The sequence below is a fragment of the Ornithorhynchus anatinus genome, chromosome 2 (assembly GCF_004115215.2).
Source record: "Ornithorhynchus anatinus isolate Pmale09 chromosome 2, mOrnAna1.pri.v4, whole genome shotgun sequence".
Classification (NCBI taxonomy): domain Eukaryota; kingdom Metazoa; phylum Chordata; class Mammalia; order Monotremata; family Ornithorhynchidae; genus Ornithorhynchus; species Ornithorhynchus anatinus.
Window position 1 is genome coordinate 18,082,250 of NC_041729.1, and position 142,095 is coordinate 18,224,344.

At 48.1% G+C, this 142,095-nt stretch overlaps 4 protein-coding genes across 7 annotated transcripts in view; 1 reads left to right on the forward strand and 3 right to left on the reverse strand.

Moving 5' to 3' along the window:
• Positions 1-1,145: 1,145 nt before the first annotated feature.
• Positions 1,146-62,029, reverse strand: CFAP251 (cilia and flagella associated protein 251). 2 transcript variants are annotated; one of them, XM_001506220.5, is made up of 23 exons: positions 61,880-62,028; positions 57,971-58,175; positions 56,966-57,170; positions 56,178-56,419; positions 49,956-50,096; positions 49,428-49,537; positions 45,346-45,457; positions 45,044-45,124; positions 42,174-42,251; positions 37,064-37,114; positions 35,332-35,546; positions 34,010-34,204; positions 32,894-33,138; positions 32,641-32,792; positions 32,052-32,225; positions 30,309-30,493; positions 25,781-25,895; positions 24,869-25,032; positions 16,512-16,602; positions 16,157-16,300; positions 6,680-6,908; positions 3,835-3,936; positions 1,146-1,358 (listed from the first exon to the last, which is right to left on the reverse strand). In XM_001506220.5, exons 2-23 carry the CDS (start codon positions 58,163-58,165, stop codon positions 1,234-1,236), a joined length of 3,351 nt encoding a protein of 1,116 aa, XP_001506270.3. In that variant the 5' UTR covers positions 58,166-58,175; positions 61,880-62,028; the 3' UTR covers positions 1,146-1,233. The 2 variants fall into 2 exon arrangements, with proteins under 2 accessions (XP_001506270.3, XP_039766367.1); XM_039910433.1 differs by lacking the exon at positions 1,146-1,358 and adding an exon at positions 3,188-3,315 and having other exon boundaries at positions 61,880-62,029.
• A 5,118-nt stretch (positions 62,030-67,147) lies between these two features.
• PSMD9 (proteasome 26S subunit, non-ATPase 9) lies at positions 67,148-79,415 on the reverse strand. Of its 2 annotated transcripts, XM_029057887.2 has the most exons (6): positions 79,250-79,415; positions 75,942-76,044; positions 73,364-73,557; positions 71,917-72,018; positions 70,240-70,328; positions 67,148-68,598 (listed from the first exon to the last, which is right to left on the reverse strand). In XM_029057887.2, the coding sequence occupies exons 1-6, from the start codon at positions 79,379-79,381 to the stop codon at positions 68,571-68,573; spliced, it is 648 nt and encodes a 215-aa protein (XP_028913720.1). In that variant the 5' UTR covers positions 79,382-79,415; the 3' UTR covers positions 67,148-68,570. The 2 variants fall into 2 exon arrangements, with proteins under 2 accessions (XP_028913720.1, XP_028913719.1); XM_029057886.2 differs by lacking the exons at positions 67,148-68,598; positions 70,240-70,328 and adding an exon at positions 70,878-71,097.
• Positions 79,416-89,275: 9,860 nt separating this feature from the next.
• On the forward strand, positions 89,276-107,626 carry HPD (4-hydroxyphenylpyruvate dioxygenase). Of its 2 annotated transcripts, none has more exons than XM_029057798.2 (14): positions 89,276-89,319; positions 94,262-94,288; positions 95,928-95,990; positions 97,317-97,421; positions 98,140-98,182; positions 99,293-99,375; positions 100,735-100,824; positions 102,727-102,830; positions 103,749-103,826; positions 104,509-104,671; positions 105,067-105,138; positions 106,111-106,233; positions 106,700-106,816; positions 106,982-107,626. In XM_029057798.2, exons 4-14 carry the CDS (start codon positions 97,341-97,343, stop codon positions 107,090-107,092), a joined length of 1,065 nt encoding a protein of 354 aa, XP_028913631.1. In that variant the 5' UTR covers positions 89,276-89,319; positions 94,262-94,288; positions 95,928-95,990; positions 97,317-97,340; the 3' UTR covers positions 107,093-107,626. The 2 variants fall into 2 exon arrangements, with proteins under 2 accessions (XP_028913631.1, XP_028913630.1); XM_029057797.2 differs by lacking the exon at positions 89,276-89,319 and adding an exon at positions 93,977-94,071.
• Positions 107,627-110,469: 2,843 nt separating this feature from the next.
• The window catches only part of SETD1B (SET domain containing 1B, histone lysine methyltransferase), a 40,136-nt gene continuing 8,510 nt past the window's right edge, over positions 110,470-142,095 (reverse strand). The window contains 19 exon segments of the mRNA XM_029057572.1: positions 110,470-114,099; positions 115,026-115,163; positions 115,653-115,772; positions 116,084-116,215; positions 116,363-116,529; positions 117,407-118,843; positions 120,919-121,323; positions 121,962-122,124; positions 122,338-122,546; positions 122,662-122,749; positions 123,098-123,177; positions 123,180-123,270; positions 123,472-123,837; positions 123,839-123,871; positions 123,873-123,935; positions 123,937-124,076; positions 124,079-124,202; positions 124,205-124,264; positions 140,619-141,863. Coding sequence (XP_028913405.1) covers positions 113,926-114,099; positions 115,026-115,163; positions 115,653-115,772; positions 116,084-116,215; positions 116,363-116,529; positions 117,407-118,843; positions 120,919-121,323; positions 121,962-122,124; positions 122,338-122,546; positions 122,662-122,749; positions 123,098-123,177; positions 123,180-123,270; positions 123,472-123,837; positions 123,839-123,871; positions 123,873-123,935; positions 123,937-124,076; positions 124,079-124,202; positions 124,205-124,264; positions 140,619-141,863 — 5,235 coding nt within the window. The 3' untranslated portion in view covers positions 110,470-113,925.

Sequence of the window (142,095 nt, forward strand, 5' to 3'; positions counted from 1 at the left end):
GCTCACAGGAGAAGGTCAGAATCAAATCCAGGGCAAAATCCCTCTTAGAGTGTGGAGGTGCTCCAAGGTCCTCTTGTACAGAAGATAGTGACCCCAAAGAGGTCAGAAGTTTCATCTCTATGGCTGCTCTACTGACATTACAATGTCATTTTGGGGATCCAAATGTACCTTAGGATGGGCCTGGGCAAAAGATAACACTCTCCATGTGAGAGTAAGAGATTGTTAGTCTATGGCCATACTTGTAAATTCGAATAAAGCTTTTATTCATTCACCCTAACTAAGCATTTGAGGGACTGATAGAAATTTGGTGTCTGTGGTCATAGTGGCCAGTAAACACAGAGGCCAGGGCCTCTGCTTCTTGGTTTCAATACTAAGTGCCATTAATACTAGGAAGGGAGAGAAGAAGGAAATCAAATTGTGGAGGGAGATGGGGGAGACCAACTGAAATTCTGCCACTGGTACTGTGGTTTTAAGTCCAGGTGCAGAGCATGTGGATGGAGCTTCCTTCATCAACACTTCCCCTTTCTGTGTTTTTGACTAGCTAGTGCAGTTTCATTCAGTTCAAATATGGCTGCTAAATCTCTTTGGAGCAGGCTAAAACTATTGTTTAGTTGTCCCCCAGAAAGCAATATGTCCTCCCCCCTACTTTCCCCTCCTCAAACTTGGTTGTTCTATTTAGAAATGATACCAACTACTCCCACCTTCCCAAAATATATGCTGACTTCTGATGTCTGTAGGCAATGAGTTAAAGGGGATGGAGGCACATTAATTCAGATTCATTCCTGGTGGGACATTCTAGGGAAAGAGCTCTTCCAATGACCTGCCCCCAGGTATTTTGTGCCTTGCAATAGCCTCCGGGAGAAATTGCTATTGTGCCTCCCCAAGTGCTTTTTGACCCCAAAGGCCATTTCTACACAACATTTCTCCAGCACAGACAGCCCCAGCACCGAGTTCCCAAATCCCCTTCTCCCTTCCCGGCAGCATGGTTGTCAGATTCGGAATGCTGAGACAGGCAGACTGTACAGCTATTTTCAATTTTAGTCCACACTCCCATGTTTTTCATGTCTTAACCCAATTTCTTATTTGTTTTACTTGCCCTGAAATGTACACTGAACTTAGAAAAATACTAGAATGTCCAGCAACTATTCACAGGAATTTTTCTTTAATGGTAGAACAGTTCTATGGGAGTTGCGTAGGGAGGGAAAGTGGGAAAATTGAACATTTTTTATAATTCTACCATCCCTGCCCTTCAGGTACCATGGGATCTTCTTCAGGAATAGATAAACCAAGGATTTCGGCAGTGAATATTTCTGCAGTGATTTCCTCAGGAAGTTCTTGTTCAAGGAAAAGTTTTGGACCTAATCAAACAAGCAAAAGCAAGACAAAACCAGACATTCTTTAAAAGATCAGGTTTCCAATTCAGAAGAGTTTGGTAAAACTACAACAAGGAAACAAAAAGTGCTTTGATCTACGGCTACATTTCCATTCCTTGAAAGTCACGGTGTGGAAGTTGGTTAAAATCCCATCTTTGCCGTATTGAGTGCTCTTAATCAAATTTCTGCAAACTTCATTCAACAGCCTTAAATATACAGCAACATTGATTTTCTGTTTCAAGTTACTTAGGAGTAAAAAAGACCAATGTATAGCAATTATGTATTCAGTGGGGAGTCACAGTCTGGGTCTGGGACTCCACAAAGGAAGGTAGAAAGTTACTGGAATCTGTTTGGCAGTGGAAATCCTCCATCAGACACTGCTCTGAACTGGTTTGGATCCAGGGCCTTGGTTAATAATATTTTCGATTGTCCTAATTTTGAAGTTGGAACAGAATGGGCATCAAAAGGGAGGTCCAAGGTTTCAGTTACACTGGTGGCTGAGAGGGAGAAACTAACCATGGGGCAGGCTGCCAGGGGGTTTTCCAGGTATTGTTCCTCATTTCCAGTCTCATATGCCAAGGCAGAGACAAAAGGCGGGAAAGGGAGAAGGAGGGAAAAACCAGTCAGGTGGCGTGCCTATGTTTAACTCTCAGGGCTACAGGAAGGGACCAAATTATCTTTTATGGAAGCAGCGTGGCCCAATGGAAAGAGTGTGGGCCTGGGAGTCAGAGGACCTGGGTTCTAATCCTGGCTCCACCACTAGTTTTTTTTTTTTTTGGTATTTGTTAAGCGCTTACTATGTGCCAAGCACTGTTCTAAGCGCTGGGGTAGACACAGGGGAATCAGGTTGTCCCACGTGGGGCTCACAGTCTTAATCCCCATTTTACAGATGAGGGAACTGAGGCACCGAGAAGTTAAGTGACTTGCCCAAAGTCACACAGCTGGCAAGTGGCAGAGCCGGGGTTTGAACCCATGACCTCTGACTCCAAAGCCCGTGCTCTTTCCAGTGAGCCACGCTGCTTCTCACTAGTCTGCTGTGTGACCTTGGGCAAGTCACTTCACTTCTCTGGGCCTCAGTTACCTGATCTGTAAAATGGGGATTAAGATTTTGAGCCCTATGTAGGACAGGGCTATGTCCAAACTGATTAGTTTGTATCTACCCCAGGGCTTAGTAGACTGCCTGGCACATAGTATTTTTGATAATTTTGACTGGTTGGTCAGCTCAGGAGCCCCATGTTGCAAGACAGAGCCACAGGACTTGAGTTGGCGGGGGATAGAAGGGAAAGGGGAGCTCTCATATGATCTCCAGTTGGTTTTATATTTTCACCGGACACTTAGAGGAGGTCGGGGTGTGTCTTTTTATCTAATCTTTGAAGTCTTGGGCAGCTTTGTCGGGGAAGGAAAGAGTTAATGTTGAGGTGCTCCTGGTTGGGGTAAAGGAGGGGGGCAGTGTCTCATTTCTTGGGGGAACCAGCTCCCTAAGATAGTGATCTGTGCATAGCTGAGACAATGCAAAAACAGACTTGCTGGCACCAATTAGGAATTGACCAGGCATCCTGCCTGGTTGTAGGTGGAGTTGACCACCTGGGAGCTGACCTGTGCCCTTGCCATAGCAACCAGCCATGCACACTGGAGAAGATGATGATTTTTTAAGTGGCGAGGCTCACACCATTCGGTCATGCCAAGTGTATGGTACATGCCAGCCCATATTAACCTTGCGCAGTGGATGGTGAGGACAGAGAAGGAAATGACCAACATCGTTCCACCCTTTGTGCGGTGATCAAATCAGAGCCCAAATGTGGGATGGGGTGTCTCGGACACGGGTTGGCCTACCTGCCGGGGTGGGGTGGAGTCTGTGCGCCAGGGTTCTGGGTCTTTGGGGAGAGAGAGGCACTCTGCAGTGGAGACAAGGGGCTGCAGGGGATCCAGGTGATGAACTTGACTGTTAATAAAACAGGGGTCACCTGCTATCGGCATCATTTGCTATTGGCCGAGGAACTAGATAAGGAGTCGTCCCGGGGTCCTGGCTAACTAGCTGTATCCCCTGAAAGTCTTCAGGTTTCCTAGATAACACCCACTTCTCTTTCAAATACTTCTTGGGAAGGCTCTCCTTTCCTTCCTTTCAGGAAGCCTCTTAATCGGCAGCAATCCGCAAAACCCCCTCACCCTCCCTTAAGCATGGGGATGAAAAGAATTCAGGAAGAAAAAGCAAAAAAGCAATATTAAATAAGGAATATGTGATGTTAAAAATGATCTCATCCATCAGGTTTATCCACTTTCCCATCCTTTGTGCCTTAATACTACTGTATGTACTGAATCTTTCTCTGTCATATGAGGCAAAGCAAAGGTCACTATCATAGTTCAAACTATCCTCAAAAAAGGGATGCACACTATGAGAAATGAGAGAATAACATATGAGAGAATAATATATTCCCAGAAAAAAAACAATTAATTCTAATACCTTGCATATTGAAAGTCTCAGGTTCCGATCCCCAACCTTCTGGATTGAGGCCAAACAGAGTGGCAAAGCACTCTGAGAGTTCCTCTTCAGTCATATGTTCACCTGGGGAAAGAAAATAAAAATGTAACACTTCAGGAGTACTGTTTGTATTATTTCCTCTCTGTAGGGCAACCAATCCTTCAGTTAGTTGCTTATTATCAAAATCTGCAAGAGGCAGGCATATTTTTGGGAATGCCTTTTTTTGACTGAAAAATACCCATTTTTGACCACCATCTGCACCGGGCAAATCAAATCCATGGCCCCAATCCAATATCTGTGAGGATGCACTGTGCAGAAAAAGAAAATGATTTTGTAGCTTCAGGCCATGAATTCTGCTTCCGAGTCTGCCTAGGGACCATTGCCCATGAACATCTGTAACTGACTGACAGTTTGCATTTCAAGCTTTTCCCTGGCACCTCAGCCTTGTCCTTTTATTGCATTTTTTGCACTTATAAAGTGTCACCTTCCTGCTAGAGATTCCCACTGCTGTTTGGCTCTATCTTCTCCACATGATAAAGCCTCTGGAAATAGCACAAAGTACCCATAGGCTCCCATTTCTGTCTCAAAGGGGCTTAGGTTATGTCGATACTCAACACTGCTTTTAACTCTCCTGTTGTATGAGGTTTTGGGCTGCAATGAACAATCGAGCAGTTTGCAAGACAGTCGAGAACCACAGGCTCACATAAAATGAGCTGTGAGTACAGACTTCAAGCTTACGGGCCTCTCAGCCGATGAGTATAAAACATTATCAAAAATGCCATGGCCAATGCCTCATCTGTGGTGTTAAAAACAAGGTAGAAATGTGGATCTGAATTTCCTCCTGATGTCCAGTTCTTGGGGTGAATTTGGAGATGGGACCATTGGCATGTATCTGTCAAAAGTATTCTCCTTGTCTGCATTGCCTCCATACCTTCACAAGTTTTTGTTTTGCTCTACGTAACAAATATTTCCAGCAAAAACACACATTCAAGTATGTGTTTGCTCCTTTGCAAACTCGGCCTTAGATAACCACTTGTCTGGCTTAGTCACTAAAAATGATGAGAAAAATCTGCGAATCACCAGGGGATCACCCAATTATCTGAGACTGAGAAACCCATCCAAATAAATTTCAGGGTGACAGAACTGCAGGCTGGATCTGGGAATACTTTTCTTTCATTATACAACTCCAAAGTAGGTAAGCGCTTAGTACAGTGCTCTGCACACAGAAAGTGCTCAATAAATATGATCAAGTGAATGAATGACTGGTATCAGTACTTCAAAGTATTAGTGTCTCCACTAATGGTCCTCCAAAACCCTTCTAGATCCCCTGAAATCTGGCTTCCTCTACCTTCACTCCATGGAAACTGCCCTTTCCAAAGTTACTAATGACTTTCTCCTTGCCAAATCCAATGGAATCTACTTCATCCAAATTTTCCTTGACCTCTCGGCTGCCTCTGACACTGAAGACACCCCCTGCACCCGGAACCCGCCCTGCCTTCTCCTGGAAACCCTATCACACATTGGTTTTGCTGATAATGACTTCTCCTGGTTCTCCTTCTACCTCTCTGGCCATTCTCTTTTGGTGTCTTTTGCCAGCTCCTCCTCTGCCTCCCACGTCCTGTGGGGAGGGGTGGGGGGTGGGGGGGCCTTAAGGCTCTGGGTTCCCTTCTATTTTCCTCTACACCCATTCCCTTGGGGAGTTTATCTGCTTTCACAGCTTTTCACAGCTTTTCACAGCTTTTCACAGCTTCACACCATCTCTCCACAAATGATTTCCAAATTTCCCTCTCCAGCCCCAACCTCTCCTTCAATGCAATCTTGCATTTCCTTCTACCTTCAAGGTACCTCTACTTGGATGTCCCGCTGTCACCACAAAACTCAGCATGTCCGAACTGAACTCATCTTCTCTCCCCAAACCTCTCCTCCCTCTGACTTTCCCATCACTGTAGATACCACCACCATCTTTCCTGCTTCACGAATTCATACTCTTGGCATTTTCCTTCGCTCACCTCTTTTCTTTCACCTGCATATTTACTGAGTCACTAAATCTTGTCTAGTCTATCTCCAACCCCTCTCCAGAATTTGCTCTCTCCTCTCGATCCAAACTGCTATCACACTGGTTCAAGCACTACTGCATCAGCCTCTCCACTGGCCTCCCTGCCTCCAGCCTCTCCAGTCCACACTTCATTATGCTGCTTAGACCATTTAAAAAAAATCATTCTGTAGATGTCTTCCCACTCCTTAAAACCTCTAATGGTTGCCCATCCATCTACACATCAAGAAAAATCTCACCGTTGGATTCAAGGCATTCAATCAGCTCTCTCCCCCTACAATTTAGCCCACACATTTTGCTCCTCTAAATACCAATTTAATCACTGTCCCTTGCTTTCACCTCACCCCCACCCCCTCCATCCTCCCTTCTGCCTGGAACTCCCTCCCCCTACATATTCAACAGGATAGCACTCTCCCTGTCTTCAAAGCCCTATGAAAACTTTATCTCCTCCAGGAAGTCTTCCCAGACTAACTCTCATCCCCGCCCCCATTCTCCCTCTCTATTGTCTTTCTCATGGATCTAATCCTTCTGCAATACTTGATTCCTCCTCCACAATCCCCAGATCACTTCTGTACATATTTTTGTACTTCCTTGCTTCCCTAACCTGTAATTCACTTTAATATCTGTCTCCTTCACTAGGCTGTAACCTCCTGGAGGGCAGAGATTGTATCTACCAACTGTATTGTACTCTTCCAAGTGCTTAGTACAAAGTAAGCCCTTAATAAAATCCACTGATTAATTCTTTGATTGATTACTAGGAATGAAGTCACGCACCTTTAGTTTGCAGCAGTTTCAGGAAGTCGTCTCTCTTAATAGCTTTTTCTCCCTTCTTATTGGTATAACCAAGAACTTGGAAAGAATTTCTTATGCCACTCATTGTTTGACCAAAAGCTGGCCGATGATTTATGTATACTTTTATAAAATCTGGTAAGCTGATTTCAGTAACTAGCTTTCCGGTGTCTACGTAATTACTGAATTTGATTTCATTCATCATATTCTCAATCTAAAGGAAATGCATGGTTAAAAAAATTATCTTTAGTAAAATGAAGAGAAAACAGGCATTTTGGCCTAATACTAAAAGGAATGAATATTTTCTTAAGATCATTTTTTAATAGTAAATTCTGGTTTTGATTGAAATTTGCTACGGCCACTCTAAAGTTAAAAAGTGATTCAAGTTAGTGGCAGTTTGTGCTGTTTAGGCAGGATGATCGTTCTCGTCTGTCTCGCTGCCGACCTCTCGTCCACATCCTGCCTCTGGCCTGGAATACCCTCCCTTTTCATATCCAACAGACAATTACACTATTCCCCCTTCAAAGCCTTATTAAAGGCACATCTTCTTCAAGAGGCCTCCCCTGAACTAAGCCCTCTTCTACTCTTTTCCCATTCCCATCTGCATCACGCTGACTTGCTCCCTTTACTCACCTCCGCCTCAAGCCCCATAGCACTTATGTATATATCTGCAATTTATTTATTTATATTAACGTCTGTCTCCCCTTCTAGACCGTAAGCTCCATGTGGGCAGGGAACCTGTGTGTTTTATTGTTGTGTTGAACTCTCCCTAGCACTTAGTACAGTGCCCTGCACACAGTAAGCACTTCATAAATATGATTGATTGATTGACAATGAGGTGACTGAGACACTGAGAAGGTCAGTGACTTACCCAAGGTCACACAGCACACAAATGGCAGAGCTGGGATTAGAAGCCAGGCCCTTTCGACTCCCAGGCCTGTGATCTATCCATTAGGCCACACTTTATATTGGGAGCCCCACTTGGGATAGGCACTTGGTCTGACCAGATTAACTTAACACATAGTAAGCACTTATCAAATATAATAATAGTAATAATAATAATAATAATCAGTAACACCATTAAGGTGCAGGAAAATTCTGTGCTTTGTTTTTAACCTATGGTTATACTTGTTTCATGCATATACATGGTTTCTGTATACATAATTATGTCCAAAAGTATCAGTAGAATTAGAATTCATATTAACAATTATTATTTGTATTTATTTTGGCACCCTCCAAAACTCTTTAAGTACTTTACCAACCTTAAACATCCTTACAACAGTCTTTACAGCTTTCTCTAACGCAGGGAATGACTTCATTATAAAGAGGTAGAAATGAAGACATAGAGAAGGTAAGTGATTTGAACAATAAAAATTGTTGTAGTTGGTAAAAGTTTACTGTAGGCCAACCTCTGAAGAAGCACTGGGGAAGATACAATATAATCGATTGGAAACAGTCCCTGTCCTACATGGGGTTCACAGGCTAAGTAGGAGGGATAACAGGGAGAAGCAGCGTGGCTCAGTGGAAAGAGCATGGGCTTTGGAGTCAGGGCTCATGAGTTCGAATCCCAGCTCTGCCACTTGTCGGCTGTGTGACTGTGGGCAAGTCACTTAACTTCTCTGTGCCTCAGTTCCCTCATCTGTAAAATGGGGATGAAGACTGTGAGCCCCACGTGGGACAACCTGATTCCCCTATGTCTACCCCAGCGCTTAGAACAGTGCTCGGCACATAGTAAGCGCTTAACAAATACCAACATTATTATCATTATTAACAGGTACTGAAATCCCTTTTTACAGATGAGGAAACTAAAGCACAGATGTGAAATGACTTGTCAAATGTCACACAGCAGACACGTGGCAGAGTTGGCATTAGAACCCAGATCCCTTGACTCGCAGACCCCATACTCTTTCCACTAGGCCACACTGGTGCCCTAAGCAAATAAGGGCATAGCAAAAGGAATAAAACTCAGGATAGTCGATTCCCAGTTAGAGTCTTAAAATAGTTACGTCTATTATGCTTTCACCAGTACCATTTTAGAAGAGTTAATTTAAGCTTACATTTTAAAATCCAATTCATTTTTATACTGAGTCAACTAAACCAAGCCTCTGCCCTTCATATACATGTTTGTCACCTAAACAATTTGAGCAGGTTCACTCATTTGATTTCTACTTCAGGATTCAGTTCACTAAACTAACCTGATAATGTTTTGATTGATCAGATTGTGCGAATCTTTTTTGGTGATCAAACCAGAAGAAACATTTACATTTTGGTAATCTGATATTTATTTTTAAAAGCCTAAAATTAGAATCTAAAATTATTGTAGTTTATCTACCCACCATTCTTAAAATGACCCATATTTTAGTAGATTCCTAAATAATCTCACCAATTTTGTACTTCCCTCCATATGGTACCAGTTATTGCAGGCTGAATGAACAAAAGCCAAGAGCTGTACCTAGTGATTTAGGAAGCTCTTTGGGAATGCTTCCAGCAAGCATTATACCAACCAGTCTTTAAGATGATTTATCTGCTGCACTTCATTTTCCATATAGCCAATCAAGGATCACTCGAGAAGTCAACAGTTGACTACCATGCTAACTGACGATTATTTAAAAATCATTGCACACAGATTACTGAGTGTTGGTTAGAATGGGAAGTCTTGCTACATTCATGCCTAAACAAAGTTTATGCTTGAGAGGCTTGAGCAAAAAGGGTAAGGTATTCAGACTCTTCCTGTACAGACAGGAGGCGAGACTTCCAAGAGATGTATAGTTGATTTATCTCATCTCTGCCAACCCCTTGTATACATCCTCCCTCTGGCCTTCCCTCCCCATTCACATCTGACAGACAATCACTCTCCCCACCTTCAAAGCCTTATTAAAATCAAACTCCTCCAAGACCTTCTCCAAATAAGCCCTAATTGTGCCTCCTCCCTCTCTGTTCTGCATCACCTATGCACTAATATCTGTACCCTGGCTTAATGGATAGATCACAGTCCTGGGAGTCAGAAGGACATGGGTTTTAATCCCATCTCTACCACTTGTCTGCTGTGTGACCCTGGGCAAGTAACTTCACTTCTCTCTGCCTCAGTTCCCTCTGTAAAATGGGGGTTAAAACTATGAACCCCATGGGAGTTCAACTCAATTTGCTTGTATCCACCCCAGTGCTTACTACAGTGCCTGGCACATAGCACTTAAATACCAATACCACAAATACCACTTAACATTCACCCCATTCTCAACCCCACATTTAATAATAATTTGTTAAGCGCTTACTATGTGCAGAGCACTGTTCTAAGCGCTGGGATAAACACAGGGGAATCAGGTTGTCCCACGTGGGGCTCACAGTCTTAATCCCCATTTTACAGATGAGGTAACTGAGGCCCAGAGAAGTTAAGTGACTTGCCCACAGTCACACAGCTGACAAGTGGCAGAGCTGGGATTCGAACTCATGAGCCCTGACTCCAAAGCCCGTGCTCTTTCTACTGCGCCACGCTGCTTCTCATACATACATTTACATACATATCCTTAAACTCTGCCATTTCCTCTGTCAGTAATTTATTTCAATGTCTGTCTCCCCATCGAGAGTCTAAGCTCCTTGTTAGCAGGAAACATGGCAACTGATTCCACTGCGCTGTACTCTCCCAAGCACTTAGTACAGTGTTCTACACACAGTAGCTGTCAACAAATACAATTGATTGATTTAGGCTTGGTGGTCCTTCTTGTTGCCCCTTCTAATTCTTGCCTTTAATTTGTGGGACTCTATAGAGGACACCTAGGATGGGAGGAATTTTGACTAGGATCCTACTTTTTAATGAAGGAAATGGACACCCACAGAAGCTTTTTTAAATGGCATTTGTTAATAATAATAATAATGATGATGGTATTTGTTAAAAGCTTACTATGTGCCAACCGCTGTTCTAAACACTGGGGTAGATACAAGGTAATCAGGTTGTCCAATGTGGGGCTCACAGTCTTAATCCCCATTTTACAGATGAGGTAACTGAGGCACAGAGAGGATAACTTAATCCCCATTTTACAGATGAGGTAACTGAGGCACAGAGAAGATAAGTGACTTGCCCAAAGTCACACAGCTGACAAGTGGCAGAGGCGGGATAAGACCCCATGACCTCTGGCTCCCAAGCCCGTGCTCTTTCCATTAAGCCATGCTACTGCTCATAATTGTGGTATTTGTTCAGTGCGTACTATGAGCCAGGCACTGTACTAAGCGCTGAAGTAGATACAAGCTTAGGTTGCAAACAGTCCCTAACCCACATGGGGCCCACAGCCTTAATCCCCACTTTGCAGATGAGGGAACTGAGGCAAAGAGAAGTGAAGTGACTGGACCATGGTCACACAACAGACATATGGCAGAGCTGGCATTACAACCCAGGTCATTCTGACTCCCAACTTTGTGTTTTATCCACTAGGCCGCTGCTCCTCTACCTGAGAGTGGTTAGTTCAAAACAGACCAAAGGAGACACTTCTTCATCTGGCGAGTGATAAACATAAGGAATTTATTACCACAGGAAGTTGGGCTGGTTGAAAATAATAGTAGGTTCAACAGGGGTCTGAATAAATTCAAGGATGAGCGACTGCTCATAATGGGTTACTAGAGGGAAAATTATGATCCATCTCCAAATATTAGGATTGTTGCTAGGGAACAGACTTGCCCAGATCCTGAAGGCATCCTCAGGCCACCGGGCTGAATGGACCATTAGCCTAACCAAGAAATGCGGCTGCTTATGTTTTCCCTAGAGGATGGGGAAAGTAGTAGTATTTGGTCACATATGTGTGAAATCATGAGTAAGATTCCCTTCCCTTCTCCCAAAAGCTTGCCATTACAATCATATCGATTTTCACACGCTACTCCCTGCTCCAGGATTTAAATTCTTCCTCACTCAGAGCCAAAGTACTAAAAGAGAAATGCAAACTAGGTGAGGACTTACCTAACGAGTCTTAACGGATTCCTTCCTTCCCTTCCTTTTAGTACTTAAAATGCTGATTGTTGGCCTGCTTTCTGGAGGACATCAAGGGTGGGTTTTTGAAACGCGGCTCCAGAACTGTACGGTTGGATGATATAATAGTATCTGGAGATACCTCTATTACATCCTCTGTTACTTATGTATCTTTCAGCGACTCACAGTTATCCTTATTCCTCCCACGGTAAGTATATCTAATGCACTGGATCACTCCTTCCGCACCCATGATGACTTCTGCCTCTAAGTGGGATGGAATCAAAGCACTTGCCTTTTCTACTTAGCAACTAATCAGTCCACCCACTGCAATGGAGAGCAAGCTATCTGTCTGCTTGCTGTTTTCTTGGAGAGAATGATGAAATTACCCCCCTCAGCAATATAACACATTTTGGAACCCCTGATGCTGAAGGAATCCTCAGTGATCAGACAACAGTTTGGAGTCTTTTAAAAGAAAATTCTGTTTCTGAATGGTCTTGTTTACCTAGGGGTATTCTATCTTTATTTCACTTGTTTTCAATTTTTAACCAAAGTGTTGAAATGAAAATGGGATTGTTGATTAAGTGCTCATCTCTTCACTGATTTGCATATACAAAGCAGCTGTTTGGTAAATATTGGGGATGATGCTTATTCCTTTGCTGAGGTCATAAGCTTCACTGGATGAATTTGGATGAACAAGACTAGTAGGGACTAGTAGGTAAGAGTAAGGTAAAGGCCAACAATGAACCCAAGGTAGCAGGAAGAGTGGTGAGGCCTGCTGAGGCTCATTGGGAAAATAACACTCCTCCCTCACTCCGACACCATTCAGGGGGTCTTACCCTGATGGGGGTGGGGAGGGAGGCTCCAGTGGAAGGGGCAGCAACAGCAGTACACAGACCAAATATTGGGAACATTTAGAAGGTTATTGTGGCTGTTGGATTCTGGGGCAGTGGAAAATCTGAAAAACTGCCCCTTTAGCTGTGATTTACAGTTGCTCCCACTGTAGATTTTGTTGTCCTTGCTCTCATATTGTTTTTCTAGTTTTTTTACCATTTTCCCTTGTGTGTCTACTGATCCCCTGTTCTAACTACGTGCCCCCTGGCATGCCCCTCAAGGGCAGGGGGGCAGAGGCCAAGGGTGTCTGAATGACCACCCTATTACCTCTCCCCAGGGATCAGTTCAGTGCTCGTCATATAGCAGGCACACAATAAATACTGACTAGATGAATGAAGAAGTAGATGTGTCTTTTTGTTCTTAATTTCATCACTGGAGAATTTACTCCAGCCACACCTTTGGGAAGGAGAGGGAGGAGTGGTTCAGAAGTGTCAGCGTGGGTTTGGGAATTCCACCCTCCCTAACCTGACGTCATCACTCATTCAGAAGAGCCTACAACCCTCTTCCTTCTGGCAGAGCTTTTGTGTTGTGGGTGGGCCTCCTGGACGAGATCTTAAAAATCGACAATCTCTCTTTTCTGTGTCAAAAAAAAAAGAATCTAAATTCTTGTGAGGAAATGGTCATAGGAACGTAAATTTTCCTTTTGGTCCTTCACTAAAATTCTAGGCACTGTGCTGTGGGGTCCAGTTGACTGCAGTGCCCCCAATTAGGGTTACACCTCAAAGATAAAAATTAATGTACAAAGCTTCTAAACTGTTCAGAAGTGAAAAAGTGCAACGTCTGCATCATCATCCACATCATCAGCTTCAGTCGTGTTTATTGGACACCTTCTGAGTGCAGAGCACTGCAATAAGCACTCGGGGGAGTACCACAGAAGCAAATGACACAGTCCCTCAACTTTGGGAGAGGCAGTGTGACCTAGTGGATAGAGAATGGGCCTAGGAGTCAGAAGGACATGGTTTCTAAACCCAGCTTTGCCACTTGTCTGCTGTGTGACCTTGCTGTGGGCAAGTCACTTCACGTCTCTGTACCTCAATTCCCTCATCTGTAAAATGGGGATGAAGACTGTGAGCCCCATGTGGGACAGGGAGTGTGCCCAACCTGATTACTTTGTATCTCCCCCCAGTGCTTAGAACAGTGCTTGGCACATTGTTAAAGCTTAACAAATGCAATAATAATAATAATAACAAAAAAATCCAATGCGGGAGAGAGGCAATTTTTAAATTATTTCTACAGCTACTGGGAGCATGTGGAAAAACAAGAACTTAATAGATAATACTAATGACTGTTGGGACTACTGAATACATTATTAAATATACAACTGAATACCTCTATATACATGAGTACTCAAGACTGAAATAATTTGGGGTGCTGAAAATCAACCAGGGAAAGCTTCTTGGAGGAGGTGGACTTTTAGGAGGGCCTTGAAGATGGAGGAAGCTCTGTTCTGGAGTATTTGGAGGTCTTGCCCGGCCTCCTACCTGAAATTCCCTTCCTCTTCGTGACAGACCACTACCCTCCCCATCTTCAAAGCCCTATTAAAATCACATTTCCTCTAGGGGGCTTTCCCTAGCTACTCTCTCATTTCTGTCCCCTGTGTCACCTATGCACTTGAGTCCTCCTGCCCTAAGCATTTATTTACTCACTCCTCCCCTGCCCCCAACAGCATTTAGATCCGTATCTTCAAACATGATTGCTTCCCCCTACCTGTAATCTGTTAGACGGTCAGCTGCTTGAGGGCTGGAATCGTGTCTACGAACTCTATCATACTCTCCAAGCGACTAGTAGAGGGCTCTACAGTAATGACAACTGCTTAGTAAGTGCCAAAACGTTTCCTGAGAACTAGGGTTGACACAATCCAATAAGATTGGACACAGTCCCTGACTTCCAGGGGCTCACAGTCTGTGGTCTGCACAGAAGAAACCCTTAAATACTGTCAGTTGGTTCTAGGCAGGGGAGAAATGGTGTGATCATAGGGGTTGCAACGAGGGGAGTTGTGAGTCCCAACCAAATCTTTTGAAATGTAGCAGCTGTACTTTAGTGTTAGTAACCCTACTCTCTGGAGGGAGAACCCATGCTTAAAAGTGTTAAAACCTTTTTCACCAGTTTAAGCATGTTGAAATTGGAGATGGAGATAAGAAAGCCAATTCCACTTGCCCTCAGAATGAACTCAGTGCAGAGAGAGAGAAAGAGAGAGAGTGAGAAAGAAAGAGAGAGAGAGAGAGGGAGAGGTCCCCTTTCCTGAGCCCTGTATCTCCCATTACCCCATGAATTATGCTGGTCAGTGGAGTAACACCATTTAAGGGTAGTCTGAGGTGACAGCAATTTTGATAGTTGCCCAGCCTCCTCCCAAGCAAGCCTTGGAGCCCCTTAAACCCCTGGAAGGCCTGCAGTTTTCCAGGTCTTGCAGAAGCTTAAGTGCATATTATGTGCTAGGCAATATAATTAAACACTGGGGTAGATACAGGTTACTCAGATTGGATACTGTCCACATCCCACGTGGGGCTCACAGTCTTCATTGCCATTTCATAGATGAGGGAACTGAGGCACAGAGAAGTGAAGCAACTCGCCCAAGATCACACACACAGCAGACAGCTGTCTGAGCAGGGATTAGAACTCAGGTCCTTCTCAGTAAGCGCTCGATAAATAAGATTGATTGATTTTCCCCTAGATAATAATAATAATCATTATGGCATTTAAGCGCTAATTATGTGCAAAGCACTGTTCTAAGTGCTGGGGAGGATACAAGGTGATCAGGTTGTCCCACATGGGGCTCACAGTCTTAATTTCCATTTTACAAATTAGGTAACTGAGGCACAGGGAAGTTAAGTAACTTGTCCAAAGTCACACAGCTGACAAGCAGCTGAACCGGGATTTGAACCCATGACCTCTGACTCCCAAGCCCGGGCTCTTTCCTCTGAGCCAAGCTGCTTCTCTATGCCTCATGAAGGCTTCTAGATGCCTACCCCCCTCAACTGCTATTTGGGGCTTTTTATATAGCTCACACAGCTCTGCATTTCTGGTGTCTCTACAGGAAGGAGTGATGGCAACTCTCATGATCCACCTCAAGAAAGTTCCTCTACCTCCCAGAAGACATTCCATTTAACTCATGAAGAGAAGCAGCATAGCCTAGAAGAAAGGGACAGGCCTGGGAGTCAGAGGACCTGGGTTCTAATCCTAGATCCGTACCTAGCTTCACTTCTCTGTACCTCAATTCCCTCATCTGCAAAATGGGACTCATTACCCGTTCTCCCTCCTTCTTAAAATGTGGGCCTCCTGTGGGACCTGATTATCTTGTATCTATCTCAGTGTTTAGTACAGTGCTTGGCACATAATAAATGCTTAACAAAGACCACAATTGTTATTATTATTGTTATCAGTGTTTGATGGTAGGCTCTTTGAGGGCAGGGTCTTTTACTTCTACTGTACTCTTGCAAGCACTTGATAAATACCATTTCAGACTAACATTTTCCTGGAATCTTAATTAAAAGTGTCCCGCAGCTGAGTTTCAAAATCAGCTTCCCCGACCCTCGGATATCATTCTCAGGAGAAAATAGCTTTTTGAACAACAAAACTAAAATCCACCCCAGAATCACCCCGTCTTCCTTTCTACTTACCATCTCTTCTGAAGGATAGAAGCCAATTGCTCTCATTATAAAAGGAAGCTCTGTCAAGGGAATATGTGTTGACATCTGTCTGGTCTCCATTGTATCAATACCCTGACTACGGAGCTGAGAATAATAAAAATAGTCTTCCAGTTCCTAAGTGGAAATAAAAATGAAATAGCATAAATTTGGGGCTCAGTAAAGAAGGCCCTCAAAGAAAAACCTTGTGTACGTATTTGAGGAAGCATATTTTTAGAGTTGTGGGGAAGAAGTGCTTTGGATACAATGGGAGGTTTAGACCCAGGAACGTTTGTTTTACAAACTTGACTAGATGTTACCAGGTGGTGTTTACTGAGAATACAATTACCCGGTAGAATTCTCCTTCTCTGCCACCATCCAATTGATTATAGAAAGGGATCAAATCGTCACCCCCCAGAGAAACAGCTGCCTCCAGAGCACTGGAACAATAACAAAAACATCACTATTAGAAAGCATTCATGTGAGAACAGATTTCAGATGGTAGTCTGCCATAGCATTAATGACTGCTGAATGATATTACCACATGAGGAACAATTAAGAACATTGTAAATTTGTTAAGAAGAGTCCCTTCCAAATCAACAGAAGTGAAAATTCCATTTCAAGACTAGGAGCAGCAACTCTAAGGCAACAATCAAATTATTCACTCAATGATATTTACTGAGGGTTTACTGTGAGTAGAGCACTGTACTCAACACTCAACAGCAACAGCTTTAACTCCCACGATGCCAGAACACTGTCCCTGGGGCCAATTCTGCTCAGATTCCCATGGACCAGATCTTCTTGCAGAAGAGAACTGGACCGTTTTTGAAGTACGAGAAGAACAAAAAAAAGCCGATCTACTGTTCTGAAATTCAAAGAGCTCCAGGATCATTAGTTTTAGTCTGAAAATTAGATCCACACACTGGCTGCAATTTAAGGAGTGGAGGAGTGTAGAGAGGGCTGCCACTAATTAACTAATTTGGTATTTGTTAAGCGTTATTATGTGCAAAGCACTGTTCTAAGTGCTGAGTAGATACAAAGTAATCCGGTTGTCCCACGTGGGGCTCATAGTCTTCATCCCCAATTTACAGATGAGGGACCTATATGAGAGAAGTTAAGTGACTTCTGTTAAGTGACCCCTGACCACCAGTGCAGGAATTCCCATTCCAAATTCCCAGGAGGAAGAGCCAGGCCCCTGCTTCACCTCAGCACGATCTACCTGGTCTGCCTGGTATAATAAGGCTAATAATGCTAGTTGTGGTATTTAATGGCCGACTATGTGCCAAGCACTGTGCTCAACACCGGGATAAATTACAAGATAATCAGGTCAGATCCGAACTTTGTCCCACATGGGGCTCAATGGTTTGAATCAAAGATCTGCCCAAAGTCACACAGCTACTAAGTGGCAAAGCCGGGATTAGAACCCATGACCTCTGACTCCCAAGCCAGGGCTCTTTCCACTGAGCCCAGCTGCTTCCCCCATACTGTAGTCGCTTCCAGAACACCAGAAGGAAATGATCCCAATGAGGCATCACTAAGTCTTGTAATAGGCAGCTTGATTTTTCAACAAGACAACCAATCGTGAGTGAAAACCTGCCTCTCTTGAGCATACGGACCAATTAACAAGAAATCATTTAGAATAGATTTAAATGTGCAAAAGAGGCATTTGCAGAATGGGGAGTAAACTTACTTGCCAGCATATGAGAGATACCTTTGGGTCATCTCTGATCTTAGATCATCAGGAACAAAATTTACAATGTTTCCACAACTCATGCTGGAAAATGTTTTGAAGTAAACAGTAAACTTGATCTTCAGGGAAAAAAATATTAGCTTATTGGCAAATACAATAATAATTAATAATAATTGTGGCATTTGTTAAGTGCTCACTAATTGCCAAGCACAGTGCTAAGCACTGAAGGAGTTACAAGATAATCAGGTTGGGCACAGTCCCTGGGCCTCAGGGGCTCCGAGGTTATGGACTCGAGTCTTCTACAAGGCATGTTTTCAGGACATGATATGGACAGAAGGCTGTGGAGGAATTCGGGGATGTTCTTTCAACAGTGTGCATCTGTTTTGGATAAGTACAATGCAGCGTCAGAAGGAACAGCTTTGGCCACGCATGCAGTGTCAGTCAGGGCCCAAGTACTTCTGTGCAAGTTCTCCTGAATGTGAAGGCGTAAGGGAGCACGACTTCACTGTTGTAGAACAACTGACTGCAGGGAGTCAACTTTTCGCTTTGAACAAGGGCATGAACTTAGAGGCACGGAATGGGGGTAGGGTTTTTGCGGGGACGAAGGATAATAGAAGCCGGGGGGAAGAAGGGGAAGAGAGGAAAAAAGGGAGGGAAGAGAGGAAATGGGGGAGGGAAGGAAGAGAGAAAGAAGGTGGAGGCTGCATTTACTGGTCACTTTAAATGCCCCCCTGACCACCAGTGCAGGAATTCCCATTCCAAATTCCCAGGAGGAAGAGCCAGGCCCCTGCTTCACCTCAGCACGATCTACCTGGTCTTCCTGGTATAATAAGGCTAATAATAATGCTAGTTGTGGTATTTAATGGCCGACTATGTGCCAAGCACTGTGCTAAACGCCAGGATAAGATACAAGATAATCAGGTTAGACCCGAACTTTGTCCCACATGGGGCTCAACAGTTTGAATCAAAGATTCGCCAGAAGCTCGTATCAGCTCATGGGGTCCGCTCTCGGCACCCGTGGGTCCTGGTCTGATCCAATCCTCCCAGGCTGGAGACCAGAGGAAGCAATCCATTGAGCTTACTGAGCTCTTACTGTGTGCAGAGCACTGTACTAAGTATTTTGGAGTGAATAATACAAAAGTGTCAGTAGAGATAATCCCTGGCCACAAAACAAAAAAATACAATATTTGTTAAAGCGCTTACTATGTGCCAAGCACTGTTCTAAGCACTGGGGTAGGTACAAGGTAATCAGGTTGGACACAGTCCCTGTCCCAAATGGGGCTCACAGTCTTAATCCCCATTTTACAGGTGAGGTAAATGAGGCACAGAGAAGTGAGGCCACATAACAGACAAGTGGTGGAGCCGGGTTTAGAACCCATGTCCTCTGACTCCCTGGTGCATGCTCTTGCCACCAGGCCATGTTCTACAAGGAGAGACAAACATTACAATAAATCATACATATGGAATAAGTGCTGTGGGGTTGAGGAAGGGGTGACTATCAAGTGCATAAGAAGTACAGACCCCAGTGCTTAGACATCTCTGGTGCCCAACCCCAATGCCCCTTGGAAGGATCTGAAAAGCAGCAGCAGTGATAGCATCCTCTAATAATAATTATTATTTATGATACTTGTTCAGTGCTTACTATGTACCAATGTACCAAGCACCATTCTCAGCACTGGAATAGGTACAAATTAATCAGGTTGGACACAGTCCCTGTCCCACATGGGGCTCGCACTCTTAATCCCCATCTTACAGATGAGGTAACTGAGGCACAGAGAAGTGAAGTGACTTGCCCACGGTCACCCAGCAGACGTGGCAGAGCCGGAATTCGCACCCAGGTCCTTCTGACTCCCAGGCCTGTGCTCTATCCACTAAGCCACGCCTTCTCCCGTTGCCTGTCGGCAAGTGGAGGAGCTGCCATCCTTGCTCTGCCCCGGTCCCTTTCTGGCTCCAAAGGCAGAGCCAGCCAGCTAGAACTGCTTCGTCCCTGCAGAAAGCTAATGGCTTTGTTTCCACTGGGGAGGTCATCATGTCTTCCCTAAGGCCCCAGCTCTTAGAACTGTCTGCATCCTCAATTTTATTTTTAAAAGGATCTTCCTCATTATCAACATTGGGATCACTCCAACAGAACTGACTAAAGGTCTCTTCTAAGCAGAATACTTTCCTAGGCACCAGAGAGAATTAGAACCAAGGCCAGTCCAACTGAAAAGGATGGGAGGTCATTCCAAAAACAGACACAGAGATGAAGCTAACCTCTGTCCCTACTCACCTCTTGCCTGGTTTCAGGGCTCAGTAAGTCTAAAAATAGCCCAGCTACCTGCCAAATAATGAGGCAATTTTGTCTTGTGAGGTCTGGGAACAGAACCAGGCTGAGCTTGAAGGCAGTGGAAGGGAATCCTCAACTCAGAGCTTCCAAGGCTCTAAACCATCCCACCACATCCATCCAGCTGATAATCGGTGGAAAAGAGACCTTGCCCTCTACAAAGAAGGGGTGAGGAGAGCAGTCTTCACAGGGAAGGGATCCTAGGAAGGAAGTCAGGAGGGAGAGACGGACAGAGGGAAGAGCTGAGGGGAGAGGAACAGGGAGACACACATGAAGGGGGTTCAGGGTACAGAGCACAGGCCTGGGAGTCAGAAGATCCTGGGTTCTAATCCTAGGTCCGCCACATGTCTGCTGTGTGAACCTGGGCAAGTCACTTCACTTCTCTGTGCCTGTTACCTCATCTGTAAAATGAGGATTGAGATTGTGAGTCCCACGTGGGACAAGGGACTGTGTCAAACCCTATTTGCTTATATCCACCCCAGCACATAGAACAGTGTCTGGCAATAGTAAGTGCTTAATGAATACCATAGTAATAATAATAATAGCAATTATTATTATTAACAGATTAAATGCAAATGCACAATGTAATGTAATGCTTGAGGGGGTGATGGGAAAAAATGGCAGAGAAGACTCAGAGGAGAAAGGAGAGAGTGCTTAATAAATGCCACTGACCATTACATTGAATATCACGATGTAGGGGGAAGCTGGCATACGCAGAAATTACAGCATCAGCCTTATAATAATGTGCTGGAATACATCATAATAAGATTTGATTTATAACCTGTACTTTCATTCTGCAGCACTCCATGGTCCTTTTTGAAAATTCTTTAGGGGTTTTTTGTTTACTTGCCCTTTTTTTTGGCCTTCCTTTTGGCTAATGTGACTTTGAACATATTAGATATGAGGAATCAGATTTGGAGACTTCTAGACTGTAAGCCCGGTGTGGGCAGGAATTGTCTCTATTGCTGAATCGTACTTTCCAAGCACTTAGCACAGTGCTCTGCACACAGTAAGCACTCAATAAATACGATTGATTGAATGAATGAATGGAGAAGCAGCATGGCCTAGTGGAAAGAGCCCGGGCCTGGGAGTCAGAGGATCTGGGTTCTAATCCCAGCTCTACCACTTGCCTACTGTGTGAATTTGGGCAACTAACGTCACTTCTCTGTTCCCTCATATGGAAAATAGGGATTCAAACATATTCTCCATCCTACTTAGACTCTGAGCTCCATGTGGGACCTAATTATCTTGTATTTAACCCAGAGCGTAGTATAGTGGTTGGCACATTGTGCTTAACAAGTTCCACAATTATTACTATTACTTAACCACAAAGTGCTAATTTAGTTCATAACGTTTGCCAAAAAAATAAAATAAAAATGAAATTCTCAGTTGCCTGGACCCACGCTAAACATTATGAAGACACACTTAGGGACCTTTCCTAGTCTTTTCAGCTCTCCTAAAACTGAACCTCAGAAAGAAGCAAAAATGGTAATTAAGTAAACTGCTCTTTCACCTCTGTTTCATCTGTTCTAACAGTTTCAAGATTGAAAAGCTACATCCTTACAGTAATCATGATGGCTAGGTTTTGGGTGGTATTGTTGGGAAATGGATGGTCTGATCCTTAAATTCTACCATTTCATCCATAGAGTTCCACTCTTGTTTGGAGAAGCTGGTTTCAAAGCATTAGTAGGCACTTGACTGTTTTCAATGTGTGCTCTGTAGGTCAGAACCACCATGATTCTGAAAACAACTTAACTAATGAGAATACCTCCACATAGCTCTGTAGTTGTATGCCCAGAAAATGTCATTATCAAAATTGCTTCTTCGAATCACTGAATCATTGCGAAATAAAAGGCCTAGGTCCCTGGAGTCTCCGATTTTTCACAAATGCTTGTAAAAACATTTTTTGATAGGTAATTAAACTCAGATTTTAAAATCTCTGTGGAGACGAGAGGAAAGAAATTGGTTCCAGAGCAGGAGGCAGCAACGTTTCGGATCTGCCCAGCTACTGTGGGCCAGGGCACCTCGGTCAGAAGCAGAGTAAGCCACCAGGCAAATAGCATGGCTTAGTGAACAGAGCACAGGTCTGGGAGTCAGAAGGACCTGGGTTCTAATCCTGTCTCTGCCATATGTCTGCTGTGCGAATCTGGGCAAGTCACTTCACTTCTCTCTTCACTTCATTCTCATTTGTAAAATGGGGATTGAGACTGTAAGCCCCATGTGGGACAAGGGACTCTGTCCAACCCGATTTGCTTATATCCACTCCAGCGCATAGAACAGTACCTGGCACACAGTAAGCTGTTAATGAATATCATAGTAATGATAATAATATTATTAACACTTAGATTGAATGTAAATCCAAGATATAAATGATTTCCCTATTTTTTTTCCGATTTCTCATTACTTGAGAATCTTCAGGCAGTCAACATCAAATAGGAATAACTGTGATACTTGTTAAGTGCTTCCTATGTGCCAGACACTGTACTAAGAGCTGGGATAGATATAAGCAAATAGGGTTGGACAGAGTCCCTGTCCCTCATGGGGCTCACAGTCTTAATCCCCATTTTATAAATGAGGTAACTGAGGCCCAGAGAAGGTAAGTGATTTGCCCAAGGTCACACAGCAGACAGGTGGCAGAGGCAGGATAAGAATTCGGCTCCTTCTAACTCCCAGGCCCGTGCTCTATCCGCTAGGTCATGCTGTGTCTTCCCAGGCCACACTACTTCAACATAACTATTGCAATATAACTACTGCAGGAGCTATCTTACATTAAATCTTTAAAAGGCTAGTTGAAAAGGTGACTGCTTCTTTATTTCCTGCTTCTGTGCCCATGTCTTCCATTCCTCGCTCACACAGTTCTCCCTTCCTGGAAACCACTCCCTCTTCAAATCTACTAGATCGCAACTCTCTCTATCTTAAAAGCCCTTCTATTATCCCACCTCCTCTAGGAAGCTTTCCCCAGTTAACTCTGAATTCCCAAGCACTTCACCCCCAAAACCACCCTTAGAATTTACATTTTTATGTCTACCCTCAGCACTTAAGAATATTTTGCATATTAAATTTTCTATCTCATCCTGACACCGGTTCCACTAGCTATTACAGCCTTGATTTTCCTCCTGCTTCCATTACTTATAAATCATTTTTGTCTGTCTGCGTCCACCCATTAGACTGTGAATCGGTTGAGGGCAAAGAACTTGTGTTTTACTTATTCTGCATTCTCCCAAGCACTTGAATAGTGCTTTGCACTCAATAGGCACTCAATAAAAACCAATTGATTGACTCTGCGCCGTTTCCCCAATTAACCGCCATTGAATTTAGTTTAAAATTGTGTTGGCATTTTTATCAGAATGAACTATAATGACTACTGGTGGATGGTAATTATATGTAAATGTTACCTTGGCACATTTTTGTCTTTTGAAATTTCACACTGTGGAGAATTTGCTGTAGGTGTCTTGGCTCATAATCAAATTAAAATAGGTGGCTTCTGTCCTCAATGTTAAAAAAGAAACGCATTTGGCAAAGGCCTGGGTAATTTTACTGGGGTCAGTGATAAAGTCCGCTCTCAAGAGGTAAAGAACTGGGTGCTCTTCACAGTTTGAGAATGTGAAACTACTAAGGAGAATTACCAACTTGACAAGCAGCGACCAGATGCAAATTTAGAAAGCATTCAGCGGTAACAGACCCTAAAGCTTGCACCTGGCCTTCAACGCTTCAGCTTTCTGTTGGGTAAACAACCAGTTTGGGGGCAAGTGGAATAAAATTTAAACGTTATTGGTTTAAGCAGGAGAAGAAACAGCCATACTTCCCCAGTATGACCTTGACCTGAGATCTTTCCCAGCCTTAGGCTGAAAATGGTCCTTTCGTTACAAGTGTTTTCAGCATTTAGATTTGTCAAATCAGAAGTCTCCGCAGAGAAGCAGATAGTGGCCATTTCAGCCCAACCCTGTTCTCCAATAGAGGATCTTATGATAAATAGTGGAGGTAACCTCAGTAGTAACGGCAGCTGCAGTAATAGCATAGCCTTAGTTGAGCTTCACTTGGTGCAGTCCAGTGTACTAGATGTTTGAGAAGAGAAGAATAACCAAATGACAAGTTCCCAACCCACAGTAAACTTACACTTTAACATGGGAGACTATTTACAAGTAGAATGGTCAAAACTGAAAATCTGAGCATGCATATATCCTCAGCCCAGAAAGAATCTGGGCCTGGGAGTCAGAGGACCTGGGTTCTCTGGATGGACCTGGACATGGTGGACCTGGATTCTAATCCCGACTCTGCCACTTGTCTGTTGTGTGACTTTGGGCAAGTCACTTCATTTCTCTGGGCCTCAGTTCCCTCATCTGTAAAATGGGAATTAAGACTAAGCCCCATGTGGGACAGGGGCTGTGTCCAACCTGATTACCATCTATTTACCGGCACAGTACAGTGCCTGGCACCTAGTAAGCACTTAACAAATATTAAAAAATGGACACTAAAGAGGGCGAAAATAAGTTCATAAGAGCTAGATAATGTCTTCCAGTGGCACTGAGAGGAACAATTATAAGGAGAATTCAATTGTTCCCTTCAAACCCTTGTGAAAGGCGGTAAGAATATCTAGTGATCTTAAGAAGGCCTTACACCTCTTAATAGGCAATGATATCGCATCCTGGGACGTGCTCATATTTGTGAGCTGAGCAAGAGTTCTAGCACCTACTTTAAATTAATTTCCCACTGCAGCACACTCCGGTCACTCCCTCCAGCGGTGAAAGCATAGCATCCGTCATAAGAAAGGGTCAGGTTGGTGACACCATCGGGATGGCAAATAATAGCAGTGGTCTTGTGGGGATTGCCATCAATGGGTAGAATCTGCAACCCAACCTTACAGGAGAGATGAAGACATTTATTTTTACTTTCACATACTGTAAATGCCTGCATACTGTCCCCCTTTCAACAAGGATACTGAGTAGTACCGGCTTAGATCTTGCCAGTCAATTTCAAACCTGTTCCCACTCCAACATACCAGTTTACAATGATGCTAAATATGACTCCTCCAGAATACATTCTCCCCCATGAGACTATCTGCCCTAGTGGTCTTTCAATTTCCCCAAAAGGGCTCTGGGGTCTGTAGTTTACCCAGAAGTTTTTGCTAAATGTTCAACTCACTGACTCTGTAATAACTGGAAGCAATCCAGCTTGGACATATGGAGTGAATGTACATAAATAATAATAAGTATGGAATTTGGCTCAATGTACTAAGCGCTGGGGTAGATACAAGACAATCATGTTGGAGCCAGTCACGGTCCCACAAGGGGCTCAATCCATTCATCCATTCATATTTATTGAGTGCTTACTATGTGCAAAGCACTGTACTAAGCGCTTAGTAGGTTTAAGTAGGAGAGAGTAGACTTTAATCTCCATTTTACAGATGAGGCAAATGAGGGAATTTGACCAAGATTTCATAGCAAGCAAGTGGTGGAACCAGAATTAGAACCCAGGTCCTCTGACTCCCAGACCCATGCTTTTTTCCCTAGGCCATGCTGAAACTTGCCTCGAGGAAGATCTAAATGTACCATTATTAACGCACATGCAATAACTATACTAAATGAAAGTCGGAAGGGCTGAGTACCTTGTCTTTGTTAATAAATACCAAATATCGTTTCTGTAAGTCATCAGTGGTCAGGACTGGGAGGATTTGCATCTGCTCAATGGGGGAACCATATGCCGGCCCAAGAAGTGTCTTCCTGAAGAAACGATAAAAAGCAGGGCATTTTTTATTCCTGAGATCCAAAGATAAACACAGGCTTTTTCCAGTAGCCTTATTGTGGGCTTTAAAAAAACATTAACATGTTGGGTTCTTTTGGCCATGTGGCTTCTCATCACACCACCTGGGTCTTCTATTTACTTATTAGTACACTCACTCCACCATTACTGGCTATCCCCTCTAGTGAGCAGGGAACTTGTCTACTAACTCTGTTATGTTGATAATAATAATAATAATAATAATTGTGGCATTTGTTAAGCACTTACTTTGTGCCAGGCACTGTACTAAGCACTGGGGGATACAAGCAAATTGGGTTGGGCATGGTCCCTGTCCCACATGGAGCTCGCAGTCTCAATCCCCATTTTACAGCTGAGGTAACTGAGGCCCAGAAAAGTGAAGTGACTTACCCAAGGTCACACAGCAGACAGTGGCAGAGCTGGGATTAGAACTCAGGTCCTTCTGGCTCCCAGGCCCATGCTCTATCCACTAGTCCATGCATATTATACTCTCCCAAGGGTTCTGTATAAAGTAAGCGCTCAATAAACGTGATTGATTCCTTTAAAAGGAGGTAGCCTGGTTCAATTGCTTCAATGAGCAAGCACTTGTGGGGAAAGCTCTTCAGCACTGTACAGCAGTCACGAGGTCTAGCCTTCCTCCAGGAAGGCTGGAGGGAGCTGTCGAGTTGGGATTTGGGAAAATTTGAACCTTAACAAACAGCGGTCAGAAAGCGTCATGTATGGATAACAACAGTAAACTGCCAAGTATCAGCCCTTTCCCATAGATTAAGCTATTTTGCGTTGTGTCTCCCAAGAGGCCAAGATACATCACACATCACCAGATACAAAAGAAAATACACTTGTGAAATAATTATAAGATACCAAAGTTTCTAAAATATTTGATAATTTGTAGAATTTTCCTCATAAATGCTTTTTTCAATCTTTTCTTTCCCAGGGCTTTAGTGGCAAGGGGGAAAAAAGGGTTCCTGGATTATTTCCTTTCACCCTCTTCCCTCCCACTTCTCTGAAGGGAGCATTTCCCAGCTCCCTTTTCCCTTCACTCTCCAGTTTTTGTTTGGTTTTTTAAACCTTCAGAAAATGCTCCTGGTATCCAATAGAGCAGAAAGCCTCCTCACCATGGGAAGGCAAATCCAGTTGACCCTGGGCTGGGAGTTATAAACAGAGCCCTGCCAGATTCTAACTCTTCTCTCTGTGCATGGGTGGTTCTTTCCATCATTCTCACTTCCTGTTTATTCCTTTTCTTCCATTCTCATCCCCATGGATCTTTGCTCTCTTCCCTCTCACATCTGGCTGCCAAAACCACTGGCTGCTGCTCTCCGCTGAGGAAGAGAAGGCAAACGGATCTCTTCAGAACACGCTATTCCATGTTCGGAGCTTCAGGGACGGCACGGTGAATGCCAACTGTATGAGGCCCAGGATCGATGGAAGACAGTAGCACGATAAGCTGACCACAGCTATGCAAATATTTAGGGGTGAGTGTGCAACAGCTCCACTTTACCACCAGCTGAGACTGAACTCTGAAGGATCCATGGGGTAATTAAATCAAAACGAGATGGAGGGGTCATTTAGAAATCACCATCCTAACCTAACAGGCAGAAGGCAGTATAATGCTCTCTATTTGAACCTTTTTAAGGCCAAAGTGATACCACTGAGTTTGGGTATAGTTTTGGCGGGGGGGGGGGGGGGGGGGGGGGGGCGGGGGATGGCGGCGGGTGTGTGTGTGTAGAAGTGGAGAAAGACTCATTGTCCCCATTTAATCCCATTTTTAACCACCCAAATTGGTTTTTATAAATTAAGGTTAAAATCCCCAAAGAACCAAAGAATATTACCATATTTTAAACCATTGTGTTTTAACATTTCCTTGCCAAAGTTGATTTATGTCGATTTATGAATCCCTCTTACTTCTTCCATAGTTGTTTTAAATCAATTGAATGCACTTTTGTGATGAATTGTCAATATCTTTTAGAATGTGAAATCTAGAAAATCTGGTACTTAAACGTACATCTGGGGGAATTTCCAGTCCTCCCACTCTGTAAAAAGCTTGGAGTTTGCTTCGACAACAGGCACTCATTTCCATTTTGGCCTGGCTCTTGTGTGACATTATTCTTCTCATTCCACCTCCGAACTGAGATTTGGCTATTGTTTAGTTATGGATTGGTGCTCGAGTCCAAGGGGGTACTTAAACAAGATTGCCTTAACATGGGTCTATGTGTCAGTTACCTACGATAGCGAATGTTTGTTCATCCAATGCCAACCTACTCTGAACCCAGATCTATCCTGTCACAGATCCCTTCTTCATACGCACCCTCTAGCTTAGAACTCCCACCACCTTCATAGATGACAGACCACGACTTTCCCTATCTTCAAAGCCTCTCATCTCCCTCATTTTCCTTTCTTCCTCTCCCTTCTGCATCGCCTATGCATTTCGATCTGCACCCCTTAAGAACTTGATATTCAACCACCCTCAGTCCCACAGCATTTGTATACATCCTTACACTCTGCCATTTCCCCTATCTGTAACTTATTTTAATGTCAGCCTCTCCTCTAGATTGTAAGCTCCTTGTGGGTAGGAGTGAGCCTACCAACTCTATTGGCTTGCACTTTCCCAAGTGCTTAGTACAGTACTCTACACACTATAAGCACCTAGTAAATGTGACTGATTGATCATTTAGCCATTTGTACTATTTGTGAGTGCCAAGAAAGAGTAATAGCTTTAAAAAAACACTTGCTATGCAAATGTGATTGATGGAAGTTACAAAATTAACTTCCCAAACTTTTGAAACTTATGAAATTCCTGAAATTAAACTGGTTTTACCTGAAAATTTACTTGGAAAAAGAATAAAACCTAATAATTATCTCCCCGAATGGTACTATGTATTCTTTAAAAATTCATGCACTTCAATCAGTAAATGACAGGATCTAAACAGTGACTATCTTCTGGCCAAATCTAAGGTCTACCTCTTTCTAATCCTTCTTGATCTTTCCATAGCCTTCAACACTGTTGAATTTTCATTCCTCAAAACTCTTTCTGGCTTGGGTTTCAAACTACAATATTACCCTATTGATCCTCCTACCACTTTATTATTTCTCAAATCCTTTGCTAGATCATCTTCCTCTTTTACCCCTCTACCTTGGGCATCTTTCCAGACTCAGTTCAGGTTCCTTAGGTCTTTTCCATATATACTCATCCCTCCCCGCAGTACTGTACTCGTCCACTCATTTGTATATATTTTTATTACCCTATTTATTTTGTTAATGAGATGTACATCCCCTTGATTCTATTTATTGCTATTGTTTTTGTCTGTCTCCCCCGATTAGACTGTAAGCCCGTCAATGGGCAGGGATTGTCTCTATCTGTTGCCGAATTGTACATTCCAAGCACTTAGCACATAGTAAGCGCTCAATAAATACTACTGAATGAATGAATGAATTCCCTCAGGAAGCTCAACTGCTCACAAAACTTCTACTCCCATCTTTTTTTTTAAATAGTATTTGTTAAGCACTTACTCTATGCCAGGCACTACATTAAGCACTGGGGTAGATTCAAAATAATCAGTTTATATATAGTCCATGTTCCAAATGGAGTTTACAGTCTAAGCAGAAGGGAGAACAAGTATTTAATCCCCATTTTACAGATGAGGCAACTGAGGCAAAGAGAAGTGAAATGACTTGTCTAAGGTCACACAGCAGACAAAAGACAGAGCTTTTTCAAAACCTACCTCCTACAGAAAAAGACTTGCTACCCTGGCCTCATCACCCACCCCAGCCTTTCCAGCACTTTTATATAAATATATATCTGAAAGCTGAATGTACACATATTTTGGGTTGCTCTGTTGTTGCTTCTAAAATTGTAAGCCTCTCAAGAGTAGGAACTCATCTTATTCTCCTTCAGTCTTTATTACAGCCTATTGCCCCAGTTAGGGACTACCAATTTTATTAAATAGTGCCTAAACATCATGAAAGTGACTAATCTGTTCCCTTTCCAACTGCAGGATAGTCAAAGTTGGCAGATTTCTCTAACCTGATAAAATAAAAGTTTTGGAGAAGTAGAGTGGCCTAATGGAAAGAGCACGGGCCTGGGAGTCAGAAGTACCTGGGTTCTAATCCCAGCTCCGTCACTTATCTGCTGTGTGACTTTGGGCAACTCACTTTACTTCTCTGTCACTCAATGACCTCATCTATAAATGGGGATTAAGACCTGGAGTTCTATGTGGGACGGGACCGACTAGCTTGTATCTACCCCAGCATTTAGTACAGTGCACTTAACGAATACCATTAAAAAAAAAAAGAGTTAGGACCACCTGGAAGTTGGAAGTCAACTAGGAATGACAGTCATACTAAAAAAAAATAAGTCTCTGGGGAACTGCCTTTATTACCTGCACATTATAGTGGTGGAATTAAAAAGTTTCAGCTTGTTCACACTGTTGCAAATGAGAAAGAATGATTCTTTGGTGATAGGTGGGTACCAGACCATATATTTGGGGAGGGCCCCCTGATCAGTGCGATCCATGCTTAGTATTTCCAGGCAGTCCTTAGTACTGTGGAAGAGGTCGTACTCAATCTAAAAAAAAAAAAAGGGATGGAAGTGTCACATACCAGTCCCAGAGAGAAGGCTGGGGATTAAAACAACAGGGTTTAGAGCATCTTTATCGCAGGCAGATCAAGGTCACAACATCTTGTAACATCATTATGCTCTTCTCCCTCCCTTCTGCATCACCTCTGCACTTGAGTCTGTATTTCCAAAGCACTTAGATACTCAACCCTCATAAGAGCAGTCCTGTATATCTATCCTTATCCTCTGTGGCCTCTCAGAGAAGCGACATGGTGTAGTGGATAGAGCTTGGGTCTGGGAGTCAGAAGGTCATGGGTTCTAATCCAGGCTCCGCCACTTGTCTGTTGTGTGACCTTGGGAAAGCCACCTCACTTCTCTGTGCCTCAGTAACCTCATCTGTAAAATGGGGATTGAGACTGTGAGCCTCATGTGGGACAGGGACTGTGTCCAACCCAATTTCCTTGTAACCATCACAGCGCTTAGTACAGTGCCTGGCACATAGTAAGTGCTTAAAAAATACCATAGTCATTATTATTATTCACCTACCTGTATTTTATTTTACTGTCTCTCACCAGGTTGCAATCTCCTCGAGGGCAGGGATTTGTGTCTACCAACTCTATTGCTTTCTTACAGTATTTGTTAAGCACTTACTATGTGCCAGGCACTGTGCTAAGTGCTGGGGTAAATACAAGTTAATCAGGTTGGACACAGTTCAGGTCCCACCCGGGTCACACAGTCTTATTCCCCATTTCATAGAAGATGTAATGAGGCAAAGGGAAGTTAAATGACTTGCCCAAGGTCACATGGCAGATAATTGGTGGAGCCGGGATTAGAACCCAGGTCTTCTGACTTCCAGGCCTGTGCTCTTTTCACTAGGCCACACTGCTACCATACTCTCTCATGTTCTTACTACGATGCCCTGCATACAGGAAACACTGAATATCATGGATTGATTGACTGATCTTAATTTATTTCTTATCATAGTCTTGGGAAGTAGGTAGAACCAGGGCTGATCAAAGTCATTCCTGATCTCTCTTAAAATAGGTTAATTTACTTGTCCTGTGGTAGAAGAAAAGGGGTTTGTTACAAAGTTTCTGGTGAACTGAGGAAGGGGCTCTTTGAAGAGTGGCTTAGAGGAAGGAGCCCGGGCTTGGGAGTCAGAGGTCGTGGGTTCTAATTCTGGCTCTGCCACTTATCAGCTATGTGACTTTGGGCAAGTCACTTAACTTCTCTGTACCTCAGTTACCTCATCAGTAAAATGGGGATTAAGACTGTGAACCCCACGTGGGACAACCTGATTCTACCCCAGCGCTTAGAAGAGTGCTTGACACATAGTAAGCACTTAACAAATACCATAATTATTATTATTATAAGAGGAATAGAGCTCAGTCCTGTGTTTCTTTCCACTGACCTCTTCCCATCAATCTTCTTGAACAGAGGCCCGATCTTCCTCCTCTCCTTTGTCCGACAGGCCTACCTCAAAGGCAAACCCATTTTAAGGGCAAAATTAGCTAGAGAGGGGTTAAATGGTACATTCAAAGTGGAACGTAAACAGAAAATGATTTACCAACAGCCTGTCGTTTCCGAGGCTTAAGAGCCTGGGTTCGTTGCTGTCCAGCTTTACGCCAAACAATATAGTTTGGATGGTCTTGTGGTGAGAACGAAGCCTTGCTAAATATTCCCAGACCTTTTGTCCATTCCTGACCATCAGCTTGTAAACGGCCACAGAGAAGCTTGCATCCTAAAAAGGAACCACAGAATTTAAGTCATTTCAGTGAGCAGAGGATTTCTGTCTCTGTTCTAACATGCCCACCCACCGCTATCTTTTAGCCTCATCGTGGAAAACAATTCTATTCCTCAGGTCTCTGGGTGGTTTTCTTTTTAAAATGTTTCACCCAGATTATCCCCTAACCCTCCTCAACCCTCTCCAAAGTCAGCCTGAGGCCTAAAGTCCATTGCTCAGATGGGAAAACAGGCTAGGAAAGATCACATCATTTGCAGGAAAACACAGTGAGTCAGGACCAGTACTTGGAATTGTTAGCGTCTGGATCTTAGCTTTGTTCATTCCAGATCGCTCTCCTCCCTAAGTTTACTCATGTCGATTTGAAATGAATTGTCAAAATTTCCCCGGAGTTCTCCTTAGCAAAAAAACTTACAGCTGTTGCAAAATACTGAGAGTCATGGGAAAAGCCGGTAAGGGTCACAGCACTTTTAGAATATCTGAAAGGCTCGGGAATTTCATTTTCTAATGACAGCGCGTCAAGAATGTAAACAGTCCCATCGATGAATCCAGCCCCTATTAGGGACCCTGGAAAAAAGAGGCCAGAGAACAGTGACTTATTAGGCCCTTTCTCCAATGACATTTCACGTTTGAAATCTCTCGTGGTCTGAATCCTGAAGTGGAAATACCTTCAGAATTGTACGCCAGGGACCGAATACCCTTCTCAAAGATCCTGCTGACAAGGTACTTTCTTTCCCTGTAGTTCCACACTTTGAGCAGCCCACAGAGGCTTCCGACAGCAATGAGGGGCTGATACGGGTGGCACGTGATGGCATAAATGGCATCATTGGGTTCCAAGAGCAACTTCTCAAGTTTGGTCCCGTCTGTCGTCAAATGGAGCACTTTGGCATCAGATGTGGCAATGATAAAATTTCTGTTTGCCAAGAGATACAGAACAGTGTCAGCACTTGCACACCCGCTACTCCGTTTTTAACCACATATGAGACTACTCTGTCATCTGCTGTTTACTGACATTATTAACCTCGCATTTCTAAAAACACATTTTTACATCCCCAATATCCACTCCAGGATCCGTTTGCAAGAGGAGCAGTCCGGGCTTCTACATGCAAATCAAGCCATTAGGTATGCAGATGGACAGTCCGATGTGCAATTAACTAATCTGCACGTGCAAAATTCCATTTGTATATGCAAATGTGAAGTTTTGCGCATGTAGACAGATGTGCCCGCAAATACTGTAGGGGCAGTTAAGCAGGCTCGATGGCAGTTTGATCTTGAAAATTTGAGTCTCTTAATGGTGAATTTTTTTAAAATGCAATGGCTGAGGGGAGCTTCCAATTTACAGGATGGTGGATCCTTGAATTCCGAAACGCTGGACCGGCTTCCAGAAAGACAGAAGAATTTAAGGGAGTGAGGGGAAAAACAAATGAATGGGAGACAAAGAAAGGAGGTTTTTTCCTCACAGGTAGGAGCTCCAACATCCCAATATCTTTATGAATCTAGTAAAACCAAGGAGGCTTACTGCCAAATAAAGTTTGATTTTTTTTAAAGCAATTAAATAACTGTTATCAGCCAACCAAGTGGGAGTCCTTTAAAAATTGAAAAGAGATGTGCACACTATTTGCATAGGAAATTTACTGCTGCTATTTTACAATCCAAGAAACATGATGCAGATGTGACATCATGAAAAGATCAGAGTTTCCAAATGGATTTACTTGGTGTGCCAAGAGTGATCTGAACACTTAAATGATGCTTAGGGAATTAGGTCTGTCTCATTAATAGCTTACCTGACAACGAAAAATTGACCATGAAGGGAACAATCTGTAGGGTAGTTGGATTTATTGGTAGGAGGAAGCGGAGGGTTCTTCGAAAAAGACAGCATCTTTATAGGACTCAGTTTGAAATGGCTGTACCAGTTTACGAGTTGCAGCTGGCTATCATAGAACTTAATATGACCTCTAATATCACCCGTTACAACATATCTGTAAGCAAGAATGGCAGTGTATATTATTCAACAATATTCTCCCTTCCCAACCCCCCTGTAGATTCTCTAACATATAATGAAGCAAGGAATGATTTATGCTTTTACCATTCCACTAGTATGGCTGAAAGTATGGCCATTTAGTGTATATTTAAATTACACATGCCACTTTATGTCACTTTAAACACTTCTCGTGGAGAAAACAAATACTTAGAAAGGTAGGCATTACTAGAAACAAATGTATAATAAAGTTCCTTTGGTAAAAAAATGTCAAATGGTAAAGTTTTTTCCATTTCTTTTTGTTATTAGTCTTTGGGTTCATAAAAAAAACACATGATGTAGAAAAATTCTAATCGAAAGGGGCGATCAGTTCTCTTAAGTTCAGGCTGTACACCCCGAAATACTCCCGAAGAGATACAACTCACAAGCAATGCTGGAAAGAAAAGCATGCTTTGTGTGATGTAACATAAAGGGCTCATATATCCATCACTGCCCTCTTCTGCATGGAATGTAAGTTAGACCTCAGGTAGAGAAATCAGACCCTGAAGGAATCCTCATCCCAAATTGTCATGTTAAATTCCCAGGCTCTATATAAACCACTCAGAATGGCATTACTTGGGAAATGATCTGATACTATTTTAATTCAAAATCTATTATACAAGAAACTGAATCGCTATGGTTTCTCTTATTATTCCAAAGGAGGGTTGAGCACTGCAGATTCCAGCCATAAACATTACCGATAATAATCTGCCCTTCAGCTGTTAAGTTTTATTTGAAGTTCTGAAAATTCTTTAAGAGGTGCATCATTGATCTAAGTTTTTGGAGAGTAAAACAGAGGCACAGAAACTGTAGCAGTGAGAAGATTGGGCAGCAATTCCAAAGTCCAAGGACAGGGTATTCATTCATCACCAGACTGTATCTCCTTCCTATAGAATTTGGATGACGTTCTGTCCCATATTTGTAATATGATAAAAACTAGTGTACTTTTACTGCATATGCAAAGCAATCATATGCAATTACTGCCAGAGAAAAAAATATTTAAAGTTGCTTTTCATTTCAGCCACACTCCCGGGGATTTTTAAATGCCCTATTTTACGATCATTAATAGGAATGTACTTAATCCATTACCCATCGACTCTAGTAAGCACAGTTATGCCATCTGTCTGCAACTGAATCAGTTTAATAGCTTTGATATTATGCGGTTTTACGGGTTTCAAGGAAGAAATTGGAGGAGAGAGGGCATCCCAGACAACCAGCTTTCCTTCCATTGTCGCAGAAAGCAGTTGTGGCGAATTAAAATGAAAGATGGACTGACTAATTTTCCCCACAATCTTGTTGAACGTCTGCATTTAAAAGAGAAAGTTTACGCAGTTACAATCTGTGGTACATAAAAAACAAGTCATCTATCAGCTAAAGTTTCCAACTCCTAAACAGAAGCTACAACAGAAAGTCCAACAACTTTAGATCCTGAAGAACTATTTTAATACTGCATCGAGAGCATTTAAAGCAGCCTGTTAATGATAACCTGCAAAACCAAAGAGGAAATTAGTAGCCAAATTAGCTAAGCAAGTGATTTAACATTTTTGTGACTCAATTTCCCCATCTTTTAAATGGGAATCTTAATCCTTGTTCCCTATGTCTTGGGTGTATTGGGAGGGTTACTGAAATGTTATACATATTGAGCTTGTGATTCAAGCTCTTAGAAGGAAAGTGCTATTTAAATAAAAGATATTTTTATCATTCCTTGTGCCAGTTGACTCCCACAGACTGTTTCTCCTTCGCATTTCAGTTCAGTTAAAAAAAAAAAAACTGTAGCTAGGGTGACGATATCTTCTGTGTGCCCTTTTCGTAAATGGGTTTCCCCAAACTCGGATGGAAGATTGGTTTTTGTAAAAAGCTTTTCCTTCCAGTGCTAGGTAGTGAGGGAAACGTCAAAAGGCCATTATATCTAGAGGACAGACTACCAAGTATTCAAGGGGTAACAGACTCCAGATCTATTATCAGGTCACTCATCCATCTGATTTTTCAGGCAGAGTGATTAACCCAAGGAGAGGAAACAGTGTGGTCTAGTGGAAAGAGCACGGGACTGGGCGTCAGAGGTCCTGGGTGCTAATCCCGGCTCCGCCACACACCTGTTGTCTTGGGCAAGTCACTTCACTTTTTTATGCCTCAGTTTCCTCCACTGTAAAATGGAGATTAAATACCTGTTCCTCCTCCTACTAAGGCTGTGAGCCCCATGTGGGACGGGGACTGTGTCCGACCTGATTAATTTGTATCTACTCCAGTGCTTGACATGTAGTAAGCACTTAACAAATACCATAATTATTGCATTAGCAACCCTATCAGCAGAAGTACTGTCAAGGTTGAAGAACAATAGTAAAGACCAGTAAAAAAGGCATGCAACACACCCTCAAACATATTTCAGCCACTCATTTCCAAACAACATCAGCTTGAATGAGCCTGAGTGCTTCAATTTTAATGATGGTTTTTGTCGATAATTAAATTAAAAATTCATACCGTCATTCACTTTGGAAACTAAGCAGTTCCAAATCCAGTGAGGACTTGGAAAACCTGGCTGCTGGAGACAGAACACAGAACTAAATGATTCAGCTCTCTTGACTACGTCCCGAAACTTTTTGTTTGGGGGAATCTTGAGCATTTTGGAGAGTGGCTTTTCCCATAGCCTTCATTGTCCTCCAAATCCAGAGTGCCCCGTTTCCTCCGAATACCAGTTCACCCCAAGGAAGGATCCAAGAAGACGTTTTCTGGTATTTTCCAAGTAATTTCATGTATTTAAGCATTACGACAAATAAAAATAGCAAAAGCCCCTCTGAAGTTACACAAAAATGTTTATACTTACTTTCTCAGTTAAACATGGTGCACTATATTCCAATTTGTTATTGTCTTCCTCCTGATAAGTACAGGTAAATATTATCACTTCTAAAATAGCCTCTGAACCAAAGGCAGTGAATTAATAAAGAAAAAACATGCGCAAAGACTAAACCGGGTTAATACAGTGGTCTAGAAGAAAATCAGGATATCTGTAGCCTCTATTTGGGAACTTGCAAAAATATAGTTAAATTATAAAAGCCCTGTGCCCAGACAAAAGGAAAGCAGGAAAACAAGGAAGTCAATTTTAAATGATGTAGAAAAGTATTTCAGGTCAAAATCGCCTTTATTTATTAAAATATACAGATAGGCATAAAACTAAAAAACAATCATTTGTCGTTTTTAGGATTGGTTTGATCACACATCCAACCATATAATAAGATATTCCAAGATATGCACAAGTGGTGTATAACTAAGAATGCTGGATAGCTAAGAATGGAATAAAATTAAAAGTAGTAAATTTAAGGTGTGAAAACAACTTTCTCTAAATTAGTCTCACAGCAGTGTGGCTTAGTAGAAAGAGGACGGGCTTACAGGCTTGGGAGTCAGAGGATGTGGGTTCTAATCCCAGCTCTGCCACTTGTCTGCTGTGTGACCTTGGGCACATCACTTAACTTCTCTGTGCCTCAGTTACCTCATCTGTAAAAATGGGAATTAAAAGTGTGAGCCCCATGGGGGACAACCTGATTACCCTGTTATCTACCTCAGTGCTTAGAATAGTTCTTGGCACATAGTAAGCGTTTAACAAATACCATAATTATTATAAAATTTGAAATTCTTAAACCACACAATATAGAACTAAAGATTTCTAAATTATCTATATTGGCCAAAGGGTATGAGAGACTCATAGTCTGTCTGCCATTTGTCTTAAATATCTGAGATAAAGTCCCTTTCATTTCAATGGTATTGGCCAACTGGAGCACAAAAAAGCTCGTTTTATAAATTTCTTGCTACATATAATTCACAAATTATTTATTTTTACTACTTAACCCAATTTCTATCTCAAATTATTTTTTTAATGTGGGTTCCACCTGGATAAACCTGAAAAAATTTATTTAATTACCACCTTCTCCAAGTGCACTAAAAAATATTGTAAAATATAAGTACTCTTTTTTTCCAGCTAGAATTTTAGGTAATTAGGGAATAGTCATCATTATTTATTGGAAGAAAAGGCTTTTGTGCATGCATGTGATGTCAGAAAGGGTGACCCTTTCTGACAAGTTGCAGGAAAACCATACTAATTTACTGTTTACACATTTATTCCTATTTTTCTGAATGGATGCACAAAAGGCAAAGGAGACTGTAAAACCTATGGTATTTTATATTGTTGCCCCTTCAAATGTCTGGGAATGAATGTGTAAAAAAAATAAAAAATCTTATGTGAGTAGTCCATCTACCTTGCCGTACTTATTCACTTTTCCTTTGATTCCCTAGCACGAACATCCAAGGTGAAGCCCTCCCAACACTATCAACGCTTCTACGCTCATTGATCTCTGATGTTCCTTCCCCGGGCCTTTTAAGACCTGACTCATTCTCTTTGGAGTCTATTACTCTAGTTATTAAATTGGGATCATGGGGTGGGGGTGGGGGGGTGTTTAAATTTTAGTCTAAATAGTACAATAACAGGACCGCAAGATGTCGAGCAGATCATTTATCGCCCTAAGTATCTTTTAAAGCCTGAAAATCTCTCCCGTACATAGGGCTACCTAGAGGGTGGTGGGCCCAGGATGACTAGTGTGGTGCAGGAGGGAGGTTTAAAAGATGACCCTTGACCCAACTGCCACTGTAGAGTAGCAACAGCAGGCCACGCCAGCTACCTACTGCTACCTCCCTACCTCGCCTAGCGCACGCTGCACAGCCTGGGTCCCCAAATCCAGTGCACTTTTCCCCTTCCCCTTTCTGCTGCCCTGCAAGGTTGGGGAGGTTGAGAGGTTGAGAGGTTGGGGAGGTTGAGAGGTTGGGGAGGGTCCCACTTAGGACTTGGGGCCTGCTGCCATCTACAGGACCAGCTTCAGACAGTAAGCAGGGTAGTCCCTTTGGGGAGACAAGCGGCAGGGATTGGCAGTGAGTCTCCTGACCCACTTGAGATGGATGCTGTCCACGCACAGAGCATCCATCACCCCCTCTGATCCTGAGCATATGTGGTGGCCATATTTACTTTTTCAGCAGTCCACCTTCCCCGCTCAACCCTTCCATTGCCTCAAATAAAAATGACCATGCCAGATTTCTTTGCTTTTTCATTCTTTTTAATTTACGCCATTGGGTCAGAGAGGTAGGTGGCATGAACAAAGAGGGAGCAAGACAGCGAGAAAGGGTAGCGGGGAGGCAGCGAGTGGGTGCTTGTGGGGTGATAATGATAACTACGGTATTTGTTAAGCACTTACTGTTCTAAGCACTGGGTTGGATACAAGGTAATTAGGTGTCCCACGTGAGGCTTGCAGTCTTAATCCCCATTTTATAGATGCAGTAACTGAGGCACAGAGAAGTTAAGTGACATCTCTGACTCCCAAGCCCGTGCTCTTGCCACTAGGCCATGCTGGGTGATAGCAAGCGCTGAGAGGAGTGGAGAGTGTGGAAAGCCAGACTCTAGCTCTGCCCCAGCCCTGGGAACAGGGCACATATGGAAATAGGTGAGCCCAGCAGGAGCCCTGACCCTGTCCATCTATGCCGGGCCCCAGGCAGGAATTCCCGAGAGCATGGAACCTGCTCACCCCAATCCTGGGAACCGGGTGACAGCCCAGGGAAAAACTGGCCACCAAGGGGACTCGGCACAGCACCCTGGGAGCCTGGAGTGGTCTTCTTCTCCGGGGTGAGCCAGGGACTGGGGGGCTGGGCTGGGACTGGGAGGCCGTGGAGAGAAGTATAGTGGTAGGGGAGGGGCAATGTGACTTTAGAGAGTGGGGCCATTCTCTCACTCATATTTACTGAGTACTTCCTGGGCACAGGACACTGTGCTAAGAGCTTGGGAGAGTACAACACAACAAGATATGTATATAAGTGCTGTGAGGCTGAGGTTGGTGAATAAAGGGAGCCAGTCAGGGAGACACAGACAGAAGGAGTGGGAAAAGAGGCAATGAGAGTTAGTCAGGGAAGGCCTCTTGAAGGATAGTGCTTTCAAAAAGGCTTTGAAGGTGGGGAGAGTGTCTGTCATTTATGAAAAGGGAGGGCATTCCAGGCCAGAGGCAGGATGTGGGACATACTGTGAGTAGGTGGGCAATAGAGGAGCCAAGTGTCAGGGCTGGGTTGTAGTAGGAGAGTAGTGAGGTGAGTTAGGATGGGGCAAGGTGCCTGAGTGTTTTAAAACCCACAGTAAGGAGTTTCTTTTTGATGTGGAGGTGGATGGACAACCACTGCAGGTTACTGAGGAGTAGGGAAACATGGACTGAACCTTTTTGGAGAAAAATGATCTGGGCAGCAGACTGAAATATGGACTGGAGAGGGGAGAGACAGGAGGAAGGGAGGTCAACAAGGAGGCTGAGGATTAAAGTGGGAGCAATTTGGATGGAGAGGAAAGGCCAGATTTTAGCGAGGTTTTGAAGGTAGAACCTACAGGATTTAGTGATAGATTGAATAGGTGGGTTGAGTGAGAGAGAGAGGAGCCGAGGATAATGCCGAGGTCCGAGGGAGAAAAGGGAAGGCCCAGGGTGTTTCTCTATCCTGGTGGATGAGCAGGACTTCCCACTGTCTGCCCAGGTTTTCTAGGAGGGGTTGTGTTTGGTGGCCCCCTCCCCTGAGTCGCAGTTCCACAACTGGTGGGCACAGCCAGGAAGCGGGTCACACTGCATGAGGTGGGAGGGCACATGCCAACCCAGTTCTCAGCACTACTGCCGTGCCCTGGGTAGGGCCCCCTCACTCCCCACCCCCGACCCCTGGCAACTACTCCAAGGGTCCAGTGGGTGGCCAGGTGTAGCCCAGGATGGAAGCAAGTGACCCCAGAGAGTCACCCTTTTTTTTTGTCTCATAGGCAGCGGGATGTGATGAGGTGACGCATCACAAGCCGCATGATGTCATGCCATAAGGTCAAATGAGGGGGATGACCAATTGGGCTCTTGCCTCAAGTGCACAGCACCCTGGAACCACCCCTGCCGCCTGGAATGCCCCCAGGGAGGGACAGAGAGGCAGAAGCATTAGCCTCTCTGCCCCATCCAGCGAGATTCTGGCCTGCCTCTGGGAGAGTGGGTCCCTAGAGAGCTGCCGGTGGATGAGGAATAAGACAAGAGGCGAAAGACAACATCCTTATATTCCATGTAATACTCACAGGCATCTTGAGCCCCTTGTGGTGTGGTGCCCAGGACAATGACTCAAATTAGCCCTTTGTTAGGATTGGCCTTACCCTACACATAATACAATAAATAATATTTAAAAACAAAGGGCCCGATCCTGTGTCAACTTTTCCTTTTGAATGAAGGGATAAAAAAGAGGCAGGGATTTTAGGAGAAATGGGTACTGGGAGGGGAGAGGCTTCAAATAATTAATAGGCCAGAAAGCCACCATTTTGGGTTCTTTTGACTCTGAATTGGGAGCTCTCAGATCTTGACTGTAAACTCACTGTGGGCAGGTAACATGGCTACTAACTCTGTTGTGATGTACTCTCTCAAGGACTTAGTTCAGTGGTCTGCACTCGGTAAGCACTCAATACATATGATCGATAGATTTTCAAACCTGACATACACAAGGGTGGAAATCCAGCTCAAAAAGCCATTGCCCCTTCCCTCAGCCCCCCAAATCCCAACTTCCTCCCCATGGAGTGGGTAATACCACAGCTTCCAGGACCCTTCCCTGGCGGGAAATTTATGTGGGGGATGTGCAAGATGACAAGAGTTAGGCCACTTTATTTTCAAATTCAGCTCTAAAATCTTCAGCCTCAGTATCTACAATTTAAGACTGGGTATTAAAATAGAGAGATGCCATTCCACACAGGCCTAGAATTAACATGTAACTGTCACAAAGACATAAAGGATAACAGCTGTCTCTTAATTAAGGACAAATTCTTTGAATTGACTGTAATAATGAAATAATTTTAGATTTCAAGAACCACCTTTATAGTCCCAACCACCAAAAATTCCCCATTTTCTACTTACCCACACATAAAATATTGCTTGGATCTGACTGTTGCTCACTAATTCCTTATTATTCCTTGGATTAAAAATAATATAACTCTGAAATTTCAAACGTTATACAAAACCATTATGGTTTGTTTCTAGTTTGGAAATATGCAAAATTACAATGTATAAAGTAAGCAATTATACAGGAATATGAAGTAGGATATACAGATATATTATATATCAAGGGAATCAGTGTAAATATATAATTTAAAAAAAAATGACCTAAAGTGAGAATGCTCAAATATTTCCTACGCAGACCTTTGAAACCCTAATTCTAGTTGGCCATTTGTAAATTTGGGCAAGTAGAATTCATTTAACAGCTATCAATTGTTCCCAAATATTTTTACCAAATCTCTACCTAACCCAAACTCTTTTCTTGTTTAAATAATGATAATAATAATTTAAAAAACACTTATTAAGCATTTAGTATGTGTCAAACCCTGTTCCAAGCACTGGGGTGGATATAAGATAATCAGGTTGGACACAGTTCCCCAAGGGGGCTCAAAGTCTAAATTCAAGGCAGTAGGATTTTATCCCAAAGTAGGATAAAATCCCATTTTGCAGATGAGGTAACTGAGTCACAGAGAAGCTAAGTGACTTGCCCAAGGTCACACAGTAGACAAGTGGCTTAGATTTGGACCCATATCCTCTGACACCCAGGTTCTTGTTCTTTCCACTGGGCCACACTGCTTCCCATACTCTATCCCCTACAGCTAATACAGCACTTGTGGGACCCCTTGGGTATATTCTCTCTACCCGCCCCCGCCCCCCAAGTCTGTCTGTCTCTCTCTCTCTCACACACACACTCCTCTCCTGGGCACATTTATGCAAATAGTTTTATATTCTATCGTTTTTTCCTACTTGCAATTAAATTTCACTGTCATCTCCTCCTCTAGATTGTAAATTCCTTGAGGGCAGGGATTTTCAGGTGCTTAATACTCTGTATACAACTGAGGAGCAGTATGAACTAGTGGAAAGAACAGAGGGCTGAGAGTCAGAGGACTGAGGTCCTAAATCCCAGCTCCACCACTTACCTGCTGTGTAATATTGGTCAAGTCATTTAATTTCTGTGCTTCAGTTTCCTCATCTGCAAAATGGGGATTCAATTCCTGTTTTCCCTCCTACTTATATTGTGAGTTCCATGTAAGACAGGGACTGTGTCAAACCTGATTAATTTCTATCTTCTCCAGCAGTCAGTACAGTTCTTAACACAAAGCAAGCGCTTAACACTGGCCTGGGACTCAGAAGACCTGGATTCTTATCCCAGCTCTGCCACCTGCCTGCAGTGTGACCTCAGGCAACTCACTTAACTTCTCTGGATCTCAGTTTCCACATCTGTAAATTGGGGATGAAATCCTACTCCCTCCTACTTAGACTGTGAGCCCCATGTAGGACAGGGACTGTGTCCAATCTGATGGCTTCGTTGGTATCTCATGCTTAGCATAGTGCTTGGCCCATAGTAAGTGTTTAATAAATACCACAATTATTATTATCATTACAGTAAGCACTCAGTGCATACTGCTGATTGATTGACTGAGTCTCCACGGTTGCAAGCTGCAGACCAATGCCTCCCCACTCCCTTCCTGTCCACCATCCTTGGAAGACCCATTCCAAGAGGGCGGCAGAACCTTATGTTCCTGGTGGTAAGCCGCTTAAGCATTGGATATTCACTCCAGCCCCACAGCACTTATGTATATTTCCATATACTTTACAACGTACCCTAGCTGTAAATTATTTTAATGTCTGCCTCCCCCTATAGATCAAAAGCTCTCTAAAGGCAGGGATGGTTTCTATAATAATGATGGCATTTGTTAAGCGCTTACTATGTGTCAAGCACTGTTCTAAGCGCTGGGGTAGATATAAGCTAATAGGGTTGGACACAGTCCCTGTCCCATGTGGGGCTCACAGCCTTAATCCCCATTTTACAGTTGAGGTAAGTGAGGCCCAGGGAAGTTAAGTGGCTTGCCCAAGGTGACAGAGCAGACAAGTGGTGGAGCCGGGATTAGAACCCAGGCCTGTGCTCTATTCCCTAAGCCATGCTCAATAGTATTGTACTTTCCCAAGAGTTTAATACAGTGCTCGGCACTCATCTGATTAATTGATTGACTGATTGATCAGAAGCCTGTAACCACACATGCTGGAGCTTCACCCACCATGGAGAATTCAAGGTCCTCAGAAGTGGCCCCTGAAGCCCAGACTTTCCCTCTCTTCTTTCCCACCCACTATTACTGGAGGAGGAGAGCAGCCTACAGGAACAGGATGGACAGAAGCTAAAATAGAAACCTTCTGGTCTTCTGGGCCAAGTACAGCCCTGCCTGGAACGGTGAGGAGAAACAGGGAAACTCCTTTTTATGGTATTTGTTAAGTGTTTACTATGTGCCAGTCACTGTTCTAAGCACTGGAGTAGATATAAGCTAATCATGTGGAACAAGTCCATGTCCCACAGGGGGCTCACAGTCCTGATTCCTATTTTACAGATGAGGTAACATGCACAGAGAAGTTAAGTAACTCGTCCAAGGTCACACAGCAGAGATAGGACTAGAACCTAGGTCCTTCTGACTCCTAGGCCCAGGCTCTATCCACTAGGCCATGTTGCTTCTCTTAATATGGGGTACACTTCTTTTCAAACATGTTTGGTATTTGTGCTTGGTACAGCGCACTGCACATTGTAGGTACTCAATAAATTCCACTGTTTGATGGTATTCATATCTTTAAGTTAGAAAATTTTCCCTTTAGTAGAAAACTGATTTTTATTTTCCTGGTCCAGGTTTTTTTGGGGGGTTTTTGTTGGTTTTTTTTTTTTAAGATAACTTCTACTTATTATGCTTTTTAATAGTTGAACATACCTGAAAACCAAACTTTGGTAGGAGTTCAGCACTGCTCACAGGTATATTTGTGTCAGAAGTCCACTTCCAAATACAAACTCTCTTTAAAAAGATAAAAGGGAGCAATAGTAGAGACGTTTTCTGAAGAACGGTATACTCAGTATGACCCACTTGCCAATGGGACAACTCATTTTATTAACTCCGCAAAGCCATTGCCATAAACACATATAAAGACTCAATTTTCCATCAAAGAGGTGTAGAATACATATCTTGGCATTCTCATAGCCAAACATCTATGATGGGGGGAAAAAAATATCCTTTACCTGCACATCAGCAGCACCAACTGTTACCAGATACTTGGCATCATGTGAAATTGCTATAGCTGCAACCCCACTGCCTTCTGGATGGCTATCAAAAATGGTATGCACAGGAATGCTGCAAAATAGGACAGTTGCTAATCAGATAATATCTATCCACTATCTACTAAGACCTTGTGGTTTAAACCCAAGATTAGATCATGGCTTCACTGACTTGTGATGGGGTTTAGGGGCGGTATTTTTTTAAGGTATTTGTTAAACGCTTACTATGTGCCAGATCGTTCTAAGAACTGGAGTAGACATAAGCTAATCAGGTTGAACACAGCCTATGTTCTACATGGGGCTCACAGTCTTGATCTCCATTTTACAGATGAGGTATGGGCACAGACAAGTTAAATGACTTGCCCAAGGTGACATAGACAAGTAGCAGTGATAGGATTAGAACCCAAGTCCTTCTGACCTCCAGGCCCAGGTTCTATCCAATAGGCCACATTGCTTCTCTCAGTACAGGATATACTTCTTTTTCAGCATCTGAACACAAAGAGATCTGTCAGGAGTTGAATCAAGCAAGATTTAGCTATCTCGGGATCTCAGATCCAGCCAGTCTTTTGATTTCAGTTCCCTGAGAGATGGGATGAGAAATATATCCTTGGCGGGATTCCCGTAGTTTTTGCTTGTGATTACAATCCTGTTAGCAGCCAACTCAAATAAGAAGCCAAATCCATAATAAAGCATTTACTTTTGAATCTCAGCTCTGAAAACTAAGCACATCTGCAAAGAATGTATTTGGAAGAAATGAAACATGAATAAAGTGAAACAGTATCTTCTTCAATCTTTCTCTAAAGGAAGAAATGATAAATAAAAACACCACATAGCAAACATTTTTATGAAATGAAAACTTATTCTGTGTGTGAAAATTTTCAAATTCCAATCAAGCCATTTCTATGTTCTCTAGGGATGCCCTCCTCAGCTCTTGTGCTAGTTGATTTACTCAACCAGCTACAGGGACAATGCTTAGTGAAGTAATATGAGTGTTTCTAGCTGGACTCAAAAGTTTCTCCTTAAATGAAAATCTCAGCTTGGAGTTAACTCAGTTGAACTGTATATGGCCAGACTCTTTCCTCACAGTCACTGGAGTGAAGCAGGGCTGTGAGGTAGGTCCAATCATGTTCGACCTATTCTTGGCTGCTGGGCTTGAGGATGCAACAAGGGATATCCCTGTTATTGTAATAATAATAATAATGTTGGTATTTGTTAAGCATTTACTATGTGCAGAGCACTGTTCTAAGAGTTGGGGTAGATACAAGGTAATTAGGTTGTCCCACATGAGGCTCACAGTTAATCCCCATTTTACAGATGAGGTAACTGAGGCACAGAGAAGTTAAGTGACTTGCCCACAGTCACACAGCTGACAAGTGGCAGAGCCGGCATTCAAACCCATGACCTCTGACTCCCAAGCCCAGGTTCTTTCCACTGAGCCTCGCTGCTTCTCTGCTTCTCTGTAATCCAACCTGTAGTCCAAATGTAGATCTTCAAGCTCAATAGACTCTAAGCATCTGCCAAAATCTTTGAGGCAGTAGTCCAGGAATTGTGGTAAGCAGATGACTGTGCACTTGAGGTGCATGTGCTGGGACACACACACGCACACACACACACACACACACACACACACAGAGTATGGCACTATAGGCTGACGATAAGTCTGTAGAAAATGGGAGTTATGTTATAAGCTCATATATGGCAACCCTACCCACAACCAAATGTCTTCATCAAAGAAACTTAAGTCACTAAATTCTACTACCTAGGCAGTAAGCTGTCCATGAATTCATGGATAAACTACAGAAGACAGAATTTTAAAAGCCAGCATAGCTTTCAACATAGAGCAAAACAGATTGGGTCAACACAGAGGCATCAAACTCCACACCAAGTTGCAAGTCTGTAAGGCTGTTGCAGTGTCCAACCTGTTCTATGGCCAAGACACCCCAAGACCATCATCCTCATCATCAATGGTATTTATTGTGTGCTTACTCTGTGGAGAACACTGTACTAAGCACTTAAAAAGGACTTACTAAAGGAGACATATCCAGCTCCTACAGCAGTTTCCCCAACCCTATCCATCAACCATGCCCAGACCAAACGACAGGACACGATTACAAACACCATCAGGTCACCAGCATTGAAGCACACAGCTCTCCCGGTGAAGATGGATGAGAAGGAGACATAACAGGAGTATACTAAAGCAGTTGTTGAACAGAGAGTTAACAAGGGGCACCCACAAGCCAGGAGGGCAGAATTAATGATAAAAAAACAGAATTCAAATAAATGTGATAGAGCAGCAGGCAGGGAATGTGGCTACCAACTCTGTTACACTGTACTCTCCCAAATGCTTAATACAGTGCTCTGCACACAGTAAGCACTGAATCATACCATCCATCCACTCTTACTTGATCCTTCATTCATCCTCCCTCCCATCCCCAGAGCACATATTTATATATCTGTAATTTATTTATCTATTTATATTAATGTCTCTCCCCCTCTAGAGTGTGAGCTCATTGTAGGCAGGAATGTGTCTGTTTGTTAGATTGTACTCTCCCAAGTGCTTAGTACAGTGCTTTGCACACAGTAAGTGTTCAATAAATACTATTGAATGAATGAATGAGTGAATATCACTGTTTGATTGACTATTTGGAGGTAAGAGCAGTGCTCAGAGAAGGCTGCAGTACAAGAATCCTAAAAGAAACAGCATGGCGTAGTGGACAGAGCACGGACCTGGGAATCAGAAGATCTAATCCCGGCTCCTCCACCTGCCTGCTGTGTGACCTTGGGCAAGTCACTTCACTTCTCTGGGTCTCAGTTACCTCATCTGTAAATTGGGGATTGAGACTGTGAGCCCCAAGGGGTGCAGGGACTGTGTCCAACCTGATTTGTCTGTATCCGCCCCAGCACTTAGTAGAGTGACTGGCACATAGTAAGCACTCAACAAATACCGTAATTATTATTAACTATTATTACTAGGATCTGCTCTCCTTGAGCCAAAGCTTTGTGAAAAGCAGGATACTAAGAAGCAGGTTCAGAAACAGAGGCAGGTCATGTAGGGAAGCAGAATGGTCTATTGGATAGAGCAGGGTTTGGCAGTCAGAAGGTCATGGGCTCTAATCCTGGCTCCACCACTTGTCTGCTATGACCTTGGGCAAGTCACTTAACTTCTCTGTGTCTCAGTTACCTCAACTGTAAAAACATGGGGATTAAGATCGTGAGCCCAGTGTGGGGCAGGGTCTGTGTCCAACTTGATTAACGTGTATCTACTCCAGTGATTAGAACAGTGCTTGGCACATAGTGAGCACTTAACAAGTACCAGGATTGTTATCATTATTATTAGGGGACAAACTCATTAATCCAGCAAGGTTCTAGGCTTAGGTACAAACATCGTGGAGGATGAGCTGTTCCCGTATATACTTTTTCAATCTATCAGTGGTCATTATTGAGCACTTCCTGTGGGCAGATCTCTGTACTAAGCGCTTAGAAGAGAATGCAGCAGAATTGGTAGACATATGCCCTGCTCACTCACACTGACACATACGGGTACAATCTTATTGTCAGCTGGGTCATCTTTGAAAATAAAGCACAGCTCTCTCTCCATAATATAGAGATATAATATACAGAGAGAAGCAGTATGCCTTAGTGGAAACAGCACAGGCTTGGGAGTCAAAAGACATGGGTTCTAATCCTGGTTACACCACTTGTCTGCTGTGTGACCTTAGGCAAGCCACTTCATTTGTCTGTGCCTCAGTTCCCTCATCTGTAAAATGGGGATTGAGACTGTGAGCCCCACATGGGACAACCTGATTGCCATGTATCTACCCCAGAGCTTACAGCAGTGTTTGGCATATAGTAAGCACTTAACAAATACCATAATAATAAAAATATATATGTATACACATATATATATATAGAGAGAGAGAGAGAGAGAGCAATAGGGATCTCTGTGGGACTCCCCTGACAATGTAAAAATGGTGTCACGAAGTAAGCTGTCCAAATTCTTCCCAGTATTGAATAAAAATATAAAAGCATTATTATTCAAAACTTACCCTGAATAAGAGTCCCAGACAATCACTAAACTTTCAGGTCCTTTGTCAGCTGTTGCGATCCACCTTCTATCTTCGCTCACACAAAGACAAGAAATAACACTACAGTGGCCCTGTGGAAGTGGAGAAAATGTTCTTGAAAGACAAGAGACCACCGGATCACCTCTCTCCATCAGTTCACTCCTCTCTGTGTATTACTTTCATGTTCTCGGTGTCTTTGAGGGAAGCCCCGTCCATTACTAGGAGATGGAAGGCAAATCCTTCAAGGAGGAAAGATGTACGAGGCAATAATGTATACTTTAGTAAATAAAGTAGTTTAAAAAAGTGATTATTTCATATCTCCAGAACTGATATAGATTTTCTGGTTGACATTGAAGGGTAAAATCTTTTGGCATATAGGCAAAATTTGCTGAAAATGAGAGAGAAGAGATATTAAAGAGTATGGGCAATAAAATTGGCACTGGAGACCAAATGCTATTCACCTACTCTCAGCAGAGGGTTCCCTTACTTCACAAGGAGAAACCTTCATACCTGAAGATGGTGCTGGCAATTCTTGAAAATGTCATGTATCACAACCGTGTGAGAACAGGCATAGAGCAGCACTCTCTGATCTTCGTCATGGAGATTGTAAATGGGGGAAGTACTATTCCATCCAAATGCCCAAGCCAAATTCTGTAAAAAATTAAAAGGCAAAATTACAAATACTTGCAAAATACAAATAGTCATAAACAAACACACTCAGAACTGAGTTATTCAGCCTATTCACCAAAATTTCAGATGTGGTATAGGAAAAAAGATTTCTGCTCAACAGCAACAACAGTAAGAGACCACAGACTTCAAAAAGGCATTTGACTTAATAAAATTTCATAATTAACAATAATGTTGCGAGGTGACACAAAAACATTTTTCCACTGTACAATTTTGAATCTTATAATTATCATGAAAGTATTAACTTTCAGCAACCTCTTTGATAGGAATTTAAAATTTTCTCTCAGCAAAAGCAATTGAAAGGACAGAAAATTTTCTACATGCAAGAAGATTTGGCGACTGACAGAAAGGAAATGCTTTTTGCCAATATCAATTTTTAAATAATTAACAACATGTAGCCATTATATGGTAATTCCACCCCAGAGCATTTAGTACCTATTAACTAATTTTTTTTTAAAAAGTGATACAGGTTTCAGATATAAAGTTTTTTTATTTCCACCTCAACTTTACAATGTAACAAAACAATTATCTTACCCTTTCTCTATTTAAGTAGCTGAACTAGTTCTCAGGAGTTGCTAAAGGGATATAATGCTACTCTCCTTAAAGCTTGGCACTGAAGCTGCTTAAAGGCCCTATGTTAAGGTAGTTGTTAAATTAGTCAAGATCTAGTTGTTCTTACTTAAAATCAGATTATAGCCAAAAAAGTCAGTAATTTGTGATTTGGAAAAAAGGCAGGTTTTTTGTCAAAATGATTCTCCCAACCAGAGTTAAATTTGGATAGATCCTAGATTGCAAATCTTTTTCCTTCTTAGAAACCCTCAGGACAGACAGGCTGGGCAACTGCTTTGCTTTCTCCCTTCCACACTTCTCAGTTCCCATTCTTTCTTACTTCCATCTGCTGCTTCCCTGCAATTTATATTTAGACTTTCTATTGCGTGGGTGGAATAGAATCTTCAAATTATAATTGTCTCAAGCTGCAACTTCCAGGAACAGAACCATTTAATAACTGAGTTTCTCTTTTAGAAGTGCTTGTGGGCTCTTTGAAAATGAAATTATGTTTATGGGCTTGTTAATTTTAAAAAGTATTTTATTCAAATGGCTACTTTTCTTTCAGCTTCTGAAAAATCAGGTAAGAACCAGCATTTCCCAGGCTCCTGCCTTTAGTTATCATATTGCGATTTTGCTAAAAAGAGAGGTAAGATGAAACAAAACAAAATAAAACTTTGTTTTCCCTCTTCTGTACCAAAGTTCCAAGTTAAACTTACCCAGAAAGATTCTGTTTGACACCACCATCCTCCCTGTTTCTGAAGTCTGCAACCTTGGCTTTATTCTAGATCCTTTCACTCTTTCACCTCTCACAAACATGTTATTGCTAAATCCTGTGGGAAGCAATGTGGCTTAATGGAAAAATCACAGTGGAATCAGAGGACCTGGGTTCTGGTACCAGAACCAGAGGACCTGGTACCCAGCTCTGCCACGTACCTGCTGTGGAACCTCAGGCAAGTCATTTAAGTTTCTCTGTGCCTCAGTTCCCTCATCTGCAAAATGAGGATTCAATAATGTTCTCTCTCCTACTTTGATGGTGAAACCCATGTGGGACCTGATTATCTTGTATTTACCTCAGTGCTTCGTACAGTGCTTGACACATAGTAAGTGCTTAACAAATACCGCAATTATTATTATTTTTCCCCCCACATTTCCCAGATCGGCCCTCACCTCTCCACCCAAATGGCTGTCAGCCTGGTCCGGTCCCTCAGCAAATCCCAGGTTGTCAGGCTCCCCACAGGTCTCCCTGACTCCAGTCTCTCCCCTCTCCAATCTGTTCTTCATTCCACTGCTGGCATCATCTTTCTAAAACTTTGCTGTGCAGAAAATCTCTTCACTCCTCAAAAACCTCCAACCATTACCCATTCATCTTTGCATCAAGCAGAAAGACCTGATCATTAGCTTCAAGTTACTCTCTGAGCACTCTCTGTCTTGCCAGGCCTTTGAAGTTCCTCTTCTCACTGTGCCCCATTCTTGAATCTCCCACCTCGGCCCCCTGGCTCATGCCCCTAAGGTCTTCAGGCAGGGAATGTGTCTGTTCGTTGTTATATTGCTCTCTCCCAAGCACTTAAAACAGCTCTCTGCACACAGTGAGTGCTCAATAAATATAATTGACTGGCATTCCCTCCCCAATCTGCCAGACCATGGCACTCCCCATCTTTCAGAACCATATGAAATCCCACCTCATCTAGGAAGCCTTTCCTTAGAATTTTTTCTTCTACCCATGTTACATTCCCCCTACTATTACCTGGGCACTTTGCAATCACTACCTCTCTATGCATTTTTGTACAAAGTGCTTTACATACTATTCTATTTGAGCACTTCTTCGACCTATTTATGAATGGCTTTATACCTGTCATCCTTAACTAGACTCCCTGAGGGCAGAGATTATGTCTTCTATTGAATTCCCTAGACTGTAAAATCATTGTTGGCAGGAAATGTATCTGTTATATTGTACTTTCCCAAGTGCTTAGGACAGTGCTCTGCACATAGTCTCCCAAGCTCTTGGTACAGTACTATGTACAGTTGGTTCGCAATAACTACCACTGATTATGTAAAGATAAGCTGATTACCATAGCCCATACAATCTGCATACATTCCATCAACCTTTTTCTAAAAAAATGGGGTTTGGAAAATGTTTTCATTTGAACACTGGACTTTACTATGCTTAGTATTTCTAAAACTCCCTCAAATCAATGCATAATTTATTTTCTTGTTTTTATTCTTTAGATGGGAAGAGCAATATTATTCTCTCACTATGGGAATCATGAATTACTTCTCTCTCGTACAGTAAAGTGCAATTATAGTTTTCATGAATTTGGCTTAGTATTCCAAGAGATAAAAACAGAAATGTTGAGCTTGGTTAGCTCAGGCAATTGGCTATGAGATATTGGAGACGTCTTGTTGAATCGGAGGTGGGCAGGTCAAGGGAGAGACCAGGGTTAAAAATGACTGCCGTTTGCTGGCTAGCTAGTGGACCAAAAAATTGAGAATCAATCAATGGCATTTACTGAGCACTTAATGTGTGCAAAACAACAGAGTTGGTAGTCATGTTCCCTGCTTACAACAAGCTTACAGCCTAAAGGGGAACAGTTCAGATCAGCTCATAGTGGAGAGTAGGCCTCATTAGAAAGACCACTGTTATCCAGGGGATTAAAGAAGCTCCTGATTGGCAATCTGAGTCAAAAAAAGGAATTCCTTTGGTCCAAAAAGATGATTATCTTCCTATCCAGTAAGGCAATATAAGAGAAACTTAATTCAAATATTTTACCAATCTATACCACTCCAAGAAACTTTCTTCAGTTGAGAATCTACCTCCAATCAGCCTGCATGACCCAAACCTTTTTTCCTTTTAAACTCAATTGGTAATATTTAAGCACCTACTGTCTGAGGAGTACTGTAAGAAGCACTTGGGACGGTCAATAGAATTTGATCCTGGCCCTCAAGGCATTCATAAAGGAAACAGGTGCTAAAATAAATTTTAGAAAGAAGGAGCAGCATGGCCTACTGACTGGAAAGATCCTGGGCCTAGGAGTCAGAAGGTCCTGGGTTCTAATCTTGGCTCTGTCGCTTGTCTGCTATGTGACCTTAGGTAAATCACTTCATTTCTCTGTGCCTCAGAGACCTCATCTGTAAAATGGGGATTAAGACTGTGAGCTCCATGAAGAGAGGGACTGTATCCAACCTGATTAGCTGTGTCTATGTCAGAGCTTAGTACAGTGCCTGACACCTAGTAAGTGCTTAACACAGACCATAACAAAAAAGGAAGTGTTACAGTGGATTGGGAGCACATGAGTGCTTAGGTGACATGGGAGGGTTGAAGTATCTGTTGCCATGGATATAGGATGGGGAGCTAAGGGAAGGCCTCCTGGAGGAGATGTGAGTTAAGAAATGCTTTGAAGAAAGTGGGAGCTGTGGCCTACCGGATATGAAGGGAAAGGTATGCCAGGCAGGAGGAAGCAAGAAGCAAGAAGGTGGCAAAAGAGAGGAGAATAAGCCAAAGGGAGTAGGTTGGCTTGAGAGGAATGAAGAATGAGAGTTGGGATATAGTAGCAGAAGAGAGAGGACATGTAGGAAGGAGAGATTTGTTTGCCTTAAAGCCAGTGGTTAGGAGTTTCTGCTGGATGTGAAGAGGAAAGGGCAACCACCGGAGGTTTTTAAGCAGTGGGGAAATGCATGTAAGATCAGTGTTTTAGAAAAAACATTCAGGCAGCAGAGTGAAGTGTAGATTGGAGACAGGAGAGCCTGGAAACAGGAAGATCAGCAAAGAGGCCGAGGCAGTAGTCGGGGCAGGAAATGAAAAATACCTGGTCCCCAGGGGGCTGTTGAGACAGAGAAGAAGAGGAGGATGCTAGAAATGTTGTGGGAGGAAGAAAGAATAATAATATTTGTTAAGTGCTTACTATGTTCCAAGAACTGTATGAAGTGCTGGGGTAGAGACAGAACAATTGGGTTGGACACAGTCCCGTCCCACAAAGGGCTCATGGCCTACGTAGGAGGGAGTACAGGTACTGACTCATTTTACAGATGAAGAAAATGAGGCACAGAGAATTCAAGTGACTTGCCTGAAGTCACACAGCAGGTAAATGGCAGAGCTGGGATTAGAACCCAGGTCCTCCAACTCCAGGGCCCATGCTCTGCCCACTAGGCCATACTCTTTCTCCTGACTGGATTTGGGGACCCACTAAATACAGGAGTCAAAAGAGAGGGAGGAGTCGAGTTTACCAGCTTGGGAGATGGGATAGGATAGTTAGATGAAGGAGAGGATTTGAGAAGGTATTTTTCCCAATTAAACCACTTCATTTACATATATTTATGTAGATTTTATGTTTGTCTGCATAGTATTAGAGAAGCAGCGTGGCTCAGTGGAAAGAGCACGGGCTTTGGAGTCAGAGGTCATGGGTTCGAATCCCGGCTCATCCACTTGTCAGCTGTGTGACTTTGGGCAAGTCACTTAACTTCTCGGTGCCTCAGTTACCTCATCTGTAAAATGCGGATTAAGACTGTAAGCCCCACGTGGGACAACCTGATTCCCCTGTGTCTACCCCAGCGCTTAGAACAGTGCTCGGCACATAGTAAGCGCTTAACAAATACCAACATTATTATTATTATTATTCCTTATTAAATAGGTTCCCCCATTGTAAGAATTTTTATCATGACCTCCAGGCACCTACTACAGTAGTAAGCACCCTAAAGGTGCTCTAATACAGCACTTAGTGCTCAAGTCAGATTTGCTGACTCCATCAAGTTGAGTTAAGCACCAATAGGGCACTCAAGTCAGATTTGCTGCTCAGCTCAAGGCTTTATCCTCAAAGTTTTCCATTAGGGACCTTTCTTCAGCACTAAGGTTACTCCAAAAGCTACAAAAGGTGAGAATAGCTCTGGAAACTGGTAAGTAAACATATAATTTTCCAAAATGTTAGTGGATTTTAACCACATACACTTCTTCTTTTGGTGAATGAGAATATTGTTGCTCCTGACAGATGGTTCCTCCAAGAATATTTTCAGCCTTGGCACGGTGAGCTCTTTGGAAAAAGCTTGATGCTTTTCAACAGTTTTAGTTTTGTTACACTTCTCACTTTCCATTATCTTAGCAGCTAAGATTGTGAAGGCTTTGTGGGGAAGGAAGGTGCCAGGAGAAAGGAAGAGAGTGAAAAGGAAGTAAAAAAAAGAATGAGGGAAAGGTGTCACAACTCGAAGAGAGATGAGATTTTGTGCAGATCCTTAACAAAAGAGCACCATATGTAATAGGCAAAATATGCCAGCAATTTCCTGTCTGCAGGGAGATGGAGTTGAATACTGACACAGATTTTACACTTCATGATCTGACATCCATCTCCATTTTTCAGCAATGGGCAGTCAAAAACTGAAATAGAGCAGGCCATAACATAAATAATGAAATGAAAAGAAATTTTCTTTGATGAAAAATGCTTTTTCATATCTGTAAATGCCTCATCGTATAAGCTTATAACAGTGCGAAATATATAGCATAATACTTACCAGAGGATATGTTTTGATTTTTTCATCCTTCTCTTCAAATAAAGACTCCTGCGTAGAAGAGGTCACCAACGAGATATTTGATTGATCAGCTGGGGATTCCATTTTTTTTTCAATCGGAAGTAAAGATTTTCTTTCTTCTCGTCTTGCTTCATAGAGAAATTCTCCTATATTAAGACTTTCTTGTACTCTTATACTTTGGTTTTCAATTTCACTTAAATCTTCTGATTCCTCTTCAGTGGGATCTATTGGAAAGAGCACGGAGCTGGGACTCCAGATTGGGAAAGTACATTACAACAATAAACAGTGACAATCCCTGCCCACAACGATCTCACAGTCTAGAAGGAGGGGAGACAGACATCAGTACAAATAAATAAAATTACAGATATATACATAAGTGCTGTGGGGCTTGGGGGTCGAGGAGAAGAGCAAAGGAGCAAATTAGGGTGATGCAGAAAGCATCAAGAGATGACGAAAAGTGGGGCTTAAGTCAGGGAAGGCCTCCTGGAGGAGATGTATCTTTAATAAGCCTTTGAAGGAGGGGAGAGTAATTACCCTAGTTCAGCCACTGTTCTGCTGTGTGACCTTGGGCAAGTCACTTAACTTCTCTGTGACCCTGCCTTCCTCAGCTGTAAAATGGGTATATTTCTTTTACTGTGAGCCCAATATGGGATAGGGATTCTGTCGGATCTGATTCTCTTATATCTACCTTAGTGCTTAGCAGAGTCCTTGGCAAAAAATTAGTAAGCACTTAATAAATTCAATAATAATAACAATAAAAACAAATTTACCATTCTGGTAAGGTTGCCCATTCGTCTGAGATCTGTCTCCCTTTTCAGGAGAAAGTTTTTGTGTGTCGTTAAGACTGTCACTATCCACTTTAGAAGATTCTTCAATTGTTTCTTCTCCTACTGTAATGTCCTCAGATAGTTCAGTTATTTCTGCGTTTTCCTCTGTTCCTTCTGGTACAGTTTTACTGCTATCAACTGTAGACTCCTTTTAAAAAAGTGAAATTATAATTTCAAAATACACACTTAACAAGAAAAAAAGGATTACTGCTATTCCCCCTCTAGACTGTGAGCTCAATGTGGGCAGGGAATGTTTCTACCAACACTGTTGTATTGTACTCCCCTAAGCACTAAGCACTCAGTGTGTAAGCTCTCAATAAATACAACTGACTGACTGATTCCCCACCCAGTATTCAATTTTTTGTTAGCACAACTATTTTTCACTTGGTTGACATCCTCATAGTTAACATTAAAATACTGTTTAAAAAATGCACCTTCGGATCTTTTTTATATTTAAGAATCAGCATGGGGATCTCAATCCTGTTCCCAGTTGGAGGGGATGCCCCCCCGCCCCCAGCTTCACCAAAAATGCCTCTTTAAATACCATGGATGATTCCCCTGGGTCAAAATGTCTGATTTGACATAAGAAGTGGTTCATAATCACCAGAAGCAGTAAGGACTGGGTGCATAAGGACTGGGTCACAGAAGCCCTGTCCTGACAATATTCTTCTGGTTTCACGATAAATACCCCTTTCGGCTTTCTATAATGTGAATACTGAACCACGATACTGTCAAGTTTTCACAATATTCAAAAAAAAAAAGATTTCAGAGCAACTGTATGTTGGTTCTGATTTTCAGGAATTTAGAAACCGGGGCTCTGGGGCAGTAAGGTTTGCTATATCCCATACTTACTAATGGATAAATTATTCAGTCAATCATATTTATTGAACACGAACTGTGTGCAAAGCACTTTACTAAGCACAGTGGTAGTCCATTCACAGAACTCACCAATTCATTCTCCATAATGACTGCTGACTGACCATCTTCCAGTGCCACATCTACAGGAGTTTCTACGATCTCTGGTTCATCTTCTTTTGTTGTTTCTGGGGGTGCTTCTGTCTGCTCGGTGCTTTGATCGATTTCTGTATTCTTCCCCAGTGTTTCCCCTAAAGCATTCTCTTCATTATCTGCCATCCTTTTCATTGGAAGTTTCCTGTAAACATTATATATTACAATTGCCACCATATCATATTGCTGTAAACAATACGAATTTCCGACACACAGAGCTATGATTGAAAAATACTGGACTTCATATATGATTTTGCTGTAAGACTGTGCTGAGGTATATAACTTGAAGGGACTCAAATACATTAGAATTACAAGTAACACTGAAAATGTTACAGGTACTCTCAGGAAAACACCTGTTCCAAACTTCCTGTCCTAATGATCTCTGATTTAGGAGCTCTCTATATCTAGGGGCTTATAGTGAGCCAAATTACAGATTTGGTATACTTTTATTCTTCTTTTTTTTTTATTTGAATGTTGAGGAGGTTGATAAGACAGATTTAGCATTGCATTCTTAGCTGGCTCAGATGACACAGGTGCTATTGATGCCTGGCTACTTGCTTTGTTGTCCGTCTTCCCCTTCTAGACTGTGGGCCCGTTGTTGGGTAGAGATTGTCTCTATCTGTTCCTGAACTGTACTTTCCAAGTGCTTCGTACAGTGCTCCGCCCCCATTAAGTGTTCAATAAATAGGCTTGAATGAATGAATGTGTATTTTTTACTGGTGTGTGAAATGGTCACTAAAACTCTAATATTCTTAATATGGTAATACTATATTATATAGTATTCCCCTCTAGACTGTAAGCTCACTATGGGCAGGGAATGTGACTGCCAATTCTGTTGCATTGTTCTCTCCCAAGCGCTTAGTACAGTGCTCTGCACATCTTGAGTGCTCAATATATACCACTGATTGATTGATTGATTCTTAGGAATTTTGTCACTTTCACCTCTTCCCTATTCTCCCAGTTCCCTTTCATCCAGATCAGCATTCATTTGAGGGTGGGAACAGAAGCGGACTGTTGGGGGGATTCTTGGATTCCTGCGTGGAGGTAAGGAAGGGGAGACATTAACTGAAACAATAATAATGATGGTACTTGTTAAGCGCTTGCTATGGGCCAGGAACTGAAATAAGTGCTGGGCTGGTTACAACAGAAGCAGCAAGGCTTAGTGGATAGAGCAGGAGTCTGGGAGTCAGAAGGTCATTGGTTCTAATTCCGGCTTTGCCACTTGTCTGCTGAATGACCTTAGACAAGTCACTTCACTTCTCTGTGCCTCACTTACCTCATCTGTAACATGGGAATTGAGACTGTGAGCCCCAGTGGAACTGTGTCCCCCCAATTATCTTGTATCTTCCCCAGTGCTGTACAGTGGCTGGCACCTATTAAGTGCTTAACAAATACCATTATTATTTTTGTTATTATTACAAGCAAACTGAGCTGGACACAGTCCCTGTCCCATGTGGGGTTCACACCCTCAATCCCCATTTTACAGATAAGGGAACCGAGGTCCAGCATGGTGTAGTGGATTGAGTACAGGCCTGGGAGTCAGAAGGTCGTGGGTTCAAATCCCAGCTCTGCCATTTGTCTGCTGTGGGACCCTGGGCAAATGGCTTCACTTTCTATGCCTCAGTTCTTTCATCTGTAAAATGGGGATTGAGACCATAAGCCCCACAAGGGATAGGGACTGTGTCCAAACTGATCTGTTTGTATCCACCCCAGAGGTTAGTACAGTGCCTGGCACAGAGTAAGCACTTAACAAATACCATAATAATAAAATTATAATTACAATAAATTAAATAATATAATAAATTGTTGTCATTATTAAGTGAAGTGACTTGCCCAAGGTCACACAGTTGACAGGTGGTGGAGCTGGGATTAGAACCCATGACCAAAATCCTAAAGTAGATGGAACTGAGTGAGGAAATGGAAATTTTGGCTCCTTGAAAAAAGCCAAATGGAGGCTCAGAGGCTTGTCCCCAAGACCAGGATCAGGGGAGGCCAGTGAGCCTGATGGGACGGTATATCAGGAGGGGTAAGGTACGGTGAAACAGGATGGAAAGAGTATCAGTTCTTTTGAAATGTGGTGTCGGAGAAGGTTTTTGCAAATTTCATGGACTGCCTGAAAAACAAACAAATGGATTTTGGAGCAAATTAAGCCAAAGTGGTCTTGGGAAGGCCAAATGACTCGACTTAGATTAGAATATTTGGACACATAATCAGGACTAATTCTCTGGAGAAGACACTATTATTATTATTGTTATTAATAATGATGATAATAAGTGCCATCGAGTCATTTCTGACTCATAGCAACTCCATGGATATACTTTCTCCAGAACGTCCTGTCCTCTGCCAAAGTCCGCAACCTTTCTAACAGTTCTTCCGTTCTCATTGTTATGTTCTCTATCCTTCTAGATGCCAGTCTGCCTCTTCCACGTTTTCCCTGGACTTTTCCTAGCATTAGTGACTTCTCCAGAGAATCAGTCCTCCTGATTATGTGTCCAAAATATGCTCATCTAAGTCGAGTCATTTGGCCTTCCAAAAACCACTTTGGTTTAATTTGCTCTAAAATCCATTTGTTTGTCTCTCAAGCAGTCCCTGATATTCGCAAAAGCCATCTCCAACACCACATTTCAAAAGAGCTGATGTTCTTTCTATCCTGTTTTTTCACTGTCCAGCTTTGGGATCCATAAATTGTCACTGGAAACACCGCAGAGTTGACATTTTGTATTTTTGTGGCAATAGTTACACTAAAGCTAGGAAAAGTCCAGGGAAAAGGTGGAAGAGGCAGACCAGCAGCTGAATGGATAATAATAATAATAATAATAATGGCATTTGTTAAGGGCTTACTATGTGCAAAGCACTGTTCTAAGTGCTGGGGAGGATAGAAGGTGATAAGGTTGTCCTATGTGGAACTCACAGTCATAATGTCCATTTTACAGATGAGGTAACTGAGTCACAGAGAAGTTAAGTGACTTGTCCAAAGTCACACAGCTGACAAGCGACAGAGCTGGAATTTGAACCCATGATCTCTGACTCCCCAGCCCATTCTCTCTCCACTGAGCCATGCAGCTTCTGTAGATAGAGACCATAACAATGATGACAGAGGAATCGTAAGCAAGGTTACGGATTATGGCAGAGGACAGGACGGTCTGGAGAAAACAAGGCCATCGAGTTGCTATGAATAGGAAACGACCCGATGGCACTTGATAATGATAACTCCCCTCAGCACTGTGCTTATTTGTATATATTACTTATTACCCTATTTATTTTAATGAGCCGTACATCCCCTTGATTCTATTTATCTTGATGGTGTCTTGTTTTTGTTTTGTTCTGTTTTGCTTTGCTGTCTGTCTACCCCATTTAGACTGTGAGCCCGTCACAGGGCAGGGATTGTGTCTGTTTCCAAATTGTACATTCCAAGCGCTTAGTATAGTGCTCTGCACATAGTAAGCGCTTAATAAATACTATTGAACGAATAAGGTAAGGCGCAAGCCCTTTTTATGGGGTCTTCCCTCACGCATCCTCCTTAGCTCAATTTGACCTCCTCTTTAGCGTCACTCAGTGGAAAAAGCCCAGGCTTGGGAGTCAGAGGTCATGGGTTCTAATCCCGACTCTGTCTCTTCGTCAGCTTCGTGACTTTGGTAAAGTCACTTCTCTGGGCCTCAGTTACCTCATTTGTAAAATGGGGTTTAAGACTGTGAGCCCCACGTGGGACAGCCTGATTATCTTGTATCCCCCGCCCAGAGCTTAGAACAGTGCTTTGCACATAGTAAGAGCTCAACAGATGCCATCATTATTATTATTACTATTATTCTCTGGCCTGTTCCCGTCCCGATCTGTCCTAATCTTTCCCACCTGTGGCCTCCTCAGTTGCGCCTCAGGGCCGCTGTTGATGCTGCTGATGCTGCTGCAGCCTCCTCCTGCTCCTTGGATACGGTTTGTTGCCGGGCGTCGTTGCCAGGGCTACCGTTGCTGCCACGAGGAGCGACAGGTCGTAAAGCAAACGGGCCAGGCGGAGACCCACGTAGGACCTGGGAGAGAACCGGAAGTGGTGTGAGCGGTGGAAGGGCGCCCCCTCCCGGCAGTTGCGAGGAACGGAGCGGGGAGGGGCGGGCCGAGCTGTTCCCGGGCCTGCTGCAGTGCTCGACGTGGCCTCTAGAGGGAGCCCCTTGTTCAGATCGCTAGGTAATAATAACAGTATTTGTTAAACGTTTACTACGTGCCAAGCGGAGGGGTGTGTGTGTGTGTGTTTGTCAGAGGGAGGAGTTAACAAACGAATACATTTGCCCACGTTAGGTAATCATTTTTACTAAGGAGAGTTTGCTAGAGAATATGATGTTGGTATTTGTTAAGTGCTTACTATGTGCAGAGCACTGTTCTAAGCGCTGGGGGAGATACAGGGTCATCAGGTTGTTCCACGTGAGGCCCCCAGTCTTCATCCCCATGTTACAGATGAGGTCATTGAGGCACAGAGAAGACTTGCCCACGGTCACACAGCTGACAAGTGGCAGAGTCGGAATTAGAACCCATGACCTCTGACTCCCAAGCCCGGGTTCTTTCTACTGAGCCACGCTGTTTATAACGGTATTTGATAAGCGCTTACTATGTGCCAAGCAGAGGGGTGTCTGTGTGTGTCTGTCAAAGGGAGGAGGAGGAGAGTTTGTTAATGAATACATATGCCCAAGTTAGGTAGACAATCATGTTTACTAAGGAGAGAGAAAGAGACAGAGAGAGTTTGCTAGAGAATATATATGCCCATCACCTCTGTTGAGGAGAGAGAGGAATGGAGAGAGAGCATATGTGTTTACTAGCAAATGTATGTATGCCCAGATTAGGTAGATAATCACCTTTATTGATCAGGGTGTGTGTGCGTAAGAGAGGTAACTGAGAGAAGTGAAGTGACTTGCTTAAGGTCATTCAGCAGACAAGTGGCAGAGCTGGAATTAATATTAATAATAATGTTGGTATTTGTTAAGTGCTGACTATGTTCTAAGTGCTGGGGTAGATACAGTGTCATCAGGTTGTCCCACATGAGGCTCACAGTCTTAATCCCCATTTGACAGATGAGGTAACTGAGGCCCAGAGAAGTGAAGTGACTTGCCCACAGTCACACAGCTAAGTGGCAGAGGCAGGATTCGAACCCATGACCATCTGATTCCCAGGTTACTCACCTCGATTGAGCTCAGAGAGAGTGTGTATGTTTGTTTACTAGTGAATATATTTGTTTGTGTGTGTGTGTGTATGCCTAGTTTATGTATTCAATCACCTCTATTGAGCACAGACAGAATATGTGTGTATATACACATACATCATATATATATATATATATATACATATATATAAGACCAGGTTAGAAATCACTTTTATGGGGGGGAGAGGGCGGTGTGTGTGCGTGCATGCATGTGTGTGTGTGTGTGTCTGTTTAGTGAACATATACATGCCCAGATTGAGAAGCAGCAAAGCCGAGTAGCAAGAGCATAGGCTTGGAAGTCAGAAAACGTGGGTTCTAATCCCAGCCCCACCACTTGTCTACTCCGTAACCTTGGGCAAGTCACTTACGTTCTCTGTGCCTCAGTTACCTCATCTGTAAAATGGGGATTAAAACTTAGAGCCCCACTTGGGACAACCTGATTACATGGTATCTACCCCAGTGCTAAGAACAGTGCTTGCCATGCAGGAAGTGCTTAACAAATACCATAATTAAATAGACAATCACCTTTATTAAGTACAGAGTGTGTGTTGAGCAGAGTGTGTGTCAGCTGTGTGACTGTGGGCAAGTCACTTAACTTCTCTGTGCCTCAGTTCCCTCATCTGTAAAATGGGGATTAAGACTGTGAGCCCCACGTGGGACAACCTCATTCCCCTGTGTCTACCCCAGCGCTTAGAACAGTGCTCTGCACACAGTAAGCGCTTAACAAATACCAACATTATTATTATTATTATTACTAGTGAATACATATGGCTAGGCTAGGTGGACAATCACCTTAATTGAGCACCTACTGTGGGCAGAGCTGTTATCAGTATTTGGGAGAGTACAACACAGAAATAGTCACTGCCTCTTGCTTACAGGCTAGACAAGCAAACATTAAGGAGTTAATAGAGTAAGAGTATAGATAAATGATAAAAACAAAAGTCATCAGTTAACTAGATTTACATATGGGTGTTGATGGGGTAAAATGAGTAAGAATATGGGGGTTAGCATAAGTTGGCCACTAACGGAGCTTGAGAATACCGGACGACTCTTAGCAGATCCCCAACCCCCAAAACGCTCACAGGACAAGCCAACACCTCTTTGCCTATTTCCCATCTTGCATATCTGGCCTAGTGGATAGACCATGGGCCTGGGAGCCAGAGGGTCATGGGTTCTGATCCTGGCTCTGCCACTCGTCTGCTGCGTGAACTTGAGCAAGTCACTTCACTTCTCTGTGCCTCAGTTACCTCATCTGTAAAATGGGGATTGAGACTGGGAGTCTCACGTGGAACGGGGTCTGTGTCCAACCCGATTTGTGTGCATCCAACCCAGCGCTTAGTACAGTGCCTAGCACATAGGAAGCACTTAAATAATACTATAATTATTATTTCAGTGTTTTACTTGCAAATAATGTCTTAAAGTCTTTATCATTCATAGCCCTTAAACTGTCACTCATCAAATATCAAAAATAATAACTAGCACAATATCAAAAATTAAAAACCATTTGTGTTTACCTTGTGGGGATGACTAGAGTCCAATCCAGGTTGACTCAGAACTCGCTCTCTGACATTAATAAGATGGTGTGGAGAGGGAGGAGGGTTGGGGGGGAGTCCGTGGCCTCTAGCTCCCACTGAACAAGAGATGGTCAGGGAAACCTGGATGAATCTTTGACCAAAGCAGCTCAACAAGTACAGCGGAATAACTACCAGACACCACACAGGTTACTGTAAAGGCAATCTGGGAAAATTACCCAACTTCTATTTTCAAATGAATCCATGTTATCTGAATGTACAGGGGGAAAAGGAGACGAAAGGTGAATTACTAGGGACTGTGACCATGGGGAGAGAGGGCATGGCTCAGTGGAAAGAACAGCACCAAAACCAACCTCCTCACCAACCTCTTGTCAATTTCCTTCCTCTGGCCTGGAACTCCCTACCCTGTCATATCAGGACACTTCACGTTCTAACCTCAACTCTGCCACTGGCCTGATGAAGCGTGTGACCTTGGGCAAGTCACTTAATCTTTTTGCACCTATTTCCTCATCTGTAATACGTAGGTAAAATAATAACTGTGCCAAGCACCGAACTAAGTGCTGGGGTCCCACATGGGACACACAATATAAGTAGGAGGTATTGAATCCCCATTTTACAGATGAAAGAATTGAGTCCCAGAGAAGTTAAGTGATTTGCCCAAGGTCCCACAAAAGGCAAGTGGCAGAGGCAGGATTAGAGTGCCTCTGACTCCCATGCCCATGCTGTAGTCACTAGATCACGCTGCTTCCTGCTTTTCCTACCTTGTAGTGTGTGAGCCCCCATTTGGGATTGGCACTGTGTCTCAGCTGATTACCCAATATCTACTGCATAGTTTGGCACATAGAAACAAGTGCTAGGATACAGTCCTCTCTTGGTTCTCCTGTCTCTCTCACCACCCATTTTCAGTCTCTTTTGCAGGCTTTTCCTCTGCCTCACCCTCCAACTGAGGGAGTCCCTTGAGCTGTTTTGGGTTCCCTTCCATATACACCCACTCATTCGTTCCCATGACTTCGGCTACCATCATTACTTGGATGATTCCCAAATCTACCTCTCCAACCCCAATTTCGCTCCTTCTTTGCAAGCTCACGTTTCCTTCTGCCTTCAGGACATCTGTAATTGGATAGCCCATTGACACCTCAAACATGTCCAAAACAGAACTCCTCTTTCCACCCAACTCTTTCCTCCCCATTTTTCCCCTCACTATAAACATCACCACTATCCATTTCACAAACCCACAACTTTAGCCTTATCCTTGAATCATCTCTCATTCAACCCACATATTTAATCTGTCATGAAATCCTGTCAGTTCCACCTTCACAACATCATTAAAATATAACCTTTCCTCTCCATCCAAACTGTTACTATGCTGATCCCCAGACTGTACGCCCAGTGTGGGCAGGGATTGTTTCTCTTTATTGCTGAATTGTACTTTCCAAGTGCTTAATACAGTGCTCTGCACACGGTAAGCGCTCAATAAATACGAATGAATGAATGATCCAAGCACCCTTTCCTGCCATGACTACTGTATCAACCACCTCACTGACCTCGCTGCCTCTTCTCTCTCCCCTCTACTTCACTTTGCTACCTGGATCATTTTAATAAAATACTGTTCGGCCTACATTGCCCCAGTCGCAAACCTCTAACAGTTGCCCATCCACCCCTGCATCCAACAGAAACGCCTTACCATCGGTTTTAAAGCACACAGTCAGCTTGCCTCCTATCTCATCTTGTCCTATGGCCCAGCCTTCACACTTCTCCCCTCCGACAGCAACCTACTCACTGTACCTCGATCTTGTCTATCCTGCCACCGACCCCTTACCCATTTCCTTCTTCTGGCCTGAAATTTCCTTCCTCTTCATATACAACAAACCGCAACTCTCCCCACCTTCAAAGCCTTATTAAAATCACATCTTCCTCAAGCGGCCTTCCACAACTAAGCCCTCAATTTCCCTACTCCCTCTCCCTTCTGCGATGCCTCTGTACTTACAATGTACCCTTAAATCACTTGATATTCACCCCACCTTCAGCCCCACAGCACATATCATAATTTATACGAATGTCTGTCTCCCCCTCTAGACTGTAAGCTCTAGGTGGGCAGGGAACCTATCTACCAACTTTATCGTACTATATTCCCCCCAACATCCAGTACAGGGTCCCGCACAAAGTATTCAATAATTGTCTGAATGATAAATATTTCTCAACGGGAGACCAACAGGAAAAGAGACATGTTAAAGTCAGCAATTTAAAGGCCAGCTCGAGGCAATCAACGATACTACTTTTTCTGGAGATTCTTCACACAAGGGGGAAATGTGCCTAACTCCTATATCTTCCCCCGCCCCGCAACTCCCCTTTCCTGACCTAACCATCACCCCGTACAAGGAAGTGGACGGACTCAATAAATTGGATGATGCAGTTTTGTGTTTATTAAACTGTCAGAGACCTATTGGAAAGAGCCTGAAAAATACTTATTAGTCAGAACTCTTCTAATTCAAAAAGCACACATTAGTAAATGCAACATTTCTGCAGTAACAATAGAAGGCTGATGATGAATGAATTGCACCCAGTTTGGCAGCTTGATTTTTCTGCCAAGAGGGAAAGAGAATTAAACAGCACAAACCCCAAGGTGGGCAAGTGAACTCAAGAAAAACGTGACAACACACAGAAGGATCTCACTATTATGTTCTCTGACATTTGATCCAAGCCATCAACAATGGCAAAAGTACACCATGGACCCTGCAAATGCAGGCTCTGGGCCAGAGCTGGAAAGACTGCTAATGAATAGAAACTTGAAATCACTGGAATGTATCATAAGAGTTCTCAGAAAACCAAACCTAAAATGTCTAGATCTGTTAACTCTGAAGTCCCCATCAATAGTGTCAATTCTGTCCCCCGTGCTCGGATTGTCACTTTAGCAATATGAATATTGTGCCGGGTCGAGAAAGCATGGGAGGCACAGGAGGAGTGCATTAAGATGGGCACCTTTGACCAAACTATGTTATGAATCCACTTGCATACTTTTAATCCCCAAGTCTGGTGAACAAAAACAGAGCGGAGACACAGACAAATACTGAGTCGGGCCTTAACAACTGTCTCTGTAGAGTTCAGGCCTCGTCTGTGCCACAGGGACCAAAGTGAGTCCCATCTTTATGAGAGAGGGTTTGGTCTGTGTACAAAAGTGTTCTGAGCATACTCAGTGCTGCTACAGATGTCCTTTATACAGCTCCTTTAAACCACTCCTCACAGAAAACTTGGATTCTGAAATTCAACCTCATCAGAATTGTCCTCGCTTTGACAGCTCCCCTAATGAAGGGTGACACTCTACAGACAGACACTTTTGGCCATATTCTGACCTCACAGCTACGGGTAGCTAAGCCCTACTGACTGACAGCTGGAGCTTAGCTTCCAACAGGACCAAATGGCCTTTTTTAATTGTTACGTGCGGCCAATCGGCACTCTGCAAATTAGATCTGTTTGCGGAGAAAAAAAAGCAGTCCAAGAACACTAAGTAGCTTAAATATTTGGCAAACTTTTCTCCAGTTTCCTCTTCTCCCCGAAAAAAACATTAATTTCCATTGCAAGCTGAGGCAGGGGCAGCACGAGCCTCCAAAAAGCATAAAGATGAAAGTAACCACAATGAAGTCAGACTATGCTGGTCAAAACCCTTTTAAGTGCAGCATCTCTAACATTCAGAATTCAAGATATCACACTTGTTTCAAACCCCTAAGCCTCATCAGCCCCTGCAGATGGGACATTTCAATCCAAAACAGAATCCAAGGTGCTACAGGAGGTGACTTCTTGTATTTTACTGTTCTCCAAGAAGCAATCATCTTTGCAAAGGAACAATATTGCAGCTGGAAAAAAAAAGGGGGGGAGGGATTTATTTAAACTCTGTAGTTGATTTATAAAAATTAATCTCCTAGTAACTTGGCAGTTGTTTTCCTTCATCTTTTAATTTTACTACATTACCCGGAACACAAAAATGATCGCCCTGAGATACGCTGACCTTCTAGATGAATACTAACAATAATGATGTTATTTGTTAAGCATTTACTATGTGCCAGGCACTGTACCAGGCGCTAAGGTGGATGCAAGCAAATCAAGTTGGACAAAGTCCCTGGCCCATGTGGAGTTCACAGTCTCAACCCTCATTCGGAAGCAGCATGGCGTGGTGGATAGAGCACAGGCCTGAAAGTCAGAAGGTCATGGGTTCTAATCCCTGCTCTGCCACTTGTCTGCTGTGTGGCCCTGGGCAAGTCACCTCAGTCATCTCATCTGGGGATTAAGACTGTGAACCCTGTGGAGGACGAGGACTCTGTCCAAGGCCCAGAACTTATGTACAGTGCCTGGCATATAGTAAATATTTAAATACCACAATTATTAAAATTATTATAGATGAGATAACTGAGGCACAGAGAATAATAATAATGTTGGTATTTGTTAAGCGCTTACTAGGTGCAGAGCACTGTTCTAAGTGCTGGGGTAGATACATGGTAATCAGGTTGTCCCACATTAGGCTCACAGTCTTAATCCCCATTTTACAGATGAGGTAACTGAGGCACAGAGAAGTGAAGTGACTTGCCCAAGGCCACGCAGCAGACAAGTGGCAAAGCAGAGATTAGAACCTATGACCTTCTGACTTCCAGGCCGGTGCTCTATTCACTAGGCCATGCTGCTTAAAGAGATTAATGCTTAAGAGATTGGGGCTCTATTTCTAACTCTATCACTGCCTTATCTATCAAATATGTTACATAAGAGAAGCACGGCCTAATAGACAGAACCTGGCCACCAGAGGACCTGGGTTCTAATTCTGGCTCCACAACTTTCCTGCTGTGTGGTATCAGCCAAAGTCACTTAAACTTCTTTGTCCCTGGGTTTCTTCAACTATAAAATGGGGATTACATTATGCTTTTTTTCCTTTTTGTTAGGCGATTACTGTGATGCCAGGCACTTTACTAAATGCTGGGGCTAGATGCAAGATAATCAGGCTGGACACAGTCCCTGTTCCACATGGGGCTCATGGCTTTATTAAATGATAAATTTAATACTTAAAATTTAATTTAAATTTAATAAATACATGTTACTAAATTTTAGGTATTAAATTAATTAATCCCACCTTAGACTGTGAGCCCTATGTGAGGCAGGGTATTTGCCTATTCCAACAATGAGTACAGTGCTTGGCTCATGGTCAGCGCTGGGCAGGCACCATTATTAGTAAAACTAAATACGTAACTTGTCTGGTTCAGTTTGCCCATCTGCCCAATGGGGAGGTCCCAAAGAGCTCCTTTAATTAAGCACTTAGTACAGTGCTTTGCCTACAGTAAGCGCTCAACACATACAACTGAATGAATGAATGTATTCCCCTGACAACCAGTACTAGAGAGGGGCCAGTCACTATGTGGAGAAGGCCCAATCTGGAAAAGCACCACTGTCCCCAGGGAATGGCCAGATGGCCATCATTCGGCTCGGGTGGGAGACGGATATCCACAACCTACCCCAGGAGTCCTTTTCCAGCCCAACGCATAGGGGTGAGTCGAAGCCGGCGTCTCTCACCACTTCGGATGACCGTTACACTCAATGGGCTCTGGAAGGCAAACAAACATCCATCTGACCGTTAGGCTGGAAAGAACAGTCTGTAACCGAGCGCTTTTGGAGACATCACCTAGCCCGTGCAAATCCTCTCGGTGAGAGCCAGGAGCAGCTGCAAGCATGAGGGACATGAAGCCTTAATTACCCACAGAGGATCAGAACAACCTATTGGAGGAGGGTGAGCTAATTTCCTTCCCCTATGAGCCAGCATTCCCAGGCCTGGAGAAATCACCTCCCAGACTGGAAAAGACTTTAATATTAGCCCAGGGTTAGCTGACCCCACACACTTACCAGTTTTCCTAGAAACCAGGAGGAGGAAGCAGCTGGACAAAGGGCTGCTAGCTGCACCCCCACCACTGATGAGCCAGCAGGAAAATGTTATTTGTTAAGCCCATACTACGTGATAGGCACTGTACTAAGCACTGGGGTAGATACAAGCTAATCAGGTTGGACCCAGTCCCTGTCCCACATGGGGCTCACAGTATTAATCCCCATTTTACAGATGAGGGAACTGAGGTACAGAGAAGTGAAGTAACTTGTCCAAGATCACACAGCAAACAAGCGGCAGAGCCAGGATTAGAATCCAGGTCCTTCCGACTCCCAGGCCCATGCTCTGGCCACAGGACCATGTTGTTTCTCGACATTCAATGACCATCAATTCGATCCACGTTCAAGGGAGGTTGGATGTAGCTGAAATCCTCACATCTGAACCAGTTCCCATCAACAAGGACTGCAGGGCATCCGGACCAATGCTGGGTTAGTCTCTGTTCGAAAGACCCAAAGAAGACCGTGGGAGTTTTGGTCAAGGGACTTGGGTGACCCAACGGCAGGTCTGAAGTCGAATCGTTTACCATCATCCCCGCTGGACTGACACGGAAGGGGCAAGTGCCTCAGCTTCACCCTCTCGGCTTTGTGGGCTGGGCAGACACCCAAAAAATGTCAACCGCCCCAGGCCCAATCCCAGTTCCTTTGCAGGCTTCCTCACCGGACTCCAGGCTCTTCCACCCAATCTCGGAGTCCAGGGAGTCAAACTCATACGCCAGCCTCAACACAAGCCTGCCTAGAGAGACTGGGTATAAATGCTTCACAGGCAAAGGGGTGCCCAGCTGCTGACCACTGCAGCTACTTGAACCTTGGGGGCCCAGGCAGCTACTGCCCCATTTCCCAGCCCAGAATTGCCAACAGCAGCTCAGGCTTTGCTAGCCCATCCTGGTTCAGCACATCTCTGGAGCCTCTTCTCATCCTTTCCCTCTCCCCAACATCTGGTCTCCTCTTCCTCTCCCCTCATCTCCTCCCCCACCAACCCCTTACATCACCTCCACACAACCCACCTCCACTCTCATCTGAGGACTCACCCTATCTCCTTAAGGTTAAGGATACCAGTTCCACTGTCACCCCAACATCCCCGGCCACATCATAACCGTGATTTCCTGAGTCCTGATGCAGGAGTTCCAACACTCTGATGTGGGAAAGCCCAGGGCATAGGGTATCATGCTGACCCAGGATATTCTGTTTCCATGGAGCCCTCAGGCCCTCAGCGATTCCCATACGACAGAACGGAGATGCCCAAGTGCCCATCTCACCCCTTCACTGTGCTGCACCACAGTGCTGATGTTGTGCAACGTCTGGAAGTTGTCGGCGTTAACAGAGCCAAACTCAACGATCTCATCATCCACTTGCAGGCCCTGACGAGAAAAAGAGAGGAGACCATAAAACACAAACTGGGCTGGATTTTTTTCTTTCCCTGCAAATACTTTTTTCAGCTCTAATGCCATTTGGAAGAAGGAGACCTAAAGATAAGGGGAAGGAGTTTTTCCCTTTGTGAGGACAACAGGGGAGATGGTGAGCCCGTTACTGGGCAAGGATTGTCTCTGTCGCCGAACTGTACACTCCAAGTGTTTCGTACAGTGCTCTGCACATAGTAAGCGCTCAATAAATACTACTGAATGAAAACTGACGAATAAAGACTTGGGCTAGATTTCCACATTTCCCTGTGGGGTCCAGACTGGATTGGGTAGGAATATTATCCACCAGTTCCTTCTCTTTATGTTTCTGGTGGGAAGCCCTTGGCCTCTACTTAGCTTGAGAACATTCTAGAACATTTGGGACAGACTGCCAAGGGGTGAGAATTGGCAGAGACTGATTGCAAATGTAATTAACCAATCAGTCAATGGGATGATAATAACAATAACTGCAGTACTGACACTATGTCTCAAGCGCTCTACTAAGGGCTAGAAGAATAGGTATGAGATAATCAGGTTGCTCCGGGGGTTCGCGGTCTAAGTAGGAGGAAGAACACGGGCCTGGGAGTCAGAGGACCTGGGTAATAATCCCGGATCTGCCACTTGTTTGCTGGGTGATCTTGGGCCAGTCACTTCACTTCTCTGTGCCTCGGTTTCCTCATCTGTAAAACGGGAATTAAGCCTGTGAGTCCCAGGTGGGACAGAGACTGTGTCCAACCCAATTTACTTGTATCTACCCTAGCACTCAGTAGGGTGCCTGGCACAGAGTTAGCGCTTAGCAAATGCCACAATTATTATCTATCGGGTGCTTACGGTGCGCACAGCACGGTACTAAGCGCTTGGGAGAGGGCAACAGAATCAGCAGACAGGATCCGTGCCCACATGGAGTTTACAGTCCAGACGGGTGGCAGTTTGGTTTCTCAGTTAACATGCAGCTGCATTCACTGACCCCTGTTCCCAGCAGAGAAGCTGATCCTTGAGCTCTCCCTGCCTTTTCTGCCTGTCTGGCTTCGCCTGGACCCTCAGCAGGGCAGCTTCTGGCAGAAAGGGAATCAAAAATGGCAAATGCATCCGAAATCACCCTCACAGCAGCAGAAAGGATTATCATCCATCTCAGTCCAAACACAGAGGAGTGAGCTCACTAGCCGCAAATGCCCGCAGTTTTTGCGATCAAGAAATCAGAGCACTAAGACGGGCAAGGATCAGGAGCAAGGATTATCTGGGATTAGCCTGCCAACCCAACAGCCAACGGTCTCTGAGTTCCAGGCCTGGCAAAGGCCAAACTCACAGAATTGCTTGCGGGAGAGCCGGCCGTAACACCGGTCACTTTGGCGAATGCCCGCGGGAGGTTCTGGCTCTGGCTTCTGGCCTCATCTTGGGCTTCGGCGGCATCCTTGGCTTGCTTCTCCTTCTCGCGGGCGTGCAGCTGGTGCAGGGCTTCTTCCACCTGCTTCATAATTGCCTTGTGGTCATTCTGCAAACCTAGCAGGAGAAAAAAGCCCCAGAAAGGGAAGCTGTGAGAAGATCCCAGGAGAGGAGGCTCTACTTCTGCCTTAAGAGCAATCATATTCATTATCATTATCATTAATAATAATGGTATTTGTTAAGTGCTTACTATGTGCCACATACCATACTAAGCGCTGGGGTGGATACAAGCAAATCGGGATGGACATAGTCCCTGTCACATGTGGGGCTCACAGTCTTTATCCTTGTTTTACAGATGAGGTAACTGAGGCACAGAGAAGTTAAGTGACTTGCCCAAGGCCACACAGCACACAAGTGGCCAAGCCAGGATTAGAACCCATGATATTCTGACTCCCAGGCCCGGGTTCTAGCACTTACTGCGTGCCGATCACTGTACTAAGTTCATGAGAGAGTACAATACAACAGTCTGTAGACATGTTCCCTGCCCACAACAAGTTTACAGTCTAGAGGGGTAAATCAATTATGGATGTGCACAGCAGTGCTGTGGGGCTGCGTGTGGGGTGATGAATAAAGGGTAGAAATCCAAATGAAATGGTGATGCAGTAAGTAGTGGGATAAGAGGAAATGAGGGCTTAGAAAAGGTCTCTGGGAAGAGATGTGCTTTTGATACAGTTTTGAAGATGGGGAGAGTGGTGGTCTGTCAGATATGAGGAGGAAAGGCATTCCAGACCAGAGGCAGGACGTGGGCAAGGGGTTGGTGGCGAGATTGACGAGATCGAAGTAGGTTGGTGTTGGAGGAGAGAAGTGTGCGGGCTGGGTTACAGGAGGAATATAATTTTTAGGCATCTTTTTAAGCACTCTAACATGCTTAATAAAGATTTATGATAATGATCTAATATTGTAACCGAATTGTCTTTCAGCACTGTGTGGAAAGAGCACAGGCCTGGGAGTCAGACGACTTGGGTTCTAATCCCGGCTCCACCACTCATGTGCTGTGACGTAGGCCAAGTCACTTAACTTCTCTGTGCCTAAGATTCCTCAACTGTAAAAATGAGGATTCAATCCCCGTTCTCCCTCCTACTTAGACTGTGAGGCCCATGTGGAATAGGGCCTGTGTCTGACCTGATTGATTTATGTCTACCCCAGTGCTTAGAACAGTGCTTGACACATAAGTAAGCACTTAACAAATACAATTACCAAAAAAAAAAAAAAAAGAAAATCCCACTGCCCACAGTGACCCGAGGGTCTCTGAGAGAAAATCTCTTGCCCACTTGCACATGTCGTCCAGGAAAATGAAGAGTGCATCTTTCCTGGTCCCCTGCTATTCAGATGAGCATTGCTCTCACATCAACAGTTAAGTGCCAGTAGGACCAAACTACCACCACCTCCGTATCAAAGAAAAACCCTTTACCATCGGCTTTGAGGCACTCGCCCCCTCCTACCTCACCTCCCTGATCTCCTACTACAACCCAGCCCGCACACTTCGTTCCTGTAACACCATCTCACTAAACCCCAATATCATCTGCCTCTCCACCAACCTCTTGCCCACGTCCTGTCTCTGGCCTGGAACTCCCTCTCCCTTCATATCTAACAAACCACCACTCTCCCCAACTTCAAAGCCCTAATAAAATCACATCTTTTCCAAGAGACCTTCCCTAAGTCATTCCTTAAGTCCTCCTTTCTGCATCGCCTATGTACTTGGGTCTGTACCCCTTAAACACTTGGATAGTCATATAGTATATACATACTCCTATGAAATTTATTTTATTTTTTCGCTCTACTCTTCTCCCTTGTGGGCAGGAATGGTGTCTACCTCCTCTACTGCGCTATACTCTCCCAGAAGCCCCATCTTACACGTCACACAAGTGGAGGGACACATAAAATGAGGTAGCTTCCTGCCCATCTTCTCTGACCCGTTTCCCTTTCGTACACTATTGCTGAGACAGACTCTTATTTCCAACGTACAAACTATTAGCAACCACAAGGGGTACAGTAATGGAGGTGAAATCAATCAATTAATCGATCAACAGTATGTATGAAAGTGGAAAAAGGAAAAACCTACCTTAAGAGATGAGGGGAGGAATCCAGGCTCACACCAAAGTCCCCTCCCCAGTGAATATCTCCTTACCTGGACTCAGTCAACATCCAGAGAAGTACAGAGAGGGCCCTTACCCTGCCTTCTGCCTAATCCGGGATTTGATCCAATATAGACAAGTGTTTACTTGAATTTACATTTCTAGATTTCAACCTTTCCCTGAGTTTGAACCCCACCATCTCAATATTTCTTACTCTTTCCTTTTCCTCCTTTTTAACCACTTTCTGGAATCAAAAACAAAAGAACCACAATGTTGGGCATTTGAAAGCGTTACCATTTGACTGGGAATATTTACCTCAACGTGCTATGCTTAGGGAGGGAACCACTCTACAAATAGATTACTTACAAATAATGTTGTGCCTTGCAGTTCGGACTTGATATATGTCCACATCTGCCCGGGGATATCCCTCAGTGTCCACCAGAGGTTCATGCATCCCAACTCCTTTTTGCTGCAGAAGAAATGTGGTTCATAGATTTCATGAAACTCAAATCAACACTACCCATCCGCCTAAACATTTTTCTGTGTGTATACAAGGACAGAGTATTGTCACTCTCCAACCAGCAATGCTGAAATATGGAACATTGGTTTAAACTGAACCCAACAAGCTGCTGCCCAGTTTTTTTATGATATTTGTTAAGCACTTACTATGGGACAGGTACTGGCCCAAGTGCTGGGTAGTTAGGAGCTAATCAGGTTGGACACAGTCCCTGTCCCAGTCTTAATCCAGACTAAGCCCCCCTTTTCTTTCTCCCCTATCACCCCTACTTCCCTCCCTCTGCTCTACCCCCTTCCCTGCCTCACAGCACTTGTGTATATTTGTACATATTTATTATTCTATTTATTTTATTAGTGATGTGCATATATACATAATTCTATTTATCTGTTTTGATGCTATTGATGCCTATTTGTTTTGTTGTCTGTCTCCCCCTTTTAGACTGTGAGCCTGTTGTTGGGTACGGATTGTCTCTGCTGATAAATTGTACTTTCCAAGCACTTAATACAGTGCTCTGCACATAGTAAGCGTTCAATAAGTAAGACTGAATGAACAAATGAATATATCCACATCATTAATAAAATGAATGAATGAATCCCCATTTTAAAGCAGAAGTGAGGCAGTGAAGTGAGGTGACTTGCCCGAAGTCTCCCAGCAGACAAGCGGCAGAGGCAGGATTGGAACTCAGGACCAATCCAGCAGAGTTGGCAGACCAGTTCCCTGTCAGCAACGAGCTCTCTCAGAGCCATCCCGGAGGGGCTCCGGGGTTGGGCCATGGACACTCAGCCGCCAGGGAGGGAAGGGTGGGGTTCAAAGGTCTAAGCCTGACGAGCCCATTCATTCAATCATATTTATTGTTTATTGTGTGCAGAGCACTGTACTAAGCACTTGGAAAGTACAATTCAGCAACAAATAGAGACAATCCCTGCCCACAACGAGCTGACAGTCTAGAGAGGGGAAGACAGACGTCAAAACAAGTAAACAGGCATCGATAGCAGAGTGACCAGGCAAGCCCAAGGAGATTGCATCACTTCAGCTCTCCTGGGGTTGCAGGGAAGCCCTCCGGGGTTGCTCACCGGTCCAGCCCGCACCAAGGCCTACTGGATAGAGCCCGGGAGTCAGGTCACGGGTTCTAATCCCGGCTCTGCCACTTGTCTGCTGTGTGACCCTGGGCAACACACTTCACTTCTCAGTGCCCCAGTTCCCTCATCTTTAAAATGGGGATTGAGACTGTGTCCACATGGGATGGGGACTGGGTCCAACCCCACTTGCTTATATTCACCCCAGGGTTTAGTACAGTGTTTAGCACATAGTAAGCACATAACACATACCATAATAATTATGTTGTAAGCACTGGGGTAAATACAAGGTAATCAGGTTGTCCCATATGGGGCTCACAGTCTCACTCCCCATTTTACAGGTGAGGGAACTGAGGCCCAGAGAAGTCAAGTGACTTGCTCAATGTCACCCAGCAGACAAGCGGCGGAGTCGGGATTAGAACGCACAACCTCTGACTCCCAAATCTGTGCTCTTTCCACTAAGCCACGCTGCAATCGTGTTTATTGTGCGCTTACTGTTCTCCAGTTCTCCAGCCGTCCAGTCCTCCGGATGCCCAGTTAATAATAATTATTACGGTGTTTGTTAAACTCTTACTATGTGCTAAGCACTATTCTAAGCGCTTGGGGGGATACGAGGTGATCAGGTGGTCCCACGTGGGGCTCCCAGTCTTCATCCCCATTTTACAGACGAGGGAACTGAAGCCCAGAGAAGTGAAATGACTTGCCCAAGGTCACACAGCCGACAAGGGTCGGAGTCGGGATTAGAACCCATTACCTCTGACTCCCAAGCCCAGGCTCTTTCCAACTATTGTTAAGCACTTACTGTGCCAAGCTCTGTTCTAAGCACTGGGGGGATAGAAGAACAGAGAAGCTGAGCGGCTCAGTGGAAAGAGCCCGGGCTTGGGAGTCAGAGGTCATGGGTTCGAATCCCAGCTGTGCCACTTGTCAGCTGTGCCACTTGTCAGCTGTGTGACTGTGGGCTAGTCACTTCACTTCTCTGGGCCTCAGTTCCCTCATCTGTAAAATGGGGATGAAGACTGAGCCCCACGTGGGACAACCTAATGACCCTGTACCCCGTGGCTCAGTGGAAAGAGCCTGGGCTTCGGAGTCAGAGGTCATGAGTTCGACTCCCGGCTCTGCCACTTGTCAGCTGTGTGACTGTGGGCAAGTCACTTCACTTCTCTGTGCCTCAGTTCCCTCATCTGTAAAATAGGGATTAAAAGTGTGTGAGCCCCACGTGGGGCAACCTGATTACCCTGTATCTCCCCCAATGCTTAGAACAGTGCTCGGCACCTAGTAAGCGCTTAACAAATACCAACATTATTATTACCTCCCCCAGCGCTTAGAACAGTGCTCTGCACATAGTAAGCGCTTAACCAATACCAACATTATTATTCTCTGTGCTTCAGTGACCTCATCCGTAAAATGGGGATGAAGACTTGGCGCCTCACGTGGGACAGCCTGATGACCCTGTATCTCCCCCAGCGCCTAGAACAGTGCTCTGCATATAGTAAGCGCTTAACCAATACCAACCTTATTATTCTTCTCTGTGCCTCAGTCACCTCATCCGTAAAATGGGGATGAAGACCGGGAGCCCACGTGGGACAACCTGATGACCCTGTATCTCCCCCAGCGCTCAGAACAGTGCTCTGCACAGAGTAAGCGCTTAACAAATACCAACGTTATTATTACGATGATGAGGTGGTCCCACGTGGGGCTTCCAGTCCTCACCCCCGTTTGACAGATGAGGTGACTGAGGCCCAGAGAAGGGAATAATCATGTATCTGTTAAGCGCTTCCTCTGCGCGGAGCACTGTTGTAAATGCTGGGGGAGCTCCGGGGTCATCAGGTTGTCCCACGTGAGGCTTCCCAGTCTTCATCCCCATTTTCCAGATGAGGCCCAGAGAAGGGAAGTGACTCGCCCCCAGTCACCCAGTGGCAGAGCCGGGATTGGAACCCATGATCTCTGACTCCCAAGCCCGGGCTCCTGCCACTGAGCCACGCTGCTAGTGGCTTGGCCCAGGCCGGCCGGCGGAGCAGGGGCGGAGGCGGGACTAGACGCCCCCCCCACCCCTCCTCCCACCCGCCGGAGCCCGCTCTCACATCCTCCAGGACTTCATAGTAGGCCTTGATCTGCGCCTCGATCTCATCCTTCCTGCGCACCAGGTCCTGCACGTCGCTGAGGGACGGGGGCGGCGGGGTCGCCTCGCTCCCCGCGGCCTCCGGCTCCGACATGGCGGCCGAGCGGGCGGGAGGGAAGGAGGGAGGGAGGGAGGGAAGGAGGGAGGGAGGGAGGGAAGGAGGGAGGGAGGGAGGGAGGGAAGGAGGGAGGGAGCGAGGGCGGCCCTGACCCCCGGTGGACCCCGGCAGGAACTACACCTACGGCTCCCCCGCAGGGACAAACCGCGCGTGCGCGCAGGACCACGGGCCCCGCTGCCGGGGGCGGGGCGGGGACGGGCCTCTCGGCCTCTCCGCCCTTCCCCTCTGCTCCGCCCCCTCTCCCTTCCCCTCAGCACTCCGCTCATTTGCATATGCCGCTATTACCCTCTTCATTTTGTTAATAATGTTGGTATTTGTTAAGCGCTTACTATGTGCCGAGCCCTGTTCTAAGCGCTGGGGTAGACACAGGGGAATCAGGTTGTCCCACGTGGGGCTCACAGTCTTCATCCCCATTTTACAGATGAGGGAACTGAGGCCCAGAGAAGTGAAGTGACTTGCCCACAGTCACACAGCTGACAAGTGGCCGAGCCGGGATTCGAACTCATGACCTCTGACTCCAAAGCCCGTGCTCTTTCCACTGAGCCACGCTGCATATGCCTCTATTACCCTCTTCATTTTGTTAATGAGATGTACATCCCCCTGATTCTATTTAGTGCTACCGTTTCATGAGGTGTACAACCCCTTGATTCTATCTATTGCTATTGTTTTCATGCGGTGTACAACCTCTTGATTCTATTTATTGCTACTGTTTTCATGAGGTGTACAACCCCTTGATTCTATCTAGTGCTATTGTTTTCATGAGGTGTACAACCCCTGGGTTCTACTTATTGCTATTAGTTTTCATGAGGTGTACAACCCCTGGGTTCTACTTATTGCTATTGTTTTCATGAGGTGTACAACCCCTTGGTTCTACTTATTGCTATTAGTTTTCATGAGGTGTACAACCCCTGGGTTCTACTTATTGCTATTGTTTTAATGAGGTGTACAACCCCTTGGTTCTACTTATTGCTATTGTTTTAATGAGGTATACATCCCCTTGGCATGGATCAGTGGAAAGAGCCCGGGCTTGGGAGTCAGAGGTCATGAGTTCGAATCCCTGCTCTGCCACTTGTCAGCTGTGTGACTGTGGGCAAGTCACTTCACTTCTCTGTGCCTCAGTTACCTCATCTGTAAAATGGGGATTAAGACTGTGAGCCTCACTTGGGACAACCTGATTACCCTGTATCTACCCCAGCGCTTAGAACAGTGCTCTGCACATAGTAAGCACTTAACAAATACCAACATTATTATTATTATTTATTGCTATTGTTTTCATGAGATGTACAACCCCTTGATTCTATTTAGTGCTATTGTTTTCATGAGGTGTACATCCCCTTGATTCTATTTATTGCTATTGTTTTAATAATAATGTTGGTATTTAAGCGCTTACTATGTGCAGAGCACTGTTCTAAGCGTGTGAGGTGTACAACCCCTTGATTCTATTTATTGCTATTGTTTTAATGAGGTGTACATCCCCTTGATTCTATTTATTGCTATTGTTTTAATGAAGTGTACATCCCCTTGATTCTATTTATTGCTATTGTTTTAATGAAGTGTACATCCCCTTGATTCTATTTATTGCTATTGTTTTAATGAGGTGTACAACCCCTTGATTCTATTTAGTGCTATTGTTTTAATGAGATGTACATCCCCTTGATTCTATTTATTGCTATTGTTTTTGTCTGTCATCCAGCAGACAAGTGGCAGAGGCGGGATTCGAACCCATGGCCTTTGACACCCAAGCCCGGGCTCTTTCCACTGAGCCACGCGACAACTGCATCGCAATAAATAGAGTCAAGGGGATGTACACCTCATTAACAAAATAAATCTGTTGCCGAATTGTCCATTCTAAGCGCTTAGACCAGTGCTTTGCACAGAGTAAGCGCTGAAGCAGCGTGCCTTAGTGGAAAGAGCCTGGGCTTGGGAGTCAGAGGTCATGGGTTCTAATCCTGACTCCGCCACTTGTCTGTACTTAACTTCTCTGTGCCTCAGTTACCTTACCTGCAAAAATGGGGATTAAAAAATGTGAGCCCCACGTGGGACAATCTGATTATCAGAACAGTGCTCTGCACATAGTAAGCGCTTAACAAATACCATTATTATTATTATTATTATTAAATGTCATTTGTTCTCTTTTGCTCTGCCGTCTGTCTCCCCCAATTACACTGTGAGCCCGTCGTTTGGCAGGAATGGTCTCTATCTGTTGCCCAATTGTCCATTCTAAGCGCTTAGTCCAGTGTTCTGCACAGAGTAAGTGCTCAATAAATGTCATTCCTTCTTATTATTATTAATTGCTAATTATTAATAATTATTAATATTAATTATTATTAGGTCAGAGGCAACAAGAAATAAGCCCCACATAGGGCAGGGACAATGTCCTACCTCATTAACACGAATTTCACTCAGTGCTTAGTGCAGGGCTTGGCACATAATAAATATTTAACAAATATCACAGTTATTATTTGTACCCTAGAGGCGCACACCCACGAAGATGTGTACATGACTGTAAACCAATTGTCCAAATCATCCAGGCTCTAAGGGCTGGTGATAATTCTAAAGAAAACCAAGGAAATGGAACAACTTGTCCGAGGGAAGCCATTCACACAACCCTAAAATCTAAACTAGCACCACAGAACTAAGCACAGTCACAGAATTTGGTTAATTAGTACTCTGACCACATGGAGAAAGAAATGGGAAGTAGTGGGGCCAAATGGATGAAGTCCAGGCCCGGGAGTCAGAAGGAACTGGTTTCTAATCCCCACTTCGCCACTTGTCTGTTGTATGACTTTTGGGCAAGTCACTTCACTTCTCTGTGCCTCAGTTATCTCATCTGTAAAATGGGGACTAAGACTGTGAACCTCATATGAGATATGAACTCTGTCCAACATTCATTCATGTATTCAATAGTATTTACTGAGCGCTTTCTATGTGCAGAGAACTGGACTAAGCACTTGGAATGTACAATTCAGCAACAGATAGAGACCATCCCTGCCCAGTGATGGGCTCGCAGTCTCAACGGGGGAGACAGACAGCAAAGCCAAACAGAACAAAACAAAAACAAGACAACATCATCAAGATAAATAGAATCAAGGGGATGTACACCTCATTAACAAAATAAATAGGGTAATAAATAATGTGTACAAATGAGCACAGTGCACAGTGCTGAGGGGAGGGGAAGGGGGAGGAGCAGAAGGTGGGGGGAGGGGGAGCAAAGGGAAAGGGGGGGCTCAGTCTGGGAAGGCCTCCTGGAGGAGGTGAGCTCTCAGTAGGGCTTCCAAGAGGGAAAGAGAATTAGTTTGGCAGAGGTGAGGAGGGAGGGCATTCCAGGACAGCAGTAGGATGTGGCCAGGTGTCAACAGCGGGACAGGCAAGGACCAGGCCCAGTGAGGAGGTGAGCGGCAGAGGGGCGAAGTGTATGGGGTGGGCAGTAGAAAGAGAGAAGGGAGGTGATGTAGGAGAGGGCAAGGTGATGAAGAGCTTTGAAGCTATGATTAGTCTGTATGTACCCCAGCACTTAGGTACATGCCTGGCACATAGTAAGCGCTTAACAAATACCAGAAAAACATTTAAAACAAGAGAGCCAATATCTATTAAACAGAGGGTGGCATAAGTGAGGTATCAGGATCCCAGGCTGTCCAACCCTCTCTTCCTCTGAGAGAACTGGATTTTTCCCAGATGCCCCATCCAACAACCAGAGCAATTTCATCAGCGTCGCTTATGGGCTAAACTCAATCTCGAGTGGCAAGACGGAATCATAAACAACTAGACCCTAGAACGAAGTCGGTCTTCTAGCACTGAAGCTATTCTCAACATAGTTTGACTGTGCTGTTATTACTGACATCAAGATTCCCAAGTAGCTGCTCTTTGGCGAGCGAGTGTACAACAAAGGCTCAGACAATGCCGCATTCTAGCTGAAAACTTGGAATCAGTTATCACAGATCAATCAATGTGACATACAGGTCAAGCACAAGCTTCATAGGGATCATGAGACCAGAAGGCAGCAGTAAACACTGCCAACAACAAGCACAACAATGCAGCAAAGGACAGTTTCTGTGGGCACAATGCAAAAGACCATGCAGTGCAAAATTCTGTTGCCGAATTGTACATCCTAAGCGCTTAGTACAGTGCTCTGCACATAGTAAGCGTTCAATAAATACTATTGAATATTGAAAAGACAGTATGGGTTCTGCATTGGCCTCTTCAACCACACATCCACGTACAGGTGAGTTTCACAGTCTTTGTCATTGGTTGGTCTTCTTTTTCACCTGCAACACTTTTTTTAATAGTGTTTGGAGAGCACTTACTATGTGCCAAGCACTTTACTATGCACTGGGGTAGATACAAGCCTATCAGGTTGGACACAGTTCCACGTCCCACATGGGGCTCCCAGTCTTAATCCCCATTTTATAGATGAGCTCAATGAGGTACAGAGAAGTGAAGTAACTTGCCAAAGGTCCCACAGCAGACATATGACAGAGCCAGAATTAGAACCCAGGTCCTCTGACTCCCAGGCCCATGTTCTTTCCACAAGGCTACACTGCTTCTCTGTCCTGATCTTATTTAATTGTCTCATAGCATTCTTGGGCAGCAGGAAGAATGGGAATTAACTCCATTTTACTGATGGGGAAATAGATCCAAGTCAGTCAAGTGGCATCATTTCAACGAAGTAGACAAAGACTAGCATATTAGTTTTCAAAAGTTAACTTGGTTTTTCCATCACCAAAAGATTCATATGTATCTAAATGTGTAAATACATATTTACATGTGGATTATCCTATTAAATATTTTTGGTTTTTCTGCCAAAAGGAAGTCCTCAAAGTGTGGGAGAGAGACTCTGCAGCTTCAGATGGTGAAATACTTCAATAATGGAGCTGAGACATTTAAAGTACTGTTTCTGCCAATGTAGAATCCTTCACACTTTTTTATGGCATTTGTTAAGCGCTTACTATGTGCCAGGCACTGTACAAAGCACTGGAGTAGATACAAGGTCATCAGGTTGAACACAGTCCATGAGGCACAGAGAAGTTAAATAACTTGCTCAAGGTCACATAACAGGCAAGTGGCGGAATCAGGATTAGAACCCAGGACCTGCTGATTCTTAGGCCACTTTCAGGGCTGCCTGTGGGTCATGAGCCAGCCAGTTGGTCGGGTCAAGTTAAACCAAGAAAAGCCTGGCCAGGTGGAAGCTACTAGGCTCATGGCGGCATTCCACAATCCTGCCCCCAAATCACTTGGTTCTACATGGGCTGAATTCCAGGCTTGAGATGGCAGCAGCACTGTCGTGCCTTGTGGATCACTAAATCCTTCACAATACCAACCACCAGGCAGGGAATGGAGAGAGACTTAGGAAGAATGCACTTCCCATCCTAGAAGACACAGAGGTGCTGCTGCCATTTTGAGACTTGTAATGGTGCTAAATGGCAAAGTAAGAATTTAAAGAGGCCACAGCCATTTAAAAATTTGGGGTCAGCTTTTCAGTTTTTTTTGGAGGGGGGATCTTTTTGGTCTAGAGGGGCTAGGCCCTATATTTTTAAGTGCTCATTGAGCTTGGGGTAATATGAATCCTAAAACTATTAGGCTCACTGAGGGCTCGGGGACTCTTTACCTCTTACATAGGTATTTGTTCTTCTCTTGTTGATTATTAACTTTATTGAGCCTGAGTGTGCATGTGTGTATGTGTATTTTTCAGCTGATCTTTCCTCTGTTCAATATGAATTTGGCACTAGGCACCTCTATTAACACACCTATCAACAGAGTAATCAGAACTACATTCCCCTATATTCCTACCAGACATCCCTTATTTTAATGGAGGGATCAGAACCCCAATCCCCTGTATTGCTACTAAAAAAAGAGTCCTGGTCTTGACTATATGAAAACCTATATCCTTCTGCCTATAGACTATAAACTTCTCAAGAGGAGAAATTGAATAATGATCACCTTCAACACTGTTTCTAAGAATATTTGCCTACCGTATGCCAAACACGTTACTAAGCGGTTAGGAGTCAGTAGGGTGGCCACCAATTGTTACTCCAAGAAATCAGACCCTGAGATCCTTGTGGTGACCCTTGCATTTGGATTACAACCTTTATTAACCCTTCCATCAGCCCCATGCTACTTATGTACATAATAATAATCATTATGGTATTTGTTAAGTGTTTACTATGTGCCAGGCACTGTACTAAGCACTGGGGATAGGGTGCAAGTAAATTGGGTTGGACATAGCCCCTGTCCCACATTAATTAATTAATGATGGTATTTGTTAAGCGCTCACTATGTGCCAAACACTGTTCTAAGCACTGGGGTAAATCCAAAGTTATCAGGTTGTCCCAGGTGGGGCTCACAGTCTTAATCCCATTTTACAGATGTGGGAACTGAGGCACAGAGAAGCTAAGTTACTTACCCAAGGTCACACAACAGAAAAGTGGCAGAGCCTGAACTAGACCCTAGGTTCTTCTGACTCTCAGGCCTGTGCTCTATCCACTAGGCGACGCTGCTTCTCTGTAATTTATTTATTTGTATTAATGTCTGTTCCCCCCTCCGACAGTAAGCTCACTGTGGGCAGGGAATGTGTCTACCAACTCTGTTATATTGTTCTCTCTCAAGCATTCAATACAGTGCTTTGCACATAGGAAGCGTTCAATAAATGTGATGAATAGAAAAGACACACAGAAACACAAAAGGAAGGAGTAAGTAAACATGTTCTCAAGGGTATTTTTTGCACCACTTACTATACTGCTTTACATTCAGAAAGTGCTTAATAAATACTATTATTACTATTTCTATTATTATTACTTCTACTGTCCACTTTATCATCTCTTTCCCCACTTCCCTGAATAACCCCACTTATTCTCCAATGTACTACCCAAGCTATGGCTCTCTTTTTTCCTTTTTTGGTTCATTTTTGTCATTATTTTATCCATATGTTTACAAATAGCTACACTTGTCTGTCTTCAGTCACCCATAAGACTGAGAATGAAGAACAGCTTCTGTGTGTTACGTGTTCTTACAGTGGGGTATTGGAGCTCCGAAGTCAGAACTATTCTCTCTTTATATTACAGATGAGAAGCTGCGATTCAGAAAAGTTAAGCCAGCACCCTGAAGTCACCCAGCAAATCAGTGGCAGAAATTAAAACTTGAATACAAGCCTCTTGGCTCTCTACCAGGGCCCTATCCTCTCTAGTCCTCTGCAACCCTGACAAAACCATCCCCTTCATTCATTCAATCATATTTATTGAGCACTTATTGTGTGCAGAACACTGTACTAAGCACTTATAATGTTGGTATTTGTTAAGTGCTTACTATGTGCCAAGCACTGTTCTAAGCACTGGGGTAGATAGAAGGTAATCAGGTTGTCCCACATGGGACTCACAATCCTCGCCCCATTTGACAGATGAGGTAACTGAGGCACAGAGAAGTTGAGTGACTTGCCCAAAGTCACACAGCTGACAAGTGGCAGAGTGGGGATTAGAACCCATGACCTCTGACTCCCAAGCCTGGGCTCTTTCCTCTAAGCCATGCTATTCTAGCAGATGATATTGTCATGATATTTTAATTCATCATTTGCTGAAGTAACCTCATGTTTCTGTAAATGACAAACTGACATGGCAACTGTTTACATTGAGAATAATAACAACAACAATGTTATTTGTTAAGCACTTACTCTATGCCCAGCACTGTACTAAGCACTGTCGTAGATACAAGATAATTAGGTCCCACGTGAGGATCACAGTCTAGGTAGGAAGGAAGACAGGCATTGAATGCTCATTTTGCAGATGAGGGATCTGAGGAACAGAAAAGTAAAAGAAAAGGTGTTGGTCAAGGCCACACAGCAGGTAAGTGGTGGAACCAAGTTTAGAACCCAGGTCTTCCTACGCCCAGGCCTGGGCTCTTTCCACTAGGCCACGCTGAGGAGCCACCTCCATGGCTGACCTCCAGACTCGCACCAAGACTAAACAGCTGAGAATGTGCACTCACTCTTCCCTAGAATCCAAACCCCAGAACTCCAGTCCCCACCAAGCCCCTGCAGGCCCCCGAGGCTAGCACTCTAATTTGGAAGAAGGCGGACTCTGTAACCAAGGAGAAAAACTGCACTCCCCACCTGCATCCTTCCTTTGCCCAATCATTTCCTCAAATGATTTCACCCACCTGGCTGCACCCTAACAGTAATAATGGTAATAATTGAGGTATTTGTTAAGCACTTACTACACGTAAGCTCTCTGCTTACTGTACTAAGCGCCGGGGTGCATACAGGCAAATCAGGATGGACACAGTCCCTGTCCCACGAGGGGCTCACAGTCTCCATGCCCATTTTACAGATGAGAGTGACTGAGGCACAGAAAACTCAAGTGACTTACCCAAGATCACACAGTACACAAGTAGAGGCGGCGGGATTAGAACTCTTAGCCTTCCAACTCCCAGGTCTGGGCTTTATCCACTATGCCATACCGCTTCTCACCCCGCTCCCGGGCCCGGTCTGGGCAGTGGAGGGCAGGGACCACCAACAACCCCCGCTCCACTCTGCTCAGCAGGGCCAGACCCTCGCTGCCACCTTCGCCTGCCAGGTCCACCAAGAAAAAGTGCTTAGAGCGGGAAGCAAACTCCAGAGCTGGTTTCTAGCCGGGGCGCCTGGGGAATGGTCCCGGAGGTGGTGAGGGGAAGAAGGAGGGCTAGAGGATTGTTGCTGGGGGCCAGGAATTGCTATGTTAGCATTTCAGCTTTCCTTACCTGAAAACAGCTTAGAATTTCAGGAAGGAAAAAAACCGATCTCTGTCCACCTTCAAAGGGAAGGGAACCAAGGCTGGATCAGCTGGGGTTGTGTTTGGTCCAGGTCTGCAGTTCCCTGCTGCCTTATGGGGAGGGGAGTGGGGTGAGAATGTGTTTGCACTTTGGTTTGTGTGAGGCCTTTTGCAGGAATCTCCAAGACCAGCACAGGCCAGATAGAGAAACAACGTAGCCTAATGGGTAGTGTGCAGACCTGGGAGTCAGAAGGACCTGGATTCTAATCCTGGCTCCACCACTTGTCTGCTATGTGATCTCGGGCAAGTCACTTAACTTCTCCGTGCCTCACTGACCTCATCAGTAAAATGGGGATTAAAACTGTGAGCCCTCTGTGGGACATGGACTGTGTCCAACCTAGTTAACTTATATCTACCTTGGTGCTTAGTAGAGTGCCTGGCACTTAGTAAGCACTTCACAAATATTATTAAAAAAATGCCACTTTAGCTGCAGGGGAATAATAATAATAATAATGTTGGTATTTGTTAAGCGCTTACTATGTGCAGAGCACTATTGTAAGCGCTGGGAGAGATACAGGGTAATCAGCTTGTCCCACGTGAGGCTCACAGTCTTCATCCCCATTTTAAAGATGAGGTAACTGAGGCAGAGAAGTGAAGTGACTTGCCCACAGTCACACAGCTGACAAGTGGCAGAACTGGGATTCGAACCCATGACCTCTGACTCCCAAGCCCGTGCTGCCCAGCCAATCCCCCCAGCCTCCCTGGACCAGAAGGTGAGGGGAATAGGATCTGGTTAATACAGTTAATCTGCCAAGGAGGCAGCCAGGTGTATCTAGAAAAGACAACAGTCCAGGGATTCAGGGTCCTCGAGATCAGCGGGGTCAGGGCAACACCCTCCCTTTCCCCTGAACCAAACAGCGGCCTTCTGGAAGATAACGCCCACTGGCTCCACCAACTAGGTGTCCAGCGGCGGGAGTCAGTGGCAGAAATGCCCTGAGCCCAGCCTGGGGGTTTGCAGTTCCTGTTGGGATTGCATAATCTCCCCTGGCTTTGGGAGAATCCTACCAGCCCACCCCATGGGTTGCTTCTCAAAGCCAGACACTCCCAGGCCATGATGAGGAAGAGTAGTCTGGGCTTCAGGAATTCCTCTACCTGGGAAGGTCTGTCCAAACGGTGAGGGTGAGTGCCTGGAAGGGGGGAGTGGACAATCCAGCCCAGGGCTCTTCAGAGAGAGTTCTCCCCCAACCCTGACCCCCAAATCCCCCACCCATTCCCCTCCTCCAAACTGATCAAAGGCCGCTCTTGGACTTTGGAGTTGATTTAACCTCCTGGGGACCTGTGTCATCCAGGGGCGGGAGCCAGGACGAGCCCTGCAGGTGGCGGGGCCTTGGACAGAGGGATTCAGGCCCAATGGCCAAGGGACGGACTTTGGTTCCAGACCGAAGGTGAAAGGCCTGGCAGCCACTGCTCCGAGGGCCCCAGCCCCATCCCCGCTCCACCCTCGGTGCCTCCAACACTGTTGGGCAAGAGGAGGAAGCCGGCAGAAACAGCCTCTCTCAGTCACCCAGCCTCCTGGCGACTGTCTTCCATCCCACCCACAACCATGCCCTCCACCCCTTCTCCAGGAAGCCTTCCAGGATTGGGGAGGACTAGAAGAACCTACTTGACTGCTCCTCTCTCCAGGACCCTGCCGCTTCAAGGCCTGTGATTCAGTCGCGATTCTGCATTTTACCCACCTCTCTCTCCAAAGTGCCTGAGTGGGAGGAGAAGGGGAGATGTGTCAATGCAGTTCTGTGGCATCTTGCAATCCTTCCTTCTCCGTGGGTCGGGATCAGGGGGAAAGGATTTGCAGTCCTGTTTCGCCCCACTCCTCCCCTCCCAAAGGCCAGTTCAAGCCAGGTCAGAGAGTTCACCTCACCAGCAGCTTGGCTGAAGAACTACACCAGCATCTTTTTTTTAATGTTATTTGTTAAGTACTTACTATGAGCCAGTCACTCTACTAAACCCTGGGGAAAGTACAAGCTAATCAGGTTGGACACAGTCCATGTCCCACATGGGGCTTCCAGGATTGATCTCCATTTTAGAGATGAACACAGAGATAGGTCACTTCATTTCTCTGTGCTTCATTTTCCTCAACTGTAAAATGGGGATTCATCAGCTCTTAGAGCAGTGCTTTGCATAGAGTAAGGGCTTAACAAATGCCATGCTTAATTAATTAATTAGTTACCTGTTCTCCCTCTGCTTAAACTGTGAGCCCCATTTGGGACAGGGTCTGTGTCCAACCTGATTATCTTGTATCTACTCCAGAGCTTCAAACAATGCTTGACACATAGTAAGTGTTTAACAAATGCCATTTAAAAAAATTGGAAAAAAAACAAAACCTGAACAGATAAAAGATGGCTTAGGGCTGGCTTTGCACAAGAGGACATTTGAAAAATTCTGCCAGTCTGCTTGTACTCTGAACGTCCAGCCAGTATTTCCTTTCTTCCACATCACTCACACATAAATACTGTATTCATTCCTGCCGAAAGTACTTTCAGTTTCCCACCCTCCTCTAGACTCTATCATCTTGTACCTCTCTCTTTGATTGACCTTTCTGGATAGTCAGTTGTTGGCCTACTAAGCTAGGCTGCATTGTTTAAGGGAGTGCTTCATGTAATCTTCTGATGGTGTCTTCATTTCATCGCAACAAATGACTGCGTTTCCGAATGGTACAAGGTATTTGAGATGAGTAGATTTCCGAGCTCAGAGCTGGACTGTGGGATAGAGGGTACATGAAAGAGGCCCAGTGGAAAGCAGCAAGAAGAATTCAAGGTATGGAAAAGTGGCCCCGTGGGGAACAATTGTGAAACCAGGGGTTGTTTAGCTGAGGGAAGAGAAGATTGAGGGAAGGACTCAAAAACTGTCTTTAAGAAAGGAAGGAGGAGGGTACCACTCTTCAATCCTAGCAATGACAGGACCACGCTAAATAGGCTAAACTACAGTCCCACAAGATTAAGTTAGATATTCAAAAGACTTTCCTGGCTGAGAAGCCACGTGGCCTAGTGGATACAGCATAGACCTGGGAGTTAGCAGGGCCTGGGTTCTAATCTCGGATCTGACACTGTAAACATGGATCTGTAACCTCATCTGTAAAATTCATTCATTCAATTGTATTTATTGAGTGCTTACTGTGTGTAGAGCGCTGTACTGAGCGCTTGATGAGGAATAAGACAGGGAACCCCCTATGGAACACGGACTGATTAGCTTGTAATGGTGGTATTTGTTAAGAGCTTACTATGTGCCAAGCACTCTTCTAAGCAGGGGGGTAAATACGAGATTATCAGGTTGTATGCAGCCCCTGTCCCTCTTGGGGCTCGCAAATTTAATTCCCATTTTACAGAAGAGGTAACTGTGGCTCGGAGAAGTAAAGTGACTTGCCCAAGGTCACACAGCAGACAAGTAGAAGAGCTGGGATTAGAACCCAGGTCCTTCTGGCTCCCAGACCCATGCTCTATCCACTGTACCACACAGCTTCTCTGCCCCAGAGCTTGTATCTACCACAGTGCTTAGTACAGTACCTGGCACATAGTAAGCACTTAACAAATACTACAGAAAGGGCCAGAGGTGGGAGGGTGGGAGAAGAGGTTAATGCATGTTTCCGAGGGAAATCATGGCAACTTCTACTCTAGAGATTATTAATCAATCAATCAATCAATCAATAGAATTCATTGAGTGTTTACTCTGTGCAGAGCACTGTACTAAGGGCTTAGGAGAGTACAATAATGACAAAAGTGGTTTTTGTTAAGCACTTACTATGTGTCAAGTACTGTTCTAAGCACTGAGATATATACAAGGTAATCATGTCAGACACAGTCCCTGTCCCACATGAGATTCATAGTCTTAATCCCCATTTTCCAGATGAGATAACTGAGGTGCATACAAGGGAAGTGACTTTCCCAAGGTCACACGACAGACAATAGGCAGAGCTAGGATTAGAATCCAGGTCCTTCTGACTCCTTGACTCGTGGTCTATCTACTAGGCCATGCTGCTTCTCTAGAATTGGAATAATAATTATAATATTTGCTAAGTACTTACTATATGCTTGTCCAAGCAGTGTAGTGCCCAACCCGATTTGCTTCTATCTACCCCAGCTCTTAATACAGTGTCTGCCAAGTAGAAAGCTTTTAACAGTGCTTAGAACAGTGCTTGGTACATAGTAAGTGCTTAACAAATACCATAAATATTATTAACAAATACCATTATTATTATTAATTATTATTACTATTACCATATGCCAGGCACTGTACTAAGCACTGGGGTAGATACAAGTTAATCAGGTTGGACACAGTCCCTGTCACACATGGGGCTCACAGTTTTAATCCCCATTTTATAGATGAGGTAACTGAGGTACAGAGAACTGAAGTAACTTGCCCAAGTTCACACAGCACATGGGAGAGTTGGGATTAGAACTCAGGGCCTTCTGACACCCAGACCTGTGCTCTAACTACTAGGTCATGCTGCTTCTCAAGACATGATCCTCAATCTCAAGGAGCTGACAGCCTAGCCAGGGAAATAGACACTAAAATAAACTACAGGTAGGGGGAAGCCACCAAGTTCAAAGATATGTTCATAAGTGCTGTGGGCAGGAGGGGAGTTGGTTGAGCACCTAAGTGCTTAGGTGTCTAGGTGGTGCAGTAGGGGGAATAAAGGGTGGGAGGATGAGAGATTAGCCAGGAAGCTTCCCTGGAGGAGATGTGATCTTAGTAGGGCTTCGAAAATGGGGAGAGCGGAGGTCTGCTGGCTGTGAAGAAGAAGAGCATTCCAGGAAGGAGTTGAGGGCTGGAGCCAGAGATCTACAGAGAGGGAGATGAGGGCGAGGGATGGTTAGTAGATTGGCATGAGAGGGGCAAAGCAAGAGAGCTGGGTTGAAGTGGGAGAGGAACAAGGAAAAGAGGGGGAAAGAGCCGACTGAGTGCCTTAAGGCTGATGGTGAGGAGTTCCTGCTTGATGTGGAGAGGGATGGGCCTCCACTGGAGGTTTTGGAGATGCGGAAGGAGGAACGGTTACCTGCTTGGGTGGCTTGGGCTGCCCCTGGAGCCAAGGGCCTGGGCTAACTGACCTCCCACGATGGCATCTAATCCAGGAGCCTAGAACTCTCCTCTGAATGAAGGGCACAGGGAGCCAGCTCCCAAAGACCTGGGTCACTGACCCATTCTCCTGGTCCCCTATGATGGTTTTTGTTAAGCGCATACTATGTACCAAGCACTGTTCTAAGCACTGAATAGAGGGAGGGAGGGATCGCTGATCAAAGCGTCAATTTTACAGGTGGGCAAACCAAGGCCTGGGGAGGTGGGGATAGTCTCGGCATCCCACAGTGATCCAGGTTCAGTTGGGAATGAAGGTCAGATTCCCCACGTCCTAGTTAGAGGTTCCGTGCCCTGAACCCCTGACTTTGGTGACGTAACGCGCCAGTCTCAGTGGAAAAATCCCAAAGTCATTCAGCCAGGATCAGGTTTTATCCTTATCCTTCTCTCTTCCCTGTTCGCGAAGGGGCAGGAGGGGGCCGGGGGGCCGCTGCCGCTGCCAGAACTCTTTGGAGAGCCAGCACCAGGCTGGGCTGAAGGGATCTGGATCCTGCACATGGGGGTAAAGGTCACGATCCAGCAGAGTTCCTGCAGACGTGATCTTGTCCTAAAACCAGGCCTTCCCTCCCTCTGGCCCTCTCTTCTCCTCCATGAGAAAACCCCTGGTCCAAACCAAACAACTCTCTCCATCTGAACCGATTTGGATCCCAGGCAGAGTGGGTGGGCCCCCGGGGGCCGAGCTGGAGGTGGGGCCTCCTCCCAGGGGACGAGCGCTATATGACCTTCCTCTGCCGGCTACCAGCTGGGACAGTCCACGCTGCTCCGCCTGCCCATAACCCAAGCAGAGGGACCCACCTCACCATGGTGAGTGTCTCTGGGAGTTCCCACGGCTTCCTGGGCTGCCCGGGTGTTCCAGTCAGCCCAGCCCAGGAAAGGATTAATTGCCCGTTGAAAAGTCCCTGAGTGGCTCTGGGAGACGATCTTGGGTTACCTGTGGTTCTCCAGGCTGAGGCTAAGAAGCCTCATTTCTTTATATCTCTTTTTTGTTTTTTAGACGACTTACACAGACAAAGGAGAAAAGGTAAGGAGGGATGGTCGGGAGCCTAGGGAAGAAGGAATGGGGCATGTGGGGAGGAGCGGACTTGCTGCTGGCCACAATCTCCCAGAGACTTCCCATCCAGAAACGGGGTACGTCCTGGTCCCGTTTCCTAGCTCAGAGGCCATGCATCAACACATCTGGGGACTGGGTCCTGGAGGCAGATCCAGGTACCCAACAGAGGTGCTAATTGCCTAGAGTGCTTTTGATTGGAGTCAACGATTAAATGATTCAATTGATATGATGTGATATGTTAGAATCTGGTGCATATTGGTTAGGGGGAGTTGTCTCCATGAGCCTCACGAAGTTGTGTCCTGGCTACTTGTGGAGATGAAACATAGTAAGCGCTAACAAATACCATTATTATTATTATTATTTTTATGTTGTGCCTGTCACCATATCCCCTAGCCCTCAGGGCTCCTGCCCCACCATGCACAAAGAGGACGTGCAGGGGGTCTCCGAGGGTATCGTGCCACCACTGTCGCTTCCACCCTGCCACCACCATTCCCTTGGAGGACAGAGAGAAGGCAGGGGAGGGGATGACAAGCAGCCTCAAGGGGGCAGGAGTGGGGATCATGGAATGCCGCCCCCCTCCCCAGTTCTGCTCCCTCATCGCTAGGCCGATGACTACGTAGTTTAAACCAATAGACAGTGGAGGAGGTGGCCAGATAGAATGCCCGCTTAACGGGTCATAGCTCAAAATGGCACTAATCCGTGATTCAGCATTTCTTTTCAGCCAGTGATCCTCAAGACGGGGGCCGATCCACCACTGGGTAGCATGTGCTCCAGACAGTCTCAGTTTGGTAGGGGCAACCAGAGAGTGGGAAACTTAATTGGAATCCTGGTAGTGGCAGGGTACCTTTCCACTTCCAGCCCCCTGCAGGCCCCCCCGCTCTGCCCCCTGGCCACCTCGGCCGGATATCTGGGGCTTCTCGCTACAGGCCGAAGAGGGGAAGAATGGGGAAGTCCAAAAGCAGATTCCGCATTCCCCAGGTGCTACAGTCCTGGTCCAGGAGTGTGCTGCTCCACTCCCAGGTTCCCCTCTTCCCTCAGAGCTTCCATCCACCACCGACACCCCCTCTCCAATCCAGGGACGTGCCCAATTGTAACCCATATGGCCTGTGAATACGGCCTCCCCTGCCTCTGCCCAACCCCGTCCACCCCACCACCCCACCACAGCTCATCGTCATTGTAGTTCAACTGGTCCGTGACCACACTGACTTCAGTGGAGGGTGTCAAGAGAAGCAGTGACTTGTTCTCCCCACCACACCCAGCCCAGGCTCCCGATGCTGTGCATGTGGCAATTGCCTCCCTTACCGCTCCCCAGCCACGACCATCTTCTCACCTCCAGTTCACCCAGCTGGTGTTTCCTCACTCCTTCCAGGCCCACTTCCTAGACCATAACATCCATCCCCTCTCCTCAGAGAGCAGCGAGGAACTGTTGTATCTATGGGGGAGGGCCCGGCCAAGGAGATTTCATTCCCAAGGACCTCTCTGCTGGAGATGTCCTGAGGTCCTGTCCCCAATCCCAAGGGCCTGAAGAAAGCTCCCCGACCACAGAGAACCTGCTATCCCAGAGTCCTTGGCTTCCTCTTCCAGGCCAACTGCTTTTGCCTCTCCACAGCCCCTGAGAGGCCGATTTCTCCACTTTCACTCAGTGACCTTCTGGGTTGGAAATGCAAAGCAGGTAGGATGTTGGGCAAGAGGAGGGTGGCGGGGCATGGAGGAATCGGAATTGGCGGAATGGGATGTTGGGGGGCAGGGAAGAAGCTGGGCTAGGGTTCCGGTCGGGTGGATCGGAGGTATCTTCTTGCCTGATTGGCTCCCGCGAGGGGAGGGGAGGGTCCGACACATGAGGGTGGACAGGTCTGGAATCTGCACCCAATGATTCCAGACAGGCTGAGCCTGGGACAAATGTCCAGCCTGCAGGAAGGGGGAAGAGGGCAGTGGATGGTTCCCCCCAGGATGCCCTTGGACTCTTACACAATCCAACCCCGGCCAGCAGCCTATCCTTCGGGCCCTGGTTGTGGTGCTAGTGACTCTGGCCAAGCCGACTGGCAAGTTCAGAGACACCAACCTGTCGAGCTTGGGCCTGGGCCTGGACCCCGGGCAGGAGCCCGGCTCCAACTCCTCCCACCCTGGGCCTTTGCCCTGAAGATCCTCAGCCAGCCCTCAGGCTTAGCTTCCTGGGGGCCAGCTCCTGGAGGGAGGGAGAAGAGGCTGAGCTCTGGGGACTGAGCCTGTGAATGAAGGATTAGCTACCCCAGTTAAGCACCCAGACGTCTTCTGACCCCTGAGGGCCTTGTCAACCTTTCCTGTTGCCCTCCTAGAGCTATCCAGTCCCACTTTCTCTGCCCCTCCCTCAAGACCCTCTCCTCCCTCCCTGAATCTCTTCCAGGCCCTGAGTGGCCTGGTCTGTGAAAGGCCTGGTCTACTAGCAGCCTGGTCTGTGAGAGGCCTGGTCTACTAGCGGCCTGGTCTGTGAGTGATTTGGTCTACCAGTGGCCTGGTCTGTGAGCAGCTGGGTCTATGAGTCACCCAATCTGAGAGTGGCCTGGTCTGTAAGCGGCATGGTCTGCAAACAGCCCAGTCTAAGATTAGCCTGGCCTGTGAGCGGCCTGGTCTGTGAGCAGACAAGTCTGCAAGTGGTCTGGTCTGTGAACAGTCTGGTCTGCAAGCCATCCAGTCTGTGAGCTACCCAGTCAGTGAATGGCCCGATCTGGAGGCCGCCTAATCTGTGAGCCACCCGGTCTATGAATGGTCTGGTGTGCGAATGGTCTAGTCTGCAAACAGTCCAGCCTGTGAGCCACCCGGTCTGCGAGTGGCCCAGTCTGCGAGCCACTCAGTCTGCAAGTGGTCTGTCTGTGAGTGGTCCGGCCTGTGAGTCAACCCCTCTGTAAGCAGCTCAATCTGCAAGCCACCCAGTCTGCGAACCACCTCATCTGTGAGCGGTCTGGGCTGTGAGCCACCCGGTCTGCAAGCCATCCAGTCTTTATTCTGCTCTGTTCTTCAGGCGGCCTCATTCTACTGTAACAAGATGGGGTTTGAGCCCCTGGCTTACCGGGGGCTGGAGACGGGCTCCAGGGATATGGTGTCCCATGTCATCAAGCAGGATAAGGTGAGTCCGTTCCCCGACCCCTGACTTGACTGCCGAGCCTGGATTTCCTGACAGGCAGAGCTCTCAGTTTTTGTCCCACAGTCCCCCGGCCTTAGCCAGGTGGGGTTCCTCCATTCTTGGCACTCAATTGGGTCTAGGGGTGTTGGGCTCTCGGTTTCCCTGCTGTAGTTCTTTGTGGGCAGAGATTGTGTCTACCAACTCTGTTGCATTGTACTTTCTCATGTATTTAGTACAGTGCTGTGCTCACTGTAAGCACTGAATAAATACCATCGATTGATCAGCCAGTGGTCTTTTGATTGCCCCCCTACATCCCCAGATAATTTCCTGACTCAGTCCCTCTGCCCTCCAAGGGACTTTCCTTGCAGCTGGAGGAGACTCAAGTGCTTAGTACAGTGCACTGGGCACTCAATAAAGAGCATTAATGCTACCTGAGTTGGTTGTTCCTGACTACTGACTCAGTCCCTGAATTGCTCAACCACACCTTAATTCTTGAGTCAGCTCGTGGTCCCTGCTGCTCCTTGCAAATCAAGTCCTTGCCCCCAGATTGCTGGAAACAGATATCCTCGGGTGGTCCTTCAGGAAAAGACTCAGCTCCAGGATTGAGGGGCTGGGGGAGTGGCTCAGGGAGAACTCCTCTGGCTTCTTTCCCCGCACCAAGAATCCTCTCCAAGTTGCCCCTCCCACCCTTCTGCCTTGCTTTCTCTCCCCTCTTCTCCAGATAATATTCATCTTTTCCTCGGCTCTCAACCCGGGAAATGAAGGTGAGTCTCCCTTGATTGGCCAGAGACTCTCTGCTCTGCTCTGAAGGGTTGAGAAGCAGTGTGACTCAGTGGAAAAATACGAGAAAATACAGGAGGGTTGGGAGTTCAAGGACATGGGTTGAAATCCTGGCTTCGCCACTTGTCTGCTGTGTGACCTTGGGCAAGCCACTTAACTTCTCTGTGCCTCAGTTACCTCATCTGGAAAATGGGAATTAAGACTGTGAGCCCCACGTGGGACAATCTGATTACCGTGTCTCTACCCCAGTGCTTAGAACTGTGTTTGGCACATATAAGCCCTTAACAAATACAATTATTATTATTATTCTCTAGGGAAAGCTATAGGCCCAGACCAGAAAATGCCACTTCCCCAGTCCAGGGAGCTAAATTGGAAGCCCAGATTGCAATAAATCCTCCTGTGTGAAAAAGGAGGAAATTTCAACAAGATGGTATTTGTTATGGTACTTGTTAAGTGCTTACTCTGTGCCAAACTCTGTTCTAAAGGCAGGGATAGATAATTAGGTTGGACATGGTCCCTGTTCCATGTGCACTTCACAGACTAAGTCGGAGGGAGAACAGGCATTGAATTCCCAATTTACAGATGAGGAAATTGAGGCCCAGAGATATCAAGTGACTTGCCCAAGGTCATACAGCATACAAGTGATGATGCTGGGACTAGAACCCAGTTCCTCTGACTTGCAGGCCTGTGCTGTTTCCATTAGGTCTCACTGCCTCTCAGTGTGATATGAGCTATGTTCCTAGTTCCTGAAGTTTGTGAACTACTGAGAAGACCTAATGAGGGAGGTTGTGGGGATCTCCTTCCCAGGAGATCTTTAAGCACAGGATGTACCCATTTCCGAGGACTGGCTGAGGTTTGATTGTGCCTGGAGGCATGGGGGAGGGATGAAATGACTCCAGGGGAGATCTAGGTACCCCAAGCCTAGGTAATCCTTGTGATGTTTATACGCCATCTGACCTCCCCTTGGCTGTTTAGCCGGTCCTAGTGCAGAGGCAGAGAGACAGAGACCCTCCACCCACAGTGGGCGAGTTGGCTGGGGGGCAGGTGAGGAGAGATTCAGATGTCCAACTGACCTCGGTTTCCCCTGGGCACAGAGATGGGGGAGCACTTAGTGAAACATGGAGACGGTGTGAAAGACATTGCCTTCCAGGTGGAGGACTGCGACTTCATCGTGCAGGTGAGAACCCGTGGGGCCCCTATCTCTGGAGGGATGTGGTCTCAGCTGGCCTCAGCCAGCCCCAACAGGCCCCAGCCAGCCTCAGCCTCTGTAGGGGTGGCCCCTGAGCTGAGGTGGGTAGGGAGTAGGGCCATTATTCTTTAGCAAAGGGATAGTCAGAGCCAGGGGACCAGGGTTCAGTCCTGGCTCCCTAAGCCGGTGATGGGAGATGTCTCTAGGACTCAGTTTACCTGGCTGGCCATTGGGAGTCAGACTAAATGAGAGTCCCAATTCCTAACCTGGCTGCCACCTCTGGGCTTCATGGGAATTTTCTTCTGCAGTGCTCTACGCTAAACTGATTTGATTTTTAATTAATAGTTTTGTTTTCCTGGGTGTGGACTCCTTTTAGAACTGTGCCACCCCCTAGTTCTGGACACGATGTGCCTTCAGCCCAACTCTAATAATAATAACAAAGGTATTTGCTCAAAGTTTACTATGTGGCAAGCATCATACTGAGCAACCTTAGTGTCCTCATCTGTAAAGTGAGGATTAAATATCTTTTCTCCCTCCCTCTTAGACTGTGAGCCCCATGTGGGACAGGGACTGTGAGCTGATTATCTTGTATCATTATTGTTATTATTGTTGGTGAAGGTGATGATGATGGCGATGATGACGATGACAATACAGATAATAAGAATAATAATAATGACGGTATTTGTTAAGCACTCACTATGTGCTTAACTGTTCTGAGCACTGCTGGGGGGATATAAGGATAAGATGATGATGATGATGATGGCATTTGTTAAGCGCTTACTATGTGCCAAGCACTGTTCTAAGCACTAGGGGAGATGCAAGGTGATCAGGTTGTCCCACATAGGGCTCACAGTCTTCATACCCATTTTAGAGATGACAGAACTGAGTCACAGAGAAGTTAAGTGTCTCGCCCAAAGGCACACAGCAGAGGGGTGGCAGAGCCAGGATTAGAATCCACGTCCTCTGACTCCCAAGCCTGGGCTCTTGCCAATAAGGGAGGGATTTCCAAGAGTCAATCCTCCTCAGCTAGTATTGGCCCAAGGATTATCCCACTGCCCGAGGCCCAACCACAATGAACAGAACGGCTTCTTCTTTGGAGCCTCTCCCCCTGGGCACCCAACACCTCTCTCTAACCATCTCTTGCCCATTTTCAAGATTTGGGAGTGTCTCAGTGATCCTGGGCAGGAGTTCAAGCACTAGGGCTGGAGGTGAGGGGGGCACGGAGACTGTCCTCCTTTCCAGAGACTGGTTCCAGGCTGGTCCCAGGTTGGAGTGAGAAAGACCAGAGCAGGGAGCCTAGGTGGGAGTGACTGCCCGGGGCCTCAGCTCTTCCCCTCTCACACACAGAAAGCCCGAGAGCGAGGTGCTGCGATCGTGAAGGAGCCTTGGGTGGAGCAGGACAAGAACGGGCGGGTTAAGTTTGCCGTGCTGCAGACGGTGAGTCCTAGTGAGCCCTCTTGGGAAACTGGGGAGAATAATAATTATTGTTATTAATAGTATTTCTTGAGTGCTTACTATGTTCCAGGCACTGTACATAGCACTGGGGTGGAAATAAGCAAATCGGGTTGGATACAGTCCCTGTCCCATGTGGGGCTCATAGTCTCAAACCCCATTTTACAGATGAGGTAACTGAGGCTGAGAGAAATGAAGTGATTTGTCCAAGGTCCCACAGCAGACAAGTGGAGGAGCTGGGATTAGAACCCATGACCTTCTGACTCCCGGGCCAGTGCTCTATCCATTATGCAGCCACCCCCACTTCTCTGCAGCCCACCCCAGCTCCTGCTTTCAGCTCCAGCAAGAGTTCCCTGCTCCACCTGCTCCTCTCCTGCTTGATTTTGCACAACTCCCTTCTGGCCCTCTTATCCCTGAGCTGGCCTTGGTGGGGCTCTGACTCTCTGCCGATCGATTAATTAGTCAGGCATATTTACTGAGCACCAAATGAATGCAGAGAGCACTGTACTAAGCACTTGGAAGAGTACAGTAGAGTACTCTGCCCTCAAGGCCCTTACCTCCTCTTAGCAAGGGAGACCTTAAAATAGACTACAGGCTGGAGAAGGTAATAGAGTAAAAAAATAGGCACATGGGTGGGGGTGGTGAAGATCTTACAGTTTAGAAGGCACAGAGGTGCTGAAGTGGTAGTTGGAGATAAGAAGATTAGAACTTCATTTGAGAAGATCTCCTGGATTTCACAAGGGTTTCCAAGACAGGGAGAGCTGTTGTCTGCCAGATATGAACAGGCAGAGAGCTCCAGGCAGAGAGGAGAGTGTGATCAAGAGATTGGTAGAGGGAGAGATGAGACTGTGGTATACTGACTAGGTTAGCTTGAGAGGAACAGAGAGTGTGAGCTGGGGTGTAGTGGGAGAAGAGAGTGGATTAAGTAGTGGGGAGAGAGAGCTAATTGAGTGTCTTAAAGCCAATGGTCAGGAGTTTCTACTTGATGTGGAAAGGAATGAGCAACTATTGGAGATTTTTGAGGAGTGGGGAGGTACACAAAGAATGATGTTTTATAAAAGTGATCAGGACAACAGAGAGCATTATGGACTGGAGTGGGAAATCTAGAAGCAGGAAGACCAGCACAGAGGCTAATATAGTCAAGCAGGATATGGCAAGTGGCTGGACCTGTGTGATGGCTCTTTGGATGGAGAGGAAGGGGCAGGGACTGGCAATTTTGTGGAGGATAGTTTGGCAATAAATTGAATATGGAGAATGATAGGTAGAGAGCTGTCAAGGATAATATTAAGATTGTAGGCTTGAGAGCCAGGGAGGATGGTGGAGTTGTCAACAGTGATGGAAATGTCAGGGGGGGGAAGAGAGGATCTGGGAGGGAAGGTGAAGAGTTCAGTTTGGGCTATGTTGAGCTTGAGGTGCCAGCGGGGCATCCTGTTAGAGATGTCCTGGAGGCAAGAGGAGATGTGAGACAGCAGAGGAGAGAGAAGTTCCTGGGGCTGCCTGTCACAGGACCAGGTTCCCCAAAGAGTCTGGCCTCCAAGCCTGATCCCTTTGGTCAAATCGACCCGAACATAGTACTCAGTTTATGTCTACCATTTCCTCTATTAAACTGGAATCTCCTTGTGGGCGGGCAATTCATCTTTTACTTCCGTAAGTTCCCCATGTGCCAAATAGTGTCCTCTGCCTGCAGTAGGTGCTCATGTGAGCGAAAGGCAGACAGCAATTTTACTTAGAAAAAGCTCCTCCTATTGATCCCTTGAGTGATGAATGATAGCCCAGCAGCCCCGAACCCAAGTCACAGTTTGGTGTGCGGGAAATGGGGACTCGAACTCTGCTTGAGCAGAGCGGAGGGCCAGAGGGGTAAGCCAGCTTAGTTCTCTGTGCCCACAGTACGGAGATACCACACACACCCTGATAGAGAAGATAGACTACAAGGGGTCCTTCCTCCCAGGATATGAGGCTCCGCTGTTCCTGGACCCGCTGCTGCCCAAACTGTGAGTGCTACCTGGTCCTCCGCTCACCTGTGCCAGGGCTCTGAGGGAGGCAGGATGGGGCAGGCCCAAGGGTGCTGGGGGGAAAGCTAGGGGGTAGTTGAGCAGTTCACAATGCTGCTTGCCCCATCCCGTGGCAATTGTGAAGGTGTGGCCTGGAATGTGAGGCCACTGGCCAGTTGGTCAGGCTCTCTGGGATGCCCTGAGCCCGTGAGGGGCTCTCTCCAGTTCTGGAAAGGACCCTCATGGAGATACCTGGTGTCTCTTGGAGTGTGCTGACAGTGGGAGACCTGGAGAGGGGCCAGGCCCGATGAGCAGTGCCTCAACCTCAATAAGGTGGGACCGAGCCTGCTATCTGGGTCCCCCTGAGAAGAGGAGAAAGCACTCACCTGCCGTGCCCCCTATGGTCACCAAATTCTTCGGCCTGTCCTCGCCCCTGCCTTTCCAGCGAGGCCAGCTCAGGGTCAGGAGGTAACTGGCTCAGAGGACTGTCCAGAGCCCCCAAGGACTGGTTGAGGTTTGAAAGAGCCCTGAGTTGCTGGCCTCCAGGTTGCCTGTTCTCCAGCTCCTGCCCTTCCTGGAGGCCAGGCACGCTTCCCTCCCCTGGGTAGATGGGTCAGGGGAGGGGAGGGACAAGAGAACCAGAATAGCTCCTTCCTCAAAGGTTTATGGGGTCCCTGAGAGTTTGAGCTGTGGGGATATGGTCCATTAAACCCTGCCCTGCTTTCAAAAGTGAGGCTGGGGGTGCATCTGGAGATGAGGGTGGGGGCAGAAGGGCTCTGGTAGAGGGCAGGGTTCAGGGCCCAGGCAGGGAGCAGAGGGCTACTGGGAAAGATCATAGGCAGCCCAGCCCCTGCAGCCCCTGCAGCCCCTCCATCTGCCTGATTTCATTTCACTCCGCGCCCCCCATCTCTTCTCCAGGCCGGCCTGCAAGCTGAACTTCATTGACCACATAGTTGGCAACCAACCAGACCAGGAGATGGTGCCTGCGGTCGAGTGGTGAGAAGCCAGCTGGTTGGCCTGCCCCTTGTATCCAGGGCAACAGGTCCCACCTTTGGGCCAGGGCAGACCTCAACTGTCCACCAGAGCTATTCCCTTCCCAGAGTCCTCAAAGGCAGCACAGGGGAGTGGGAGGTGCAGGGACGGGAGTGGAGGTCTGCTGCCATCAGATGAGGTGATGATAGGGGCAGCCCAGGTATGACCCTCACCCGGACCTGGCAGGGGCGTGCGGATTTGGGAGGGGAACAGGGGGAGCAAGGGTCCAGGTGAGGAAGGAGGTCAATCAATCAGTCAATCGTATTTACTGAGCGCATACTGTGTGCAGAGCACTGTACTAAGCACTTGGGGGAGTGCAACACAACAATATAACAGACACATTTGCCGCCACAATGAGCTTATAGTCTAGAGATCAACCAATCCACACTCCACCAACGAGGAGAGCAACTTGAGGCCCTCAGCCTCAGAAAGGTAATGTCCTAACCAGGACAGATCGACTCCCGATTCAGGACTCCAGGCACATCTGTCCTGCTCTGTGGCCATCTCAGCTTCCGAGCTGAAGCCGTGAGCCTCCCCCTCTGGCCCTGTCCCCCATCTCAGGGAAGCGGCTAGGAGGTGAGCTCGGCCGGTGTGGGCTCCCTCAGATCCTCCCTCCCTCTATCCCTCCCTCCATTTCCCCATTCAGGTACCAAAAGAACCTCCTGTTCCACCGCTTCTGGTCTGTGGATGACAAGCAGGTGCACACCGAATTCAGTGCCCTGCGTTCCATCGTGGTGGCTAACTATGAGGAGACCATCAAGATGCCCATCAATGAGCCAGCCCTGGGCAAGAAGAAGTCTCAGATCCAGGTGAGGGGAAGGGGCAGGAGTCGAGCCCTAGGCTTGGAGGAGCTGGAGCTTATTGCCTTCCCAGGGGTCACGGCAGAACGCGGGCCTGGCCGGGGAGAGGGCCAGTCATTGAGCCCTAGGAACTGGGCACTGGGGCAGGACGAGACTCGGCATTGACTGGGAGGGGGTGGCAGTCCAGAATCAATGGGAGGTGTGGCTCCTGGGGGGTGTGGAATTAGGGTGTTCTGGGGGCCCAGGCAACCCCCTTGGCAGCAACCTCCCTGGTGGCAGCCCCAGGCTCTCCCAGCTGCCAGGGAGCAGCTTCCACGTAGGGCAGGCTCCAGGAGGAAATCCCAACCCATTTATGGGACACAGCTTCCCCCTACTGAAGCCCCAGCCGTCTCTTCCCCTCTTAGGAATACGTGGAGTACTACGGGGGAGCTGGCGTCCAGCACATTGCTCTCAACACTCAGGACATCATCTCTGCAGTGAGTGTTCTGGGCCCTGGCCCCAGTTGGCCCTCCTCCCCTGAGCCAGGCTCCCTCCAGCCCCATCCCCAGCTTCAGCCCCAGCCAGGCTGCAGCCACACTCTCCCCACTCCAACTCCAAGAAGCAGAGTGGCTTAGTGGAAAGAGGACACGCTTGGGAGTCAGAGGTCATGGGTTCTAATCCCCACTCCACCGCTTGTCAGCTGTGTGACTTTGGGCAAGTTCACTTAACTTCTCTGTGCCCCAGTTATCTCATCTGTAAAATGGGGATTAAGACTGTGAGCCCCACCTGGGACACATGATTACCTTGTATCTACCCCAACGCTTAGAACAGTGATTGGCAAATAGTAAGCGCTTAACAAGTACCATCATTATTAACTCCAAGGGTCCTTCTCTGTCCCTAGTCAGGAGAGGACAGCCCAGGCACTCCCAGGGCTCAGTGAGGCAAACTGAAGGCCAGAGAGGGACAGGAACTGAAGCAGGGTCACCCAGTGATTCAGGAGGGTGGCAGTTGTGGCCTAGTAGAAAGAACATGGGGCTGGAAATCAGGAGACTGGGTTCTAGCCCCCACTTTGTCCCTGGCCTGCTGCGTGACCTTGGCCAAGTCACTTAACCTCTCTGGGTTTCAGTTTCCTCATCTGTAAAATAGGGATAAGATACCCCCTCTCCCTTCCTCTTAGATTGTGAGCCCCCACTGTGGGACAGGGACTGTGTGTCTCATCTGATCATCTTGCCTCTGCCCCCGCGCTTAGCAAATAGTAAGTACTAGATACAGTCCATCCTTATTATGAAGAAGGGGATTTGAATCACCTGACTCTGGGAGTGCTGGGGTCTCGCTCTACTCCTGCTCTTCAGTCCACTCTCAGCTCCTGGCCCCTGGGGAGATCATCTTGAGGCCTTGGAGTTGAGAAGGGTCAGGGCTAGGGTGGGGGTCCCGGGAAGGCAAATCACCTGACTCTCTCCCACGGGTAGATTGCGCACTTGAAAGAACGTGGCATGGAGTTCATGTCGGTGCCCACCACATACTACACACAACTGCGGGAGAAGCTCAAGACTGCCAAGATCCGGGTGAAGGAAAACATCAAACAGCTGGAGGTCAGTCCCTGCCCTGCCCCACCCTGCCAGCCTCTCCTGAACCCCATCAATGCTCTTTTCACTGCCCTCCACCCTACCCCGGCTCTTAACTCTCCTTTTCCAGCTGCAGACCCTACTAGGTGCAGTACACTGCAGAGTGAACACATTTCCTAAAGACTTGGTTGATTTACAGCCACTTCTGGGGAGGAGCCAAAGAGCTGCAGATCTGGGATAGAGCAAGAGGTCTCAGAGGTGCTGCCAACATTGGGGTTTGTGCCCTCTGACCCCCCTGCGCACCGGTTGAAGTCACAGGCCAATTGTGCCCCCATGGTCCCTGGAAATTGTGGCCCACGGCTGGGTTTACTGTCAGCCACCCCATGAGCTTGGAGGTCTTCTTGGCTGAGAGAGGACAGAGAATCAGGGACTTTATTCCCCATGCCTTGCCTTACCCCGAGCCAACTCCTGCCCCCTGCCGCCCCTCCTCCAGGAGCTGAAGATTCTGGTGGACTATGACGAGAAAGGCTACCTGCTTCAGATCTTCACCAAACCCATGCAGGACCGGCCCACTCTCTTCCTGGAGGTCATTCAGCGCCACAATCACCAGGTGATGACTGGCAGCTGGAGGCCAGCAAGGGGCGGAGCCCAGGGTGGGACCAAAGGGAGAGCTCAGGGCATCACGGCAGGTGGCCCTGCCATTCTCTCCCTTGCCACTCTGTGCCCCATCTCTCTCTCTCTCTCTCTCTCTCTCTAATGGCTTCTTCCTCCCTAGGGCTTTGGGGCTGGCAACTTCACTTCCCTGTTCAAAGCCATCGAGGAGGACCAGCAGGCTCGCGGCAACCTCACCGTGCTCTCACCCAATGGTGGGGTCTCTGTCATGTAGGCCTCCACCTCAGGCCCTGGGCAGGCAGGTACTTGGCTGAGCGCTCTGATCGCTCCTCCCGCTCTCTACCTTCCTCATGCTCAGCCCTCACTGAAAGTCTTGCCCAGCTTAACTGGTGCTGGGCAGTCGTCCCCACACCCCACATCCATGGCCCCACCCAGCTCAGCCCCCCTAGTCCTACCACGGGGTCCCAGGCTCCTCCTCACCCACCAGTCCTCCAGGGATCATCCCCACCCCACACCCCCACTAGACTGGAAGCTCCCTTGGGGCAGGGACAGCATCTCTCCATTCCTCTGTCACTCCCCTCAGCTTCCAGGGGCTCTGCACACAGCAGCCACTCCATCCATACCTAGGACTGTCCCCCAGGGAAGTGAGAAGTGCCCTGGCTCCCCTGCCCGACCTTGAGGCAGACAAGGCGAGGGCTAGGGCAGGTCCTCAGTCTTTGCTGCAGGATCACTAGGGGCTCAGATCCAATGCGCAAAGTAGCCTGATTCACCACTGGGGAAAATAAAATGGCTGAAGTTCCAGACTGGGGAGGCTGTGACTGGTTCTTGCCGCATCCAAGTTGGTCTTCCTTCCCAGAGTAACCCTAGATCAACCTCAGTCCCATAGCCCCCCAGTTCCTATCCTTCTGGGCCACAACATCCCCACACTGATCTCTCAAGGGAGGGCGTCGCTGGGGCTAGTCTGGCAAGTGGCCTGTTGGAAAGACCTCAGGCCCGGGAGTCAGAGGACCAGTGTTCATATCCCAGATCTGCTGCCTGCCTTCTTTACAACTTCAGGAAAGATACGTCTCTGTGCCTCAGTTTCCTCATCTTTAAAATGGGGATTAAATACCTCCTGTCTCGATGGTGAGACCCATATGGGAAAAGAACTGTATCTGACCTGATCATCTTGTCTTCCCTTAATGGGGCTCGGCTCACACTCGGCACTTAATATCACTAAACTCTGGGGGAGAGGCAAGACAAGCACTTTAGACACCGTCTCCATCCCACATGGGACTCACATGTATTGAGAACAGCTATTGTATCTCCATTTTGCAGGTGAGGAAACTAAGGTAGAGGAAATTAAGTGACTTGACCAGAGTCACACAGGAGGCAAATGGCCCTTGTGGGCGGAGACCGTGAGAAGCAACTGTTTAAAAAAAAATAATAATGGCATCTAATAATTTAATAATAATAATTAAATGCCACTGACTGATTGAGACAGAGAGAGGGAGGGTGAGAGAGAGGGAGGGAAGAAGCCGGGGGGGGGGGGGGGGGGGGGGGGGGGGGGGGGTGCTCAGGGTTCCTGAGTGCAGTGCCTTTTTGCCACCACGGGGCGTCAGCACGTTACACAAAACTGCAGCCACTGCATAGGTACAACCAAGCGGCTAAAACCACAAACGGCCTTTCCCATTCAATCTATCGATGGTATTTATTGAATACTTACTATGTGCAATGCATCATACTAAGTCTTTAGGAGGGTACAGTCCAACAAAGGTGGTAGCCACATTCCATACTCACAAGGAGTTTACAGAAGGGAAGGCAGGCACTGAAATGAAATAGGAAAAATGCAGACAAGTCAGGCTGAGGGGGTTTAGTTTGGCCCGGCCAGCAGGCCGGAGATTCAGCTGGGGGCTGGCCTGAGGTCAGGACGGGGACTGAGAGAAGGCCGCGGGGGAACTTGGGGGTTGGCTAACCAACAAGAAGGTCGGTAGGATTTGAAATAAGAAGTTGGTTTCCCTAAGGAGGTGGTGGGCGAAGATTCTTCCCAGGGCCCTCTCTGTCCAAAACCCTGCATCTTTGTTCGGCAGCTCCGAGAACAGGGCGCGACAGACCTGGAAGAGCCGTCTCCAAAACCCATGCTGCCTCTTTCTAGTTGGTCACTTCTGTCCTGGGCTGTCGATCCTGGATACCCAGATGCGGGCGAGGTTCTTTGCGATATAATAATAATAATGTTGGTATTTGTTAAGCTCTATGTGCCAAGCACTGTTCTAAGCACTGGGGTAGATACGAGGTAATCAGGTTGTCCCACATAGGGCTCACAGTCTTCATCTCCATTTTACAGACGAGGGAACTGAGGCACAGAGAAGTGAAGTGACTTGCCCAGGGTCACACAGCAGACAAACGGAGGAGCCGGTATAAGAACCCATGACCTCTGACTCCCAAGCCCGGGTTCAGTGGATATGGTATACATATGGCAGTCTGCCTGAACCCGGGATGTTTCTCCATTATTATTATAATTAATAATTATTAAATTTATTTAACGCTTACTATGTGAAAAGTACTGTACTAAGCACTTGAGAGAGTACAATATAACATCAGACACATCCCCTGTCCACAGTGAGCTTACAGTTGACATTACTTCTGAGTGGGGGTGGGGGTGGAGGTAGCTCAGCCCTGGCTGGGGCAAGTGTGGGACCTTTGCAGAATGAGGGAGCCCCTTCTCAGGGCAGGACCTGAGGGGAGTGAAAAAGAAGAGGCTACCTCCCCCACAGCCAGGGTCCCCTCCCACCCTGACCAGCTTCCCTGGTGGTTGAGGCTCTGTCGGGAGGTAGAGTCTGCCAACTGCCTCTCCAGCGGGCCCCTCCACAGTGGGAGGGGTAAGGTTCCCGACGTGCAAAGCGGGGCCAGAGCTGGAGATCCAGACTCAACCTTGAGAACCACAAGACACCCTTGCCTGCTTCCAGGTGCTCCATGTTCCCAGCTACCTCCTCCACCAAAGCCAGGGCTCCTGCTCCAGGACACCCCGCTCTGGGACACCTCATTCCAGGGTGTGAGCCCATTATTGGGCAGGGATTTTCTCTATCTGTTGCCAAATTGTACACTCCAAGCGCTTAGTATGGTGCTCTGCACATAGTAAGCGCTCAATAAATACTATTGAATGAATGAATGGCACCCTGCTCCAGGGCTGCCTTTGGCTTTTCCCCAGTTTTTGGTCGGGGGGGGGCACGGTGGAGGAGTTTATTTTTAGGCCCGGAAGCCACGCATCTTGACTCCGCTCACCTCGGGGAAAGAAGACTTTCTTTGGGGGAATTCCAGCCTGAACCACTGTCCTGGGGGGATCCTGGTTCTTTGGGTCCCCGGGGAATGGTGGAGGCACCCTGCACCCTGTCCCTTGCCCAGGGCAGAGGGAGGGCAGGAGGAGGGAAGGGCCTCACGGCCTACTGGCATCAGGAGTGCCCGCATGCAGGCGCAGGTGGCAAGAGGAGTGGAGACAGCAGCAGTCTTTGGCATTGGAGAGGGGCAAGGCCAGAGACTTCATGTAGTCCTAGGCTTGGGCAGGGGCCACTGAACCCCAGATGACCTTCGGCACTATGCTGCTCTTAGTTATTTCCCTACCTCTGCGCAACATTCCCTAACAAAGGGGGACCAAGATAGCAAACACACATAGGATATCTGTAAGAAAAGTCAGTATATTTATGGTTTGCTTTATAAAAGTTACTATAATACAATGGTACATAGTATTGAATTCACAAAAATATGAACAAATATGTACAGCAAGACACATCCACAACAAAAACACTTTTCTTCAAAACAATATACGAACTGACAGATTCTATATGCACAAAACATCCCTAAGATTTTATTTTCTTTAAAAAAAAAAAAATCCCCAAAACAAAAATCCTAAATCTTCAAAGCAGAGATTTGGGAAAAAAGGGTACCAAAAAAAAAAAAAAAAAAAGTTTTTTTTAGTTATTGCAAACCATTTTATGTACCCCCTCTGAGGGGGTCTTTTACCCTCACTGGGGCACATTTTTAGAACAACCTGCTTACAGAACTCACCAAAAAAGCAAGCAATGGGACCAGTGGCTGTTGTTCCAAGAGGGGACGAAGGAAGGAGGGTTTTTCCTGACACCACCCCTCAATCCACTTTGAGTGTCCTCTATTCGGGGTTTCCTTTCCCTTGGACAAATACTAAAGTGGTGATTTAAGGAGGAAATCTTCAAAAGAAAAAGATTTTTTTTTGAAATCCAGTTGCAGATTTGCTTAAATAGGCCGTCTTCATAGACTGTACACATTTCCTCACTTGAAATAAATAGATTTTTTTTTGCACATTAAGTATCAGACTGGCAAAAACAAAAAAGAAAGAAAAAAGGCCTTAACTTGGCCTTGTTTCCCCTCCATTTCTTAATGCTTCTAATTTATCTACTTTGACCAAAAAAAAAAAAAAACCCAAAAACAAAAAAAAAACAACTTTGTACAGAATTTACATGATACAAGCTTGACACAAGCTGAAAAGTTCTACCAGCTCCTTGTTTATATGCAGCAGTTTGTCGTCACTGGATGGCCAGGAGTGAGAGCTGTCATATTTTTTTTTTAAAAAAAGAACCCCAAATTACAATATTCACTTTTAATAAATTATTTACATGCCTTTTTTTTGAAGTACAAAGAAATCAGCAAAAAATTTCAACATGTTTCTACAAGAAACAATGTTCCAAGAGATCTTATATTGGCCTATAATACAGGAGAAGCATTGGTTTTGAACTTCAAAATCCTTTTTTTGTGTTGTTCTTTTTTCTCATTTTCAATTTTGTACACAAATAAACTGAAATGAACCCTGAAAAAACAGTAAGTGAAAACTAAGGTCCGCCTCTGTCAGAGTTTCAGAACTTTTGATTCCTTTCTCCTTGTGGAAGTGAACTGGTCTACGTAGGGTCAGCACATGAGGGGGTGAAGCAAGACCAACAGCCCAGCAGAGAGACTAGCCAGGGGCGGGCTGGGATTGGCCCTCAGGGCTCCAGACCAAGGGGCCTAGTTAACCGAGAAAGCGGGCAGAGCTCAAAACACAAAACCCTGGATTGGCAGATGGCCACATAAGCCCAAGTCAGCCAGGGGAGCCCACGCCCCTGGCTTGGCCTCCTGGATCCCACTGAGCTACTGCTGGAAAAGGCATGGGGCCATTTTGGCTTGATGGTCGGGAGGAGGGGAGGTGCGGACCACGCACCGCACCTGTGCTGGCGAGCCAAGCCCCGGGCACCTGTCGGAAGCCACCACAGGAACGATGGAGAAAGGGGGTGAAACAGGGATCCCCCTGCCTGCACCCCCCACCGCAACTTCTCTTCCCCACCCCCAGCCTCCACCGCCATGCTGGCATACGAATGGGAAAGTAAACATTGGGCAGCTCTAGACACACTTCCCTGCCATTCTCCCCTACCTCCAAACCTGAGAGGGAAAAGTTGGAAGGATGGAATGAAGCTGGCGGGAGAAGAAGAGTGAATCGGAGAAGTGTTTGAGGCCCCTATTCCCGCCCCCACCTCCCGCCAGTTCCTTAGCACCTGTCTGGCTGCTGTCACCCCAGCCCGGACGTACCAGGGAAGGAGGGGCAAGAGAATGAAAGGGAACGGACTCCCCAGACCCAGAACCCAAGATCCCAGGCCTGGAGCAGCCAGGCAACATCACGGGGATGGGGAGCAAACGGGGGCCTCCTCAGGGCTGAGCTACCCCCCGTTCTGATCAAACCCTAGCGGGGGACGGGAGAGGCGGCCTAAGGGAACTTCCTCGGGGGTTAGGTTAGGTCGGGGAGGGAGCCGACCCGTGCTCAGACAGGTGCCAGCCCGGGGGGCAGGAGACTGACCTGTGCTGACCGATCGGAGGTTCGCGGGCTTCGCCGAGGAGGAAAAACTGAAAGGGGATTTCTTCAAGGGGGCAGGGAGGACCGGAGCGAGGCTAAACCCTCTTCCAGGGCTTCCCGTCCCGGAAGCTGCTGGGAAAACTCCCAGGAACACAGCCTCTGGCCTCGGGGAGCCCAGGCCACGCTCCACTTCTGTCCCCCACCCCACAGTGCCCCGGGCTGGGCTGCTCACTCCTAGGAGGTACAGGAGAGTGGCCAGAAGTGGTGCTGCCGAGTCCCCTAGGGCCTCTGAAAGCAGAATTGGGGGCCTGGGAGACACAGCACACTCTCCATCAACTAAATCCAGCCCCACGCGACGCCCACCCCGAAGGAGTGATCATTCCGCAAAAAAGGGCCAGTGGGGCTAGCTGGGCTGTGCGTCTCCCCCTCGCCCTGAACGCTTGTAGTGTTTTGGGAGGGAAAGAGTGGGGCCTGGGCCCCGGCCACAGCGTCTCTTCTGTGGGGACCAGAGGCGCCATCATGACCCGGAGGGCGCCCACCCCTGGCACCAGTGCCCAGCCTGCAGAGGGAACAGCCAGAGTATGGGGAGGGGAAGGCAGGTCAGGGGATGGGGGAGAAGAAATGGGAAAAAAAAACATACACACACACACATACACACACATATAAACACACACATGGCAAGCAGCTGGCTTCCCAGGTCACTCGGCCCTTCCTTTGCTTCCTCCTCCCGGCTTCCTCAGAGACTGTGCAACTTCAACTGGCAACCCCGCCTTCTCACTCCCCTGCTCTGTCTCTGGCTTCACATTTCAATGGCAAAAATGTCTTTTGTCTTTTTTCATTTTTTTTTTTGATGAGGAAAAAAATAGCAGCATTTACTGAGAGAGAGGACAGGCATGGGATGTAGGGTGGGCTTTCTGGTGTTGATTTTTTTTTCCTTTAAATAAAAAAAAAATAAAGTACCTTTTCCCACCAAAAGGAGCAACGCCGGAACCTGGGAAGAAAGGAGCTAGTGTTGGGGCGACCCGGGCCGTGGAAAGGCCTCAGGGTCACACCCGTGGCAGAGGGAGAGCACCTGAAGGGGAACACGGGCAGGGGCCAACGGGGACGTGCGCACTTGGGCACCGCCGCCCGCTCCGGGCCACTCCAGCCGCCCGCTCCGGGTTGTCCGCTGCCCCCGCCAGGGGCTGGCCTGGGGCGCTCGGCTTTTCTTCTTTTGGCAAAGTGCAGCCGCCCCCGCGTCTCCGAGGGGCAGGCGGCGAGGGACTGGGTGGGGGGGCCTAGTTGAGCGTCCCCCGGCAGTTCTCGGAGCCACACAGGCAAGGGATCTTTACATCTTCAATGGGGAACTTGTAGTCGTAGGTGATCTCCTCGTTGACGTTGATGTGCTGCTTGGAGTAGATGACAATCTTCTTCTGGGACTCCACGGTGATCACCTTGGCGTAACAGTTGGGCTGGAGGGTGGGGGGGAAGACAGCAGCAGCGGGTCAGTCTCCCCAAACCGGCCCCGTCTGCCCCCGGAGCTACCTGGCCCTCACCCGCTCTCAGTCAGTGAGCGAGCGGGTGGGGCAGGAGGAGCTCCCCGGCTCTCGGCCCCCAACCCAGAGCCCTGCCTTTCCCCGGTCTAGACGGGCAGTCCATTGACCCTGCCCATTGTCCAGAGGTTGCGACTCTCCTTTCCTGGCCACGTGCGAGGAAGAGGAGATGGCTGACGCTGCAGAAAGAACCACTGGGGCTCTATACTGCAGTGAGGGGTCAACGGCTTGGATCACTATCCTCCAACTCAAACCACTATGGTTGGGGGGGAAGGGAGAGGGAGGCTTCCCAAGCCCCTCTGTTACAAGCCGAGGCTTTTCCCACTCGGCTTCTAGACTCCATACCAATTCACCCCACCTTCCCTATCTGCTCCCTACACCCACCTTTTAGCCTGGATCACCTGCCTCCACCTCTTGGCTCCTGACATTCCCTAAATTTGAAAGTCCCTTCCTCCCTCTTCTTCCCTCCCGCAAAGTCCAACAGACCTCAGCCCATCCACAGTACAAAGCCCTCCTAAAATCTCACTCCTCACAATTCTTCCCCTATCACCTTCAAGATCCTAAATCACATAAACCCATCAGCCTCTCCCATCCTCACCAACTGTGAACATGCGCTCGTTAACGTGAACATCCAATTTTCACCCTCAGAGGGGTCTTCTTGGAATAGCTAAAACAACTAAATGCATCTAATTATTTATTTCCACTCCTCTCTTTGCCAGGGTTTTAGGTCTCTGCCCCGTGAGAGTATCAGCTTCCCTTCCTTGCCTCCTTGCCACCCCATTCTCCTCTCCCCCGGGGTCCTCCGCCTCCCTCCCTCCCCCTCCTCTTCCTCCCCTTCCACTCACATTGCAGCTGTGATTGATGAACCTGGCAAAGTTGCCACACTTGGTGGCGTCGATGATCGTGTCATGATCGACCCGGAACATGTAACTGCTTCCGATGCCCTCATCCTCGTAGCGCTTCTCCCTCATGTCGGCGATCACCTGGGGTGTGGGAGTTGGGGGAGAGAGGGGGGAAGGAGGGTCAGGGGTGTCCCAGGGATGATAATAATGTTGGTATTTGTTAAGCACTTACTATGTGCCAAGCACTCTTCTAAGCCCTGGGGTAGATACAAGGTCATCAGTTTGTCCCACGAGGGGCTCAAAGTCTTAACCCCCATTTTACAGATGAGGCAACCGAGGCACAGAGAAGTTAAATGACTTGCCCAAAGTCACACGGGTGACAAGTGGCAGAGTCGGGATTAGAACCCACGACCTCTGACTCCCATCCCAAGCCTATGCTCTTTCCACCAAGCCATGCTGCTTCTCTATAGATAGTGGCAGGTGGTTCAGGCTGACCCCTCCCACCCTACGACAACCTTGACCAACACTTCCCCTCTCTCCCTGTCCCCCGGCAGCTCCCTTACGGTCCCGGCACTCGGTTTACCCGGGTCTCACGGACTTGGAGCTGCTTGGGTGCCCCAGGGTCCATACCTGCCGGATGTTCTGCCCCACATACTCGATGACCATCTCATCGGCTGCGATGGGTTCCATGGCAAACAGGCCCCAGTCGTGGATGTGGCTCTTGCAGAACTTGAGTTTCTTCTTTCGGAACTGGGGACCCAAGGGAAAGATGAGTTCTGGGGCTCCAAGGGGGTCTCTCTCCCTGCGTGTGCCCTCACTCCCCAGGGCAAAACTGACACACTGCTCCAGTTCAAGGAGCAGAGAGCAGGGCCCCCAGTGGAGGACAGGTCCCCTGGCCTTGGCCGGTGATTCCTCCTCTGGCTGGCCGCCTATGACAGATGGATCCTAAGCCCTATCTAAAGACCTCTTCGGGGCAGCAACAATCCAGAGTCCGGAGCACCGCCCCCCGCCCCCCCACTTCTGCCCCACAACCCCGACCCCTTTTCTCCCAGCAGCCTCACCTTGAGCTGGTTGAACTTGAGCAGGTCACTGTCGCAGCTGCCGGTGAAGGAGGAGAGCAGCCGGCGCTGCTCTGAGCGCCGCTCGGAGCCCGCCCGAGTGGAGGCGTGAGGCTGGGCCGGGATGCTCATGCCCTGTGGGTTGGGGGGACGAGCGCGGTTCAGGGTGGGGACGTTCAGGCAGATGCACCCTCGGGACAGAGATCCCTCAGGCGGGAAGGTGGGCCCAGCAAGAGAAGGCCAGCCGGAAGGGGGCAGGGACTGGCTGGGGCCGAGACCTACCTGGGTATCAGCCGGGGGCTCGTCGGCGAAGGCGCGGCTGTTGTTGAGGTATTTGAGTTTGTCTTTCTTGTCAATCTTGTAGTAGCCCTCGCTGCGGGCACAGCCCGTCGTATGTTCTCGCATGCCATCCTCCCGCTTCTTCTTCTTTGGGGTGGAGAAGCTGGTGGGTGGCGGGAGGTTAAGGGCTCAACAGACCCACTGAGGGGATGGCAGGGAGCCCCTGGGCCCTGCAGCCTTCCCGTCTGGGGCAGAGGGCATTCTAGAGAGCCCTAGGGCAGCCCTGTCCCACAGGGGGCTTGCTCTCCCACCCGTGGGAGGCAGGGGGAGCGGGTCTGAAACAAGGTGGGACTCCAAACATTTGACTCTATGGCCTGGGCCCTCTCTGCACCCATCCTGCTGACAAGGTAGGGAATTCAAGACAAGAAGGAAGAAAAGTGTCTCCGCGATGGTATTCAATAGAGCCGCACGAAGGCTGGGGCAGACCCCTCAGGGCCCAGTCCTGCCCCTCCGGTTGTGCTGGTCCTGAGCTCAGGGGCGGGTGGAGAGGGGAGGAAGGTGGAGAGGGGAGAGGGAGGCAGTCAGCTTGGTGGGACTGACTGGGCAGGTCTTGCGGACCCAAGCCCCCAGCAACCCCCTTCCCTGGACTCAGGCCACACGGATTCTTCTATCCCCGCTCACCAAAGTGAATTATCCAAGCATTAGTACGGCACTTTCGTGAGCAGGAGAAACGTCCCGAGAAACCCCATGGGGAGGGGAGGGGTCAAGCTGAAGATGCTTTGGCTCATTTCCACTTCTCCAGACTGTAAGCTTGCTGCGGGCAGGGAATGCGTCTATTAACGCCACTGTACTCTCCCAAGCGCTTTGGACAGTGTTCTGCACACGGTAACTGCTCAATCTGATGGTTTGGAAACAGCAGGTCTGTCCCTACAAGAGCTCTGACGTTCCTGAAAGGCCTGGAGGGGCCACTAGGGGGCGCGAGGGGCCAGCAGGATCCCTCCCCACGTCCCCTCCCACCCCCGGGGAGCAGGAGCGTGAAAAGGATATAGGGATGGTAGACCCAGAGGGTGTCGTTGAGCCAGTCCATGCCATTGTCCTGCTGCAGCAGCCGGTCGTAAGTGATGCACAGAAACTTGATGTCCTCCTCGTCGATGCCACCGTTCCAGATGTCGTACAGGATGGTCATCTCCTCGAACTCCGAGCGGGGCCGGAAGAGGGGGCGGCGGGGCGAGTAGTCGGGCGAGGGCAGGGCCGCGGCGTCCTCGTGCCGTTTCTTGGGCGGGCGGCGCCACGGCCCCTTGGCCTTGACGAACCCTGCGCCTTCCACCAGTTCCATGTCCCCGCGCCCCGGGGGCTCCTCGGACCACTGGTTTTCCAGCTCCTTGAAGGGGAGCTTCTCCGCCTCGGCCGCCAGTGGGGCCGGGAGCTCGGGGTCCGGGCCGCCCTCGTTCCGGAAGTCCAGGGTCACGGCCCGGGGGTCCTGCAGGCCATAGAAAGAGGTGGCCTGCTGGCTGGCCAGCTGCAGCAGCTGCTCCCGACCCCCAGCTCCACCAGCCGGGGCAAGCGGGACGGGGAGCTCGGGAGGGGGCTGGGGGGGCACGGGCTGGGGGACGTTCAGCGCCAGCACGGCTGGTGGGGAGCGTTTGGGCCGGCCTGGCTTCCTCTTCACCGGTGGCGGGCAGGGGGGAGGGGAGGCCGGTGGAGGGAGAGGAGGAGGGGGCGGAGGGGGAGGGAGGAGCGGGGGTGAGGGGACCTCCCGGGGGGCGGGAGGGTGGGGAGGCGAAAGGGTTGTGGTCCTCGAGGCCAGGAGAAGGCCGGTCTCCGGCGGCCTGGGAGACGGTGGGCCACCCGCTCCAGAGGGCTCGTCCACTGGTCCCTCGGCCCGTTCTTCCCCGAGGGGCTTCTGGGGACACGGCAGGGGGCCGGCCGGGAGCAGCAGGGAGGTGCCCGGCTCGGGGAAGGTGGGGGTGAAGCTGAAGTCCCGCCCGGGAGTCCGGGGGACACCCCCGCCGCTCAGCCCCGGCGACTGAGACGGGTAGGAGAAGGGGCTGCCGGGCACCTGGGGGGAGCTGAGGGTCAGGCTGTTGCCCGTCAGGGGAGTGTCGCTGCCCGGGGTGGCGGGCACCGTTTCTGTGCTCTGGGATTTGGCCAGGACGACCCGGCCCGGTGTGCGGGGCGGCTCCTCCTCCGGTGGGGGCTTCGGGGGGACGGGGAGCCGCTCAGGGCCAGGGGCCGGGGGCGGCGAGGGGGGCAGCGGAGGTCCCCGGGGGAGCTCGGGTGCCGGTTCCGGGGGGCAGGGGACCTCAAGGTCCGGAGTGCCCAGCCTGCCCTCTTCCTCTGGCCAGGCCCGCCTCGCGACATCTCCGGGAACGCTGGTCTGGGTGGGTGGAGGCTCCTCTGAAGGAGTCGGGGGCCGCAGCTCCCGCGGCGGCTCCTCCTCTGCCGGCCCCTGGGGTCCCTCGGGCTCCGGCTCCGGCTCTTCCACTGAAGGGGAGAAAGCCAGGCCCAAGGGTGTGTGATTATAAAGCCCTCAGCAGTCCACCTGCCCCGTCTCCTCTGTAGAGGAGCCAGACTGGAGGCTACTGAAGCTGGTGTGTGTGTATGTTGGGGGGGCTTGTATCCCTCCTATGGCAGGGAGGAGGAGAGCAGACTCCCTCTGTGCAATGTGGAGATGAGGACAGCCAGCCTCTAATAATAATAATAATAATAATAATGGCACTTGTTAAGGGCTTACTATGTGCCAGGCACCATATTGAGCGCTAGTGTGGATACAAGCAAATTGAGTTGAACGTGGTCCCTGTCCCACATGGGACTCAGTCTCAATCCCCATTTTACAGATGAGGGAACTGAAGCACAGAGAAGTGAAGCAACTTGCCCAAGGTCACACAGCAGTCACATAACCCACGACCTTCTGATTCCTAGACTCGTGCTCTATCCACTACACCATGCTGCTTCTCATGGCTAGGAGAACTAGAGGGGCACAATATAAAACCCCATTCAGCCCACTAGATATCTTCTGGTTTCCGTGTTGCTGCTGTCACTCCAAACAAACTACACAGGCCCAGAAGGATCTAGTCTTGAGCTCCCCCTAAATTTTATTTTTGGGGTTTTATATGGCATTTGTTAAGCTTATACCATGTGCTAGGCAGTGTACTAAGTGCTGGAGTAGATACAAGCTAATTGGGTGGGACTCAGTCCACATGACACATGGGCTCATTATCTTAATCCTTATTTTACAGATGAGGTAATTTAGACACGGAGAAGTAAAGTGACTTGTCCCAGGTCACACGAGTTTCCAGTCGGAGCCTCCCATGTGGCCTGCTGCCTCAGTGGTTCAGGCCAGGGTACGACTCGCCACAGGGCCTGGGCCCCATCTTGACTCTAGCCTCCTGGGCTCCTCTGGAGCCCTTCTGGGCATTTCTGTGGCTACTGTGCATGAGCAGGACTGGACTCTGCCCATTCACGACCTCTTCCCTCAGTCGTGGGGGACAGGAGTCCACACAGACCCACCAGGATGCAGGCAGAAGGTTACACCACTGGATTCGCCACAGGGAGGCCTCCTCACCCCAACTCTCCCCGCCCCAACTCCTACCCTCTCTCAGGACAGGTCAGGACCAGCCTAAAGGCTAATGCCATTTGGCTGTTGAAATCCCAGGGCCTAGCACAGTCCCATTCGGTCTGAAAGTCCAATGGATGTGGTGCTGAGTACAGCGCTTTGCACCACCCAAACCCCAATGGGTGCCCACTGACTGACTGACGGATCACAAACATGATGGAGGCTGGCAGAGGAGGACATGGGCCACCCTCACCAGCCCAATCCCATCTATTCACCGTTCCGAAGAAGTCCCCTGGCCTAGTGGAAAGAGCCCTGGCCTGAGGGTCAGAAGACCTGGGTTCTAATCCAGGCTCTGCCACCTGTGACCCTGGTTGTCACTTAACTTCTCTGTGTCTCAGTTTCCTCATCTGTAAAATGGGGGTTTCTCCCTATTTAGACCGAGAGCGCCATGTGGGGCAGGGACTGTGTACCGCCTGACTTATCCCAACACTTAGTACAACGCTTAGCACATAGTAAGTACTTAATCATACCACAATTATCATCAGGGCGAGGGAGGCAGGAAGGGGAAAGCAGAACAGGGGAAAGGCCAAAGGAGAGAGGAAAAGGAGAGTCCCCAGAAGACTAGGCAGCCAGTAGTAGCTGATGCCTGGGAGGGAGAGGTCCCTGGAGATGGGTTGCTGGGAAAGAATTAGCCTACAGGGAGTGAGCCAGTGCCTGGCCCGAGCCCTGGGCACCCGCTGCTGCCATCGCCAGGGCCACCCCTGGGGACCTGCCTCCTGGGTCCAGCTGCCGCCTAGCCCCTCTACCCCCTCAACTCTGCACCTGAGATGGGTATCCCAGGCTGCAGTGTCCTGTCCCCTCGCCTAAATATGAGCCCCCACCAGGGGCTGTTTAGAATACAGAAGGGTCCCTCCCACTGATGCTCGCTCAGTCACCCCCAGGTCTCCTCCAGAGGTGAGCGAACAAGGCACCCGGGAACTCGGGAATCATTGTGCTGCCTCACCTGGAATTTCCAAGGGGGACTCTCCTCTGCTCCCTGGTTCTCTGTCCGGCCCAGCGGGGGCCACAGGCTCCTCTTGCACCATCTCCCGGTCATCCCCGAGCTGGCCCAGTGCCACCGTCTCCGCCACCATGGCCGGCTCGTCCACCACGGGCGTCAGCTCTAGGATAGTCATCTCCTCCTCTGCCTCGGTGACAGCCTCCTGTCCATCTAACTCAGCGTCAAACTCAGGACCAGAGGTGGCGTGGCCTTCACCTTCATCCCCTTCCTCCTCCTCTTCCTCCTCCTCCTCCTCTTCTTCCTCCTCCTCTTCCTCCTCCGAGTCTGAGCTCGACTCATACTCTGAGGACTCACTCTCATCGGACGTCTCTGCTTCTGCTTTGGAGGAGCCCACGCTCACCATGTCCTCTGCAGGAGTGGGAGGGGGTGGGAAAGGGGGAAGGAGGAAGAGAAAAAGCATTAATGGGGGAACCCCATCCCAGTACACCTTGCACGACCTGGGCTGGGTAGGCAGCAGGGGACGCCAGCTTCTCTGCTGATTCTGGGCTGAAGATTCCCTTTTCTGCTGCTCTCTGTTCTGGTCCTGGGAGCCCCTGATCTCTTAAGTGCTTAGTACAGTGCTCTGCAGACAGTAAGCGCTCAATAAATACGATTGATTGAATGAATGAATTTCAGCCCAGGGATGGGGACGGAGGCCTGGGGTGAGTCTCTGAGCAGGAACTTCAACTGCAGCTGTGTCAGAGCACCACAGCCAGGAGGGGGCACGAGGCTGGAGCTCGGATAAGGGCAAGGAGACAGGCAAAGCTTGGGGTAACCGATTTCCCCAGCAAAGCACGGATCCTGTTTGGGAGGCCAGGCAGCGGCTGTCAAGGAAGCAGTCCTGGAGATTGGACCCAGCCCAGTCCATCCCTGACGCCCTCGTTGCCTCGAATAAGGGCGCCCCGACCCTTGGCTAAGCCCTCGCCTTCCAGGATTCAGCACCGTGTCAGAATCTGGAAGACGCTGCCGACCCCAATGGCCAGGCCCCTGAAGCCCAGGAGACTCACCGCCCTCTGAGTCTTGCTCCTCTTCCTTCTCGCTTGTTTCTACCTCGGGGATTTCATCGTCAAGCTCATCTTCTTCTCCCTCCTCTTCCTCCTCCTCCTCCTCATCTTCGTCATCTTCCTCCTCTTCTTCCTCCTCCTCCTCCTCCTGGAGTGATATCAAACCCTAAAGGTCACCGAACACATTCTGGTCATGAACCGCATACCACAGCTGGGGGGGTGGTTAAGCAAGGCAGGGAGCGGACGCAAAACCACCTGCACCCAGGACCCCAAAGGGCCGAGTCCCAAGCTAGAATTAGGTTCCAGGAGCTACTGACCCCCAGCTCTCTCTCCCACTCCAGCCCTGCCCCCCACGCCCCTTTCCCAGAGCTCCACCCACCTTGTCAGATGTAGGCTTGACCAGCCTATCCCCCTCTGGCTCCTCCTCCTTGTCTGAAGAAGACTCTTCTTCCTCCTTTTCATCCTCTTCCTCCCCTTCGCTGTCTAGCTCCAGGGGCCGGGCTGGCCGGCGTCGGGTGCTGACGGCGTCCGGGTCCTTCTTGGAGAGCTCAGAAGGCAGGCCGCCCCCATCCCTGTCCCTCTCCGACTCTGTTGGGGGGGACATGGAGGGGAGGGGAAGGTCAGGGTCAAGAGAGGGGCTCATTGTGGGGGGACATGTGGGAACGGGATGGAAGTTGGCGGGGGGGAGGGGGTGTCTTCAGACCTTCGTCGTCATCATCCACTGAGGTGGAGGGCCGCAGCCGCTTCTGGTCTCCGGAGGAAGCTGCTTCAGGTGGCTCTTTCCTTTTCACCTGCCGAGGAGGAATGGTATGGGTTGGGTGGGGGCTTCATTCCTGATGGACACGTCTGCCCCCGGTCCACGGTCAGGGAGGGCACAGGAGTGATAGGATGCCTTGTGCTTGGGGTACAGCCTGGCACTCCACCAGTCCCGCTCTGGGAGAGTCCTTAGAAGAGGGGAGCAATTCTGCCAACCTGGGACAGACCTCACACCAGTTTCCTTTCCCAGACAGGATCAGACAGATGTTGCAGTGGGAAGGGGAACCCCAGCTTCCCCACCCCCCAGTTACCTCCCGGCCTCCTGTGACACTGTCTCATCAGGATCCCTCCCCACCTCTTCCCTCCAAGTGCCTGTCACTCACCTTGAAGGAGGGCAGCCGGATAGCTCCTCGAAGCCCGATGCCTAGCCCCATGCCCTCGTAGCCCAGTCCTTCCCCTTGTTCCAGTTCTCCAGGAGGCAGGAGGTGATCCGGTCCTTGGGCTTCGGTTTCTCCTCGTCCTTGTGCTCTCCTGATTTCACTGGCGTTAGTGAGGCCTGCTGGGACGGGAGGAAGACGGGTTCCGGGGTTAGGATTGGGGGTGGGGCCAGGCGGGTGGGGCCAGGCCGGGGGCGGGTGGCTCTCGACCAGACCGGCCCAGGGATGCTCAAGCAAGGCTGCTCGGGGGAGCCGGACCCTCGCCACCCCTCAACCAAGGCCGGTGGGGAATGGTGGGGCCCTCCATCACGCCACCTCACCTTGGCCAGTCGTTCTTTCTTGTCCCACCACTCGTCAAAGGCCCGGAAGGCCACCACCTCCACCATCTTGCGGTTCAGGTCCCGCTTCATGATGGCTTTCAGCTCCTTGACGATCACCAGCAGGACACCATCCACCGTGGCCTTGTGTGGGTCCTCCTTCTTGGGTACATAGCCCGGCGGGGGCACCGAGGGATCAAACTTGGGCAGCGGGGGCCACTGCTGGCCTCGGCCCATGGCGGCCCCCATGGAAAAGGGGCGGTAAGGGGGCAAGTTGACAAACTGCATACTGCTGCCCATGAAGGGGTGGTACTGGTACATGCCCTGCCCCTGCATCATGCGGCTCAACATCTGGGTCTGCATCTGGAAAGGACATGGGCATCCCGCCCCACTGGTTGCCCAAACACGTTCATCATGTCCACCTGCATCATGGGGAACATGCCCGGGTGAAAGGGGGGCAGTGGGGGGCAGGATGTGGGGTGGGGGTACCCCCGGCGGGGCCGGTAGAGGCGGAGGGGGCACCGTGACTGCCGGGTGTGTGGGCGGTGGGGGCAGCGGGGGCGGCATGGGGAAGCCAGCTGCGGAGGGGGGCGGCGGGGGCGGGGGTAAGTGGGGGGAAAGCCTGGCGGCGGCGGTGGCGGAGGTGGCATAGGAGATGGTGGGGCCAGTACTTGCCGCACTGGTCACTGGTGCGTTCACCAACGATGGGGCTTGGGGCAGTCGGCGCTGGGTGATCGGGGCCGAGGGCAAGCTCGTCATCTGAGATCTCCATGTCCTCCCCCGAGGAGTGCTGGCCCTGTGTGGAGACAGGGAAGAAGGGAAGAAGGGAGGGAGGGAGGAGAGAAGGGAGAGCCTTCAGCAGAGGGAAGGAGGCACCCAAATGACTCAGGCCCAGGCCAGACCTGGGGAGCCGGAGACAAAGCCGTTTCTCCTCCAATCACCAATCTTCCGATCCCACAAGGACGCACACTCACAAATCCAGGTGACCCAAGCATAAGGCGGAAGGGGGATGAGGGAGGTCGAGACAAGGAGCGGGGAGTGCTAGCCAATCCAGGCCTTCACCCCAAGGTTCCCTGCTGATGCCCAGGGGCTCCAGTAGCTAGCTCAGTCCCCAGCCCCCTAAAACAGATCTCCTTTGTAGCCAGTTGGCAGTAAGTCTCAGAGCCAGAAGATGTGAGTAAGTAAATATTCGGTTCTCTAAGGATGAGGGGCTGAAATTCTTGGAAGACCCTCGAGTTATGGGAAAATGGCCTTAAAACCACCACTGACTCAAGGGAAACTCATGGATCAGGAGGAGATGGTTAGAAAATACACCACCTCGATCTCCACTTTTTGATCCTAATTCCTGTATTGTTTGGTGCAACACTCTCAGAATGCTTTACACACTTGTTGCTCATTGTTATTTTACCGCTTTAAATACTGGAAAGTTATAAAAAGACCAAGGAGCACCAAGTCCAGCCCAGCTCAGCCCAACAGTAAGACCGAGGTGGAGTCAGGGAAGCGAGAAACAGCAAAGCCTCTCCTCCCCGTCATTCCCAGCACTGTAGACAGCACTACCATCCTCCCTAACTCACAAGCCTGTAATTCTGGCACTATCTTCAACTCATCTCTTTTATTCAACCCACACATTCAATCTGTCACCAAATCCTGTCAGTTTTACCTTTGCAACATCTGTAGGATCCACCTTTTCCTCCCCTTCCAAACTGCTACTACACTGTTCCAAGAATTTATCTTTACCCACCCTGATTTCTGGATCAGCCTCTTGGCTGACCTCCCTGCTTCCTGTCTCTCCCCACTCCAGTCCATACTTCATTCTGCTGCCCAGACCATTTTCCTAAAAAAAAAAAAAAATTCAGTCTATATCTCCCCAATCCTCAAGAATCTCCAGTGATTGCCCATCCTCCTCCTCCTCAAACTCCTTACCATCGGTTCTGAAGTACTCGATCAGCTCACCCCAACCTATCTTACCTCACTGATTTTCTCACACTTTACTTCTCCAGTGCCAAGTTACTGTACCTCAATCTCACCTATCTCCTCACCGACCCTTCGCCTACATCCTCCCTTTGGCCTGGAAGTCTCTTCCCCTTCCATATGCAACACTCCACCACAGTACCCACTTTCAAAGTCTTACTAAAACCACATTTCCTCCAAGAGACATTTTCTGATTAAGCCCTATTTTCCCCTGCTCCCTTCTCCCTTCTGCATCGCCTATGCACTTGGATCTGTACCCTTTAAGCAATTGATATTCACCCTACCCTCATTCCCACAGCATATATATCCCTAATTTATTTCATTCATTCATTCATTCAGTCATACTTATTGAGCTCTTACTGTGTGCAGAGCATTTAATGTCTGCCACCAACTCTAGACTGTAAGTTTGTTGTGGGCAGGGAATTTATCTACCAACTCTGTTGTACTGTACTCTCCCAAGTGCGTAGTACAGTACTCTGCAAACAATAAGCACTCAATAAATGCCACTGATTGACTGATTGATCTGGCCTTAACTGATGCTTCACACATACATGCACCAGCCATTTTTCTACCCCAAATTTACCTGCGGCAACATGTGGGTTGTGTCACACCAGAACAGGCTCGTTCTGTGGGGAGAACAATCCTATCTTCCAGTGTGTCACATCTAAATCAAGTAATGAACATGTGCGCCATAGCAGAATTGACTGTCATGATAATAATGATTTTTTGTTAAGCACTTACTACGTGCCAACCGCTGTTCTAAGAGCTGGGGTAGATACAAGGTAATCAAGTTGTCCCATGTGGGGCTCACAGACTTAATCGCCATTTTACAGATGAGGGAACTGAGGGACAGAGAAGTGAAGTGACTTGCCCACGGTCACACAACATGCACATGGCAGAGCTGGCATTAGAACCCATGACCTCTGACTCCCAAGACTGTATATTCTCTCTCTCTTTCACCTCCCCCCCGCCCCCGAAAACCAAGCAATGCCTGGTGCTGTTAACCGACTATTTGACCCAGGTGGGGCCCCTAGATGGAATCAGAGGGAAAGACCAGATTCCGGGAGTTTCCTGAAAGGAATTGCAGCGGCCACAGGAGGTAGGAGGCGAGGGGAGAAGGGGCTCTAGCCAGGTCATATAAGGAAGGGAGAGGGTGTCCCTCCCTCTCAAGTCCCGGCACCTGTCTAGAGTTCCAGGGCCCCCAGTCCTAGGGCTCAGGCTGACTCATCTTTGGTTGATGAGGCCAGGGAGAGTCACCAGTGGTGCCGTCTTGCCTCCGAGGCACAACGGCTTGTAGTTCCACCTGAACTGGGAGAGTCTGGGAAGAAGGATGGTCCAGGATGCCTGCCTCCTTGATCCATTCTTGTGACCAATGGCCCTTACAGTGTGTAAATCCTTTCAAATGTCTAATCCCAGCACAGCAACCAGAGATGAGAGTGTGGCTGAACTAAGGGGGTAGGGGTCAGGGAGGGGGAGGAAGGGAACCAGTAAGAGGGGAGGCCAGGCAGCCAACTGGGTTCCCAGGCAGAGTTGTGGCCCCACTGTGACCCCAAGTGGTGCTTCTGGGCAGGGAACATGAGCAGCATGGCCTAGTGAATAGATGACAGATGGCCCTGGGAATCAGAGGACCTGGGTTCTAAACCTGGCTCTGCCACATTTCTGCTGTGTGACCTTGGCCAAGTCACTTTATTTCTCTGCCTCAGTTACCTCATCTGTAAAATGGGGATTAAGACTGTGCGCCCCATGTGGGACATGGACTGTGTCCCACCTGGTTTGCTTGTATCTACCCCAGCGCTTATTACAGTGCCTGGCACATAGTAAGTGCTTAAACTAATGCCTTTTAAAAAAAATTAGAGTCAACCAAATCTGTTATATTCTACTTTCCAAGCACTTAGTGCAATGTTCTGCACACAGTAGGCCTTCAATAAACACCACTGACTGACTATGGATTTGGGCCACTGCCTAAGGCCCAGGCTACTGGACAGGCTCCTCTAGGTGCCTCTGGCTGCCAAGCAGAGGAGAGGGGCAGGGACCCTAATTAGAGGGACTGTTAAGTAGCTAGCCAAGTCATGCAGCACTGAGTAAGAGCATTTACGTCCAAGCCACGGCCAAAAGGATTTGACACCCGAGTCCCTGTGCCACAGGTTACTGAGATGCTAACCGTTGGGGAGGGTCAAGAATGTCCAGGAACAGCTTGTTTCCCTGAGTGGGAATGCCAGGACACAAAGACTTTCCCTCCAGGCAGATCGACCGAGGCCATCAGGATTAGGGAGCCCAGAAAGTGAGCTTAATGGCCCAACAAGTACGGGTTCTGGGTCCTCCCCAGGATTGGGTGGGTGGCTGGTGAAAAACCAAAAATGAGATCAGCAATGTGAGCCTTTTTTGAGAACAGAAATGCTATCAAATAGTCAGGTACTAATGGCGATCTGCCGTGTGGGACAGGTACTGTGTCGGATCTGATTGTCTTGTCTCGACCCCAGTGCTTAACACATAGTAACCGCTTCAATTTCACAATTATTATTAGTAGTTTTATCCCAGAAAGTTGCCAGAGTTGGCACCTGAGCACAGAAGTCCTGTTTCTCTTGGCAAGCCTCTGCTCCGCTGGGAGTGGGCCTGTGGAGACGATGCCCACCAGAGAGGGGGGCCACGACCCCCACCAGCCTCGGGATGTGAAGACATGCTGTGGTGGCAAAGATGGGCTGGGATGAAGAGGGCGCAGGCTCAGGTGCTGCTGCTTAATGAGGCCGGGCCCCTTGGGGTGGAGAGGACGGCAGATGGGGCGAGGGGAGTTGGTGCCACTGGGCCAGAGCCACCACCCTGGGAGGAGCCTGGGGTTGGGGAGAAATCAGATGTTTGCCTTAAAGTGGAGGCCAGGGGCATGAGTCCATGTCTCCCTGAGGTCTGCAGGAGACTTGGCAGGTGAGAGTGCAGGGGGCCACCCTTCCCCCTTCACTTGGCCCACAAAGCTGCCCAGGGCTGGAGGCCGGGACGGATCTAAACTCAGGGACAAGAGATCCTACAGTGGGGCCCAGACTGCCCAGCCCAGGGCACAGCTCCCCTCCACAAACACACCTTCAAGATTTCACCACTTCTCCCAGAATCACTCCTGTCCCCACCCCATCCCCACTGATCCTGGAGAGAGCGAGCGCAAGCACACTCTGTTGCTCTGATCTGTGGTGTGCCAGGGTTAAAATCACAAGAAGATCGCATCCCTTTAGATCAACACACAAACAGGGAGTCCAGCTGGTCGCAGCCCTCCACAGAAAGCCCTGGCTAATTGCACATTTGCTAATCACCCTGGCTAATTAGGGAATAACCGCTGGTCTGCTCTTCCCTGGTCCCAAGTTCCTGTTCCTCCAGCAAAGAGCCAAGCCGGATCCTGGGGGGGTCACCAGCTCAGAGCTGGATCCTGGGGGCCGCCAGCTCACACTCCAGTCTCGGCGGGTTGGGGTGGGGGCAGCTAGACCAGGGCCACCTAGGACCCCCCTCAGGCGGGTCCCTACCAAAAGCCATTGGCAGCTTTTGTCACCAGGTTTCCACATCACGGCGGTACCTCCTGCCCCTCAGTCCACACCCCAGAGCCAGAGCTGGAGACGGATCCGGGGCCAGTACACGCTGAGCAGCGGTCAAGCCTCGTGGGGCTTCTGGGAGAGAAGCCAGCAGAGGGGGCTGGGCCCATATGCTGTGCTCGCAGGGGAGCTGGCCCAGGGGGCAGCTGGTGAAATGGCAAGGTGCCCTCACAGGGAGGAAAGACGTCGATGGCTGGAAGAAGGATGGTTTGGGCTCTATGCAGTCACTGGTGTGCTCCAGGAGGCTGGCAGGTCAACATGAGGAGGGAATGGGAGGGGGTCGCAGTCTCTTGGGCTGCAAAAATGAGGACCGGGACAATTCCCCTTTGCCGTCTGGGACGCCGGGTACCTGGCTGGGCCCTGTCCTCACCCAAACCCAGCACCAGGAGGAACGGGATTAAGGATCGCTCGAACTGCATCGCCTTGGGGTAGCCGCTGTACCCAGCTGGGAGAAGCGACTCCAAGGCTTTTTCATGGGCTTCAGTTTAATGTTGCATTCTATAGCTTGGGCTCAACCTCAAGTTTTTTCTCAGAGATTTTCCTCCTCGGGCGACAGTCCCCAGGGGCATAGCCCCAAGAAGAGATTGTAAATTTAGAAATGAATGGTGGAAACACAAAGGCCTTCTCTCCAATCTCCCCACCCTCTCCATTTCACTTTTGCACGTGTGTGTTTGTAGGGAGGTGAAGGGGTCCCCCGACTGGATTTGCAGTGGCCGTGGGCTCCAGGACAGCCCCAGGAGTTCCCCTCAGAAGTACCAGAGAAGTGAGCACTATTTGAGAAGCCAGCAGCCCCAGAGCCCCAGGACAGCAAACTGGCAACTCTCGCAAACTGTCGGGCAACTCCATGGGCACCACGTCAGAGCTGGCAGAGGCGGGAGGTGGGAGGCTGGGAGATGGGGGAGCATGCTGGAGCTCAGAGGGGCTCAGCCCCAGCCAGCTGTCTGTCACTGGGAAGCACACGTGGGCTTGGCTCTGGCCTTCCTCTTCCTGGCAACAAACCACGCCAGTCAAGAACTGAAAGCAAGGGAAGGCTTTGACACCAGCTCTTGCTCCACTCACCAGCAAGCTTCCTCTCTGAGGCAGGATGGGCTGGGACCCGGAAGGGGAAAGGAAACGAGTGGGGAGTCTATCTCAACCTGGGATCCTCTGCTCTCCCCCTTCCTGTCCCCCTGCAGCACCTCTTCCTAGAAGATCCCAAGTCTTCAGCCACCCTTTGGGATTCAACACAGAGGGGAAGCACAGGAGACTATAAGGCCTAGAGAGACTCCCCAAACCACAAGCTGGATGTCAGACACTCAGAGCACCTGTCCCCCCCACCGATCCCTTCTTTCCTGCACCCCAGATCCCAGCCTCCCACTGACTCTGGCTCCCTCCTGACTGGGGGTATGGAGGGGAAGGGGGAGTAGGGGATGGGATGGGAGAGGGGCTGAAGCTTAAAGCCTCACCTCCTGTGGCCCTGGAGAAATCTGAGACATCTGAGGCAAACCCCACACGGGCAACAGGACCGATGGCTCAGGCCACCGCTGCTCTGCCTTTGCCAGGAAGCAGGGTCCAGCAGTTCCGGGGACCCAGTTGGGATGGGAGCCCAGGGTAAGTTGGCCTGTTGGAAAGCTGACCAGACCACGGTGCTCAGATGAGATGCCAGTACCCCTCTAAGGGCCTTACCCGATTTTCTTCCATATCAGTGGATTGAACCCAGAGCCTCCTGGGACCCGAGTAACACATTCGATATGATCTGGTCTCACCCTCTTTGGGCCTCCAGTGCTAGCCAGACCCTCATCTACCCTAGTCAGCTGGGGAGGAGCCAGTTGACTCAACCCATTTTACAAGTGGGGAAACTAAGGCAGTACAGGGATGCTGGGCAGGGGCTGGAAGCCTGTCTTTTCAACTCCTGCCTTGGGGCTCCTTCCATCAACTAATCAATCAATCCATCAGTGGTACTTACTGAGCACTTACTGCTTGCAGGGTACTAGACTCAGCACATGGGAGAAAACAAGAGAGTCAGTAGAAACCACCTACCAGGCCAATCCCTACCGTCTTGCACGAGAGAGAGGCTTAAGACCAGGGGGCGGGGGGCAGGGCAGCTGCCTTCAGCGGCCCATAGCTGGAAGCCCCGTGTGCCTAGCCAGCCCAGGTGCCAATTTGTCTACTACATGAGCTCAACGTCCCCAGTGTGATAGTGAAAGTCCCAAAACCCAACTCCCCCACATCCAGCTCTCTCCTGTCTGGGTGGGCGGGGACGGCTCAGGACTGGTTTCGAGCTCTGCTGGGGACCGAGGCAAACTCTGCCCGCCCTCCCTGGCCCTGCCAGTAGGATGTGATGTCCATGCTCCCAACCACATGCCCCACCCTCCCGGCCAATACCATGCTCTGGGAAAATCCTGGACTCGAGCTGCCGTACACACCAGTCTCTGGCCCCACCTCCCATGAAAAGCCTGAGGCTAAGGGCAGCAAGAGGGAGAGCAAGAGGCTAACAATCTGGGCCTTTCCTCAGTAGTGTCCGAGGGCTGGCGGGTGAACTTCGGGCTACACAGCGGGTAAGAGGTTGTGGAGGGCGGAGGGAGAAACGGACGGATGAGGGACAGAAAGGGGACAGGAAGTCGGACTAGCTGGTCGGGTAGCACAGGAAGCATCTTGAGAAAAATGAACCTAGCGCGAGCCACCGGCCTCGATAGTCATTCCGGGCTGGTCCCCTGAGGAATGCGGAGACAAGCAGTGCAAGTCCCACATACAGGTGCCCAGCCTCCAGGGGCCAGATGACCACGACAACGAGCCAGTATCTCTAGGACTCTTAAGCCTCTTGGGGTCAGAGCACCACCTCACTTCCCATCCACCAAACTGGCCCCTTGATTCCCCCTTTCTCCTGCCCCTCCTTGCTACAGAGAAACAGGGCCAAGGTAGGCCTAGGACACCCCCAGAGGAGAATCCCCACAAACACCAAAACACCGAGGAGATCCCTCCCCAGGAAAGCAGTTTGACCAGGACCAGAGGGAGGAAGGAAGAGGGGGCAGAGAGGCCATTGCCCCAGGCTTGACATTTTTGGGGGGTGGGTGGGGGAGATACCACTGTCTGGGTGAGAAGCCAACCCACCCACACACTAGGAGGGAGGAGGGTTGAGATCCATGCTGCCAGATTCAGGAATACCTAGATGTGATTCTAGCCTTCAAACCCGAAGAGTGCTGCCCCATCTCCAGCTCCTTCCCTGCCTCTCACAGATTTTAACATCTGTCTCCTGGGTGTAGACTGTAAACTCCAGAGGACAGGGATCATTTCTACAAATAGCAAGAGCCTGGGAGTACTAATCCCTCTCTGCCACTTGCATGCTGGATGACTGGGCAAGTCACAATTTCTGACAGTTTCCACAGTTCCCACATCTGTAAAATGGGGTGAAATATCTGTTCTCCCTTCTACTTAGACTGCAAACCTCATGTGGATCATGAACTGTGTCCGATCTGATTATCCTGTATTGAGCCCAGCGCTTGGGAGATTAAGTCAATCAATCCATTGAATTTATTGAGCACTGCATGCAGAGCACTGTACTAAGCGCTTGGGAGGGTACATTAACAATAAATGGACACATTCCCTGCCCACAGTGAGCTTACAGTCTATACAGAGAGACAGGCACTAATATAAATTATGGATATATACGCAAGTACCGTGGGTTGAGGAGGTGAATTAAGGGGTGCAAACCCAAATACAAGAGTGATGCAGAAGGGAGTGGGAGAAGAGGAAATGAGGGCCCAGTTGAAGATAGCCTCTTGGAGATGTACCTTCATTAAGGTTTTGAAGGTGGGGAGAATGGTAGTCAGTCAAATAAGAAGAAGGAGGGCATTCCAGACCAGAGGCGAGGGAGGGCATTCCAGACCAGAGGCAGGACTTGGGCAAGGAACTGGTGGCAGTATGGATGAGATCAAGGTACAGTGAACAGGTTGGCATTAGAGGAGAAAACTGTGTGGGAATGGTTATAATAAGAAATCAGGGAGGTACGGCAGGAAGGGGCAGGGTGATGTGAGTGCTCTAAAGCCGAAGTAAAGAGTTTCTGTTTGATGTGGAGATAGATGGGCAACTATTAGAAGTTCTTGAGGAGTGGGAAAACATGGACTGAACGTTTTTGTAGAAAAATGATCCGGGCAGCAGAATGAAGTATGGACTGGAGTAGGAAGGGAAAGGAGGCAGGGAGGTCAACGAGGAGGCTGATGCAGTAGTCAAGGCGGGAAAGACTAAGTGCTTGGACTCATGTGGTAGCAGTTAGGATGGAGAGAAAAGAGTGGATTTTAGCAATGTTGTGAAGGTTCAACTGATGGAATTTGGGTGATAAATTGAATATGTGGGTTGAATGAGAGAGATGAGTTGAAGATTACGGCAAGGTTACGGTCTTGTGAAACAGGGAGGACAGTGGGGCTGTCCATTCATTCGGTTGTATTTATTGAGTGTTTACTGTGTGCAGAGCACTGTACTAAGCGCTTAGAAAGTACAAATCAGCAACAGATAGAGACAATCCCTTACCAACAACCAACTCACAGTCTAGAAGGGGGAGACGGACAACAAAACAAGCAAACAGACATCACTACCATCAAAATAAATAGAACCACAGGTAAATGCACACCCTATAGTGACAAGACAGTAGAGAGAGGATAGGGTTTGGGTGGGAAGATAAGGTGTTCTGTTTTGGACATGTTAAGTGTGAGGTGTCGGCAGGACATTCAAGTTGAAGTGTTCTGAAGGCAGGAGGAAATGTGAGACTCCAGAGAAGGAGAGAGATCAGGGCTGGATATGTAGATTTAGATACCATCTGCAGAGATGGTAGTTGAAGCATGGGAGTGAATGAGTTCTCCAAGGGAGTGGGTGTAGATGGAGAATAGAAGGGGAACCAAAATTGAGCCTTTAGGGTCTCCCACAGTAAGGGAGTGGGAGGAGTGCTTAGCAAATACAATTATAACTGTTACACTCCCAAGAGTTTAGCACAGAACCCTGCACACAATAAGCGCTCAATAAACACTACTGATTGATTGCTTTTCTCTACCATCGGCCCAGCCTGGGAGAGCGACTGTTAGAATTTCCTCTTGGCGCCGGGGGCTCTAGCCTGCACCCAGGATTCTCTCCACACTCCTCTGCCCTGCACCGGCCACATATGGAGCCAGATGACCTCTGGGCTGGGGTCTCTCGGTGAAGAGGGGGATTTAAGGCTAAACTCTCCATAGACAGTGGCACTTAGACCGTACACTCGTTGTGGGCAGGGAATGTGTTTGATTATTGTTATATTGTACTCAAGCGCTTAGTATAGTGTACTGCACTCAGTAAGTATTCAGTAAGTACGACAATGACTGAACAGACTCTGCATTTCAGAGAGCAGACAACAAACCGTGGAAGAGGATCTGGGAGTCCCGAGACAGGGGAGCACGAGGGAGCAATGCAGGAGTTGCTGAGCCCAAGTGAGATCAGGCTGACCTGGAAGTGGGTTGGGGGTCCCTACCGCCTGAACTGCAGGAAGAACCAGGGAGCGACTAGGCCAGCGGGGCAGGGTCGTGCAGCTCAGGGAGCTCCCAGCCCCAGCTTGGATCCCCACAGGCTCGTTCTCCAATTTCCCCCGGCTCTTCCATCAGCTGTTCTGGGGAACAGGTGGGCCCAGCTGCTTGGGGGCTGGTGAAGACTCCCTCACACCTGTTGGGCACAGTCATCGCCTCTCACTGGACCCCAGTTACCAACGTGCCCGCATCTCCCCCTCAACCTCTCCATCCCGCCCTCAGTGCCAGCGGGGGAAGTGACCTGTCAGGATCTACAAAATAACTGAATCACACTCATCTTATGTCCCTGCTTAGCACTGTATGCTAGGGAGCAAAAGATGAAAGCCACATTGGGAAGGGGCAGGAGGGAGGTGGCCAGAAAGACAAAGGGATTATTACCTAAAATGAGAGGGCATCCTTACAGCCTTGCTTAAGCTTCTCTGAGCTCATCACTGCCCAGCCAAGCATCCCTGACCAGGCGACAGAGGCCTCTCGACCAGCATCTCCTAGGCAGCCCAGTCAAATCCAAGCCTCGGGCCAGGGGAGGGCCTTAGCTGGGCCCAAGGGCCCTATAGCACCCTCAGGCACTAGGCATGTCCGGCGGGGAGACAGAGGCAGGGCTCGAGGGGCCTGCCTCGAGACAGCTGGGCTGAGAAGGGCCTCAGACTTTTATTTCTGACCAAGCTGTCGGGAGAGTCTGGCTCACATATTGGAGCTGCCAACAGGGGGTAAGGGGCCTGGAAGACGTAGGCAGGAGGGGGCGGGACAGGAAGGGCACTCTACCCACACAGGCAGGAGGGGTGCACTGAGGAGAGGGGGAGCACTCAGCCCAAGGGCCATATCAGGAGGGAGAGGAGACACTCCTAGCAGCAAAATTCCCCACGTGCAGAACGCTTCTTCTAGTGAGAAGCAGCATTGTCTAGGGGAAAGAGCGTGGGCCTGGGAGTCAGGTGACATGGGTTCTAAATCCAGCTCTGCTTCCTCTGGTGGAAGTCAGAGGACCTGGGTTCTGGGTCCTTATGTTTGCTGTGTGAACTTGGGCAAGCAGTGGAAAGAGCACGGGCTTGGGAGTCAGAGGTCATGAGTTTGAATCCCAGCTCTGCCACTTGTCAGCTGTGTGACTGTGGGCAAGTCACTTAACTTCTCTGTGCCTCAGTTACCTCATCTGTAAAATGGGGATTAAGACTGTGAGCCCCACGTGGGACAACCTGATTCCCCTGTGTCTACCCCAGCACTTAGAACAGTGCTCAGCACATAGTAAGCGCTTAACAAATACCAACATTATTATTAAGTCACTTACTTCTCTGTGCCTCAGTTATCTCATCTGTAAAATGGGGATGAGGACCGTGAGTCCCATGTAGGACAGGAACTATGTCCAACCTGATTATTTTGTACCCACTCCAGTGCTTGGAACAGTGCTTGGAAAATAGTAAGTGATTAACAAATACCAAAATCATTACTATTATTATTACTATTTCTATCTCCTGGCTGAAGGTTGGGTCTGGAGACATTGCTAAACAGCAGCACAGTGTAATGCCATGGGCAAACTACTGGACTGGACTGAGATCCTGCCAGACTGAGGGTACCAGAGACCCTGGCTCAAATGGAAGTCTTCCCCCAACCCACCCCAACTGTGCAATGGGGAAAACCAAGCAGACCCCGGGGATGGGGAGCAGAAAAAGTACCCACAGTTGGAGGCCGATGGAAAATCCGGGTGTTGGGGTCCCCAAACCTTCACTGTTTGGAAACGCCATCCCTTGGGGCCCAGGGATGCCTGACCCTCCGATATGCTCAACAGCACCAGACCTAAACATCGTTCTAGTACCCCCCCACTCCGGCCGGCCCCCTCTGAGCACCAGCCAGAGGAGTGACACAGGGGAGCCCGAGGAGGAGCACCATGTGGTTGAGGGAACCCCAACAGCCCAGGCATTTGGCCGCCCTGAAGGAGAGAGAGAAACTGAGCGCTCCCCCAAGCGGCCCAGCATAGGGATGTTAGCCGGGCTTCTGCCCGAGCCGCCAATAGAGCAGGTTCCTTCGGGAGGCCCCCCCAGCCTCCCCCAGGCTTCAGAGCCATATGTCCCTCCTAAGTCCCCACTTCTCACTCAAGCACAGGAGAGAACAGACTTGGCATCCTTAAAGCCTCAGCCACCACAGTGATCTGGGCACTGGCCCTCTCAGACAGCACGTTCTGGGCCAGCTGCCTCTCTTGCTTGCTGCCTGGAGCCAAACTTCAACTCGCAGCAGAGAGCCCTCTCCCGCTCTCATTCCTTGCCCCTTGCTCTCTGACCACGGACAACCAGGCCCGGTCAGGGGCTTCTACTTTTCACTTGACCAATTTCAACTCCCTCCCTCCAGGGTAGGGGCTTGGAAGAACCACTGAGCCCTATGCTCCTGGGCCCCTTACTAAGGGTTAATATGGTTTAAAGACCACCTAGGTGTTTTCCCCAAGTCTCCTGGCCAGGCCTGCTCCCCTCCCTCTCTGGAGCCAATTCCAAATCAAAGTAAAAAGGGGGGGAGGGGGGGCAAGAAGAGCTGGGGCTCTTTACAGGATTCTAATGGAGACTCTGTGTTCCTCTCCAGGGCTCTGAATCAAAGCCAGCCAGCAGGGTGAGAGCCCCCAGCCCCTGATTCACCCACACAAGTGTTGGATGCTTCATGATCCCCATTGCCTCCCAACCCCGCTCTCCTCCCCACATCCCACTCTGTCCCCTCTCAGTCGAGAAGCCCAGTGGGCCGGCCAAGCCCTCCTGTGGGCTTGGCTGCAGCCTCAAGAGCTACAGCTCCCCCCACCCCTCCCACCCACCATTTTGCAGTCAAGGAAACTCCAGCCTTGGCAGGGGGGCAGGTGGTGGAGGGGACTGGATTATCTGGGCTCACTGGTACAAGGAGAGCTAGGACAACTGAAATCCCAGAGCATCCCAAGCTTGCTCACTTTCCCCTTCCCTGACTGACTCCAGCTTTAAGTGGAGCCACCGGCATGCCTCAGCTATGGTCAGGTTTCAGTTTCTGTTCCTCGCTCCACCTTGCCCTGCCTCTGAAGAATTTGCCAAGGAACAGTAAAAATGGATAAAAGGAGGGGAGCAGGGCGAAAAACAGACTCTGAATAATCCACCCACTGGATCATCTGCCCCTTGGCTGGAACAGCAGAATCTGAAACCCCACCAGGTCCCAAGACGCTCCACCCAATTCCCAGACTCCTCCGGCTCCCTCTCTGCGGGGTGGTCCTTTCCACACTGGCTCCGGGTTAACAGGTAGTGGTATTTCTATGACAAATACTACCCCGGATCCCCATGGCACCGTTCTTGCCCGGCAGCTCCGAGGAACCCATCCCTCGCCTCTCTGCATGGATTCTGCTGAGCAGGATGCAACAGGGTCCAGGGAGGGAAAGTCTCAGGTTCCAGGGCTGGTTGAGGGGGATCACAATCAGGAGTTCTGACTTGCCGGTCTAGGACACTTTCTCCTCAACCGCTAAGCATACTGAGGCTGAGGGTGAATTTGAGGCTACCTGAGATATGTGGGGGTGGTACGATCAAAGTGAACAGCCAACAGGTTTGTCTGCCAAAACTTCCTCTTTGCTGGCCATGAAACATAACTTGCCACTATGTCCAGCTCCGGGGGAGAGCGTCCCAGGTCACTGATCCAGTCTGGAACAACCCTGGCTGAGCCCTAGGGATGTGGTGTCCAAGTCCACCTGGCTCTGTCACCCTGGTGGCCCACTCATATATATGCCCGGCCCTCTCTATGGGTGACTGAACTTTCTGTCCCAGCAGCCGACAGGGAGACCTGCATGTTGGTAAACAGATCACACACGTGCTCTAAGAGCACCCTCTCTTTCCAGGCCAGGTCGGAGGCGCGGAACTAGAGCCCGGCTGAGTTGGTTCAGCCTTGGGGGATCGGGACCGGTGTTGGGACCTGCCCTGGGCCACCTGCCCACACAGGTCAAAAACGCTTCTTTCTCTTCAAACCACACCTCAAACCAAAACGGTGAAAATGACTGAAAGCATTTGGCTAAGTGCAGGGCCAAGGGATTCTGAGTCAGGCCACATGCACTCTGCAGAGAAATGAAACTCAAATCTAACTTCCCACTTGTAATGCCGCCCGCTCGCCCCTGTACTTGGACCCTGAGGGTGATGCCCAATTCTCGGCCCAATGTCCCCCTCCAAGCCCCAGAAGGGAACAGGACAAGGGTCGGAGATCAAGAGCCCTGGACCACCTACCCAACCCAAAGTTCTCCGAAATGCCTCTGTGTTCGGGAACCGGGTTGGAGGGGGGGCGAGTCTGGGGCTCGTCAGAACCTCAGGCTCGAGGACAAGGAGGTCAGATGCCAGGGGTGTCCAGGGCTTTGGTCTGGGCACCAGCAGCTGGGGCAAGTTGCCTCCCGAGAACCTCCCTCTCCCCGCCCCCTGCCCCACCCCCACCCCATGAAACACCAGTCGGTTGGTCGAGTGAGGCAAGGGGAAGACACCAATGAGTATTAGCAGGGGGCAGAGAGGAAGCCAGAGGGACTGGACTTTGAACCAGGAAACATCTCTCTGAGAGGCCCTCAGCTTGAATCGGCTTAGGAGTTAGGAAAAAAGACCCTGACTCGCTTAACAAACAAAAAAAAATTATACTTGAAAGTGCCTCCAAGATTTGACGAACAATTTTGGCATTAAGAGAAAGTGAGTTGTTCTCACTCTCTCGCTCTCATACACGCATGCACACACACAGTCTTTTCCGGTATGTCACGACACTCTGACTTTAACCCTTTCACAACTGCAGCCCAGCCCACCCCCAACACCTCCCTCCCTGGAGAAGAGGCTACTGATCCTTCCCCAAAAAGACTGGATGAACTGCTTTGTGTGGGATGTCGGATCCGTGAAACTCCTTTCCCCTTATCCCAGCTGCCCCACAAGGATGACTTCACCTGGGGCTGCGGGAGAGCCCGAGATCCCCTTATCCCAGCTGCCCCACAAGGATGACTTCACCTGGGGCTGCGGGAGAGCCCGAGAGCTCCCTTGCCACACGTCTAGTACCGCGTTCTCCGTAGACAGTGGCTGCTCCACAAACACCGGGGAGGAGAAGGGATGGGGCCATCTGGAGGCCCAGGGAGAGGCGACTGCAGGAGAAGCTGGGCTGTTCTCTCCCTCCTGCACTCCGTTCCTTCCTCCCCAGCCTCAGCCGCAGGAGAGGGCCAGATGCTGGGAAAAAGCAGGAACCCCAGCTGCGGGTTCACCCGCTAGGGCCCATCTCATACTCCCTGGGGCTACAAAGATGGAGAGCGAAGCAAACAGCTCAGAAAGCCTGACCCACCAACACAAGGTTTCCTGGTGGATGAAGGGTGGTCGTTTCCCATCCTTCGTGCCTCCCCTTTCCCTGGCCCCTCCACCCTTGCCCAGGCAAACTCTCCGATAGTTGCTCTGCCCAAGGAGGCAGGGTGGCTTTGTGGAAAGAGCACGGGACTGGAAGTCAGGGGCCCAGGTTCAAATCTCAGCTCAGCCACTGGCCTGCTGAGTGACTCGAGGCGATCCCTTAACCTCTCTGTGATTAGATTTTCCCATCCGCAAAGTGAGGATAAAATACCTCCTCAACCTTCCCCTTGGACTGAGAGCCACCGTGTGGGATAGGGGCTGAGCCCAATCTGATTATCTGATACCTATTCAAGGGCTTAACCCAATGCTTGGCAAATAGCAAGCACTTGATAAATACAACCACTATTATTTACAGCAAAATGGCCCCATTTTTGGAGTTGCAGGCTGAGGACTGTTGGGTGTCCCCCCCATCTCCCCTCCCCTCGAGAGAGCTTTCCCCAGGGCCAGCTCTTTGGCCAGATCAGTGAGAAGGGAGACTCCTAGGGAGGGCGGGGGGAAGGGGTGGTGGCAGGGCAGCCCGGTTTTCAAGGCTCAGATTCTTGACCAGGAAGAGTGGCTAAAGCTGGCAACACAAAATACCCTCACTCCCAGGGGCAGAAGCCCCTAACTGACTGGCTGGTGCCCCTCGGGGGCCACCCCAGAGCAGCCCAGAAAGGAGGACCCTGAGCTGCGCGGCCCCAGGCTGGGCGCCGAGACCCAGCGCCGCTCTCATGCCAAGACCCACAGGAAGCCCGTGAGGCATGCGCCCAGCTCACCTCGTCCATCTTCTCGGAGGCTGGCGTCTGGCTCCTCGAGGCTTCTTTGACCAACTCCGAGGCCTGGCCCAGCTGGCCAGTGAGGTCAGCCCCGCCAAGCTCGGGCATCTGGCAGAGGCCCTGCCCCGGCCCTAGGCCGGGCTCCTCGTCCTCCGAATCCGGCAGGGGCGTGGGGCTGATGTCCTCGAGGCCGGTGCTAGAGGGGCGGGAGGATGGCGTCCGGTCCCGGAAGCCAGGCTGGGAGTTAGAGCCAAAGAGGGGCAGCGGGGAGAGTTGGGATGAGGAGGAGGAGATGGGGCTTCCCTCCATCTGCAGCTCCGTGTCCGAGTCACGCTCACTGAAGAAGGGCAGCTTGGTGCGCTGCTCCTTCAGCAGCATCTCGATGCGCGAGTCCAAGCTGTCGTGCGGCTTCTCTGAGGACGACGACGAGGACTCCAGGGTGGGGGTCCCAGGGCTCTCGCAGCGCTCTGGGCTCCAGGCAAAGGAGGAGGTCCCACCCGGCTCCACGCTGCCAGCCTCCGCTGCGGGGGCTGAGGGCTCCTCAGGCTTCTCCTTAAGCGGGGCAAAGTCGGCCACCCCGGGGCCGGTGGGAGTTGGGGCGGCTGAGCTCTCAGCAGGGGGTGGCGGAGGGGGCCGACGGTAGTCCGTCTCCCGGGACGCCGACCCAAAGGCCGGCGAATCATCCGCGTGCGGGGCGAACAGGGTCGGCGCCTGGTACGGGGAGAAAGCGGACTTGTAGTTGGGACCCGTGTGGCCGTGGGGCGCGGGTGGAGGGGTGTGGGAGTACTGGGCGGCGTCCTGCTGCGTGTGGGATTTGTAGGCGCCACTCCCGCCGCCCCCGCTCCCCCCGCCACCTCCGCTGCCGAACTGGTGCTCCTGGGAGCCACGGAAGGCCCCCGAGGAGTTGTGGACGTAGTGGTGCTCATGGCGGCGGTTGTAGGCGTCGGTGAATTTGGTCTCGTGTCGCCGCGGCTTGTAGCCGGAGTCCTGGCTGTAGTGGTAGGCTGGGGTGGTCTGACGGCTCGAGTAGCTGGAGTCCTGGGAGAAGGGGGTGCCCAGGCGGGGGGTGAGCGGGGTGCCTTGGGACTGGGGCGTGTATTGGCTGTAGGAGTTGGGTGTGTCCAGGCGGCAACTGGAATAGGCTGTGTCATGGGAGAAGGGGGTGCTGCTGTTGGGGGTGACGGCCGACGATCCCGTGGAGGAGGAGAGGCTGCTGTCCTTCAGGCGCTTCAAGGGGTCGGGCAGCTGCAGGGGCCAGGGGAGGGAGAGGGAACGAGAGAGAGAAAGGTCTGAACATCTGCAGCCAAGTATAACTGGAGGCCAGAGCGGGCGAACCGGGAAGAATGGGCGCTACCTGGAGTCCGACTGCTGGATGGAGCCACGTTTGACTCACCCGCAGCAGAGGCCTGGTGAGGCTGGCCCGGCTTTGCGGGGGGAAGAGAGGGGACCACCGAGGGATGGTCCGGAGAGGGCTCCG

Bases quoted from the DNA above. Each gene is read 5' to 3' on its own strand.
- CFAP251 (XM_001506220.5), bottom strand. From the start codon at position 58,165: ATGAAAAGGATGGCAGATAATGAAGAGAATGCTTTAGGGGAAACACTG. The intron at 33,139-34,009 runs GTAAGCTATTAA...CTTGGCAAACAG, and splicing joins GGTCAATTTTTCGTTGTCAG to AAATTTTATCATTGCCACAT. The intron at 25,033-25,780 runs GTACTCAGCCCT...CTCTCCTGTAAG, and splicing joins TATTTATTAACAAAGACAAG to GTTGGGTTGCAGATTCTACC.
- HPD (XM_029057797.2), top strand. From the start codon at position 93,985: ATGACCTTCCTCTGCCGGCTACCAGCTGGGACAGTCCACGCTGCTCCG. The intron at 98,183-99,292 runs GTGAGTCTCCCT...CCCTGGGCACAG, and splicing joins TCTCAACCCGGGAAATGAAG to AGATGGGGGAGCACTTAGTG. The intron at 99,376-100,734 runs GTGAGAACCCGT...TCTCACACACAG, and splicing joins ACTGCGACTTCATCGTGCAG to AAAGCCCGAGAGCGAGGTGC.
- PSMD9 (XM_029057886.2), bottom strand. From the start codon at position 79,381: ATGTCGGAGCCGGAGGCCGCGGGGAGCGAGGCGACCCCGCCGCCCCCG. The intron at 76,045-79,249 runs GTGAGAGCGGGC...TTTCTTCTGCAG, and splicing joins ACTATGAAGTCCTGGAGGAT to CAAAAAGGAGTTGGGATGCA. The intron at 71,098-71,916 runs GTGAGATGGGCA...TCTTTCGAACAG, and splicing joins TGGTGCAGCACAGTGAAGGG to AGACTAACCCAGCATTGGTC.